Below are 144,179 nucleotides of genomic sequence, written 5' to 3'. Positions count from 1 at the left end.
ATGGCAAGCTTCAGTCCAAAGTTATCAATAGGTACATTATATTTGAATTGTCTCAATACACCAGCTAAAACAGAGATTTGCAAAATGGATGTATAAAAAAATGAACAAAACAAAGCAAAACCAACCAACAAACAAAAACAGACAAAGAAAACTCACCCAACTATAAGCTGCTTATAAGAAAATCACTTCAAATATAATAATATGAGTGGGTCGAAAATAAAAGGATGATAAAAAGCTCTGTCATGCAAACATTAATGAAAAGAAAGCAGAAGTAGCTCTATTAAAATCAGTTAGCATTGACTTCAGAGTAAAGAAAATTGCCAGGAACAGAAAAGGACATTACATAATGATCCACCAAGAAGTAGTCATAGCAACCCTGACTGTGTGCATGCCAAACAACAGAGTTGGCAAAATACGGTGATGCATCAGGGACGGACAGAATTAGGAGAGACAGACAAATCCACATCTCCCATTGGAGACCAGCACCTGTGTCCAAACAATTGATAGAACAACTAGATATTGAAAATCAGCAAGGGTAGAGAAGAACTCAACAACACCGTCAACCAACAGGATCTCATCCATAATAACAGAACACTTCACACAACAATGGGATACACACTCTTGTCAAGTGCCTGTGGCCCATTTACCAAGCTAGACCATGCCCTGAGTCAGGAAATAAACCTCAGTAAATGTAAAACAATTGAAATCATATGCAAGGTGTTCCTTAGCCACAGCGGAATTGGGCTAGAAATCAATAACACAAAGAACCAGGAATCTCCAAACACTTGGAAACTAAATGATATACTTCTAAATCATCCTTAGGTCAAATGGGAAGTCTCAAGGGAAATAAAAGAAGTACTTTGAACGGAATAAAAATACAAATACACTGAACCGAATATATTCATGGGATTTAGAGAATGATCTCTAGAGAATTAAAAAGAAAGCCAATGAACTAAGATTTATCACAGAAGCTAAGGATGAATCAGTGTCTCTCCCAGAATATCAGTTTCTTAATATTATGATGTGATTGCCCAATGTTTTACATTTTTTTTTAGTAATTAGTAATAATGATTGCCAATAAGTACTAGTTTTGTGGCGCTTTACATGTTTTATTATTGTCTACATAAAGAAGAATTAAATGGAAAGCCAACAAATATCTACTGTAGTTCAGAGAAATAATTCCATTTGCAAGTCCTTGGTAGACACTGTAGGTAAACTAACCTATTCCCTCAAATGTTCTTAACTTCCTTTCAGATTAGAAACAGCCTCCTTTTGTGAAGGGCTTTATTGTTTAGAGAAACAATAGGGATTTAATTCCACAACCCTGATTACAATAAAGACAATTTTTAAAAAATATTTGATTTATTTATTTGAGAGAGCACAAGCAGAGGGGAGAAGCAGACCCCCGCTGAGCAGGGAGCCCCATGCGGGGCTCAATCCCAGGACCCCGAGATCATGACCTGAGCTGAAGGCAGATGCTTAACTGACTGAGCCACCCAGGTGCCCCAAAAAGGACAATTTAGATTCAAACAGAAAGGAAGGCAGTTGATGTACTTTTTAAACATCTGGCAAAAAATTTTAAAACACTGAATTAACACACTGGGAGGGATTTATAGAGAATTTTTTGCATGTACTATCAGAGGGAATCATTACAAGGTTGTCTCATTTTAAACTCAAAGTTCTGGCAAACTGACATGATGGTGTGCTCTGAATAGTGACCACTGACCCACTGTTATTTATTGGTTCCCACCTCTGAAGGCCACCTTAAAACCCAGCTCGTAATTGTTATATGAGAAAAAACGAAATGTCATCTGCTCTTCCTCACAGCAAATGGATGCCATGAACTCTACTTTATACCATTGATGTAAAACATAAGGGAGATGTTATAAAATTCACTGACAGGTATAAACATACTTCAAAACACGTATAAGATCAGGGGTGCCTGGGTGGCTCAGTCGTTAAGCATCTGCCTTCAGCTCAGGTCATGATCCCTGGGTCCTGGGATGGAGACCCACATCGGGCTCCCTGCTCCATGGGAAGCCTGCTTCTCCCTCTCCCACTCCCCCTGCTTGTGTTCCCTGTCTCGCTGTGTCTCTCTCTGTCAAATAAATAAATAAAATCTTTAAAAACAAAAAACATGTATAAGATCAATCAGCACAATACACAACTTCACCAGCCAGCCATCCACAGGGATAGGACAACAGCCGAGTCCCAGTAGGGGCCATGCCCATAAAATGCCTTCCCCTAGGAGCTCTCTGCTAGGGGGCGACAACACGGCCCATCTGCAGGGCACAACCCTCCAGTGACCTCACAGAATTCAGCAGAGAAAATCGGGCAGGTGGAGAATAAATATGAGTTACAGGCCCGATCAAGTCAGAAGTCGATGCAATATTATAAAATTAGTATATCATTAATCCAAAATGAGGAAATGGGGAGAGAGAGAGAGAGAGACAGAAAGAAAGAGACAGAGAGAGGAAGATGGATTGAGAGAAAGGGAGAGCAGGAGAGAGACTTACTCAAATTGCCTTAGGCAGTTCATTTATTGGAAAGTAGTTTATTGGGAAACTGAACAATATATTAATGCCTTCAGGCAGATACTTTCCATTTGAAATATAAACTGAATCTTAGAGCTAGAGGGCCCTTGAAAATCACTTGGTTCTTTATTTTACACATGGGGGAATCACACAATTCAGCGATTTACTCAAAGTCACGGCCAGTCAGCAACAGAACTGATAATAGAAACCATTTCTACCAATTCTCAATTTATTTCTGATCAGACTGCTTATCCTTCTCCCCAAATTGCTAGAGTCAAACGGAACTCGATCTTTTTTTTTTTTTTTTTCAATTTTTATGCACAAGGCTACTATACTTCCTTGGACTGACACCCAGGGCAGTTGGGGACAAGCAGAGAGGTGGACCCTGCGGCCCACCCCCCACCCCGAGGAGGCAGGTGCAGGTCACAGACCACAGAGCCCAGCAAGGATTTGGTGCCCATTCTCAGGCCGGGGTTCTCACCCCAGCGTGGCCACTCACTGGCCCCACTGTCTTTTGTGAGCATTTAAGACTTCTCTGGGCCTGTTTCCTCAGGAGTGAACTGCTACACGAATTAACTTTACAACACACTAAAACATATCCTACACTACTAAGTGTGAACACACTTTTAGTGTGGACTGCCGTGATTCTCCCAGCACTTGCCCCTGTCAAAGCAATCTTACAGAGAGTGAGCAGAGTCACCCTCTTCCTTCACAGCCGTGTGGCTCTGGTCTCCTGTTCCTATGAGTTCTTGTGCACGACCTTCCTTGTCCTCTAAGTGCCGACAAGTAAAGTATAAATCCCTCAGCATGGCTTCGAGAACCCCCCCTCCCTGGCCCAGCCCCGCGGACACCGAAGACAAAGAGGGTGCCCTGAACACAGCACCCACCTTATCAGCTATACCTTTCTGCACATTGTTGCCCTGAGCAGATCATTCCTTCCTCTCCGTTCTCCAGCAGAAAACCTCCACTTCATTAAGCGCCCAAACACCACCTGCTCGTGAAGGCTGGCTGGACCCGCTGCAATACCAACACAGAAGCATCATGGCGACATCCCACTCAGGGACCATGTTTTGGGAACCATTTTGTAGTTAAAATGCATTCAACACAGTGATTTTTCACCATTTAAAAAATTATCCGACCATGGTTTTCAAAACAGTTTCACATTATATTGAATAAATTCTGGAGGTGGGTTAACAACCAGCCTCCAGAATAATATCATAAACTATTTTGAGGTCCTGTGATAGGAAACTCAAGATTTAACAAAATCTAAATTTAACTGAGGACATAACTTATAGAACAGTTAGTCACATTAAAAGGAAATTCATCATTTGATTCTTGCAAACAGTGATTTCCGTGAGTGCTTTTAAAAGACCATTTGATGTATGCCAAAGATTTCAGGGGCATGGCATCACATAAAGCAAGGTACAGGTTGTTGATTTAATATTTTCAAAAGAGAGTTTCAGTTCTCAGCACTGTCATGACAGAGGTAAATATCTTACAGATTACTGAATTGATATTTCAGGAAAAAATTGCATTTTCCCAAAAGTTTGGCAAAGCCTTGTTTTTTAAATAGAGGACTTGTATTTGTGTGTATGACTAGTTCAACTGATTTAAAAACATAAACCCAGTAATTCTCTTAAATATTATAGTACTATTTATATTTACTTTCAAAGAACAAAATAATTAGTGAATATATCTGGGAATAATGGAATCTATGGCTTCAGCTTTAATTGATTATAAGGAACATATAGAAATAGATTTAGATGTGATGTAGATAGATTTATCCCAATGTTTTAAGTGCACAATACCATTCTACTGAAAAAATAAAAAACTGGAGTCTAGGATATCAAATATACACTATTATTGTTCCTCAATTGGAATTTCATGGAATCAAGGCACATTATCCCCATGTCCACTGGGTGCCAATTATCAGTTAAAAAATCAACTGACTTTTGATTGTAATAATAGTAGCACACTGCATTTATTTAATGAATCGGAGTGCATATAATGTATTGGAGTGCAGCCTTCTTAAATCTTATCCAATAAAATCTTCCATATAAGAGCCGGTTGGGCCACCAGTAAAAAAGGAAAATACATCAAGACCAAGCCAATGAATAGATGGCCATACTAATAATTTGTATTGTTTGAGGGGGTCACTAGTGTTATTTTGAGGGACCAGGAGCACTGAAGCCACAAACCGTCTGGGAGCAGAACACACACCACGTGAAGGAGTGCGTGCTGGCTGAAGAATGGTGTGTCTATCGAAAACGATGGAGTCCTGAGAGTTGGCTACACCTGCAAAGCTATTGCTTTTCCTCTGGCCAAGACCATGGACTCTGATGGTCCCTGACCGCTGCAAGGCATGAACGTTGGTGCCACCTACAGGCTGGAAAGGGTGTCTGCAACTTAGGGTAATGCAAGTTTGCCGCACAAAATTGTAAGGGATGTTATTTTCTCCAACCGCAGAAACATCTGTTATTAAATAAGTTTTGCAATTCTTATTTCATACTTACTATAGTAATAGAAAACATAAAAGAAGAAAGAGATATAATGAGATTGGTTGAGATAACAGATGGAAAAAGTTATTTATCTAAAGGCAAACATCCTTATTGGTTTCAGCTCGTTATCATCAGCTAACGTTGCACGTGTTTAAGACTCAAAAAAGCATAAAATATAGATAATACTTAAGAGAGAATTAGGACATATGTGGTAGGTATACATAAAACATTTTTATAACTTTACTTGTTAATGTTTATGTCAGATTATCCTTATTTTTTCATTCTTCTCTTCCTGAAGTCATAACAAGTAAGTAAAAGTTAACAAACACATGTCCTAAGGAAAAAGTGTTTGATTACTATAAATTTTACCATCCAGAGATGACCAGTCTTATCCTTTTCATATATGTTTCTCCTTTTCTCTATGCAAATTACACACACACAAATGCATACACTGACGCCAATAATGTTTTGTAAAAGTATGACCTTATACCATTACTTATTTTCTAATGTAGTTCATCAAGAATATTCTTCCATGCAAATAAAATCTAAATATGCCACATAATTTTTAACCGCAGCATTATATTTCAACATATGGAAGCAACAATTCAACCGGTTAATTAATTGGGTGCCTCAAAAGGAGGATAATTTTGGTTTTTAACCACTGTCTTCAAGCTGTCTGCTCTCCCTTCCCTATCCCATATAGAGAAGATGCCAGAATTTTTTCAGTTAATTTTCATTTTACAATTGTCTTGTTTTCAGTTATTAAAGAATCCAATTGTCACCCAGTTCAAAATCTGCCCCTTCATCTCTGCTCCCAGATGATGTCTAAGGCGCAGTGGGAGAAGGGGAACTCGCCTTTTTAAACCCTATTTCGGTTCCTTTCCCTTTCCTAACTCTCTCTACTGCCTCTGGCCCCTCGGGATCCCAGGGCCCAGCCAGAGAGGAAGGATGAGAGCAGAGAGAACTGGCTCACCGAAAACTGGGACCACGCTCCTGCCTTGCCCTGTGGGGCCACGTGCCTGAGTGCAACCCATGGGATGCCAGTAGAGTGACGTCAGCCTCCCCCAGCCTTCCTCCTCGCTGAATGCAGATGCTCCACGGAGACGTCCAGGCCCTCAAAGACCACCTTGACTGGAATGAGTGCATTGTGTGGAGCCCCTTCCCTCAGATCTACACAAGTTTATGGTGTGTTAAGCCACTAAGATTTGGGGTCCCTATTAGAGTCAGCTTCTCCTCATTAAAGAGGGACGCAAAGTGTTAAAAGCCAAATCACGTACCTGAACTTCGAAGTATATTTTAGAAACCAAATATCGTTGGTCTTAGCTGGTGCCAGATTTTTGTTAATTTTTTTTTTTTTTTTGGTGGGAGGTTATCTTTCTTCATGTAGAGGTTTTACATTTTTCTTCCAAAACACCACAGCCCCTCCCGCCCCGCAAGCATGGGAATTTTCAAGCAAGCACCTCCTGTAGGATCTGCTTGACCCACATGTGCAGTCCTTGCCCCGCTGTCTCTGGAATGCAGGCCACCTCCAACCGATATTTTTCTGCAGCTTAATAAACACCTCACTGGGAGCAGGGTGTTTAGCCTGTGTTTTTGGTTTTCGTTGTTGGTTTTTGCTTTGTTTGCAGAAACCTTGGTGTCTGTGAAGAATTTTCTCCATCCCATCCCACTTGGCTTGGGATGGCAAGGAGAAAAATCTTCTTCTTTTTTTTTTTTTTTTTCTGTTCCCTCCATCCTAGATACTCAGGGGAAGGCAGCCTTTACTGCGGTCGCTAATGGGTGAAGACTCTTGAAAGAAAACCCGAATGCCCATTAGTCATTGTCTATCACTCTTTCCTCCTGGCTTCCATTAGAGGCAGGTGGTGATAAGACTGAGGATCCCAGGGCCAGTTTTTACATTAACACATTAGGAACTCCAGGAAAAAGACCAGTTCCCCTGTTTACTGCAAGCTAATAACATCCCATTATGTGGATATTTGGAATAATATCCATTTAAAGAAAAGATCTTTATAGCTAAATCTTTTTTCACATCCTTAGTAATTTCATCTGGGTGATTTTATGAAAGTAGAATTGCTTTTTTTCAAAAACTATAAATTATTGGATTCCTATTAGGCATATTTTCTCTCCATTAAGGTTTTCCCAACTTACCTGCCTGCCATCAGTATAAAAAGAAGCTGTTTCTGGACCCAGAACATCAATGATAGAAATCAAAATTGGAAGAAAAAGATTTTCCTTATCCGACAGGTGAAAATGCTTTGATGTTTTGTTCATTTTTTGAATTCAACTGATGAAGTTGAATAATAATCTATGCATATTGACCATTGGGTTTCTTCTTTAGTGAATTGCCTACTCATAAAAAGATATGAATTCTTGATTTTTCTCCCCAAACTACTCATCCATCTTCTCCACAACTAAATGATATCACTAAGCCATTGCCGGAGTTCAGGTTAAAACCTCATGAGTCACTCTTCATTGTTCTCTTCCTTACTCTCCACATCAAATCTTTTAGCCTCTTCTACTTATTCAATCTCCAAAATATATCTGGAAATCATCTTTCCCTAAAGCCACTTATCATCTATCTTGTAGACAGCTGCTATAGCTTTCCATCTAGTCTGTGTTTCCCAGAGACTCTCTATATAGTCATGCACTTTGAGAGTTTGGCCTGGAACAATCTCAACTTGGAGGATGGGCTGCTATTTTGCAATGCGTCCTTCCAATAGGGAACCTTACTGTATTTTTCCCCAAAAGTCACATGCCAGGTGTATTACAATCCTCCCACCCTCCCACTCGCCAAATATAACTTTCCACAGAACTGCCAGAGCAACCACTTAGAGATATAAATCTGATTAGGTTGCTATACAGCTTCTATCTCCCAGTGGTTATCCAGCATTTAGAACATTTCTATGCTTTTTTAAAAAAATTATTTTTACTTTGAAACAATTCAAACTTTACAGAAAAATTGCAAATACAGTACAAAGAACTTTCCCCCACAAACCATTTCAGACAAAGTAGTCAACATGTTGTCCATCATCCCAAATATTACAGTGTTATTTCCTACAAATGGGGCCTTCTCCTATATAATCACAACATGGCCAACAGAAGAAACAAAAATAGATGCAATCCTACAATGTCATCCTTAGACCCTGTTCAAGTTTAGCCAGTTGTTCCAATATCATTTGTGTGTGTGTGTGAGAGAGAGAGAGTTAGTCCAAACTAAGCACTTGATAAATGTCAGCTGTCATTTTTGTAAACTACTCCAAGCTACTCATCTTACAGAAGGACAAACTGAGGTCTAAAAGGGAAATGTGACTTCAACAGCATTCTTTTTTTAATTATTATTTATTATGTTATGTTAGTCACCATACACTACATCATTAGTTTTTTATGTAGTGTTCCATGATTCATTGTTTGCTTATTAAGGAGGACATCCAGAGCACTGGGTGTTATAATCAACAGCATTCTTTATAGCAAAATGATCCAGATCAAAATCAGGCTTTAAAATTAATTATGTCTCTTTCTCAATCTTCCTCAACTCTGACACTTTTGAAGATTACAAGCTAGTTATCTTCTCGAATGTCCTTTAGTTTTGGTTTATCTCATCTCTATAGGATTTGACTCAGGTAATGCATCCGTGAAGCAAAAATTGCAAACCATAGTGTGTTCTTTTCATTGCATCCTATCAAGTTTGGTCTGAATCATCTCTGTTAATGTGAACTTAAAGTTAACTTAAGGTAGCATCTGCCAGGCTTCTCTGTAAATTTATCACCTGTCTGTGGTGTCTGTATCACCAACACCATATTTGAGAGCCAAGACATTTCTGTCACCCGCTTCTCTCTCTCTCAGTTGTTGCTGTCACATTAGCTAGAAACTAGAAGTCAGCTTCGTCTTCTCTCTTTTCTTTCCTCCCACCCAATTATTAAGCAAATACAGCAAAAAGACCAACTTCACTTGGGGGGAAAGCTTTTCCACTTTTCCACATTATTAGAGACATCATCGGTAGAGAGGTGGAGGGCACTGATTGGATATAGAAGCCTGATCCTAGAGGACAGGGCTGGGCTGGGGAATCCTTAGCATGTGGATCATAGTAAAAGAAAGAGAATGAACAAAATCACTTGGAGAATATTTATGGAATAAAGGGAGTGAAGGGACAAGAACAGAATAGAAACACCAACACTGATGGGATTGTTGCAGGACGAGAAGTTCAAGTAATAAGCATGTCATTTTGAACAGTCAGTGATGTGTCTCTGTAGGATTACATTGTTTGAATCGAAGAGAAGTACTTTAATGTCACACTCTTATTATATAACTTCAGATACTATTTCAAAATCATAAGAGTATTAGCCAGAAGCATAGAGATAAAAGTTTTGTACTGAAAAGAAATAAGGATATAAAACATTGGCAGAATATTGTAGAGGAATATCTATATTGTTAAGCACATGAGCTTTGTTGTTAAGCTGGTGTGGGTCCAGCCCCAGCCGAGTAGATTTCGGCAAGATTCTCAATCTTTCTAAGCCTCATAACCCTTTAAAATGGGAAAAATAATACTTATTTCACAGGGTTGCTGTGGGTGTCAAATAGGAGAATACCTGTAACTTGGTGAACACAATTCCTGGCATATAGTAAGCACTTAATAAACTGTAGCTGTTAGAAAAAATACTTAAACAATTACACTATTTTTTATATTTAAGTAATAAGATGTATTAGACTCAATTTCAACACTCCTTAACATATACTTTAAAGATCTATAAAAGTCTCACCCCTAATACTTTAAAGAGATCAATAAAATATTTCATTGCATTATCATATATTACAATGTAGGTTTTATAATATTATAAAAATCATTTTGGTAAAATTTACATGAGGAATTCCTGCTTCCAAAAGAGGTCAGTCATATCTGCACAGTGTTGCATTATCTGATTCTATCTAACACTGGACTATAAAGTGTAGCCTTTAGGGAATAGTCATGAAATAGTAAATGGTGTTCATATTTTAAACTATTTTTGCTGTATGTCATTTCAGCATGTGTTCCTGGGATTGGAAAGATACATCCTGCATGATGGAAAGATACATCCTGCACTAATATGAACACAAAGGTGTGGATTGTTTATAGCAAGGACATTTTAAATACAAAATTATTTCCTAAAGCCATATACACCCCTCAAATATAGGCAAATCCATATCTCATGCTGAAATAGTTGGATAGTGAAGGAAAAAAAAATAACTTACCTAATCAGAGGAATATATAAAAATTTCATGATGAAATTGGAGTTTTCTTTCTTGTAAAACTTCAAAAGCATGAGAAACATTTACCTATTTTTATCTATTATCTGACTGTCTATTTTTTCTGGAAAATAAATGGAACAAAGCAAACGCACTTCTCCTTTCTGTATTCTAAACATGGTCTTGACACAGATTCTAGAATATAAAAGCTCAACCCTTCCAGAGGGATCAAGCAATAGATATTCACACCACATGGTTATATATACTCTGGAATCCAAATAGGAAACCTCCTTGGTTTTATTCCGCTTGGTGTCTCTGTGGGCTGGTGGGTGGTAATTTAGGTTAATGATTGTCAGCTGCATTCCAAGCTTTAACACTAACCACCTCTTTTCACTTGTTTTCTCTCACATTAACTATCTACAGATGATTTCATTTGCAAAAAAGGAAATATTTTAAAGTGAGTCATCCAGAACCACACTGTAGGGGGTGCTGGTGGTGGTGTGTTGTGTGAGGAGATTACCACTCCAGAAAACTCTGTTTTGAGTTGATTGTACTCATTGCCTATTGCATCACTGGTAAGCAGCAATCATATAGTAACATGCTACTAAATGGTGTGATCACCACTACTGAGGATAACGAGCTCATTGCCTGAATTGTCATTGCTTGAATAGATACTGAGAAGAAATCTAAGGCAAACAGCAATTATCAAAGTTCAGATCAGGGGCGCCTGGGTGGCTCAGTCAGTTAAGCGGTGGACTCTTGGTTTCAGCTCAGGTCATGATCTCAGGGTCCTGGGATCAGCCTCATGTTGGTCTCCCTCATGCTCAGGGGGAGTGTGCTTGTGGATTCTCTCTCTCTCCCTCTTCTTCTCCCTCTGTCCCTCCCCCTGCTCGCACTCACTTGTTCTCTCTCTCAAATAAGTAAATAAATCTTTAAAAATATTCAGATCAACTTTTGGTTTAAAATATGAGTCCGCAATCTAAAAATTAAGATTTGTTATCTTTCTCAACAGGCAATCAACCCCTCTACCATTTTACCGTGTTTCTGTGTTGTCTCATGCAGCCTATATTTACAGTCTCATTAATCTTCTAAGCCACATAATGACCACAGTGTATTATTTCTGTTTAATGGATGAAAAATCAAGGAGATGCAGAAATATAAGTGGTCACACAACAGCTAAGCGCCCGCCAGCCCATCTGATTTTCCCACTATGTAACACTTGTTTCCTCTTCAGAACCTTCTGAGATTCTGCCAATATTTTAGAAGACATTTAAAAAGACTACGTCTACACTTTGAAGTAGAAATTTAATTAATGCAACCCACATACACGGTCATTTTTAGAAATATAAAACTAGACATAAATCCATATCAATATGTATACATACATCGTTCTTTTACTTACAAAAAAGGGAAAACAATCCGTATGTCTTAATAACTGATATCAATATTTTCTTAGCAAAACAATGAAACATTTTCTTAAAAAATATGAACAAAAATATGAATAAATACATAATACTTTAAGACAGGTTTGAGGTAGAAAGTCAGGCTTTGTGTTGGTACAACAGCTTCAAAGGAAAAAATCAGACTATTGCTCATAAGATAAAAAGAGAGAATTGCTTTTAAGCTTTCAAAAAGAAGTTACATAAAAATATAAAAAACATAAAAGTGGGAATTGAGGACTGCAGAGAAGATTCAGGGGAGGTTAGGACCCTAGCCATTACATGGAAAAATTGTCAAGAAAATCTCCATTTTTGCAGGGTCCAAAAAGACAAACAAAGTTTAAAATCTCAGCTATGTGATTTTAAAAGTGTACTAGGGTTCAAAGATTGGAAACACTTCCTGTGATCCTCAAATGTTGGGTGCAGTGTTCCTTACTCACAAATGCTTTGTGTAATAGATTGTGGGTGCGCGGGGCGGAAGTGAGAGGCTGGAATTTTTTCTCCCATAGTTTCATGACAATAAGCAGACGCATGATATGCAAGCAAAAATGACTCTTAAAATACAAGACTTTTTTTTTTTTACTTAATTGGCAAAAATGTTCTAGAGAGAACTTAGACACCCTTGTGGTTTGGGATATGATAATTAGCCAAACAGGGATTTGGGTCTTTAATCTCAGTGGCCAGCTCAGAGAGATATCTGCACACACGAGGCCAGACTATGTGGGACTGTGCGTTTCTCTGCTCTGCCGCCTTCATCGTGCGGATTTTTTCCTTATAAAATCAAAATAACCACTTCACCTTCAGGCACGATGTCTACAGCCCAAGTGGAAAGAAGAGAAAGTAAAAGTTGTGGTTCCCTTGACTCCTTTTTGGCCAAAAACAATGGCATTCGCTGAAGCCACACTCAGCAAACATATTTGGTCATCACTGATGTGGCCATGCATAGCTGGACTCTTAGCTGGACTCACAGATGCTCCTAACAAAATTGAGATTCCGTCATTAAAGACAAAGGAGACACAGTGGCAGCACTTTGGAGGCTGGGGAACTCTCCAGGGTCCTGAGGATAGCATTCCTCTTCATCAAAACAATTTTTTTTTTTTTAAGATTTTATTTAGTCATTTGACAGAGAGAGACACAGTGAGAGAGGGAACACAAGCAGGGGAGTGGGAGAGAGAGAGAAGCAGGCTTCCCGCGCAGCAGGGAGCCCGATGCGGGCTCGATCCCAGGACCCTGGGATCATGACCTAAGCCAAAGGCAGACGCTTAACAACTGAGCCAACCAGGCACCCCAATTCATCAAAACAATTCTTAAAGTCTAAAGATCCAGAGAACTGAGAGTTTGTCATTCTCTCCTCAATTTTAACAACCCTCTATGTGTTCCCCCTATTCAGACCATAGAGTTAATTAATGCAAAAGATAGTTTCCTGGAATAGACTCATTAGGTAAATCCCACATGGATCTCAGGCTGCCAGTTAGGAATAAAAAGACTTAGGCTTGTGTACAGCTACTGCACTCCAAAATCTTTACAAGCCAAAGGATGTGTTTTATCTGCTGTGACAATAGCAGGACCTAAGGTTCTGTGTCAACTGGTTTGGTAATTAGTATTCCAGAGCATCTGCAGCTTACTTTTCCACTAGCCACCACCCTCCGCCCCAAGTTCTCCACCTACAGCATGTTTCAAGAAATCATTAAAGCCCACAACATTGGGGCTGCAGAGACCTGGCATTTCTTTCTTTCTTTTTTAAAGAGATAATATTTCCCCCTTTCAGATTTTGTTAGTATTGACTAAAATATGGTCTTAGGAAATGAAATCTGCTTTGCAGGTACATTAGATCTATTTGTTTCTTCCTGATGTAGTTCACGTGGTAGACTGTGTGGGGCATTCAGCAGACAGCACAGAACTGACAATTAGAAAGAATGAGGAGGTGTTCTCTAATCTGGTGAGAGACCTTCAGGAAGTAATTTGAATTTTCTGGCTTCTGATTTCTCATCTGTAAAACCAGGAGTTTGCACTAGGTGACTCCCGGATTACCTTATGCTATGTAGATAATCTGATAGAGTTGCCTTTCATTAGAAGGCAAAGAGTTGCTCCCCCTTTGCTTCCAGTTACTGTCATTCACAAAGAAGACAGAGAAGAGACTGAGATTTTGGCAAAGACTAAAACACAAAAGAAATGTAAAAAGGTTAATTTATGTCTAGAGAACACCAAGTACCACCTTGGTAGGAACTAATTAGAGCCACTCAGGCAGGCTTAGCCATTAGATCACCACAATTATTTATAAATGTATATAAATAATTAAATATCCCCAATAAGGGACAAAAAAGCATAGTATATATGAAAATGCATTATGTATAACATTTATATATACAAGATATTGGTAACAGTCCGTGTGGTCACCCTAACGAGGTGGCCCAGAGGACAGGATTCCTATATATGAAATATTTGTAATAGTAATATGTGTCACCCTGATGATCATGGTGCCAGGACCACAGCATTTTCATTGTTTTGGTGGCAGGAAAGCCGCGACGGGGTAGAAATGAAAACGATAATAAAGGATCAATAGGAGGGCACTATGCTTAGTAATGTAAATTAATTAAAAGTGATCCCTGCCCTTTTTACTCATGCTAAAGAAAGAAGTAAGCTTTATATCTATTACAGTTTCATTTGTTCCATAAATAAGTCACCAAAAAATAAAATAAATGCTGTTAATAAATTAAGGAGTTGGGGGTGCCTGGGTGGCTCAGTCAGTTAGGCGTTCTCTTGATTTCACTCAGGTTATGATCTCAGGGTTGTGAGATCGAGCCAGGACCTTGAACTTCACACTCAGTGGGGAGTCTGCTTGTCCCTTTCTCTCAGCTCCTCTCCCCGCTTGTGCTCTCTCTCTCTCTCTCTCAAATAAAGAAATAAAATCTTAAAAAAATAATTTAAGGAGTTGAAGAAAATAGAAGTTAATAAGGAAATAGGACTTCAGTATGCTAATTCTTATATTGAGGTTTTAGTATTTTGTCCCCTCTTGTCCCCTGAAATCTGCATTCTTTAAAACCACATATTTTCACTATCCCCCCCAAGACCCTAATCATCTTTATATAATGAATACTATAATTAGTATGATGAATATTGGCCAACAGTTTAGTTATTTAAGGAAGTATTTTTAATTTAAATTCACTCCGCTATTTCTCTGGAAAGATACTGCTTTAATCCTCAGGCTCCAAAAGAGATTAAAAACCTCGTAGCATCCACCTAATTCTTGGGAAACTTTTATGACAGAAAAACAAATAGATCCAACCACTCCCTCTCACGTGGTAATGTAGTTCAGACAGGTTCATTGATAAAAAGTGTCTACTCATACATAATGCAAGATAATTATTCACAAACAGAGAGCAATTTTGGAAGAGACATGCAAGAAATCATGACTAGAATGCTTAATAAAATTTTGACTTAAGACTGGGGTAGAAGAAATTTGCTAATAAACTCTACGAACATTTATTAGACATAATCTGCATCAGACATTTTGCTGGATTCTATTGATAAACTATAAACAAGACCATCCCTCATCTCAAATATTCAAATACAATGGAGAAAAATAACCAATAAAACCTGTCATTGCAATGACATGCTTGATATATGAATTCAAGTTTCTGAGAGCAGAATATAGCAGTGGCCAACACAGACTGATAAAGTCAGACATATCCTGGAATGCAAGAAAGACAGTGAACCTACTAAGGTATTGCCAAAGGTCAATCTGGAAGAAGAAGGCGGTAAGATGATCCTAAAGACCCCAGGTTAAAACAAAGTTATTGTAATGAACTGGGTCTCTGAAATGCCAACTTGGCACCAAAGAAATATTTAGGTCAGAATGTTCAAAAAGAAGGTAAATTAATCTAGGATGTCCACTTAGAAAATGCATGTGTCTGAATGTCAGTAATGAAAATTAATGGGAAATGATATATGTGGTGACTGAGGAAGGAAGGGCTGGAGAACCTTCAAAGATACTTAGAGTCAAGAGGGATTCTTTTTGTTGAAATTTGATCAACTGTAGTCTGAACTGATTGAACCAAAAGAAACATTCAAAAACCTTTGAAGTTTACAGGACAAAAGATGGGGGCTGAGGGTAGCATTAATGGCATATGGTTGCTTTGAAGATGGATCCAGAAAACTCTACCCAGCAAGGGACAGAAATTTAGGTAATTTCCATATTCAGAGGCCAAGAGCATCACTGAGATTCAGCTGGTTCAAACTAATTAAACTCAGGCTTTCCCAGGGTGGTTTTTCTTGCATCAACCTTCCAAGAATATGGTCTCATTCTCCCTACCGTGTTTTGCATTGGCTTGTGTGAATACTTGATGACTTTCTTCTCTGCTAATGATCATAAGCTTCTCAAAGTCAGAGAACCACTCTCTTTTTGTGCATCACTGTCTCTTCAGATCTGGCATGGCTCTCAGCAAAGTCTGAGTTGCAAGAGTGAGTGGTGAGTGAATATATTAATTTACAAGAAGGTAATCTGAGCAAGGCCGTCACGTTGAAAAGTGCACAACCTGGCCTCTACTTACTGTCTGGTCTCACCTCCCAGGCAGAGTTTCTGGAACAGACTTCCCCCTTTACAACCCCTGGCAGCCCTCCTCCTCCTTGGAAGGGCTTTGGCAAGCCTCTTCACCTGGAAAACTCCTTGTATTTTCCTTTGACTCCCAGCTTTGTTGCCAGGCAAACTGCATTTGAATCTGGCTGCTGCCAAAAAGTTTGTCATTGCGAGGTCGCAGGAAGGCAATGTATTAAAAATAAATAAATAAATAAAAAGACCAATTTCAGGTTATGTAGGAGCATATCTTTTTAATTTTCTTAGGGAACTACTGCTTTCACAATACTCAATTTATACTATATTATATAAATACTGATATTTATATTTCTATGTAGTTTGAATCTACGGTACTGTAATTATCTATTTACTTGTCTTCCTCATGAGAACATGAATGATCATATCTACATTTCTAGGTCTCAGGAGAAGTGTCTAGTACAGAGCCTGTAAATACATAAATGTCAATTTAATGTATGAGGGCATGACTGAAAGATTAAGTGGTCAAAGAAATATTTTCTGAAATACAAAAATTAGACAGTTTTACATGAACACAATTGAATCATTTTATTGCTAAACTTTGTTATATATGTATGAAATATACATGTATGAAATGTACATATATACACATACATATGTATACATATACATATATACATGTACATTATAACACTTTATATATTTGCCATAAATATGTTTGTTGTTGTTGCTGGTCAAAAGTCAAACTAACAAACACTCTTGATTTTTACCAAGAGACTGATAAGCAGTATAGGAAATTGTCATGAAGGTAGGCAAAATCCATATGTACAACATTTTCCTTTTGTTAATTAAAGTTTTGTATTTTGATTTAAGTTAAGATTCATTTCAGAAGCAATCTGTCAGATTATTCAAGTTGGAAGACAGTACAAACAGTCACTTTATTCTGAGATGCTTTAAAAGAATGTGGGCGGGAGAGAAGAGAGATTCTTCTTCAAGAACAAAATTGAAAAGTTGAGTTTCCTGTTGCCAGGAACTATATTCTTACATAAGTTTCTCAATGTCTTTGTTATGAAGAAAGATAGAGGGAAAGGTGGAAGGGATGACAGTGACCTAGCAGATCTCTAAAGTTAAAAAGGAAAAACAAAACCACTCCTTTATTTATACCAAATCCTGTAGGTTGGGAGAATATATTGCCTGAGGGTAGCTATAGAAGCCAGCTGAACCCCAAGCCCTAGAGGTGGAGAACAAATCCCCAGCTTTCAGTATCAAAGTCAGTTGATGATAAGTAGCTTAGGTGTGTTCTTGTTAAAAATGCCAAGAGAAGGTAGATTTCAGGAAGCCAACAGGTAGTGGGCAAAGCAGTGAAGCTAAGTGTTTATCCCAGCATGAAGATGTTTCAGACAAAGGAGAAGAGGTGGGGAGGTGCTGCCTAAGTCTGGAGCTGTCCTAGGAATTTTTTTACATGTTCTTATATAATTTGCATGAAAACTTTAGAAGGTAGATATTTTAGTTCAATTTTTTACATACCCTGACACTAAGATGCCGAGAGGGCAGGTAACTACAGATATGTTCATTGTAAAGCTCGAATTCAGTGTGTTTGATGCCAAAGTACTTTCTAATTTCTATGATTTTAATTAAACATTTTGAATAACAAACGCTGGTCCTTGAAAGTCATACTTAAAATGGAGGTTATTTTCTGAAACATACTTACTTTACAGGAGAAATTTTACAGAGAGATGAGATGGATTGCATTACTGTCTCCAATGACTTGCTCCCTTTTCTTTGTAATACATTTTATATTCTTCCCCACCGATTCCAGGTCTGGTCATGTCACAGGTTTGGCCAGTGGAATGTAGCAAACGTGTCATAAGCCAAGACCAAGCAGAAACTGCAGAAATATCACTTGAATGTCTTCCAACTCTCTTGTTTTTTCTACCCAATGAGAATCACATGTCCTCAATAAAAGCTTCTCCTCTAGGCCAGCTTCTGGAATGAGAAACATGGGGAGCAGAGCTGGAGGAGCCAACCCACTGCCTCTGACATGTAAGGAGAATGAGAAATAAATGTTTGTTTGCATGAGCCATTGAGTTCATGGGTCATATCTTAGTGCTGCCAAGATGACTATTATAGAAGAAAAATGCCCTGGTGCTGGAAGCTAAAAGACCCCTTGAAATGAAGAAGAAAGAAAAAAAGAGAGAGCGAGAGGGAGGGAGGGAAGGAGGGAGAAAGAAAGAGGAAGAGGGAGGAAGGAAGGAAGGAAGGAAGGAAGGAAGGAAGGAAGGAAGGAAGGAAGGAAGGAAGGAAGGAAAACAAATTATTATTTAAAAAATATTTTATCTAAGTCATTTATATATTCATTCACCAAATGTACATTGATAGCCTGCTATGTACCTGGAGCTATATTGAATACTGTATCTGGAGAGGTAATTGAAACAAACAACACATAACTCCTGCTCCCCATGGTGTTTTCCATCTAGAGGGATGATTGTTTCCTATATATAACTGTTGGCCCACTGGAGTAATGTTCATCTCAGTGGGGAGGTGGGTTGAGAAACACAAGTGAGCACCACCCAATAGGGATATAGGAGTGCAGGTACTGAGAATTGACTGCAGACTAGTGACAGATGGTGTTTCAGCCAAAACAAAGGTCAAACAACAAGGGAAAGTGGTTATTGTAGAAGCTTTAAATCCAGTAACCAAGACAGGAGTCGCGCAAGAACACAAGAACGACTTTTTTTTTTTTTTTTCTGAGACAACTCTTTTATTCTTTAAGTTTATACATTAAAACCTTGCATGATGTTGTTGAACGTATGTGAAGGCAAACACCGCCAGGTAAGTCTCGTCTTGGACATTTGTGCAACTCATTGCCATTCATGATGTTTGCAAGAGTTTTCACATTTCAAGTGAGAAAGGCAGAAACCAGATACCTTTGTTGTCACTGTAAGCAACATTCTGAATTGGGAATCGGCTCCAGATACATTCTGTGTAACACTGTGGGAAAGGTTCACTACACATTTACCATATCATAGACCTAGTTCTTCTTCATGCCATTTTGGACATATTATACTCAGTAAATCATATTTTGAATTCAAAAATGAGTATTCACTTGCATCTAACAAAATGTTGTCTATAATCTGTTTTAGCCAGAGATTGGCAGCATGGTATATAACTGTTTGGATCAGATTATTAAGAGTGAAATAATATATTTGTGTGTACAATGTTTTTAATAGTCATTCTATTCAATATTAAATTTGCAGCAGTATTATGGATAAAGATTCTTTTATCTCTCAGAGACATAGACAGAATAAGTAACATCTGTAATAGAGAGAAAGCTGTTAATCTTTATTTAGTGGGTATTGATAGATGGGGCTGAATCTCATAACGAACATTTAATAGCAGGTTTCATTTTCAAAGGGTGTCCTCTGCATTAATCTTTATGACAGCATCAGTGACAGTACCATCATTTTGTTCTAGGTTTGTATACCCTGCACCCAAGAAGCTGCTTTTCCCCCACCATATATAGTTTAATATGCTGCCCCTTGGCATGTAGTAAGACCTTATATTTATGATCTATGGTTTAAAAATCTGGGCTTTTAAAACCTACGCTTACCTGAACATGTTATTTTCATATGCTTGTGCTACATTACCTATCACAAAAAATATATGTAATTTCTTATAAACTCAATGGGCTCAAACTTTGTATAGACTCAACAAATGGTAACCATTTTGATAATAAAAAGTGAAGTACATTTTCTAGAGTACAGACTTTTAAAAATATTGTCAGGGCGCCTGGGTGGTTCAGGCGTTAAGCGTCTGCCTTCAGCTCAGGTCATGGTCCCAGGGTCCTGGGATCGAGCCCCGCATCGGGCTCCCTGCTCAGCGGGAAGCCTGCTTCTCCCTCTCCCACTCCCCCCACTTGTGTTCCCTCTCTCACTGTCTCTCTCTCTGTCAAATAAATAAAAAAAAATTAAAAAAATATTGTCAATATATATACCAATATCATTATCAACACATTAAATCCTTAGTCTCATTTCTAGATATTGAGAATACTGTTCCTATTTTTGCTTGTACAATGTCAAAATCCTTTTGCCTGTGTGTGTGTGATCCCCTTCACATCAAAGCCAACACATGTCATTCCTGTTCTCCTAATGGCACTATTTGACCGGTAAAAGCAATTAGGGTAAACATTCACCTTATCATTTCCACAGGCTTATTTGCCCATGGTAATTATTTCTCTTGATGCCTTCTATCATTCCCTACCCCCCCACAGTCAAGTGGGGAGAATTAAGTGAACTTATTGCAATATACAGAATTTTAAAAATTTCAAGTGTGTTCCACCCAATGGCCAAGAATCACTGCACATTTGCTGGCAATAATACGATTTGGATTAGGCCACAGGACAAATCTTCCGCCTGTATTGGTCTGGGTTCAGTCAGGAAAATATAATTTCTATAACATTATAAGAATGAGGAATTTAGTAAGGGAGTTGGGGATCCCACAGATGTGAGAGATGGCTAGTAAAAGTCTGGAAGGGCAGCCAATGAAGGATTGGAGAAGCCGTCCCTGAGGACTGAGGACTGAAGCTCAGGGTTTGGAAAGAAACCAGAGCTCATGGAGATTGTCGGAGCCTCCACATCTGGACACCATGATGGAGAACTGGGAGGTCATAGATGTGGTCAAGAAGCTGATGCATCTGCCCACTGTGACCTCCCAAGAATGACTTCCACTCCATCTTCCCTTCCAAATCCTTTGTGAATTCCTCTCATTGACAAACTCCAAATCAGAGCCAGAGAGGGAAGGGATACTTTCAGACCTAGTTTGCAGTCCTAGCAGAGAGTGTTGGTGGTGCTTCATTAAAAACAGACAATCCAACATAATTCCTATAAAGCGAAACCAAATAAATAACTACCGATGTAGGGAAAAATGGTTTTTGTAGAGATGAGAATGCATACATATTATTGTTTTGTTTGTTTGTTTTGCTTTGCTTTGCTTTTACCTTCCAAATGGTTCTAAATTTTTTCTTTGGCACTGGTCATTGAAAATCACTGAGCATCAATCCCCTCAGAAAGCACGGGGCTACTTATACCCCCCGTAATGTGGTTCCCAGGGTTGAATTGGAAAATGTATATCAGATTAGCACATCCCTGGGGCTCAGTATATGAAGTCAGCACTTTGGTAGCAAATGAATGTGTCAGTAGGAAGCCTAGATGAGAGTGTGGGAGTCCCTCCGTTTATTTGCTCTGTGAACCAGATAAATTGGTTGACTTCTTTTAAGAAACAGTTTACTTACCTGTAAAATGAAGAACGTAATAATATCTTCCTTCAGAATGACAGGATACAATTAAACAAAACAATGTGTGTCCAAGAATCTTCTTTACAGTTAACCTTATCTTACTCGTAGCAACTTGTCATGTTCATGATGAATACTTACTCTAAGACATGAGAAAACTAAGGGTCTATTGTTGGAAACCAGACTCTCCTAACAAATGTGTGTGTTGCTTGCCTTTTCTGTGACTGAGCTCCAGCTTCTGCCGTGTTCTAACCTGCCCAGGACCATCAGGTAAAGTGAGAGTGCTCCATGGAAAGCAACCGCATCGAGTCCGGTTCTAAAAGGGTTTTGCTGTGATTGCATTGCTGTTTTTTAATAAGCACAATTTCCAAAATGTTTTCTTGGATAGTCCTTAGATATATCCTCTCAGAACTTGACAAGAAGATTGAGCTGTCTATTTACAAAGTATTGCACCAAAAGTGTAATGGTATCTGAAAAAAATACAAGCATATCAATTCAATTATACTTGGTAGACCTTGAGGATATCAATCTCTAATCTTTTCTTCCCAAGTCCATCTTGAATAGTTGGAAGATTCCCTTGATTTAATAATAATAATAATAATAATAATAATAATAATAATAATAATAGAAAAAATGAAATGGAATACTCAAAATAATCCACAGCTGTTTCAAGGCTTCCTGTGCCCTGTATACCTTCTTTTTTTTTAAATCTTGCTTCTTATATATTTTTCTGCTCTTCACATTTCTTTATGTCCTATACTTCCTTCACAAACTCACTCAAATTAGAATCATGATTTTGTATGGATAATTTCTCTCATGTAAATCACTTTAATATACACCTCTCCACTTGTCCATATTGATTGTTTCAGTGTATTAGCATTCAATTTGCCCTATGATGATTCTTTTATTATGGAAAAGTTTTTCATTCAATCAAAAAGTATTTATTGGGCATCCAGGATATTCCAGGAAGGTGCTATTCTGGGAATACAAAAATGAAAAGGATTTCTACTTTCCTCAAAAAGCTAGTACTAGTAGGAAAGAAAGATATAAAAATAAACAAGTTACTTTTTTAAATAATGAAATTCGTTCAGTGAACTCCTACTTCCAGAGGACAGAATGTAACCGTACAGTATTTATCTTCCCCCTCTACCAAGCCATGGAATAATGAATGACATATGAAAAGAACATTACTTTGAAAGCAATACTACAACCAGGTAATAATTCCAGTTTCAGGAATTTTAGAAAGTACAAATGAAGAGTAGGATTTGTCAGTGATGAGCACTCGTGCAAGATTCCACTGGTGGAAGAGATGGGAGGCCATTATTCTCCAAAGGCACACACAGTCAGATGCATGTATGATAAGCACATATGTGCAGGAGTGTTCTGTAGAACTACCCTCCCCACTCAACTTCCGTAGACTCAAATAGTTTTGTGGCATTTTCAGAGAATCTTGAGAACTGCAGAATCTTTGGGCTTCATCAGGCTAAGAGTTTTAGTGCAGCTTCTCTGACTTTTGCTCCTCAGGTTTTCCAAAGGTTATTATTTAAGCCCTTAATTCCTCTACATGTTTTAATGCCTTGAATATGTACGGTGGCTTTGGTTTTCCTGACTGCGCCCTGACAGATATGTCACACTTGCTTCATCTCTCAGCGGCACCATGGGACTTCTCCTGTTCTCACTGACTTCCCCCTTACTCCTTTACAGACTCTGCTCAACACAGCACATAGAGCGGAGCAGGAGAAGCAGAGACAGATCCTGCTGGCACTCTGACAAAACCCTCCAGGGGTTTCCCATTTCAGTCCCAATCTGTATTTGCAAACGTTGCTTGATTACCCCTACCTGCTCTCAATCCTGGCCACTCCCCTTTATCGCTTCCTATTGCCTCTCTCCTGCTCTGTCCCCACCAGTGTCTTCTCAAGCACACCCAGCACACTCCTTCTGCCAGAAAATCTCTTCCCTCAGATACTGACAAGTCTCACCACTTCACTCCATTAAGATTGTGGTCAAACATCACATTTGCAGAGATGCTGCCCATGCCGTTTCCACATGAAATGCCAATTCTGTACCTAAACACTCTCATCTCCTAATAGCCTTATTTATTTATTTATTTATTTATTTATTTATTTATTTATTTATTTATTTATTGTCAAGGCATATTCACAACATGCCATATGATATTTATTGTTATTGCTTTCCTTTGTTCTTTAGTTTATGTTTCCTTCACCTAGTTTATGTGACACAGAAGTGGATCTTTTTGTCTGTTTTGTTACTAAAACATCTCCATGCACCTAGTATGGATGCAATAAATATTTACTGAATGAGTTGCTGGTGCTTGTGGTGTGTTTGTTGAATGAATTAACAGGGCTGGTGATTACCACCAACACAAGCCGAAGGAGCATACAGCTACAGCACTGAACTTCTTGGAATTCCAAAAGCGTTTATACGAAATTCCTTGAGAAAGCAAAAAAGTCAGACTTTCAGATCAGACTTACAAGAATCACATATCTCACACAGAATCAGAATTTACCAATAATTCAAAGACTACAGGTAATTATGAGTTAAATGTGATGCGTGTGGAAGCACAGTTGTACAAACTGAACTCACTAGGTCCTTTATTAGCATAGTAGGAGAACCCCAACACACTTCACGTACGGGAACTCTCTAAGTGATGCATGTAGGGCATCGCTCACACAAACCTATTTTAGTTATGAAACATTGTCATTTATTCCTGAGATAGTCCCATGCTGACTCTAACAGTTTTAGCAGGTCTTGTAACATACATAAATCCATAAAATCTAAATTCATTTACCATCAGCAACCTAGACAGACCAGGTACATCGTGCTAAAATTGTATTGTAAAGATTCTCCATTATTCTTCTCCAGTATCCCCATGGAAATTCCTAAAGCATGCTTTCAAGGAGAATTGACTGTTATTTCTATCCTCTGATCCTTGTCCCTCCTGTCTCAGTACTCACTAGGTTAGAAAGAGTGGATTTAAATCAGTGACTAATATTTTCCTTCCCATTCATTAAAATTAATAAGTGGGGAATCAATGAGGAGCAATTTGATTCACGGTTAAGCATCTGCTTTTGGCTCAGGTCATGATCTCAGGATCCTGGGACTGAGCCCCTCATTGGGCTCCTTGCTCATTGCAGAGCCTGCTTCTCCCTCTCCCTCTACTCCTTCCTGCTTGTACGCGTGCTTTCACTCTCTCTCAAATAAATAAATAAAATCTTTAAAAAAATTTTAAAAAAAGGACTATAGATTCCGTATCCTGACTTCCTAAGTTTAAATCCAGGCCTTACAATGTACTAGTTACATGATCTTGAGAATGATATTTTTCTCTGGACCTCTTTCTTTCTCATCTGTAAAATAAAACTAATAATAACGACCTCATAAAGTTGTTGTGAAGATTAAATGTGTAAATACCTGTAAAATACTTAGAACAGTGTCTCACGCAAACTGAACACTCAGCAAAGGTTACTTATTCTTTTTTTTATAAAGATTTTATTTATTTATTTGACAGAGAGAGAGAGAGAGCACAAGTAGGCAGAGAAGCAGCAGAGGGAGAGGGAGAAGCAGACTCTCCACTGAGCAGGGAGCCCGTCGCGGGGCTCGATCCCAGGACTCGCAGATCATGACCTGAGCCGAAGGCAGACGCTTAACCAGCGGAGCCACCCAGGCGCCCCAAAGGCTACTTATTCTTAACCCTTCCATGCAGAGCTACTGTTTGGCTGGTTATCTCTCTGTAGAGATAGAGCCTGTTCTCTCTGTGCCTTCAGAAATGGCTACATTTGCTAGATTTACTAGGAAAACAGGGATAGATACATGTGAGTGTTCTGGGAAAAGTCTAAATTTAAGTAGTGTTAGGAATATTTCTTGTATGGAATGAGTTTATCATAACAAGCTATGGTTTCATCTGATTAAGCCAGAAAAATGGATCTTTTCCCCTGTATAATCGTAGACTGCAGAGAATCACAATTTAAATAGAACACAGACTGAGTCGAAATTACTCCATTCACCTATCAGCCACATTTCAATGTCTTCCTGTTCCCTTGAGATAAAAGTCTGATGGTGGTTGACTTAGAGAGATTAAAATTCTTACCACCAGGTGATTAGATTCGAAGTCGTTCCCTGTGAAAAATTGAAGTTATAAAATTTTAACTTGCCAAGCTCTGTGGCTGATTAGTTCAAATTTAAGTTATTAGCCCCTAGGAAATGCTCTGAAACTTCTAATAGACCAGAGCAGGGTCTCTAGGCTCTCCTGAAGGCCTCAGTAGACCAAAACTGTCCAACCATTTTGACAAAAACTTTATTCCTGAAGAATAATGTAAAATTTAAAGATCCACAAAAATTGATTATGGTGAACATAAATGAATTAAGAAGTTGCCTAGAGCTGGCTAGGTCAGGAATATAAATTAGAAAGAGGATTCATGATGATTTTAATTTCAATGTCATATCACTACAAATGATATCTCTCCCCCCTCCCTTATAAGTCCCAACAAGAATTGAGAAATGCCCACCCCATGAAAGGGAACACCTGTTCATTGTCAACATATGCATTATAGCCACATACATTTTAATAGTTCATGTTATAGAACTAATATTTCAGAAATAATTTAGCCAGTATATGAAATTTAACTAGGCAACATTTCATAAGGTAAGCAAAAGAATCTCAGGGAAGAATTTTAAAATGCTCTTAGCAAGGATAAGAATGCCAGTTAAAATCCGTCGGAATCCTCCAGCCGGTAAAACAGAAAACATACCAGATACATCGAGAGGGAGTGTGATAAAGGGAATCTGTTGCATAGGTTGGAAGGCCAGGAAAACAAAGAAGGAATAAGGAGGTAACGCAAGGATCATAAGCTATGTGAAGGCTGACAACCCTCAGACTCAGGAAACAATGGGAACAAACTGAGGTTTTCATAATCCAGAATCTAGAAGGTGTCCTGTAGAGGCAGGGCTCAGCGGTCTGAGGAGGACACCTCGGCTGCTGCAGATACCTTTGAGGGATGCTAGGAGGCATGGTCTCCAAGTGCCAAAAAACGCTGAGGCTGCTGTTGAATCCAAGCGAGGATGCTTGGATGTTGCTGACAGGGACAGGAAGCAAACAGCAAGAAATTCTCTGAGGTCCTCTGCTGACTCCATCTTCCTCTACTGCCCTATTAGGAGATCTGAGCAGGGACCAGCTGGCAAAGGAAATGACCAGCGTGCTGAGTCCCAGGCCTGGTCATTCAGAGCCATCAATTTGAAGGTGAGATAGTTTATCTCACCAACAGGCACAGTCCTTAAATAAATGATACTTATTTACAAAAGATGAAAGGAGAAGCATCTGGTCAGATACCTACCTGTTTTATAAGTCTCAACGTAAATGGGAGAAAATCTTGGCTATAAGGAAGGGAGTAGAGAGTCTTTTCTCCCAACTGCATTAACACTTTATGAGATACTTTATTATCAATTAATGATGCAATCATTTTTAACACATAAAGACTGTCCTTTCAGAAAGTTGGGCGAATATATTATAGGAAAGTGTGTTCATAGGATACATCTTAAAAATGATGATCCACTTGGAAAAGCTGCATTTTAAAGAGTGATATTTTAAAAAAGACACTTCCATTCCTGAAGTTAGCATATGTGAGAAGTTAAAACTCACGAACGACCCATGGTTGCTAAGTATACTGAATTGGTGCTTATGTATCAATTGATACGTAAGTATTGATACTTCAAGCAATTCTATTTAAATGTTATTCTAGGTTTCTGGGCTTCAAAACCTACCTTTTTGGTTTGCTTGTTTGTTTGTATCCTGTGTGTGCTTGTTTGGAAACCACAATGTGCTGATTAATTATTTTTTTGAAAAAGCTAGTATGCCTGTCACACTTGTTATACGATGGTACTTCTTCAGGCTTACTTTAGAATCCGGCTTAGTTCTTTAACTTCTAGAAGGAAGAGCTAAATAAATATAGGCCAGGTGTCAAGTCAGGACAGTGCTTCTGTGACAAATAAAGAAATTTAGTTACATCTTAAATGTAATTTTTCTACTCATTGGCTCATTTAATAGACCCACATTGACTGTGCACTAGGAACGGAGGGTTCAAACAGCTTTTTTTAAGAGCACATAAGTAGTATGAAGTGAACCTAAAGTCTGAATTTGAATTTTTCCTGTTCAAAAAGGATGCATTATTTTTAGTGCATTATACCACATTTTATATCATAATTGTGGCCTGGAGACTGCAATTTTCTATATAACTGTCTATATGCTTGCTTATCCACTATTTATATCATGCAAATTTATATCGAACAATTGTCTGGGACTGAAAACAGGATTTTATTTCAAGTGTTGATATTTCTGTGTATATTTGATGACTAGGGCTTTTGGGGTCACTTCGGAGCTCCAGAGTTCAATAAAATAACGCAAGAATGTAAGCATCAGAGAAAACGTCATTCCAGTGAATAACCATCAGTGGGTTCTGGAAGTCAGTCGTTTCACCGTGAAGACAAGAAGGCTGGAAATCATTCTTCATGGCTGCTCGTTATAGATGATGTATTTGTTCCATGTCGATAATAAATGAAGTTTACACATGACTTAGGAAACACTCATATTTAAAATGTATTATAGGTGGGCACCTGGGTGGCTCAGTTGGTTAAGCGACTGCCTTCGGCTCAGGTCATGATCCTGGAGTCCCGGGATCGAGTCCCGCATCAGGCTCCTTGCTCGGCAGGGAGTCTGCTTCTCCCTCTGACCCTCCTCCCTCTCATGCTCTCTGTCTCTCATTCCCTCTCTCTCAAATAAATAAATAAATAAATAAATCTTTAAAAAAATAAAATAAAATAAAATGTATTATAGGGTATAAAAATATCCTCCAATGCATTGTCATTTGACCTTTAAATGCTACAGGGTGGAGAGAAGTTGCTATAATATATATTTTTACAGATGAAGAAACACAAAACTAAGGGGTTACTATGAATACGAGCTAATGCTATGTTGACTATTAGAGAGCCATAAGCACATGGATGAAGACTGCTGACTGATTTGGGCATTAATCAGATTAGGTTGGTGCCAGATTTATCACTCCCTATCATGCAATCTTAGAAAAGTTAATAGAAAACTCTCCTCAATTTCCTCATATGTACAACAGAATAACAACAACCATAACAATGAGTATCATTATTATTAGTGTTAGGACAGCTAAGATGACCAATAGAACACTTGATTGTAAAACACTCTGAATGGTGTTTGGGACATAGGACTCAATGGGTTGGTTAGCTAGCCAATCATAATCTTGAGTGTTAAAAAAATATGGCAGAAAATAAATAGAAAAGCAAAACAGATATTTCTGGATATCTAACCACCAGTTATTCTTTTTTAGTGTTTTGTTTTTGTATTGTTTTAATTTCCTTTACTTATTCCAGTCTCATTCAATTGAGCAAACATACTGCTGTCAGAGGATTTGACTTAAAGTATAATTCATAAACCATATCATGCTAAGAAACATTAAATTATTCTCCTTATAATAAAATATGAACTCCTTTAGATGAAACTACATGTGCTCAGAAATCATGATGTAAATGCCAACCTACTCTTTCAACTATATTTACTATTTCTCCTTTTGTCTACTCCTACGCACCAGCTAACTCAAATAAATATGTGGTTTCCCAACTACTCCCTGCTCCAATTTCTCTAGGTAAAAATCTCTCCTTGCCCCACTATTTGATGGTCTCCAACTTTCAAGATCTGCTTAAAAGGATGACTATTCATTAAGCCCTTCTTGATCCCCTTGAGAAGATATTTGTATCCCATTTTTATGATACCAACTTCTTTATTATAAAACATCATCTGGTAGGTAACTGGGTGGCTCAATCAGTTAAGTGGCTGACTCTTGGTTTTGGCTCAGATCGTGATCTCAGGGTCCTGAGATCCAGCCCCACGTTGGGCTCCATGCTCAGCCCAGAGTCTGCTTGGGATTCTCTCTTTCCCCTTCTTACTGCCCCTCCCCCTGCTCGCACATGCTTGTGCTCTCTCTTTCTCTCTCTCTCAAGTAAATAAATAAAATCTTTAAAAAATCATCTGCATTGTATTCTCTTGACAATTGAATATATTTTATCTTCCATACAAGATCATGAAGGAGATAACTAGTTAGCATTTTAAGGTGAAAAACTTGGCAAATAATTTTGGGCTTCATATTTCTGATCTAGCTTCTTTAAACACCCTTCCTTCTATGAAGCTCCATAATCATGTTCCCCAATAGATTGCTGCCTTTTTTTTTTTTTCATCCCCAAAGCATTTAGGCAGAATCCCAGTATATAGATTGTACAGGATCAAAAAAGACTGGCTATGTTGATATTAAATTTAACTCATGAGAAAGTGACAAAAGAGTACAAATATTATAATATGACATAATATAAATGTTTTCTTTTAAATAATTTATAATTCTGCTTTCTGCTCACTGTTACATTTTGTGTCTACATCTGTGACTATAAAGAGAGCAAAAAAATAACTTTTCAAAGAATTGACCAATGTAAAATGGCATGCTTCAGACCTTGGAGAGGTGGTAGAAGTTGGGGACAAACCAGAATATATTGAACTGCACAATTACTAGGAATATAAAGCAGTGGTTTAACTACATAATCGTATTGGTGCAGAAATAAACAATTTTCTGGAGACCAACCCTAGACCCTCGTAAATGACGTTAAGTCTGAAGCAGGTAGAGCTTATTATTCCTACCTCTGAGGAAAGCATATTAAGAGGGCATTTACTTCTTTATAATGCACAAGGAAGTACAGAACCAGAGGCCACAATAAAAAAATGTGAGGTATTAAGAGTGTCTGATATTGGTCACCCATGTCTGGTATTTCTATGACACTGTTGGATTTATCCAGGTGATATTAGTCAAAGAAATTTGTAGTACAATTTAGACAACTCATTAATAAAATGAATCAGGATAATCTATGTTAACAAAGGACCTCAGATTTATGAAACAAGATTATTTATAAAAACACATCTCTGGCTATTTTTACAATATATTTTACTTTGCTACTTTTTTCAACTTTTAAGAGAGGAATGGGAAATATTAATTAAATGGATAAGAGATTTATAATAAATTCCAGTCCTGATTCTTCTATTCTTCATCTATTTAACAATTTGCTGGCTGAGCCCTCTGTGCCATAGTGTGACAGATAGAAACAAGCAAAGGGAAGAAAGAATCATAAATAGACATGATATCAAAACTAACACTTCAGTGAAGTTGGAAAAACCTAAAACTCACTTTTCAAATCATATACATTTAGGATTCAGAGAATTTTACAGATTTTATTTATTTAATCTCCCTCCAGAGCTGGAATCTGACAGGACTCATTTTCATCACTGAAATATACAAACTTTATAATAAGATAAAATGCTATTTATTTTACCCCCGAAACATCAATAAATTATTTGCCATTACTTTAATTAAGGTAACAGGAACCAGTATCATATTTTGTCATTTATTATAATATTTCGAGGTCCAGGAAAATCCATTCATGGGATTTTTTTTAAAAGCTATCAAATTTGAGGGAAACCCAAATTCCTAAGGGAAAAAACAAAGAAGTTGATGCAACAGCTTACGTGAATATTCATTCAGTTTTTGTCAAAGACCTAACTTTATTAAACACCAGGAATAACAGTTTATGGAGGCAGACCCATTGAAGTATTTTTCGTGGGAAAAAAAATGGTGCAAAACAGAAAAGCCAACATTTCCACAATGTGGATTGTTCTCCTTTAAAAGTCCATTTATCTCCAGTTACGTTTATAGCCACATTTTAATTATCGGACCAAATGAAAATGAATTATGGAAAATCAGCATCACATATCTCTACTTTGCAATATGATGCATAGGAAGTGCATGTATATAAAATCAGGTACAAAAAAAATCGCATTTCCAAATCAGCACACCAATCTTGAATTAGGCAACTGAAATGCACTTGGACAAAAGTAAAAGGCTGAAAGCAGGGCTTCACACGTGTTGCATAGACTCATGATATGTCTCCCAGTTTTTGAAAGTGAATTCAAAAATAAAGAAATAAAAGGAAAACAGCTATTTTCAAATTAACTAACATAGTGTGTAATTATGTTCTTGGAGAACATCTTGTGGAATTAATAAAGCACTTGTGTAAGTCATATTTGAATTCACTTTATCAAAAAATATGATTATTTATTAAAATACCTTGATTTGAAACATCCTGAAACATCTTGTACATCTTGAAACATCTCATTCCTTAACTACAATGTGTCTCCCCATTTGAATGTAAACCAAAGGTTGATATTCAGATGATAGGATCTGACGTGCCAGTAAATAGGAGTTTTTAATATACGGATAAACATCAGTCCTGGCTTTTAAAGAGCCTCCTCCAGGGGCCTCCCAGGTATCGTGGAGTCCTATACTTTCAAGATCCAGCATCTAGAGTTATCTTGAGGGCCAACAGGAAGCCCCAGGTCCTGCCTGCACATCATCACTACCTTCTCTTACGATTCGTCAATGGCCATTGTTAAATATTGTTAGTATGACCACTGAGGAGACCCAGTCTTCATTTGAAATATTTTTGTTTTTCCCATGGAGTTGTTGTGTATTAAATATATGTAAGAAATTCATCTCTATCATTTTACTTAGTGTGGTTGGACTTTTTGTGTTGTTTCATTAGCGGATTTCTTAAAATATCTTTTAAGCATTGAACCAGCAGATCAGAAGAATTCTGCATATTTAGGGAGAACTGCCTGTGGACAGCTACAGGGCAAGTGAATGGCAAAGTGGTTCACTTAATTTATTTTCCTTTTTTTTTTTTTTGCTGTTATAAATAAGTCTTGATATGAATATCACTTTTTTTTGATATTATTCATTCAAATTGTAAAGGGTCCTATGAAGATTTCTAAATAGGGAAAGTAAAATATGACTAATCACTTCAAAAATAATCTGTGGATGCATTAAATTTGAATTAAAGGACATAAGAGTTGGCATGCAATTAAATAAATCGGTAAAGCCAAATACTAAAGACTAAATTATGACATAAGCAGTGTATATAAAATCTGTAGCAAAACAACAGAAATAATCTTTCTTTATCAGGTTCAATATGTATTTTTTCTATTCATCAGTTTATCACATTCATGGAAGTGATTATTTATGCATGTTGACATTTTTTCGATATAGGTTATTCAGAATTGCTATGATAATTCTTTAATGTTTCTATCATAAAATTTTATTTTCTTTCCCATTTATTTGTTTTTGTAGCATATATGAAATTGAATTCCTAACAGAGATATATGCAAGTAATTCATCTATGGGTTTGTAAAGCCTGCTTGAGTCACAAAGTTTTTAACTGTGATAGACCAGACTACTTTATTATTTGAAGGACAGTGCTCGCTTCGGCAGCACATATACTAAAATATATTATTTGAAGGACAGACTTCTGTAGAATTCAGCAGTTCTGGAGATGGTGGTAAGTGGATTTATAGTAATTCTGATTTTTAAAATTTATTTTCTAAGAATACACATTGAATATTTAAAAAGTACCCATTTATTAAATCAAACCTTAGAGAGTGTGTGTATGATTCAACTGCAATTAAATATATTATAGGATTTCACTTTATTTGTATTAAACACATCATGATTAGCAAGCTTTCAGGTATTATATGTGTGTCTGAGTATGAGAACAACTCAGAATGGCATAATTTGGGTCATAAAAGGGCCTGTGATTTTAAAGCATTTAAAAAGATTTTCCTATTCTAAAATGAGAACATATTCCATAAAATTTGAGAGATCAAATTTAGAGAAGTAAGCCTCAATACTAAAAGACATCCTAGAGCCTAACAGGTAGAAAGAGTTGATATAAAGTGTGCAGTTATGTAAGTCAGGTTTTTTTTTTTTTATCACTCTAATAGAAGAAAACATTTTTCTTAACTCAAGTTAGGAAATTATTATACATTTTTATATATCTTTATATAAAAAGTTACAAGTAGCAAGCATATGACACAACGAAATGGAAGCGTAACAGCAGTATTTGAGAATGCATGCTTTTTACAATGTGTCTAATAAAAAGGATATTTTTCCAATTCAAATATCCAGTACTGACATGCAGGGTATTTTCTCAAACTGTCAATTCAGTCATATTGCTAAGTGCTTAATCAAAAAACATTTCTATTGATGGGTATGAATGGTAAAATACCTGATTTCAAAAACTCTTTCTGAAACTTAGTATCTTCCTTTGATATAAAACAAAAAGGAAATTGGGGATATTTGGGAAAGACAAAAAAAATGAGATGGTTCTTATTGCAATCTAGTTATTTTTACTCATGACTCTTGGCTGCATTTAATCATAATACAACAATAGGTGTTTATAGTCCATAAAACCTCTAGCTGGTGCTTCCATGGTCCATATTTTCACTTCTTAACTGTAGCATGTTCAAAATCCCTCAGGAACGCACTATTCTCAAGCAGTCTATCTAATGAAAACAATGTACATGTAACACAAAGTTCATCCAAAATCGTGTTGTTCACATATCACACAACGTACAATTATACAACAAGGACATAAAACAACATAGAAACAAAGTGAAACTAACAGTAAAAAGAAAAAGTGGGATAGTCTTAATCAGGAACTAATTTCTTCTTCAAGTTTCCAGTAAATCTCAAAATGTATTTAAAAACTAAGGAGCACTTGGTGGCCAGCAACCAAATTACGAAATGAACATATCATTGTGCAGCGGGGATGTCTTGCCGAAGGGATAACAAATGTCTGTAATTCTTAAGTTTGGATAAAGGCAGTGGAATGAATTTAGAAATATGTCCACTTTTCACAATTCACTATAGAATTTTCGTTTCACAGTCCCCATGTTTGTATAAATAGTTCTTCTCTGAAAATAAAACACAGTTAAAACATTTTCTCCCAATGAAAAACACATACAAATACACCAATTTATCAAGGTAATATAGAGCATGGAAATGCATTCACCTAATTCAAGAATAGTTGATAAGCTTGAAGTGTTTTGAAGAGTTTAGCTGTCAAGCAAATTTAATTGGAGACAAATTAGTCTAATATAGATATAGATTATCAAGTCCTAAAAGTAAAGCTCTCATGGTATTTGACTGCAAAATAGATGTACACATAGACAACTAGTATTTATGGAACATTTGACATTGTTAAGCATTCAAATTTGATATCATAGAATTTGGCATAACATGCTGCATTTAATTTTCATGAAATAAGTGACATATTCATGCAAAAATAAAGAGTGCACAGATTGTATAAGTACCACCAAATAGTGTGAGTCTGAGTAGAATATTGCCAAATTAAATAAGAAAATTACCAGCTTTATATGTTGACTTCAGTTATATTGAGACAATATTCAATTGTTTTTGTTATGAAAAACTTGCATCTCTTCTGATATTTTTGAAAAGAGTTTACTAGTTTTTCGTATTTTAACCTTAAAACATGTAAAATTTAACTTGCTAATTTAACATTCTTTTTTTAAATAACATTCTAGTACAATGCCTGATGGTAAGAATATGAACATTTATTTTAAAGATATGTATGCTAAAAATCATCACTCCATCAGCATTGAATCCAGTATATTTCTGATTATGAAATATTATGAAACACTTATCTCAAGAGATAATAAATAGCACATTCCCTAAAAAAATCTACAAGACAATTGCAACAAAACAAAACAAAACAGAGTACAACAAGGTGGGAGAAGGAACCAAGGGCGTTTGCTTACCTTGAATTTTCTTTTTAGACCCTAGTTGTGTTGTGTTCAGATTCAGGTTTGCTTAGAGACCCAATGAGGCGGAACCTGGAATGTTAGGGCTATTTCATTCAACAAAGTAATATTTGCACAAAAAGTAAATATGCATACAAATATTTACATAAGAGCATTCCTAAAAATTCGTCGAACTGTGGAAATAGATTTTTTCCATCAGCATGCAAAAATATTAAATCAACTGAAAATATTTTAGGTTTTGAGGATGCATAATGAATTGAGAAAGTATGTGCATTTATAAAACAAACTAAATGCTAGTAAACATGCAAAACAAAACATACGTATTTTGGATTTGGGGGTTTAAAATAGGTTTTTTTTCTAAATTAAATTTTCTTTCCCTAAAATTTTTACCAATTTTAGGGCTAATAATACGATACAGGTAATATTATCTTTATGTTAAAAGGAAAATGAATCAAATGTTTCTACTATTTTTTCTACATTTAAATATAAATGTTTAGTATTTTAGCATACCATACCATTATATGCAATTTGTAATGTAAGTATCATGTGATATGTGGAAAAAAGGATTTCAGTATTTTCATTTTCATACAAAAATATAATACATTATATTGCAAAATATGTTATTTTTACATTAAAATTATTCAATGAGATGGGTTAACCATCTTGGTAAGGCAGTTATTTCCAAATATCATTTCATATCTGAAAATATGTTGAGTATTGATGAGAGCAAAATTCATGACTACGTGGAAGCAAATTAGCAATACAAATTTATAATATAAATTAAAACCATAATTTTTGTAGAAATAAATACTATATATGTATAGAAATAAATGAAATCTCTTTGGTCTGTGTGTGCTCACACACAAACACCCATGTATATAAACAGGATTTAAGAAGGGTATGGATAGCACCAAAAAAGAAAAGGGAGAGGAAAAACTTGAGACACTATGGTTTAAATCATTAATAAAAAGAGAAACTGAAATATGAAGATCAACTAGAACACAATATTCTGGAGGCATTACAGTCCTCAGGTCATAGTTGTCATCAAAAAATCTATTGATACTGACCGCTGGATGGCTTTGTCATGTCGGGACAGCCTGTGACTCGTTGTCGGCACCTCCTCGATCTCGTCGATGTCACAGACATCTGCGGCATCTTGCGAGTAGTTGTGTTTCATGACAAGGATATTTCTTCTGTTCATGGGCGGGATAAGGGGTTTGACGGGCTGCGGAGGCATCTCTGTCAAGACAGAAGCATCTCTTGTGCTGAGGTTACTGCGGCTGCCTTTCGTACTGGACACTTGTGACCCACAGTGATGGTCGTGAACGCATTTGGAAGAGGATCTCCGCAGTTTATGGTAGTTTTCAAAGTCATCTGCCACATCTGCAAAGTCAGCTGTGGCTCCCGTCCCTCTTAGAGTACACAACTCATAATGAGGAGGTTCAAACACCTCCTGGAAAACTGTCTGGTCAAAGTCCGATTTCCTTTGGACATATTTTTTACGAGGCTGTTTGATCTGCACAATGACAGAGATGATAATAAGGATGATCACAATGCAGGAAGTCACACCAATGACGGTCCCACTGGTGTTGGTGAGCTGGTCCAGCAGGCTGGCTTTCCTCTTCTCTACAGTTTCGGAGAGTGAAAACAACAAACAAAACAAGGAACAATCCACCACGCATTAATATGGTAGTCAAAGCTCATAAAAAAGAGTACACTGAGCAGAGAATTGGTACAGGCTTAAAGTAACATGAACAAATCTCTAAAAATAAACAAGAAGTGTCCCTTTTCACAAGGGCCCTATCTTCTACCCTTTGAGACAGACCTCCCATTGCCCAGCATCCCTACTTTCAACAGACGTTTGAAAAAGTTCTTACAAGACCTTTAGCATGACATTTGGAAATAAATTAGTAATGTTAAAAACAGTAAATTATTTTTCTCCTCATAAGTATAAGAAAACATCCAAAACTCGATGAGTGGGAACACGACCTTACCTATATTGTTTTGAATTTATTCCTGACTTAAATAACTGAACTCACAGTAATACCAATATTCTGATACCAAAAGGTAATTAAATTTCATGACAGACACTTCTGGAATGGTGTATGCGTCCATCTGTGGGCCCTTTCCCCAATGAAAAAACCACAACTGGTAAAAATTATTAAAAATTGATTGATAGATAGATAGATAGATAGATAGATAGAGATATAGTTTCTGGAAATTGTCCTAATGGAAAGAGCAAATGGAAGTACATTTATTCAAGAAAATTTACTAAATTTCTTTAAGAACAGTGAGAGTCTGTCCTTTAAACCCGTTCCCCGACCCCCACCCCAATTCATCATGATGGAAGCTTACTTAGGGAGGTTTCAGACAATGGCATAGGGCTTCTTCTCCCTAACACTCCCCACCTAGAGCTACAGAACCTCCCCAAGTGGAGCAAACCACAAGCATTTCTCCCCACCCCCTGAATCCATAGTGCAGGTAGGTACTCTATTCTAGGCAGGAGATGATGAGTTACCAAGGGCTCCATTCCTCCTCCCAGCCCCCATTGGTAGGATGGAAACTCTACACCAGGTGCAGCAGGCTGAGAATGCGTGTCTCTGATCACCCTTGCCCAAGCTCACTCATAGAGTTGATCTGCCCGAAGAGGCAAGCTGAGAAGACCAGAAGTTACCACCCTCATCCAGTACCCTATTCATAAAGTAGGGGTGTTACTCCAAGAAAAGTCAGTCATTATCCCTGCCTCCTTTCAGCACCTAGAGCAGTAATGCAGATGTTTTGCCCATGAAGGGAGGCAGGCCACAAGAACAGAAAGCACTGTAGCTTTCCCCAAAGAAAGTTACATTTTTTGGAACAGTGTGGAGAAGTTCAAGCCTTAGGAAATCTCAAAACAACAGACATTTTCTGGTAAGCAATTAAGAAGAGACTGTCAAGCTCCTCAGTACCAACAAGCCAGACCTTAGAATAGGTAGAAGTTTAACATAAAATACAGGAAAATAACAGGTAAAGAAAGCCCTCCTAGTTTAGAACAAATCACAAAAGCTAGACTCAAAGACTAACTCCTAACGGAATTGAATTTAATTGGATCAGACCTTGGAAAAATTTATACTCCTGGGAACTGTCCAAAATAACAGAACAATTATTCAGCAATTAGTAGAGACTAATAGGTGAGTGTGATACCAACAAAGACGGACAGATAAACAGGACAGGAGAAGGATGGTCAGAGAGCGCTTTACTAAACCATGACCATCTGAAGTTATGGTATGCTTGCCCACAGCATGGTCTCCATGCAGCAACATCAGGGACAGACATCACTGAAACAGGCCAGTCAAGTCTACGCTTACAAACACAAAAACAAACAAACAAACAAACAAAAAATAATAGCAGCAACAAGCCCCGGGGAGGGAGGAACTAGTATCCAGAATTGCTACAATACATTATCTAACATGAAGTTTCCAACAAAATATCCCAAGGCATGTAAACAAACAGGAGAATGCAATTCATACACTAGGGGGAAAAAGCCTTGGAGAGGGCCAGACATCAAACTTAGCAGACAATGATTTCAAAGCAGCTGTTATAAACATGTTCAAGGAACTAAAGGAAACAATGGTTAAAGAAGTAAAGAAAAATAGAAGGATAAGGCCTCATCACATGCAGAATAGCAGCGAAGAAACAAAAATTACAAAAAAGGAAAAAGTGAAAAATCTATGAATGGCACAGTCACTGATATAAAAACTTCATTTGAGTGACTCAGTAGTACATTTCAGCTGGAAGAGGAAAGTAACAGCAAACTTGCAGAGAAATGAAGGAAAATTATGCAATCTGAAGAAGACTGAGATAAAAAGATGCAGAAAAATGAACAGAGCCTCAGAAAAATGAGGCAAACCATCAGTGGCACCAACATAATGGATGAGCATGTAAGGAGAGTAAGTAACAGAAAAATATTCAAATAAATAAATAAATAAAAGGTGAAAACTTCCTAAATTTGATGAACAAATTTCACATCTAAGAATGTCAACAAATTCCAAATAAGACAAATGAAATGATACCCACACTCTGACATAAAAGATTAAAAATGTTGCAAAAGAAAATCTTGAAAGCAGCAAGGGAAAAATAACTCCTCACATAGAAAGGAACCCCAATCAGATTAACAGCTGATTTATCATCAGAAATTTTGGAGGCCAGAAGACAGAGGCATGACATATTCAAAATGCTGCAGGCAAAAAAAAACAGAACAAAAACCATTGATCGAAAACCTAATATCCAGCATGACTAACTTTCAAAAATGGGGACAGGGCGCCTGGGTGGCTCAGTTGGTTAAGCGACTGCGTTTGGCTCAGGTCATGATCCTGGAGTCCCTGGATCGAGTCCCGCATCGGGCTCCTTGCTCGGCAGGGAGTCTGCTTCTCCCTCTGACCCTCCCCCCTCTCATGTGCTCTCTCTCATTCTCTCTCCTTCAAATAAATAAATAAAATCTTAAAAAAAAATGGGGACAAAATAGACATTTCCAGATAAACAAAAATAAAGATAATTTAATGCTGAAAGAAATGCCTTAAAAGAAATATTAAAAGAAATTCTTGGGATTGAAAGTAAGTGACTTTAGACAGTAATTCAAACCTAAATGAAAAAATTAAAAAGACAGTAAATTAAAGAGGCAAATAAATATTGTCAATAAAGGCAATTATACACATAATTACAAAGGACTGTTTAGTTGCATATATCTTCAGCATTCTTCCCTTAACTTTTTAAAAGAGTAATGTCATATGTATAAAATTGTATTGTTGGGCCTATAACTTAAAGAAATATTATATATTTGGTATTAACAATACAAGTGAGGTAGGTAGGAGCAAAACTGTCCTGGAATAAGGAAGTGACATCAGATGGGACTGTGAATCCACAAAACAGAGGAAGAGAATCAGAAATGGTAAAGAAGAAGGGTTATATAATAGACTACATGAATATACACTTGTTCTAAAATTATATAAAGTAATAATTACAGCAATGTATTCTTTGATTTGTAACATATATAAAAATAATATGGAAAAAAGTAATAGGTAAAAAGAAAGAGAGAACAGAGCTATATTGAAATAACGTCACTAGGATTAAATTAGTATAAATCTGAAATACGTTTTGAGAAGTTAGGCTGTATATTGTAAGCCCTAAAATAACCATTAAGAAAATAACTCAAAATATACATTAAAAATCACTAAAGGAATTAAAATGTTACAGTAGAATGTATTCACTCCTTGCAAAAGAGGCCAATAAAGGAAGAAAAGAGGAACAAAAATACATGGGGGGGCGCCTGGGTGGCTCAGTTGGTTAAGCGACTGCCTTCGGCTCAGGTCATGATCCTGGAGTCCCGGGATCAAGTCCCACATCGGGCTCCCTGCTCTGCAGGGGGTCTGCTTCTCCCTCTGCCCTCTTCCTCTCGTGCTCTCTGTCTCTCATTCTCTCCCTCTCAAATAAATAAATAAAAATAAAAAAAATCTTTAAAAAAAAATAAGAAAAATACATGGGACATAGAGGGGAAAAGAAGTAAAGTGGCACATGTAAATCCAACTATACATCAATATCAGCATCAAATATGAGTGGATTAAACAATCCGATGAAAAGGCAAATATTTTCAGACTGGATCAAAAAATAAGATCCAACTATATACTGTCTACAGAAGACATACTCTATATTCAAAGATATAGATGGACCGAAAGCAAATGGATAGAAAAAGACTGAACAAACTGTATTTAGAAGAAAGCCGGAGTGGATGTACTAAAATTAGACAAAATAAAGCAAAAAGTTATTAAAAATAAGAAGATAGCTTTATAATGATCAAAAAGAGGGCCAAGCCATCAGAAAAATACAATCTTAAACATATATGGACCTAACAACTAAGCTCAAAAATACATAAAATGAAAATTTACAGAAGTGAAGAAAGAGGCAGAAAATTCAACCATAACAGTTGGAGAATTCAAGAGGTACTTTCAAAAAATAGATAAAACACGGTAGAAAATGAGAACAGAAACAGAAGACTTGAACAATGCTGTAAAACCTACATCTCTAGAACAATCCACCTAACAATGGCAACAAGCATTCTTTTCAAGGGCACATAGGGCATTTTTTAGGATACACCATATGTTAGTCCATAGAACTAACTCCAATAAACTGCAGGCAGAACTTGTTACATTGCACTTCACCTTGTTGCACTTCACAGATACTGTGTTTTTTAACAATTGAAGGTTTGTGGCAACCCTGCATGGAGCAAGTCTATCAGCACCCTTTTTCCAACAGCATTTGCTCACTTTGTGTCTCTGTGTCACATTTTGATAATTCTTGCAATATTCCAAATTCTTTCATTATTAATATATTTGTTATGGTGATCTGTGACCAGAGATTTTGACTTGATGAAAGGGTTCGTGGTGGTTAGCACTTTTAGCAATATTTTTTAAGTAAGCTATATGGTACATTGCTTCTAAGGACATACTGTATCACACCCTTAACAGATGCCAGTATAGTGTAAAAAACTTTTAGATCTGCTAGGAAACCAAAAAATTCATTTGACTCACTTTATTGTGATATTAGCTTTATTTTGGTGGTCTGGAATTAAACCCACAGTGAAATGAGCCTGTCACAACGATTGAAATGGTAAAGGTGTGTTCCCCTCTCAAAAGAGAATGAATTTGAATCAAAACAGTGGTCTTGCCATCTGGAGAAGATAAACATGGAAGCTCATAAAGCATATCCATTCACATTCTCTTCACTCCTCTCTTATGCCAAATGGTCCTTATATGTGGGAACAAATCCCATTGGGCAAATAAAGCTTATGACTACCAATCATTAACAGTGCCGATTTAAGATTCTACTACACAAATTACTTAATCTCCAATCCATTCAGAAGTGGTTCCTTGAATAATCACCTACTCCCACCAACAAACTAATCAAGGCTGCATATGCCTTTCTCCTTGACCATGAACCATGGCTACTGGGTCAATGCCTCTTGGCTTCTAGCCACAGAAGACATTTTAATAGACAATACTGGACTTCAAGCATGAAAGAGTTAATTGCCTGTTCCTTTCCCTTTGCGAATCAGTTAATATTGAATCTGAATAAAAGAATATGCTTGGCATTTTTCAACTTAACTAAAATATGCAACATTCATAACCAAGCCACGGATTGCTATCTACATAAACAAACCTTTGTGTCCAGGCTAGAGAAGGGAGCTGGGGCATTGGAAGCTATTTTCATTGGAAATGAAGAAAAGCATTTTGGTAGCAAAACTGAAGTCAAGTTAAGTGGCTGGAAGTGGCTGGAAGTACCTGAAAACACAAATGTTCCTTCAATGCACTTTCCCTCTAGAGTATGTGCATACAGTCCAATGAAGACAGACTGGAATAAATGAGCGGTGCAGGCATCAGGTCTGATAGGAAAAACACTGCACTAAAAGCTTCATTTCCTCTCCATGGCTCTGCAGGCTCTAATAAGATGTCTTTAATGAGCATTCAAGTGTTAAAGATTCTCTACTATACATTAATGAGTAAGGAAACTTCTGGCAAAAGCAAAGAAAGACATTTACACATGGATTACAAAATATACAAGAGGTTCTACAAAGCCCATATACATGTCAATTCTTCAGTCTGTCTGACACATCTCCACATTATAATAAACCTCTTCCCACTCTACAAGCAGAGGACTTTTACAAATTTTTGATCATTACCTTTACAATGATTCTCGTCCCAAGGATACACACAGTTCTGGAGTCCATTGCAGACTAGTGTATTGTTAATACACATGTTACTATGGCAGAAGAATGTATTGCCTTCACAGGGAGCTAAAAATAAGAAGAAAAGGAAAACGAAGAAAAAAGTTAGACCTGATATTCAGTAGTAAATCACTCATATTACAAATCTAAAAACAAAAAGATTAGTTTTCCATCAAATTGAGATAAATGACCCAACATTCCGTTCTCAGAAGTGTTGCCATTGTGGTAATTATTTCTTGTGTTCCTAACAGAGCTGGCACTTCTCTAGACGTGCTCAGTTTATAAAACTGGCACAGGAGGATTTCCATCATAAAAATGAAGTACATTATCTATATGGGTTCTTTTTTTTTTTTTTTTTTTTTGACTTCGTGCATTCATTTAACAAAAACTAAGTGCCTACCACATGCACAACATTATGCTTTACACTGAAATTCTGTCTGTACAAATATAGTTGTACTGTGCAAAAAGTCTTAAGTAAATTAACATTAAAATAATTTTATAAAGCATGGGCTTACAAAATACTAATGAAGAAAGTATATATTAAACAAATCCCTATAGTATTATTTAAGCATATGAACAAAACAAAGAATGTCATGGAAATTCAGAACAAGGGAAAATTAATCCTGAACAACATAAGAAAAATATATATTATTCTCATCAACATTTAACATATACATGGTGATGAAATTAGCCCACTTTTCATGTGTTTCACATGTCCTAGTAACTTTAGGTATGGTGGTCCATGATCTCCAGATTAGGATGTACATTCAGGGCACTGGGAGGAAAAGTAAGAACCCACGGAGGTATCCAATACATAGATATGAGAAATAGTGAAGAGTTTAGTATAGCAAAATGTAACGTTAGATATGACTTCAATATTAGGAAAATACATTTCTTTCATTATCAGAGTAATAGGATGTTTAGAATAATCACTCTAGAGTAATACTGCATTACTCATGATCGTTTATAGATCACGCTTTAAAGCTAACTTTTGTTTTTACCTTCATAATGATCTCACCTATCTTAGAAAATATGATTTTAGTGTTTCATTTATTTTTCTCAACAATAGTTCTAAAACCCTTTTAAGGATAGCATTCTAGAAAAACATATTCAATACAAAACACATCACTTACAGTGGTGAGTTAATCGATCAGTAAAGAATTATTAATGATCAGTACTATCTAAATGCCAGTCATGTTGTAATGACTTTTTCACCTTCACAACTATATATCATGGGTATTTTAAAAAGTTACCTTCTTTAAATGTATTTGCTATATTAACCAAAATTTCAGGCAGATAATTTGCATAAGGCAACTTAGTATATTTTAACACGCCTAGAGAAATCCTAACAACAGTAACAACAACAAAACAAAACAAAAACACTCAAGTCTTGAAAATAAAAAATTTTAAAAAAATTAAAAAAAAGATACAGCTAACTCAAGCAAAGTGATTCCTGCTGGCTCTCCACAGCCCTCCCTCCACCCTCCCCACCTCTCCCCACCCCCCTACCCCCCCCGCCCCCCCATCCCCCACTTCCCAGAAGAACAGTTCCTTCTTCCCTTGGCTTGGTTTGCCTTTAGGTCCCTGGCTAAAGATTTAAAAATATGCGGTGGTCATTTTGGAAAAAAAAACACATATTGTAGATTAGAAAATATGCAGTAGTCATTTTGAAAAGAAAGTATCATGCTTAACATGGGCTAGTGACTTGTTAAGCATCATATAAGCCTTTTAAAATGTAAAATTTAATGATCTGCTATATGATTGCAAAATTCTGCTCTTTAGTAAGGAAAGAACTTTAAATTTCTGTAGTCAACCATAATGGCTTTTGCAGAACCGATATGGTCTGTTAAGCAGATAATGAATGTTGTCAAAATGTGTACACAGAACAAGAAGGAGTTTTCTGCACATGGAATAGCTGCAAAATGCCTTAGTAAAAAAACATAAAAAATATGTTTGCCCTAATAGATTGTGGTGGTTCTGAAAACACAGTTATTCATCAAGTCAAAAATACCTTTACGAGAGCATAAATATTTATTGCCCTTCCAGAATGAGTTGGAAAAATTGCTATAATTACTATTAAATAGGATGGGTTAGTTTTGAAATTTTAAGTATATAAATAAAAATGATATCACATTCTGTAATTGAGTGAAATGCAAGAGAATATTGGTAAGAGCACTGAAACTTGAATTCTGAATTCTCCAAATGGGATTTTGTTTCTAGTTCTACTGCTTAGTAGTTGTGAATGGGTCTTATAAACTACAAATCAGTGTGCCGGTATCAGCTATGGTTAAATATTGGTGGTCTGACTGGTATCGTAACAGGTAATCAGGACTGTCAAGAAATCACATTCCTGACACACTTCTTTACATCAACTGATCAGGCAAATGTGCCAGTTAATCAGCTCACTTTTAAAAATTATTATTATTCCAGGTATTATTCCATCTTTTTCTTCTTACTTTTGCCAGAATTTACAGAATTGCTATGCAAATGATAAAAATAAATAAGCAAATCTTGCAATGGCTAAGAAAAAAATGTATAACAACTTATATTGGGTTCTGAATGTTCTTGCTCTTGTATGTCTGAATATTTCTCTCATGTAAATGCAGATAGGCAATGGTTCATTAAAGATTCTTATTTCTATCTCCTGCTGAAAAGATAAAATGGCACCTTCCTGCCTCCCAAAGCAAGCTACATTATTAGCATGTTTCAAGGATGTCTGGACACATTCTACAGACCGACATTATTTCCCGTGACCCTCAGCACATTCCAGATATCTGTGGCTCAGAGGCCAAATATGTTCCTCCCCTCTCTCTGTCTTGCAATATCCATTCTCCACTCTGCTACCCAAATCGTATCAGCACTGTACTATCTGTGCAGTTTTGAAATATTATTCCAAGCTACCAAGAAATTTATCTTTTTCTTAAATCCTATTATACTTATAATTTTAAGAAGAGCTTAGCACTTAGCATATGCTTATCATCTTTCCCCACATGTTCTTTGAGTCTAAGGGCATGCCTCCGAAAAATGTCCATTTTTAATCTCTTATATGGTTTAACATTTCTAGGCTTATAGTAAATATTCAACAGATACTTTTAATTGATTACTGTCCCTGAGCAAAAGGTTAACTCTGGGGGTGCCTGGGTGGTTCAGTTGATTAAGTCTGACTCTTGATTTGGGCTCAGGTCATGATCTTGGGGTCATGGGATTGAGCCCCGTGTCAGCCTCCATGCTCAGCATGGAGTCTGCTTGTCCCTCTCCCTCTGCTCCTCCCCCTGCTCTCTCTCTCTCTCTCTCAAATACATAAATAAAATCTTAAAAAAAATAAAACAGGTTAACTCTGGCCAGGGTGCATACCTGAGTATCCCAGAAAGCAGAAAACTAACAAGTATGTTTATTAGTGGAGAGCTAACCTTTAGTGCCATGGTCTTCAGGTACAATCCAATTTGTGATATTCTCAGAAACTACACCTCAGCACCATTTCCTTGGCTCTCTTACTATGGCAGAGAAAGACCCATTCCACCAGTTTGTGGAGGACTTGTTCTACTTAGAAATTCAATGTGCATTGTCAAAAGCTCTTGCCTCTTAAAAACCAGCCTCCTTATTTCCTAAAACTAGCTGGAAGAAACTCAAGTTAAGGGTAAGATTTACTCACAGTAACATGGCGGTCAAAGATGCAATACTCACAGTTCAGAGTATCTCACACGCAAAATTCCCAACATCAAGAGTCTACTTATTTCTGGAAGAAGGTTTTCTGTTGCTATCAGAAGAGCAAATATAGCTTCATATTGACTTTTTAAAAACTAACTATATAGAAGAAACTATTTCCATGGCTTTTTTGTCTCTGAACTGTTTTTTGTTTTTTGGTTTTTTTGAGAGAGAGGGAGAGAAAGAGAGACAGGGAGAGAATTGAGACAATCTTAAGCAGACTCCCCACTGAGCGCTGAGCCTGATGCGGGACTCGACCTCACAACCCTGAGATCATGAGCTGAGCCAAAATCAAGAGTCAGATACTTAACTGGCTGAGCCACCCAGGCACCCCATCTCTGAACTATTTGCAAGTGTATTGAATTATCATGAGTGCGGCTATTGCAACCTCGCTTCGGTGGAAGGGCTTACTGAACATCACCATTTTATTATTTAGACACAATGATAAGTATTTCTGTTTAAGAAAAACACAGTAACTGAATGTAGTGAAATATTCTAGTCAGTCAAAAGAATGTCATGTGCGCAAACACAGCATTGCTCTTGATTTAAATCATTCAGGTAACAGAAAATGGATATTCTAACACCTCAAAATGGGTTTCACCTCACTGTTCCCTCCTCCTCCTGCACCAAAACATACCCTTTTGGGCAAAGCATTATTTTTTTTTTTTGGCTATGTAAGAGACTGCACGTTAGAATGAAGCTCAGTGTGTGTTTCTCCAGACACTTCATCCTGGGATGGCAGAGTCCTGACGACCCTGCTGTGGGCAGAGCTGGGTCTCAGCTGCGAGGAGTGGTAATCCCTAAGGATAGATGGCTCCTTCCATGAACACCTACTCAGTTATCACATCTCTAAAATGGGAATAAGGATCATACTTACCTAAGTGACTTCATAATGCCGAGAACTGAGGAGAGTGCCAGCCTGGGGATGCAAGCATTATAGCTGAATCGTAAGCTGTTCCAGAAGGCGGGCATTGCATGGGGGCCGTGGATCCAAAATGCTTGAGACTGAAACCCGGATCCATCCCTTCCAGGCTGTGCAAACTTGAGCCAATGTTCCTTAAAATCTCCCAGTTTCAGTTACATATATTTAAGGGGGGCTAATCTTGACTACCACATACGGATGTGGCAAGTAAAGGTGATCAATCTTTAAAAACTGTAACCGATATTGTCCGACGGTATAGGATAGACACATGTTAGCTGGTTTTGAATTATGATAATTACCCAAAACTAAATAAATAAATACAACTTATAATATTAAGGAGATAGAGAATATGAAAGTTAAGCGACATAATATTAAATTTCCTGATCGGTGAAGTGAGGACGGTCATTCACAGATCTCTCGTCAACACAAGATGAGCATGCAGACCTAAACGAATGATTCCATACATAATAGCATGCGATAAACGGTGTCTAAAAAGACAAGTTAGACACAGAAGTATTTACTCTTTTGTGTAACGAATAGCACAGCTGTTCTGCAGCTAGTACAGCTTTGTAAGAGAAATTATTAAATGGGTTTCAGCACATAGATGTATAGCTTATACATCTATCATATCTTGGGGTAATATTTAAAATATCTAACAATCAGCTCATGGGAACCGACCCGGGGGAGCGGATGGATGCTGACCACCCTGCCTCACCGGGCACTCTGCCACAGCGGTGAGCACCAACTCTGTGACACCCCGGTTTACAGCCACTTGTGAGACGTTGGAAAATAAAGGAACGTATCATGAGACACCTTTTTCTCAAAAATGTCTGAGGAATATTTATCTGGGGAATAGAATATGTAGTGTCCCTCGCATATTTTTCTCCAAGCTGTTATTTCCTACAACACCCATCATTCATTTCACAGAAATCCAATCCCAAGTGTTAAGCAGACAACCCCCTTCTAGGAGTCACAAAGAGATTTCAAGTTATTTCGAATATTACCTGAGGGAGCATCATGCCAGGTAATACCAGTAATTAACCTCGCAAGACTTGCAGAAATTAAGGTGTTTATCCCTTTTCTCTCTTGAAAGTAATTATATGAATTTAGTGGTATATTTAAATATGAAAACAAAGTCACCCATACACCAGAGGCTTGAAGCTCCAAGCTCTTTAATTCTATGTTGTTGTAGTATTTACGTATAAAAAGGAAAAAAAAAAAGTAAGTCTGTAACCGGTCTCCATTTTTATAGCCAACTACACACCGTTCTAAGTTATGTTCAGGACTTCCCTGAAACTGAGACTTCCTAAGTTATTTTAATATCTTGGGGAGTAATTTCTTTGCTCTACCCATGCCTAGTGTAAAATACTACTGAAGTTCAATTCTGAAAAAGAAACAGAAATTAGATTTTATGCATGTTAAAGATAATGGCAAGTACAGATCTTAACAAGTGCTTGAACTACTTTACAGAAGGAAGGTTTAGATGTATAAGATAGTTATGATATTCCTTGATTCATAGGATAACAAGACCATCAAGATAATGTGCATTTTCTAACACCAAATTGGAAAGAGAGATTCAGGTCCCATCCTGGAAAGCCAAGACAAGCAAGTATAGAGAATAGATCTTGGTGTTTCGGCTCCAGTATGAAATCCAGGAGTTTTTTTCCTAAAGTTTTTAGTGATCCCATAAATTGAGTCTTGGACAAAAGTGGCAACATTGTCCTACAACTGTAGTAACAACGTTTTTGGAACAGAGAAACACGACACACAGATGCAGATTTTGAGAGTATTGACGAGTACTTTAAGTCCAGCTTTAAAATTTCCACTTAAGGGGCGCCTGGGTGGCTCAGTTGGTTAAGCGACTGCCTTCAGCTCAGGTCATGATCCTGGAGTCCCGGGATCGAGTCCCATATCGGGCTCCTTGCTCAGCAGGGGGTCTGCTTCTCCCTCTGACCCTCCCCCCTCTCATGTGCTTTCTCTTTCTCATTCTCTCTCTCTCAAATAAATAAATAAAAAATAAAATTAAAAAAAAATTCCACTTAAAATATCTTAGGTGAACATTTATCCAAATATTTCATGATAAATTCTTTGGAAACATGAAGTTTAATGTAACATTTTGCTCTAGCAAGGAAGAAATGTATTGTGGATTAGTAAGACATTAGCTTTTGGTAAACCCTTTCTTATTCACAGAAATCAGGGACCGCGAAGCCTGTTTAACTTTGTTTAATCCAGATGCTCCGATTTTATTAGTTTACCACTTGATAGACAAACAAAAACAAAAGCAAAAGCAAAATCTTGAGAAGTCTTGCCCCAGTGTTCAAATATTATAGTGACAGAATTCTTATTTCTAAATTATAGTGACGGAATAGAGAACAGCATGGGAAATTACTAAAGTATAAAGATGGATGAGACATGAGGATACAGATTATTTTAAATTATAAAGCCTCACACATAAATATACATATGGAAGATTTTACTGGAAATACTACACCAAAATGTGGGCAATGACTATTTCTAGGATATTCACAAGTTATATTTAGCTTTTATTGAGAAATGTTCCATATGAACATATACACATAAGAATATGTATACATACACTTGTGTATATATACATACACACAGTTATTTATTTATTTTTTTTGTAATTGGGAAGCATCTTTTAATTTTTCATGAAAAAAAATACCAAATAGTATTTTTAAAAATCTATTTTCTCTTTCATATTTTAACCAGTAAAATAATAGTCTTCACATAACATTTATACCTTACTATATTTGAAGTTACATAATTAGTGAATTTAGTATTTCACTGAATTCCTTGCTTTCTCTGGGGTTGTTTTGAAATCCTCTTGTTCCCACTCTTACCACTAGGTGGCAAGCATGCACCATATTTCCTGAAATGGCATTTACTCTATCGCGATGTTTAAATCCTACATGTATCTGTGACAAACAACACTGATTTTTAAGAAATAAAAATTTCAGTAGAAAGACAACCAAAATAATTTTGGGCATATTTGAATTAGGTAAGGGAGGACATGAGAAAGAAGGGCAGTCACTGGAACTAACACTCAACATAATTCTAACACTCAACATAGAGTTTTATTTAAAATTTTAAGAAAGAATCATAATATGTATACACTCTAAAATTAAAGGTCTAATCATGAATGTTTCATCAATTTTCAGTATTGTGCCACATGTTCATAAATATTGTTCCGCTTCTGTAATTAAATTTCTTAATTTATAATAACTTTGTTTAATGCTAAAGTTACTAATGCTCCTTCTCACTATTGGGGTCATTTCTTCTCAATGGCTTTCTTTTTATTTTTATTATTTTTTCTCTTTTTCAGTTGTTTTTAAATTCCAGTATAGTTAACATACAGTATCATATTAGTTTCTTTTGTACAATATAGTGATTCGACGATTCTATACAGGACTCCATGCTCATGATGATAAGTGTTGTCTTCATCCCCTTCACCTATTTCACCCATCCCCCACCCGCCTCCCCTCCCATTTGTTCTCTGTAGTTAAGAGTCTGTTTTTTGGTCTGTCTCTTTTTTCTTTATTCTTTTGTTTCTTAAATTCCACAGATGAATGAAATCATATGGTATTTGTCTTTCTCTGACTGACTTACGCCCCTTAGCATAATACTCTCTAGATCCATCCATGTGGTTGCCAACGGCAAGATTTCATTCTTTTAATGGCTGAGTAATATTCCATTGTATACACACCACATCTTCTTTATCCATTCATCTATTGAGGGACACTTGGGCTGATTCCATAATTTGGCTATTGTAAATAATGCTGCAGTAAACATAAGGGCGCACATCTTTTCAAATTAGTGTTTTCATTTGACTGCATTCTTTTTAAATTCAGAAATTCACTGAATGCTACCCTCAGGAAATATTAAAACAGAAATTAAAACTGGCAGATTTCTCTCTGAAACATTGATATTTCAAATACTCGTGCTTTATGGTTAATAAAACTATCATTAGTAGGTTAGTTCCAAGCCAAAGAACATGATGCTTCACCAGAAACAGAAGTGATGCTTGATGCTATTTTCCTTTTAATAACTCTACCATCTAAGTAACAGCTCAGATGCTCCTATACACCTCTCGACCCAAATCTCATCCTCTCCACGCACATTCTCCTGCTTCTTGCCTGCCTCAGATTCCTCAAAGCTCTTTGATGTGAAGTGTGTCAAAAGCCCACCTCCTCTGTGCTGGCACACACGCGTGCACACGCGCGCACACGCACACACGCACACGCACGCACACACCCACATCACTGGGTCTTCTGCTTCTGCTAATCCTTATTCCTCATGAGTTCTCCAGTCTGAAGTTGGAGTGCAAATGGTCACAGAAATGCGTGGAGCCGCAGAGGATGAGGGCGTAGCTTGGAGTACACTCACATGTCCTTGCTTCCATTTTTGAATTCAGCTTTTATCAGCCTTGAAGACACTGATTTATTAAAACTTTCTGACACTCAAGATGCTCTAGAGCCTATCGCTTTCTTTGCCTGGGAGATGGAAATAAAGCTTAAATTTATCATAAATATGTAAATGTGATACATATCCACATTATATATTTAAAGTAATGAATTCATACTAAAGAGCAAGATCTAGCATACTTGGAAACTCAATTACTTTTATTTAATAATAATTTTAATCAATTTAGATGACAGAGAAGATTTTCCCTCTGCCTCTCAGAACCCTATAGTCAAGTCTCCAGGGCCATCACCAGAGGTCCCTTCTCTTCTCTATCCACAGCCTTCCCCTAGGGGATCCCAGCAGACTCAAAGCCTCTGACACTCTTATTTTCTCCTGGGCTCACCCTTCTAGCTCTGACTCCCATCTGAGGTCCAGCTTTATACCATACTATTAAATTCCTACATAACATCTCCACTTGGGATTCTAAGTACCATCTCAAAAGGAACATGGCTGGATAGGCTTACGGAAGAATGAAGGGGGGGAAATTGGAGGGGGAGACGAACCATGAGAGACTATGGACTCTGAGGAACAACCTGAGGGTTCTAGAGGGGAAGGGGGTGGGGGGATGGGTTAGCCTGGTGATGGGTATTAAAGAGGGCACGTATTGAATGGAGCACTGGGTGTTAGACGCAAACAATGAATCATGGAACACTACGTCAAAAACTAATGATGTAATTAATGTATGGTGATCAACATAACATAATAATAAAAAAAATAATTAAAAAAAGAAAGAAACATCTGTCACCTTAATCCTCTTTAACTGCCCCTCCCCCACCCCATTCTTCCCCTCACACCTTCTTGACATTAATAAGGGACAGGACTATCCCCATCCCCTTGGCTGTTAACATTGAAGGGTTGGGGTCATTCTTGAGTCCTTTCTCCTTCAAAACCCACATCCCAAAGGCCTTTAGCTGTGTCAGGCCTATCTATCATCTATCTATCATCTATCTATCATCTATCTATCTATCTATCTACCATCAATCTACCTACCAAGTTCTTGTTGTGATCTCAGTTGGTACAAGGGGCTCACTACCATCTGTCACCAACTGCTCTTCTATAAGCAGATCTGCGAACACAGCAGCCTGAGGAAACTTGGTCATTTAAAACTATAAATCAGACCATGGTTCACCCATTTCAAACACTCCAAAACCTTACTTAAAAAGTTAGATTAAATCCCAAAGTCCTTAGTACCCCTTCTGCTCCTCCAAAATCTCGACCCAGCTGCCTCTTGGACTCCAGCGTCACCCACCATGATCACGGGGCACCCAGATTCACACCCTTCTCCACCATGTTACCCAATATTGTTGTTTTTCCACAATACTTATGAGGACTTGAGCTTATCTTCTTTAATTAACTTATCTGTACATCTTTTTCCTCCTCTTATAAAAATGTAAAGCAAGGCAGTTGCCTTGTTCACTGCTTTATCACTTGGGCTTTGAATAACACATGTCATTTTGGAGATGCTTAATAACTGTTGATGGACAGATATCAGAACAAAAATTTTTCAACAGTAAGATGGATATGGAGTGCCAACTTCCCATTAAATTCTGACAATTATTTTAATTTCTAAGAAAGAGCTAAACTTTTCTTAATGAACTAAAGGGAAGAAAATATCTAAAACATCAGAGATATCAATTATGAGTAAGCATCTGAGTAAGAATTCAAAAACTGGATTCAGAAGTGTATAGCTTGCTGCTAAATACCATTTTTAATCATGATATTCTAATTACAGAAAAATAAAATGTAAAAAAAAATTAAATATATTTGGTCATCAGAATTATCCCCAAAACAAATGTTCTGTTTTTCCCTAAAATAAATGGAAAAATTTCCCCTGCTACCATACTTTAAACTTAAAAGGGCCCTCAGGCTATGCAGTTAAGGAAAATGACATTTTATTTGAAACATGCTGACCAGATTTCAGGCCAGAAATAGATTTGTCCTTCTTCTCTTCATCTCCTTTATCATCTTCATATATTTTTTTGAGAGATCAATATCTGCCTCCAAGACTCCATGTTCCAATGTGACTTAGTTATCTGTCAAAATATCCAGTATTATTAAGATACAGTTTAATCTCTCTTTTTTAAATACAAGAAAATCTCTTCACAGATTTCAGTTTAATCCCACTCCCATTTATTAGATTCCCCCAATCTTTCTGCCAGAATCACGTATTGCCATGACTCCAAAAAGACATTATATTAGAAAAGAAAAGCATCTTCATGAGAAAATTATATTCCCTAGAGGCCATTTCTTTCCTCACATAGGACAGGAGCCACCTCATGATCTTATCCATTTTGTTTGATTCTAAGAATGAGCATACATTTTTATACTACAATTACATCCGCCTTGGGTCAGCTCCATGATGATTTATTCATCATCTGTAATTAGACAGGACTGCAATGACCGTAAGGAGGATATTATAGTTCTTTGGGGTCTGTACTCTGATTATTATTAGTATTTGGACATGTGTCTCAGGCTTTATTTTCATGACTGATGTACCCATGTCTGCAACAGTTGGTTGGACACACTGTTCTGTTAAAGTTACTCTACTTGGTTTCATTGTCGAATATGCCAAGTCCCAAAAGTGGGAACGGAAGTAAAGAAAGATTAGAGTGGAGAAAACAGGGACCACCATAACCTCGAGTTTGTGATTCTCCTAGTTCAAAGTCTAACAATTTAGAATAATAGTTTTCTGTCTGCATACAACAACTATATACAGTCTATTTTCAGTGGTAGACATAAACTACCGTAGCTGTAAAGCCAAAATCAAAGAAATCAATATATGTTATCCCCAAGGATCCTACCAAAAATTACAAGGAATTTACTGCCTTTGTTCTTGTCCACAGGCTCCCTGGCAGACTGACAACTTAACAAAAGACAACGTTGATCTAAAAAGTTCAATGAAAATTCTGCAAAATTTTCTAAGTAGCTCAACAAATACACATAGAAACTAACATTATTTAAATATTTTAGTCTTTAAAAAATCACTCAAGGAAATTGCTTTTAAATTTTAATTATTCCACTGACCTGTATATCTATGTGCATACTTTTTAAAAACATAATTTGAGTTAAATGACCAAGTCAATAATAAATGTCCATCAATAATTAACTTCAAATATTGAAATATTTCTGATAGTTGTTTTCTTTATGCTCCAGTTGGACTCAACCACATGCTTAAAAAGAAGGAGGGGTTCCTGGCAGACTATACAATTTTATATTATAATCCCTTGCTCAAAGTCCTCATTACATTTGCAAGTAAGAAACTACTGACTATGAAAATTTCAGTATGTTATTATTCCATTAATCGACAGGATAGTCGTCACCATTTGCTCTGTTCTGAACACATATTTAAAACTCACAGCTGCTCTATAATGCCTCCTTCATTTTCTGGAAAAGAAATTGAGGCTTAAAGTCAAGGTGTTACAGGTAAGAAAGGAGCAGAATTAATTGACTGCCACCAAATGGGTATCCTGTTTCGATTTTTTTCACAACAAAAAACTGTTTTTTCAGATGATTTGTAATTTTGTTTTGCAAAATGTTTAACATTAATTTTACAGTTCTAAACACATATATACTTGCCAAAATTACATATTTATGATACATTCCCTTTTTGTATTTTTTCTATAGTAATAAAAATATTTAATTTTTAAATAATTTCATTATATAGAAGAATATTTACTCAGTAGTAGGACATAAAAGGGACACATGTTTAGATACACCATTACCACTTGGCATCGTGTACCTTTGGTCTTCAAGTCGAATAAATTATTTTTTTCATAATTTCAGATGAAGAGCACATCAGTTTACTAAAAACAAATCAAATAAAAACAAAATAGGAACATCAAGTCTACTGTGGTAAGATGAATAATGGATCCCAAAAATGCCCACATCCTAAACCCCAGAACTTGTGAGTGTTGCTTTATATGCAAAAGAGATTTTGCAGATGTGATTAAGGACTTCAAAATGTGGAGATTATTCTGGATTATCCAGACAGGGCCGATGAAATCACAGGTGTCTTTACAGAGGGAGGGAGGAGCTCCAAGGGACAGAGCATGCTATAACAAGGAAGCAAAGAGAGATGAGAGGTTACCTTGCTGGCCTTGAAGGAGAAGGAGCCAAAACCCACACAATGGGAGGGACACAGCTCTAGAAGCTGGGACAGGTGAGGGAATGCTCTCTTCACTATGGCCTCCCAAGAGCGCGGCCTTGTTGACACCATGGTTTCAGCCCAGATAAATCTATTTTGAATAATAGATTTGTATTGTTTTAAGCACTAAATTTGTGGTAATCTGTTACAGGAGCAATAGAAATGAAGTTAATACACCCATTTACACCTAGTAGCTCACTTCTTAGGGTAATCAGAACACGATCCACCAGCCCCTGTAGATGTACGTATGGCCACACAACATTGCAACAGGGTCAGGGAAGTTCAGAAATGGGAAAAGCGAAGAATGAGATCTCTGACGTGGAAGGGCAATGGTTTTCAACCAGGACACGCTGCAACTCCTGAATCCTGATTTGTGAAATGGATCAAAAGCAACATTTTCTAACTACTTACAAACATTTCAAACATTAGCACAAACTCAAAGATTTACTCACGTCACCCAGCAGAGGAAGGACTACATGACCTCTAGTGCTCTAAAGATATTACAAAAATGTAGGCTTACCCATCAGCATCTGTTATGCCATATACAAGCCATCAGGTGAGAGGGACTTGGAGGTTAAAAAGTAGAGAAATTCTAGTGTAGATCATGGTAATTATCTAATCTAAAAGAACAGGTCATTAGATAGTGATCTGTCCTCACCTGTTGGTATAATTACTACCCCCCAAAAAAACTCTTGTCAGTTATCACTTCCTGACATTGTAGATGTGTCTTGATTTTCTCCATACAGAAAATAATGTAAATATGGGGCACCTGGGTGACTCAGTTGGTTAAGTGTCCAACTCTTGATCTCAGCTCAGGTCTTGATCTTGGGGTTGTGAGTTCAAACCCCACATTGGGCTCCACGTTGGGTGTGGAGCCTACTTAAAATTTATATATAACATATATACTCTTGTTTTCTTGGATTTAATAAATCCCTTCAGAAAGTCATACCAAAGTCACATCAAAGTTATATTTATTGCTTTAAAAAATGTTTACCAAAAAAAACTGTTCATTGTAGAAAAATCATAAAACATTAACAATCAAAAAACCTCATCACCTAAATATGATCACTATTACTATCTTAATTGCATTGTGTTCTACACACATGCATTGTATATATAATAGATACTCTAAACATTTATCACACATGTTGACAAATGTATGCTTGTACTGTGTTTTGTTTGCTACTTGCTTTTAAAATTTTGTTTTTTCACATAGCTCAATGTTAGTATCAGTCTAACACAAATCATCTTAAGAGTGAAAAGAATATATGTATGTTCCAAGAACCATTTAATCATTAACTTAAGCAAGTTTCATTTTTTTAAAAGACTCTAAACATACCTGCCAGTAATATATATATTCTTAGGTTAATTTTTTAGATCAACAGGAGAGACCTTATTTTTTAAAGTTTTTATTTTTTTATTATTTTTTAAAGATTTTACTTATTTATTTGAGATCTCTCAAATTAATCAAATAATCTCAAGCAAGAGAGAGAGAGAGAGAGAGCATGCAAGTGGAGAGAGGAGTGGAGGGGGAGGGAGAGGAAGGAGAGGAAAGAATATCAAGCTGACTCTGCACTGAGCATGGAGCCTGTCATGGGGCTCAATCCCAGGACCCTGAGATCATGACCTGAGCCAAAATGAAGAGTCAGATGCTTAGCCAACTGAGCCACCCAGGTTCACCTTTTTTTAAATTTTGTAAACCTACTTGAGAATTTTGGTAGATACTGCTAAATTGCCCTTCAGAAAACATCCTCTTTTTTACCAGCATACATATATTCTCATTTTACTACACCACCTCCCAAACTGGGTATTTTATTATTGCTATTTTTTTAAGCAATTTGATAGATGAAAATTAGGTCTTTTTCTTATCGAAATTTACATCTTTGTTCACTAATACAGATAGGTGCGTGTTTCCTGTACCAACAGTCCATTTATCCTCCTCTGGGAATTAATTTTCACCTTATTTGCCCCATTTTCTTATGGTATGCTTACATAACTTTCTCTAAATCATCTTACACAATCTTTATTCCTTATCAGTTAAGAATATTTACCCACTGCCTGTTGTCTCTGTGGCCAATTGCTCAACTCAGCTTTTCCTTTTTTAATTTTAATTATGTTTTTTTAATAATACGTACCTTAAATTTTGTATATTTATATATACGATATGTTCCCTTATCTGTAAATGTGTTATGTCTGCTTTAGGAAGACATGCCAAAGTAGGACACATATACAGCAATTTTCCCAGCCTATTTCGTGTATTATTGATCTTTCAATCTATGCCATCTGGTATTGATTCAGCTGTAGGACAGATATAACTAAATATTTCCTATATTAATAAAGTAGTCTTAAACTTTTAAAAACACACTAAGTCATAAGAGTGAGGCATGGAGATCTCTACCAGGAAACACATCACTTTACATTTTAGTCTGTGTCATAATTGGTAACACTGCTTCCTGTAACAAATACCACTTTTTCTCCTTGCATGAAAAACACGTAAATACAATGCCTTTCAATCTTACCATTTACCCCAAACTTGTAAATGTGTTTGGCCTTGCTTTTCCTAGAGAGGAAATTAAATATTACTGTTGTGAGTTTGATCATCATCAATATTTTCTGGTGTATAATCTCAGAGTGCTACTGAACTTGGTGCATTTTACATTCATAATTAAATATCTATATACTTTTCCCCCCTTAGGGTCCACCAAATTTAGTTTATGGAGGTCCTATGACAAGCGTACTTGTATATTGCAAAACTGGGAATGTGCACTATCGAGGACAGAATGTAAATTGTGTATGCAAGAGGCAGACGGCACACCAAAGTAGGCTCCAGACAAGAAAGGATAATAAAACTGAACTGTGAAATCTGATCGCTGTGGCAGAGGAGTAAAGATCCTACTAATCTAAACATGCTGGAGAGAGAGCAAAAATCCCCTATGAGAAACGAACCAGGTGTTTTAGAATACAGTGTCTCAGTGGATAATTTACTAAAGAAACTGAGGACGTACATGGTGAGAGTGTGGCGCAGAGGACCAGATATAAATGCACATTTTCTGAAGTGAGTAACACGCTGGAGTTTAGTTTGAGTGAGTGTGGTGGCCCTGGACCCTTCATCTTTGTGCCTCGGTGCTCACGTGCTTGTGGAAGGAATAAAAGTACAAAGGAAAGAATACAAGTAAGTATCAAAATGAAAACTCTGATGACTAGGTTAATAACATAGTAGTGGTGACTCAACTTTTAGGGTCAAGCTGATGTTGGAGTGATTATTTTTTATATGTTTCCTACCATTCTACTTTGCCACAGCACAACTACCAAATCTAGCAACAGAGATGAACAGTTAATAAACACTAATGTATTAGTTAATATATGCAAGTAACATGTAGATGGACATCTGGACTATGTATTGCACTCAGAAGTGCACATCATTACAACAGGAAGGTGTTTTGGTTTTCTATTGATGAGTAACAAATTACTACAAACTTACTGGCTTCAAACAACACCCACTTGTATCTCAGTTATGTGAGTCAGAAGTTCGGGTTGAACGGGTTCTCTCCTCAGGGTCTCACAAGGCCAACATCAAGGAGGCAGGTGGACTGGGGCTCATCTGGAGCATGCGGGTCCCTTTCGAGCACATTCAGGTTGTTGGTAGAACTCAGTCTCTGGGATTGTAGGACTGAGGCTCCTCCTTTCTTCCTGGTTCTCAACCGGGCAACATTCTCAGCTCCCAAAGCCCACCCACCATGCTCAGCCACCTGGTCTTCTCTACAACAGGTCAGCATGCTTCTTTAAGGCTGTAGGAGTATTTGTTACAGCTTAGAATGCCTCTAACTTCTTCCATCCCTGACCTTCCACCTTCTTTTAAAAGGGCTTAAAGACTATTACCAATATTCTTTTATGTATAGTCAAACCCACTAGGATAGTCTCCCTTTTGATTAATTCAGAACCAACTGATTAGGGACTGTAACTACTTATGCAAAATACTTGTTGCCACAAAATATATAGAGAGAGATAACATGACATCACAAAATATAACATGACATCCCATGATACAGATCCTGCACACAAGGGGAGGCGTATTTACAAGGCCTGTACAGCAGGAGGTGGAAATATTGGAGTCATCACAAAATTCTGCCCATCACAGCCCACCCACTGACCCCCAGTGCTCCACTTTCTTCATGGATGCAAAATAGATTCTCCCTTTCTGATACTCCCAGGAGTATCATTGCAATGCAGCACCAAAGTCCCAAAACCTCACATCCAAACCATCTAAATGTGGTGCAGAAGAGGCTCCTGGGGGCTGTCCTTGAACTGCAGCCCCAGCGTCCGTTTCCCCTCCACCCATGGACCCAGGGATCCAAAGAGACAAGCCACCTACCCCAGCACTCCAGCACACAGTGGTGGGAGAGGCAGAGCATAATGGACATAGAGATTCTGGTTGGAAAAAGGGAGAATGGAGAGTAAATAGTAATAGTTTTAAAGTTCAACAGGATAAATGCTGGATTTCTCTGGACTATGTCTGCAGTTCTAGGAAAAGCCCTCTGCTGGTGTGAGCTTCAACTTCCAGGCTCTTGGTGCTGCTCTTGGAGTGATTCTTCCTTTCTTCGAAAGGTGACACACGTTTGCAGTTGAATAATTTTATCCGATGGCTTCCTGCCACAAGAATTTTGGGGTTCTGATGGTATCTTCCCATTGGTACTCCACCCCTTTCAGTCCAAACTGGAAGTGTTTCTGCTAAAATGATTTCCTCAAGAACCCTGTGGCCCTTGCTTGAAATTCACTGGGTTTTACCCTCGGACAAATGCTTACCCAAACTGTCTCAGAGACAATCCTGTGTCTCTCCTTGTCTCCTGCTGAGGTGGCTGAGGGTCATGGCCCTTGTCCTCCTGGATGCCGTTTTGTTTGACCGGAAGATCCATGAGGCACACCTTTCACCTCTGGAAGTTGTTGGTAGCAGAAATAACTTCCTTGTAGTCGTATGACTGAGGTTCCCATTTTCTTGCGAGTTGTTGGCCAGGGATGCACTGAGCTCCCTGAGTCTGCCCCTCTAACAGGCAGGCAGTTCACAACATACCCGTCTGCATTCTTCCTGCAGGTCAGCAGTTCATGCTTCACCTTATTTCAGAGAGCTCACCTGATTACTCAGGTCTGCCCAAGATAATCTCCCTTTTGGTGAACTCTAAGTCAATTGATTAAGAGCCTTATTTCCATCTGCAAAATAACTTTTGCCACAGAATACAACTGAATCACTGAATGATATCCCAAGGTATTCACGGGTTCTGCCTACCTCAAAGGGAAAGGGATGTGAGCAGCTTCTACACCAAGAGGTGGGACTCTTTTGGTTCATCTCAAAATTCTGCCTTCCACAGAATGCTTCAACTCAATTTTCCTTCTAATTTAGATGCTATTGTATGTATGTATTCATTGTAAATAAATCTATAGTTTATAACTGATATAGTCTTTGCCACAAATTAATACAAAATTAAATTTCTCATTTTAGCAAATTATTGTAAACAACATGCTACAACCTTAAAATGGATGGTTTGTTTTTCACCCCTTTTTACGTGTCTGGTTTTTTTTTCAAAGATTTTTTTTTTTTTTTTATTTGTCAGAGAGAGAGAGAGAGCCCAAGCAGGGGGAGCTGCAGGCAGAGGGAGAAGCAGGCTCCCCGCTGAGCAAGGAGCCCGATGCGGGACTTGATCCCAGGACCCCAGGATCATGACCTGAGCCAAAGGCAGCCATTTAACCAAACTGAGCCGCCCAGGCATCCCTTTATGTGTCTGTTTTTAACATAAATATGCTATTCGTTAAATAAGTATTAAGTGATTAAGATTTTATTGTGCAAAACCTCTAAATGAAAGAAGAGCAGCTAAAGACAGAATTTCAGAAGTCAAAACTAGATATTACTTATTTATTCATCCATTCTAGTTTTTGCAAATGTATGTCACACAGAAAAAGCTCAAAAAGTTTGGCAGGCAGCTCAATTTGAACACATTTCACTAATATTTCCATTATGTATATTATACAGTTCCATCATAATTGGTTACGAATTTTCATATATTAAGTATGTTTAATATTGAAATTATACTAACTATAATCAAATTTCTAAAAAATTGAGTGATTCTTTAGAGCAAAATCAATGACTTATAAAAAGTGATTCAGGGGCTCCTGGTGGCACAGTCAGTTAAGCAACCGACTCTTGATTTCAGCTCAGGTCATGATCTCATAGTCGTGGAATCGAGCCCCACATCAGGCTCCATGTTCAGCAGGGAGTCTGCTTGAGATTCTCTCTCTCCTCTCCCTCTACATATTCTTTCCCTTTTCTGTAATTTATTCAGATACATATGCAAAAATATGATGATTTGAAAATATATTTCTATTTGCTTCCATTGGTCTCCAGATGAGTTTCATGTACTGTATGATCATAGCATGTTCATGTACTGTGTGATCATAGCATGTTCGTATAACATGTAGACATAAGGTGCAACAGATAGGACAGAAGGATCAAATTTCAGTTTGTAAAGCATATAAACCCGTGCTGACATATCTGAGCTATATGAGTGATGTATAAGTGCTACCTATTGTTATCACCATCTTTATCATCATCGCCTTTAGAAAATGGGAACTCTGTCCATTCCTTACAAGTGACAAAGTTATCCACAAGAGAACTTAGGAGCTTAGAAGTCTGGTCTTTAATCCTTGCCACAGTAGTGTTCAATCACTAAGCATGGAGTTGAGGGTGTGCAGGGAAATTCAGTTAACTTCCTGGATCTTTTCTTATTCTGTTTCAATTCTCAAAATGTTTGGGACTGAAATAGATGGTCCCTAAGCTGTCCTTTAACACCTAAAAATATGACAAACATAAAGCAGAATCAGACCTATAAATACAAAGAATAAATGGATAGGGAGGGGGTGGGGGCTGGGCAAAATGGGCGAAGAGGGTGGGAGATACAGGTTTCCAGTTATGGAATGAATACATCACGGAATAAGGGGCACAGCATAAGGAATATAGTCAGTGATACTATAACAGGGATGTAATGGGACAGATGGCAGCTGCACTTGTGAACAAAGCATCATGGGTAAGCTTATCAAATCACTAAGTTGTACACCTGAAACTAATGTAACATTGGGTGTCAATTTTACTCAAAAATTACATCATATGGTCCCAATACAAGACCTTTTGATAGCTGTTAGAATATTATTGAATATGCTATAAGCACTTCTCAACACTGGGCTGGGGATATTACCTAATAAATGTTGAGAACCAAGAAAAATATCAAGGAACCAAAAAAAACAGCAAGGTGGTTCCTTCTTACTTGAGTAAGACAAAGCTGGTCATTGATTTTACACTTCTAATCTTTACTCCATATGTGTGTGGGTGTGTATTGAGTAAGATTAGAGAAATATACATTAAATATGAATATTATATACGTATTATATAATTATATTATACATAAACTACATATACATATATTATATATATATATATGTATTTTAAAGATTTTATTTATTTATTTGACAGAGAGAGACAAAGCGAGAGAAGAAACACAAGGCGGGGGAGTGGGAGAGGGAGAAGCAGACTTCTCGCTGAGCAGGGAGCCCGATGTGGGGCTCAATCCCAGGACCCTGGGATCACGACCCGAGCCGAAGGCAGATGCTTAACAACGAAGCCACCCAGGTGCCCCAGTATATAATATATATTATATAAACTTTATAGCTATCATCATCAAGAAAAACAAAAATGTAATGAAAAATACTCTCTTAGCCACCAGTATCGAATAAAACAATACCATTTGGGGAACTTGAAACTCCCTAAATAGAATTCCTTTATTTCTTCATTAAGAGCCCTTAAAATGACATAACCACTCATTTCTGAGTAGTAGCACTGATTGAAGTTCAGTTCTTGTTGTTTTGGAATTATCATCTCATATCTGGGATACTTTGATTTCAATACAGAAAGACTTAGTCCATCCCCACATACTTCATCACACAATGACTTTGATTTTATGCATAGATAATGGTAGATTCCACCCAGTTTTAGCTCCCCCCAAAAGCAAGAAAAAGCAGAATGTCAAAAAGCTACATAGGCAACATGACATAGCAGATAAATTTGTTCTAATTGAAGCTTATTGTAAAATTTATGAGATAATCACAGAGAACGTTATAGTAATACTTATCATTGAAATGAGAGTGATAATCCATCTCATTCCGCAGGAACATAAAGGATGGGGGTGATTTCCTCCTACGGAGGAAGAATGCCATGTTTTTTTCTGAATTCAACATTGAAAAGTCCACCCACTTGAAGGACTTCTAGAGATCCTTTATGTATATGCATGAAAACTCTATCTTTTAGCTCAGATAGAAATATTTCTAATGGCATTTGCACAGTATGATATAATTCACCATTTCTTGCATAAGCAGAATTTTAAAAAGACTCATAGAGCACTGGGTATTATACGCAAACAATGAATCATGGAATACTACCTCAATAACTAATGATATAATGTATGGTGATTAACATAATAAAATAAAATTTAAAAATAAACAAACAAACAAACAAATAAATAAATAAATAAAAAGACTCCTAGAACTCAATCACTGTTAGAGTTGAATGGGACCTTCAAAGTTTACCAGTCCTTTCTGTATAAAACACAGACATTGCCTCCACCATCCACGCCACTTGATGATCCATTTTCAGACTGACCACTCTCCATCCAGAGCCTATATCCTCTATGGGGCATCCATTCATTTTTGGAAAATCACAGTTCCTATGAGCTGGACATGTTTTTTCCTAAATTTCACTCAGATATTTCCCTATAATTTAACAAACAAATCTCAGCTTTCAGACATTAATCCATATCACCAACTAAGTCTAAGGTAGTTATCACATTTTGAACAACAACAACAAAATCCCTAAGATAAACACTTCTCCTTTGGCCTGGTCTCATGTCTTTAGTTGCTTCTGCATCCTGCTCAGCCTTTTCCAGTTGATTTCTCTCCTTCTCATTCATAAAACCCAGGAAAGAACAGATTATGTAATCTGCAGTTTGACCAGTGTAGCTTCCCACGACACTATCTCCTTTGAGTTGTTTATTTCACTTTCCTTAATATCATTTAATACTGCTAAGATATTTTTTGTCAATTATTTAAAAAAAAGTACTGGTGCATACTGAGTTTGAATGAAATGAAACTTCAGGAAGTCCTAGGAGTCAGGGTTCTTCTATACTACTGTTGTTTTAGTTGATATTTGAAACCTAAGGATATATAATTTCATTTTCTCCCTATTACCTTTTACGGTACAGTTTTGATAAAAATTGAAGACTTTTGTGATATTTTTAAAAACCTGATAATATTCTCTAACATATAAGCTAGCCCTTCTATATGTGTAGCATTTAAATTAGACAGGAGTTCTCAACATATTATCACCCAAGACTGATAAGAATATGGAATAAGCACCTTTAACCTCCCACCAAAGTCAAGAGCTATCATCCACTGTGGAGCAATCAGCAGTGAGGACATGAAATGTGCTATCTCGTAGCCTGGATTTCTTCCTACTCTAAGTCAAGAAAACGACAAGAGTTTTTTTTTGTGTTTTTTTTTTTGGCCCAATACCTTGCTGAAATAAAGATGCACTACCTCTATCATTTTGATCAACTACCGAAATGAGGACAGGATGGCGACATGCTGCTTAAATCTGCAATAACACTGGGCGCGATAATGCGCTCCTTGATGGTATCAAGATTTAGAAAGGCTGAGTGACGTTTGGTACTTCTGGTGTCCTAGAACTCTCCAACTGGGTAATTAGAGAGGAATTTCAAGCCAAAACTCTTCACTATATAAAAGAATTGTTCAGTATATTTAATAGTTATGAACTGAAAAAAATACTGCATGCTGTGCCTATCACTGAGACATCCTGGAGGTTTCGAACGCATTTTTTTTTCTAATTAATAAATATATAGTTTCAAAATACAAGGTGCTGATTTCTTAAAACTGAATTTTTCAGGATTTTTTTTTCATTTGTATAAAATTATTAAACATGAGCTATTCAGGGTTTCTAAAGAACATTCCAAATATATCTATTAATATGACTCATTATTTGTTAGAACATAATTTTCTAAAATTGCTGTGCTTTGCACATAACTCTGGATATCACCCATTGTACCATTTTAAATATTTTCTGAAACTTTTTCTATTTACTCTCTTCCCAAGCAATTCTTTCTCTTTGCCTACTTTAATTGGAACTCTATTGTCTCAGACCTATTTGCAATAAATGGGACTGCAAGAGAAGCTTACTAAAGAGAACCTAAAAATATTTTTATGCAGGTTTTTAAGATTTAAACTCAAACTTCATCAGAAGCTGCTCAAGTTCCATATGCTTCGTAAGAGCTAAACCAAAGACAAAATCATCATTTCACGGTTGAACGGTGAGCTGTCTTAAACAAGGCTATGATGTCTGTGCCGAAACAGGTCATCAAAATGGGATATGTAACTCTCTCCTGTCACTGGGCCAAAATGAAGGAAAGGGAATCTCAGTGACCTTAAGAGCTAGTTAGACACGCCCTAGTATGCTCACACTGCATGGAGAAACACCACTAGCAGCTGATGGGACCTGCAGCCTAGGACCTACGTGAAGGACAGTCAAGTGCAGAGAATCTTACGTTCTTGAAAGGACGTGAAGAGCATCTGAAATCGGCTGTTCCGACTGCCCTCGTCGGCCCACATGCGGATGACGCCAAGACCTGTGCGGAGCATGACGTCATTGGCCACGGTGCTGCAGAACTTTGCCTTCAGGTCCCCCACCGAGCCGCTGCCATCATACACAGCCACAAAGTTCCTTTTGCATTCGTTTGAATTCTGCATCTCATAGTCCAAGAAGCGTAAGTAGATCTGTAACATAACAACAAAGATAGTGTAATCTCCTCAAATCAAAACATGAGAGTAGTTCAGCAGATACCAGGCATTCTCTTTAGTTTCACAAGACAGTCTTGATCGCAGGCAAACTTAGGATGTTTCCCCCGTGGGGAGCAGGAGGGTAAGATGTACAACTAAGATCAAACCGTGTCTGGTATTTTTTTTTTCAAATGTTATTTTCCTTTCTTTAGGTACATAAAGGTATGTTAATAAATAATCTGTATTACTACTAAAGGAAAACAGAAATGGTATCAAAAGATAGTCTCTGGGGGCGCCTGGGTGGCTCAGTTGGTTAAGCGACTGCCTTTGGCTCGGGTCATGATCCTGGAGTCCCAGGGTCGAGTCCCGCATCGGGCTCCCTGCTCGGCAGGGAGTCTGCTTCTCCCTCTGACCTTCCTCCCTCTCATGCTCTCTGTCTCTCATTCTCTCTGTCTCAAATAAATAAATAAAATCTTAAAAAAAAAAAAAAAAGATAGTCTCTGATTTCACTTTGTTTAAATCATTTCACAGAACCACACTGTTTCATTTTTGAAGTAGAGCACATTAAAAATAATAAAATAAAAAAGAGAGCTAATCTTTGATTATTCTTGCCACAACACAGAGTCAAGCCATTTAGTGAAGTCCACATAAATAAAAATTAAATTAACATTTAATGAGTAGAAATGCCCTGTGCAACCTACTCTATAGATTATTTTTAAATACTCCTGACTACTCTATAAAGTTCTATTGTCCTATTCAGATGATGAAACAGAGACTCGGGTGGTATAAACCGGAGATCAGACAGGGTCTCTCTAACTCCCTAGGCTATGACCCTTCCACAATATAACACTGCCATAGACATGCTGTTTTATGATCAACAGATTTTATTTGACTCTGTTCCAATGTACATTATAAAATCACAAGCAATTAATTCAGCCAAAGATAGTTTTGAAAAGAAGTCATCTGTCCATTCAACCATTGGTTCAACATTACTACATCTTGGCCTCTGACTTTGTCCCAGACACTATTGAAGGCACAGGGAAACACCAGTGCACAAAAGAATGAGGCTCGGTGTTGACAATATGTGTCCATTAAACCACGACACATGGACACAATGTCATACCGACAAAAGTGATATAAAGAAAAAAAAAATCTGTGCACTATGAGAGGGATATCTGGTATGGCTCTGAAATAAAGAAGGCATCCTTCACAAATATCTACTAAGTGTTTTATGTTTTCTAACATGAAAGGCTATGGGCTATTTCCTCTCATACACCCTTCTATTATTAATGTAACATGGGCATAAACTGAAGACATGTGTTCACCTAAAAATCCATCTCTTTCAACTCGACATTCATTTTTGCTTATTTATTCATAAACTATGAATCCCATAAAACAAAAATTTCTCGGGTTCAGTTTGTCTGCCTTAAATTTAGAAGTTTCATTCTTTGAAAATAAAAGAAATTTCTCTTTTGCCCTCAATGTTCTTACTGAATGGGGCAGTGATCCTTGTTCATTTGACCTTCAAAATAGTTGTTTCCATCTCTGCTGACAGGTTTGTGATATTTCAACAGTCTCCTACCCGGCCTGGATCTGTCCAAGGTTCTAATTTTCCAGTCCACTCCCAAAGCCCAGCTACATCAAAGTTTTATTTCTAAAAAACAAATTTAATAATCATACTACAATCTTTTAACTGGTTCCACTGTAACCATTCCAAATGGTTACAATAAAAAAAGTTTATAAACAATGAACTGGCAAATTTTTCTTCTTATGGCTGAACATTTCATACTTATTTTACAAAATGCCATCCTTTATGCACAGGACATTAGTTATACGTGAGTAACCATTCCTTCTTCTCTGCCTACTAAGCTCTTCCTGTTTTTTCAAGGTTCAGTTCAATTGTTACACACCCAGTGCAGAATATTCACTACCCCCACTCCCCAACCTTGGCAGAATTATTCTCTGCATCCTCTATGCTAAAATATTATTTTGAACATATTTTAAGCTTTAGTTGTGGGTTCCACAAAATTTTTACTACACCGTGTGTTCCTAAAAAGCTAGGGCAGTGGCATACACTTTTGTATTTGAGGCATTAAACCGTGTGTTGTATATACTAGGCATTCCATCAGGGTTTGTCAGGGGTTGTACCTGTGAATGACTGACTGACTGGAGAATTCTATTTTGTTATTGATTTCATTTGTTTACTACCAATCGACTATTGATTGGGCCCCTATATGCCAGACTGTTTTAAGTGCTATAAATAATAATTATGTAGAATAATTGGCATTTTATTATTTGCAGTAGGAAATCAAATACAAAAATTTCCCAAACAAGGTATTTCTACTCTAACTCTGAACTGTCAGAGAACCACAAGACATTCTGCTGCAGACTTTGTAAGAAAGAACAGGCTAAAAATAAAGTATTGAGTCCAAAGTCAGGAAATGCTCATATAACCTTGAGGAAGAACAACAGAGAAATAGGGAGAAATGGGCAAAAACTGAGAAACAGTGGAAAGCACTTGAGTTTTATGATGCTTTGCTTGGTGAGGTTTTCATACAATGGCAATCTGTAACATTGCAGTCGGAGCTATTCTAAAATTTCCCAACACTTTGATGCTAACTTTAACTGCATTACTACAGACATAAAACATATGCCCTAAGACTAAGAAAGTCTGCATGCTCCTCACTCCCAGGTTATGTTCTACTTTATTTTATCAGAAGTTCAACTATCACTCACGTTATTCATCTGGGATTCACTCTTCTCAACCAAATATTACGTTCCTGAAAACTATCCAGGAAATCCCAAAATGTCCCCTTTAAGAAGGCATATCTGAAAATGTTAAACCTTCCAAGTTTGCACTAACTAGTTTGTTTTTCAAATTTTCACACGGATTTGTAAAAAGAGATCGGGGCCTTTCAGATGACCTTTACCAGGAAGCTGGAGCAAAAGAAACAAAACAGCTTGCTCAAGGGATGGAAGCAATCAACGTGGGAGCCTTAAATAGGATTAAAATACCTAACTTTTGTTTTAAAGCTCTTTTCACTACACTGCATCACCCAATCCTGACTACAAGTAAACAGATTGAAAGCACTATAAAAATACAAATACTTACAAAATCTGGGTATTCTTATTAGGTAATCTAAATTTGTTAAATGCAACAAAAATCAAGTATATATTTATATTCTCAAATACCATACAATCAACCCAACAAAGTTATTAGCCCTCAAAAGAATATGCAATTACAGTTGTAAATATACATAGTTACCAGCAGGAGAAAACCTTGAGTAGGGTACATAAAAAGTCCTTTGGAGTCAAATCTAAAGTAACCCCTCCCTCCAGTGTCCTTCCAAAGCTACAAAAACCAAATACTCTGCCCACACAGAGAAACAAGTAATCATTTGACTAATTGAAGAAAGAAAGATATTTGAGAGCCTGATGTTTCCAGGTTGAGTGAGTCAGTGGCCTAATGTGCCTGCCCACTTAGAAAGCCAGCTTAAAATGCTAATTTATTATCTGCATCCCATACTGGCAATAACTTAAGACATTGTGCTAACACATGATTTCACTCCAATCTCTCAACAACAATAGACACTTGTGATAACCATTTTAAAATGAAAAAGGCTGAGATTGGGAAAAACTAAGTAACTTTTTCAAGATGACCCAGGCCCTTAGGTGACAGATCAGTATTGAACTCAGATCCACCAGCCGGTTTGCTCCCTCGTACAGCACTGTGCAGACTCCTATAATTTTTTTTTTTTTTAATTCTGACAGACTTATATTCCAGAAAGAAAGTTATAATCTTAAGAAAAACAAACTGCAACAAAATAAATGAATAAGCCAGCAAAAAGTCAAACTGTTTTGATTTTCCTAGAGGGGCGAGGAAACATGTTGACAATCCAGATAAAAATGAGATTCGTGGAAAATCAATGTGTCCCTCTGAAATAAACCGGTGTCTTAAATTTTCTTAGAAAGAAGTTTGTTTTATGGAAGAGCACTGCTATAGTTAGAAAGGCAATTTGCATATTCAGCCCATGGTTTCTCATTTGACAGCTCCAGAGAGTGTCCACATTTTCCATACGGGGTGACTGATTGGTATTCTCACATGAAGTTCAATGACAGCAGTCTAAGCACCTTCTATATTTAAAGGCCATTCTTAGTAGACAGGACACTATTTATAGAGGAAGTGAACAATTAGTCACTAGATTTTATATATTCCACTTCTGAGGCATTCTATTATTTTTTTAACTTCATTTTTAAAAAATCATTTAAGTAAAGAAATAAAATATGCCAGTGGATATTAGGTTTACTGGGTGCAGAGCTGTTGGTGCAAAAACCAACTGTTATTGGCCGGAAAAGGGATCAAGCTTCCCCACACTGTCTCTAGGATACATCATATAAAAGCCTTCCTTATATTAGGATTTAAATGATATCTGGCACAGCTTAAATCTTGTGCCATAAGATCACCAAGGGGGAAACACCACATGACATGGGTTTTATTTAAGGTGGAAAACTGCAGAAAGCTCTTTAGTCTCTCTGCTGAGAAAAAGGGAAAATGATAAACAGAATCATATATAACTCCAGTAAAATAGTCAGATTACAATCTCCTCTCAGTGAATCATTTTGATGCATTCTTCTTTCTAATCAATCACAGAGTTTGAGCTGACAAAATGATTTATTGAATAGGCCCAGAGATGCTTCAGAACACATAAGCAATTTCTAGTAATATCTGTCTTCCAAATCACACTCATATGGAGAGCAGAATCCCTTTTGAGTACTTAAAGTAAGTAAATCTTGTTAACAATTTACTAAGCAATATATTTACAAACAAACATTTAATACCAACCTTTCAGCCTGGTCCCTCCCCTCGTGTCACAATGAGATGCAGAAAACAGACATTGTTTGGAGCAATTATTTAAGACTTGCCAGAACAGTTTTCTCCATGAAAGTACAAATTAAATACATACCACCGCTTTAGATACGCTGTCCGTGGTTTCAGTACTTTCTACTTTGATAAATAAGGCCACATTCTAAAAAGCATGTAGCCCAGAACTTCATGCTTGCTGTTTGATTTGTGACTGGACCTGCCAGGCCTTATAATTTTAGGTATGATATCCCATGAACCTGGAGGCTAGTAGCAGCATCCCCTTTATTCAGAGGAGAAAACCACAACATCATACTCTTTTCTAAAATGTTGAAATGACACCCTATAACAAATCCTGATGGGAATATTAAAATGATTTTCTGGCATGCATAAGCAAGTATCAAAACACTCCATCTCCAAAATCTGATCATACAAAACTGAGATTTCAGTTAAAAACAAAGTTGGATCATGAGATGTTTATTGGTGGTTATCTAGCCAGTTAAAATTTCCATTTTGTTTACCCAATTTTTATTTTCATTTTTGGAGATAATAAAGGCAGACTCAGTCTTTAGAACCCTAAAACTTATCATTGTAATGGAATACAGTTACTATCCTTCATCTGCTGTGTTAGTTTTCTCCTTGCTCCATAACAAGTTCCCAGAAATAGAGCAGCTTTAAACAAGACCCATTCAGTATCTCCGAGTTCTGTAGGGTAGAAGTAACTGTGGGCTGGATTATATTCTCTGGCAATTCTATTGAATGGCAATTCTAGGATCAAGGTCCCTGTTTTCTTGATGCCCATTTACCAGGGATCACTTTTGGCTCCTAGAAAACGTTCTTAGTTCCTCTGACTTCCCCTTTTGCCTACAGCCAGAGAAAATCCAGCTTTTAAGGGGCTCATGTGATGAGAATAGACTCACCTGGATAAATTCTCTTTTAATTAACCCAGAGCCAACTGATTGGTAACCTTAACTGCATCAGCAAAATCCCCTTTGCCAGGTAATTTAACATAACCAGGTATGTGATATTTTATATTCACAGTCTCACTGATTGGGCTGGAAATCTTGGGTGTCATCTTTAAGATTCTGCCTATAATTAAGTTCATCATACAATTTACTTTAAAACAACTTCATGAGGGGCGCCTGGGTGGCTCAGTCGTTAAGCGTCTGCCTTTTACTCAGGTCATGATCCCAGGATCCTGGGATCGAGCCCCACGTTGGGCTCCCTGCTCGGCGGGAAGCCTGCTTCTCCCTCTCCCCCTCCCCCTGCTTGTGTTCCTCTCGCTGTGTCTCTCTGTCAAATAAATAAAATCTTTAAAAAATACAAAATAAAAAAAATAAAACAACTTCACGATAAAATATTGACTTACTATATTTGTCAAGTTTTCCCTGTTTATTTAATACTAATATTATTCAAAACATTTTTGAATCAAGTAACAGCACATTAAAAATTAATGTGAAGTTTTAAATGATGGGTAATTACTAAAAGCTAGAGTTTTATTGTCCCAACACCTTAATCATTAAGTTAATCATCTTCATGTGTGTACTTTTATAAGTCTTTGACTTATCTCTTTTCCTATCTCAACAAATTTGACAATTTCCTCAAATAGTGTGGTTTTGTGACATCACACTGGACTGGGAGTCAGGAGATGGAAATCTGGCCTTAGCTCTGTACCAACAGACCAAATACTTGGGCAGTCACTTATCATAGACTCATCAAGTTTTGGTCTTGAGGGGAGTTTCATCTTACCTATGCCGAAGAATTACTGACTTAAATTATTGTACCAAATCTCTGCCAAACTTTATTTGGATTCCTCCTATGGAATCTTATTTGATTTTTGGGCAGCTCCATTATTAAAACAAAAGCCAAACCTTCTTTATATCGAATCAAAAGCTATGTTTTTTCTAGTTTCAAGCATTTGAATAAATTCTAGTACTTGAAACCATGCAGATTAAGCCTTATCATTCTTTCCTGTCATATGACAGTCCTTCCAATGTCTGAGGATTGCCACCATGTCCATTTTTCTAGATATACATAAGTTTGTTTTTTACTCCATGAGTTTTAACTGAATGGCAGACATTTTGCTTGGTGCTGAGTACCTAGAGATACATAAGCCCCAGCTTTCACAGAATTAACATTCAAATAGTTACCATGATTTGATCACCCAACATTCTTTTCTGTTGGTTCTCTTCTGTACCAGATCCAGGACAAGACACCATAACACCCTTCCACCATCCTCGCTCTAGAGTCTATACAAAGGGATCTCTATAGTCCATTGCTAGCCCGTATAAGACTTCATTATCATGTCTCAGCTTATTCATCTGTTAAATGAGCTAATCAGGGACAGATTTCCAATGTTCTCTCTGGCTCTGGTATGCCAAAGCCTATGAAATCTGGACTAATCACATTCTAATTAAAGGTGATCATCTGTATGGCTGTTTTCTATTTGTCAAAAAGCCTGAGAAGCAATATATACTTGACATAAATTTTAATAGAACTCCAGGAAACTTTTTATTACCTGCACTGTGCAACGTTTCAATTCCCAGTTATCATTCAAATATTCACCACGAGCCCCTTCGAGTTTAACTTGGGCTTTGATAGTCTATTCTCATAAGCTGCTAGGAACTCCACAAAAATAGAAAGCTCACATAGGCAGTCGTATCCAGTTCTTGCTTTTCTCCACAGTTATTCAAAGCCACTTCCTATCCTCTAACCTTTAATTTAACAGAGAAAGCTTGTCACAATAGAGTCATCTTTGTCCAGCTCTGCAGGCGGCTTCCCCTTTGGGTCACAGAATGCCAAATTCTGTAACAGACAGGTACACTGGATATTGTTGCTCTGGAATTGTACAAAAGACAGCCTATTTACCAGCTGGGGAAAAAAAAAAACGACGTGTGTTTACGCTCCCATAAAAACCTTCTCTTTATCACTGCTGTGAAAGATGCTGCTTACAGCAATGAGGTGGGGCTCAAATGTTTCCAGCTGGAGAATTTTTTTCTAATCTTTCATTCATAGAGTTTAAGAAAAATGAATAGCACTTGCCTGTGAACCCACAGATTACGTAAGAGAGAATAATAAACTGCAATCTAGCTTCTTTATAATCCAAGGAGTGCGTAGGCTTTTATGTCACGAACAGGCTTTGATTTTTTTTTTTAAAGGAGGAATCACTTGGTCTCTCTTGATAATACAATAAAAGTTTTCAAAGATTTGCACAGATGCAAAGATGCCCGCCAGGGGCAAAGCTGGAAGACAGAGCATGGCTCTGAATGCCTGTGACTGCAAGTCTGGGCAAAGCGTGCCGCACTTCCAAATTGTATGCAGACCCAGAGACAGATTCCTGGGAAAATCAAGTGAGGAAAGCTAACACACTTCCTGAAATACGAGCCTCCTCAAAGATGACTCTATTTCCCGCCCCCCCCCCCCCCCCCCCCCGTCCTGAATATCCAGCCACCAAAATCTCCTCTATCGATCTTGAATCTTTCTTTGGTCTGTCTACCATCATAAGCTAGCCTCAACCATGGGGCTCATTGCCACATCTTCCTCCCGAGTCTTCTGCTCGTGGTGTTCATGCCTCTGTCCCTACATCCCAGGGAAAAACTTTTTTTCCAGAATGCAAAGCTGATCACATTTTCCTGCTGCACACTCTTCCATGTATCACTGCTACCAGAATGAATCCAGGTTCTTTAGGTCCCTTTGGCTCAAAGACTCATCATCCACCTCCATACTTTTATTTGCCTCCATGCTTTTATTTGGTCACATTCAATTACATATTTCCTAAAAAAGCTCACTGTTTTCTGATTCTATGACCCTGATGCTATTCCCTCTACCTGGAGAGCCCTTCCCTGGTCTACCTGACACAATGCTGTTTCTCATTAAGATTCAGTGGACACCCTGGCTGAATTTGATTCCACATTTGACTTACCTTCGCAGGTGTATGCGACTTCTCCCTCTCTCTACTACACCTTAGGAATACCTCAGTGATCATGGCTCATTCCTTGGATTATTTGGTTACAAATTTGTCTAAGAATTAAACAGGAAGCGTGAGGACAGGGGCTGGCATGCTTTCTTCATCTCTCCAACATGATGCTTGAGACTTTACAGAGCCACTAAATCTATTGATTAAATAACAAACTGTTTCAACCTCAATAAAGTCAATGACAAACCTAATAAATCAATAAGGCTTGGTTGAAACTATATAACTGAGGAGTGACAATAAAGGAAGGGGGATTAGCAAATAACACTCCCCACCTATGATAGTCACTGACACAAATATCCCCAGTATTTCTTAAAATTTCAATAAGAGGATAAATATGGTTGTTCTAAGGAAGTATTTCCAAAATAGTGGTCTGACTCTGAATCTGACCCATAATATATTTAGTTTAATAGCATGTAAATATACAACCTAAAAAATGTATTGCCAGTATTTATTTAAAAGCCAAGGTGATCAACATAAAATCCTGACTTCTTCCATGTTATGAGAAAATTGGAGGACTTGGTAATGTTAGACCAATACTTTTTCATAACGACAATAAAAAGGAGCTTAAGAGGCAGTGGACACCTGGCTGACTTCTTTGCATGGGCCAGGCTCTCCCGGGTCCTGTTTGCCACTGTCCCCGAGCCTTATCATAAGATATTTTATATGCCAGAGATATGTGCTTTTGCAAGGCCTGGACAATTTCTTCCAAAGATACAACATTAGGTTGAAAAGTGAGCCAACTACAGATACTGACAGGAAGGGCATAAGTGTGATTATACTTAGACCCATAGCTTAGATATAGCATTTCAGTCCATTTTCCTGAGGGTTCGGGGGTGGGGGGAGAGTCACATTAGGGTCTCTTGTCCAGATGATCAAATGATCTCTTCAAACACCCTGTCTATATTATTTACAACATCAAAAGTTTCCTTGGTTGGGGCAAGACAAGTTGCATTTCAAACCAAAATAAAATGATAGCTTGTGATTGCAATCTGAAACCCACTTAGCATGTCCAGTTGGTTCAAAGCAGTGCATGCTCCAGACACTTCCCGAGCTGACTGTTTGCAAATCTGTTTTCACCTTAAGACTGACCTTGGATCGTGGAGGTGCCCGGATGTACCACTTGCAATCCACAGCCTCGCTAGCAGAAGCTTTGCCTTCTTTCATAATTTGTATAGATTCCACAATTCCTTCAGGACCGCCCATCTCAAACTCACATGCTAAATAACAAAATGCCAAACAAACATACAAAAATGGAGCTTGAGTAATAAACCAAAAGTGTATTTCAGAGCAGAAAACAAAGACCTCTGAACATTACTGAGTATCTATTTTACCAACCTGGTAACGGTTTCAAAACTCCAAGGTCCTTAAAGTCGGGATCTTAAAAATCGAGAAAAAGATAATTAGTCTTATTCTGCATTTATTCCTTAAAATGATGGTGAGTAATATGCCATTAAATTGTTCAGGATTCTGCCAAAAAATATATTAAGGGAAATTAAGTGGTTAAATAAAAAACTGTATGATAATGTTACGACGGAAATGTTAATTTATAAAACAGAATTATTACCACAGCGTTTTTATCACTACAAAAGAAGCCATTTTTAAAAACCTTCCAATGCCATTCTTCATCTGGGCATCAAATAAAAATATTACTCATCCCTAAATCCATAATCGGACACTAGATGGTTTTGTAAAATGTATCCATAGGTAAGTCAAGTTTTGAGTATATTTCCATCTATGACATGTATAATCATTTTGTCTGATTTAACAGATTCTGTGAATTGTTGAAACATCATTTTCTTTGCCACTGAAAAACTGAAAGTACAAATTTCAGCTGTGAAACCGAGGGCCTCTTTCCCCCAGCAGAATGCACTACCCTATTTCCAGCAGACCTTTTTCCTTAACTTTTTATTCCATGCTAGCTTCCAAAGTATTCCTCAGTATTGGCGGTGTCCTCTCAACGCCAGCTCCCTCCCTGGCTTTCCCCTCACCCCACCCCAGGTCCAGGTATGTGTCCTTCTCTGCTCACGTACTTGGGGGAAGCTTGATTTATCATGAGCCTCGGAAGTGTCCTGAGTGTTAGAAGCCAAAATGCTGGGCTTGCTTCCACTTCCTGAAACTGACTTTGAGATAGGTATGCAGCCAGTGAAATGTAATGGTTAGCCGGTTGGAAGACTTCTGAGAAAGTTTTCTTCAAAAACAAAAAGAAACAAGACATATATAGTGTTCTGGCTCACACTGTGATCTGATTTGTATGGGGTCCCTTTGGGATTGTGTGCAGTGGTCAGCTTATGATGCTGACAGGTGCTAATGTGAGGAGATGCTAACTCTCAAGGGTGAGCAGAATAGAAACCTGTAGAATGCGAATCCTTACGAACATCACTGGGACACTATATTCAACTACCCTGTAGTCACACTTCCTTCCCCTTTTGCTTTTTGAAACAATGTACGTCCTTATAATTTCAGTTACTTTGAATTGGATTTTCTTTTACTTATGGATAAAGGCATTAATGGTTATGATTTTTCTTGGAGACACCTGGCATCCAATTTAAAAGGTAAATGTGCAACAATTTCTTTTTACTACTAAGGTATTGGCTATAAATTAAAAACCTTATAAAGTTAGAAATATATTGAGAGACACTGCTCAACAAGAGTCTAGGGCTGAAATATGAAAGGTTAGCACTCTCAGGAGGCAATTATTAATGGATATCAAGACTGTGTGTGCGTAGATGTTGGTGTGTATCCAAGTATGCTCCTTTATATGTCTGTGTGCCTGGAGACGCTAAGCCTGTGCCTTCAGGCTGACTGTATCACTGTACTTATTTTCATTACAGTTTTTTTTCCCCTAATTTTCTTAAACAGTAATGCGTACTGATACATTGAAATTGAAAGGCCTGGATCAGCCAGGCTACAATTTAGTTAGGTCAACTATTTAGACTCACTTTATTATAGAACACAATTATAATGTGGTAATATATTGAATCAAGATACAAATCCTTTGTATAATTATTTTTTAAGATTTTATTTATTTATTTGACAAAGAGACACAGGGAGAGAGGGAACACAAGCAGGGGGGAGTGGGAGAGGGAGAAGCAGGCCTCCTGCGGAGCAAGGAGCCCGATGTGGGGCTCGATCCCAGGACCCTGAGATCATGACCAGAGCCGAAGGCAGACGCTTAACGACTGAGCCACCCAGGCACCCCCAAATTCCTTTGTGTAATTATTTTGAAAACAGTTCTTTTACCTTTCAGAAGGAAGGAAGGAAGGGAGAGAGGGGAGGAGAGAGGGAGGGAGGGAGGAAGGGGGGAAGGAAGAAAGGAAGGAATGAAGAAAGGAAGGAAGGAAAGAATGGAGGAAGGAAAGAAAGGATAAAGAGTGAGGGAAAGAAGGAGGAGGAAATACCTGGTGCAATTTCCATGAAAGATGCAGAAATGAGAACAACATAGTTAATTTAGATCAGGATACCCCAAGTAGATGTTTTTGCCTTCATCTAAATTAATGGATATTTGGTTATTCTTTCAAAAAAATGTGTGATATTTGTGTATATATATATATATATATATATATATATATATATATAAATTATTTATTTGAGAGAGAGAGAGAGAATCTCAAGCAGACTCCCTGCTGAGCATGGAGCCCAACATGGGGCTTCATATCACGACCCCTGAAGAGAAATCAAGAGTCAGACGCTTAACCGACTGAGCTACCCAGGGGCCCCTCAAAAAATGTGTATTTAATACCTACTGTGCGCAATAAGAGAACTATGTTTTGTACAGAATTACACAGATTGGTTGTCACCACTAAGTAGTTTTATTGGTATTGAAGAGACCCAATATTTTCCCTTACTTTTACATCAAGCTTGCCCACCTCAGTTACCCAGATTCTTTATTATTCATTATGTTCCTATCACTATTTTGCATAACGTTTAATAATCGTCATTATAGATTTGAGTGTTTCAGCCTGGCATGGCTGTTCCTATGATTCTTGCAGACGTAGTTGGTATTTCATTTTCTGGTTTCAAGGCTAACATTTGTCCTTTTTATAACTCATGCTACACAATGTTGAGAGAAATGCCAGTTCTGGGAGTTGAAAACTTATTTTTGTCTTTGTATTAATGGTGAGAGCACTGATGGTTAGGAAAAGGAGGGGAGGCAGGGAGAAAAAAACTTGAGGAAAAATTGTTTCTGCACTCCCATTTGAATAAGCCACCAGTAATATCATGGTCGCAATGACCCGCAAAATAGAAAATAAACAACACAATAATTTTTTTTAAGGCAGCTTACACTGGATTTAAGAATGCTGAAATTGTTTTTTTTTTTGCCCCAGGTTGTTCGGGGGCAATGACAGAAGTGATTATGCAGCCGCAGAGTGAGGATGGAGTAGATGGAATAGTAGCCACCTTCTACTTTAGATCTCCCCAAAGCTGCTCTCCACTAAGCAACCCTAAAAAACTCTTAAAAATATAAATCAAATCGTATTACTCACCTGGCTTTCATTGCTGGTTGAATAAAACCACAGCTCTTTTTAAAGACTGTAATTCTCGGGGCGCCTGGGTGGCTCAGTCGGTTAATCGACTGCCTTCGGCTCAGGTCATGATCCTGGAGTCCCGGGATCGAGTCCCACATCGGGCTGCCTGCTCGGCGGGGAGCCTGCTTCTGCCTCTGACCCTCCCCCCTCTCGTGCTCTCTGTCTCTCATTCTCTCTGTCTCAAATAAAATAAATAAAATCTTAAAAAAAAAAAAAAGAGACTGTAATTCTCTGTGTGTTCTTGCCCCTGACCCCCTGGCCCAACATACCACAGGCTCCCGACTTTTCTGTCTCCTCTCAAAACAAGCAGAGCCTTCCTGGTCCTCCCGCATGTGAGGCTGCCCCCTCAGCGCTCAGAACTTGTCACTCCATCTGCGCTGCCCTCCCCACAGGTCTTTGCATGGCTGGATCTTACTCCTTCTTCAGCTCATGCCTGGAGTACGGTCTTCTCAAAAAGACCTTCCTGCATGAGCCTCTATAAAGTAACACTACCTCTCACTTTCTTTTCTTCCTTCATGGTTTCTTTTATCAAAATCCACTCTTGTTTTCCTATTGGTTTACTTTCCTATTGGCCATCGACTCCCACCACACTATAAGGAAGCACATTCTGTAAGGGACTTTTGCCTACTGCTCCCCTCTCCCCAAAACCTAGAATACCACTTGCACATAGTGGGAGCACCATAAATATTATTTAATTTAACATATTTCTCCGTGTATATAAAAAATACAGTTACTTTATACCAGGTTGATTTTCTTATACTGTTGACGTATTTGCAACACATACAACTATACCTTTCCAATTCAGAGGCTCCCACGGTAAATTATCAAATTAGATGATATATTAGGGACTAATGTCTAATAAATCAAACCCGAGTCTCTTTCTTTCTGGGCACCAGCTGAACACGTCCCCCACCCTCCCTGACGGGTGTGGGTCACTGTGTGGCCAAGTTCTGCCCAGTGAAATGCGGACAAAATGGCTGAACTTCACTTGAAGGCTGAGCTCATAAAAACTACTTGAAACAATTCTCCACTCCCTCTTCCTCTCTTCCATGGTCCACCACAGAAGATCCCATTAGCTTCAGCTCCTAAATGAAAATGTATGACAGTGTTTCCAGATCCTACATGCTATTTGATGACATCATCACTATTATGGTTACTAAAATATTTGCTTGTGTTTCCAATAATATTCTAAGGTAGTGGATTTAGGGTATAAATGATATACATTTTCAGAGATTAATCCAGTTTATTTTTATTTATTTATTTATTTATTTATTTTTAAAGATTTTATTTATTTATTTGACAGAGAGAGACACAGCGAGAGCGGGAACACAAGCAGGGGGAGTGGGAGAGGGAGAAGCAGGCCTCCCACTGAGCAGGGAGCCCGATGCGGGGCTCGATCCCAGGACCCTGGCATCATGACCTGAGCTGAACGCAGATGCTTAACAAGTGGGCCACCCAGGCGCCCCTGGGTCTTTACTCTTTTTTTTTTTTTTTTAAAGATTTTATTTATTTATTTGACAGAGAGAGAGACAGCGAGAGAGGGAACACAAGCAGGGGGCGTGGGAGAGGGAGAAGCAGGCTTCCCGCCGAGCAGGGAGCCCGATGCGGGGCTCGATCCCAGGACCCTGAGATCATGACCTGAGCCGAAGGCAGAAGCTTAACGATTGAGCCACCCAGGCGCCCCAATCCAGTTTATTCTCAATAATTTTACTGGACATTTACTGGCTTGCTTCAATTTTCCCTGCTCTAATCTCTGTAACCTCATTTTTGTCCAAGACATTGTTATTATGAAATCTAGAATTATGTCTCAGCCATACATAAAAGCACAAATAGAATTTAGGACATATTTCTGTCTTATTTTATGACTATATGTATATGTAAAAGCATTTTAAATTTTTTTCTAATTTTAAAAATTTTATCTAAATATGAATATTATGAAATTCAGTAATATTTTCCCTGAAATAAAAGAAATATATCTGTAATATATTCTTCTTCCTGTGCAGGGGAGACATTTGTCGGAGATGGAGGAGATTGACAGCCTCGCTTTCTCCACCATCCTTACACGGTCTGTTTCTAAAGCTGGAGAAAAGGATGACACTAATATTCCAAAGAGGTCTCTTACTCATGAAAATGAGAAATCTACTCCCAATAAGAAGGGAAAGCTGTCCATAAGAAATGAAAATATGACAAGAGCTATCATTCCTTCAGTTTTATAGATGTCAATAATTTGTTTTATTGCAATTTAGGCAGAAAAATATTTTCTAGTAATTTTATAGTGACAGTTTGATTGCAACATTAATTTGAGTAAATAATTGTTTAAAAAAGTATTAGATATTTTAAATGTAGACATAATCAGCTCTTCAAAAGCTAAAAACCTTTTATTACGCTTTTGAAACTGAAATTGATAAAGTCACTGACGCATCTTACAAAGTAAGTTACCGTCCTGCATTGGCTGGAGAAGCACACACAAGAGATGACAGACTAACAGCGTGCAGCTGCCATTGCTTGATGTCTACTGGATGGATAGTCAGGGAAAAAAAAACAAAAACAGGACTCTCCTGCTTTCCAGCCTTACAGCAACTTGTTGATTTAAAGTTTTAGCTTTAAACAAGAAGAAAAACTTAATATTTGTCTACAGCATTTTACTTTTGTGTAAGAAATAGATGTACAGACATGGTTGAGCTTGCTTCTTTCGCTTGAGTTCATCCAGTGTCAGCATGAGCCAATCACCAACGACCTTCTTCTATGTGAATGCTTGGCAACAAATGCGAGTTGTGTTGAAATGTTCAAATTATTGGAAAACTTCTGAATGTTATGAGTTATGCTGGAACATCTGTGTTGACATTTGCATTGACGGTGCAAAAGCCACAGTAAATAAACTGCTGATGCTTTAGCAGGATTCAAGACCATGGCACCAAACCACAGCCATTGGTATTTATTGTATAATTCATGCCCATGCATTCGTGGGGGTAGAGAACTATTTTACTTAAAAACCTCCTTGATGAAAAAGTGCTATTTTTTTTAAATCTAAAATTTTGAGTTCATGTCTTTTCTGCAGAATGAACATAGTGAATCTGTTGACTTTAAAGAAAACAACTGACAATATTTGCTGCCAATGATCAAATTCAAGCTTCAAGCAAAGAAAATCATATCCATCACTGTGTATCTGACAACTTTGCAATACTTAAAGCATTTTTAAATGTGACTATTGATTAAATGGACAACTGTGATTTTTGATGTTCAATAATGAAATGGGTCAGCATTTGGAAGATCTGTGTTACTGTGATCCAATAGCTGTCAAAGAGTAATGCATGACCTTAAGGAATCATACGTGGGTGAAAGAGCCATAGACAGATGTTAATGAACAGAATACAAAAACTTCATTGATATAGTTTCACCATTCCTCATTGCAAAATACCTTTAAGAAACTATCACTTTTTGAGATTTGAAGTAGTATATCCATCTGAAAAGGCTATGAAAATATTCTTCCCTTTTTCAACTACATCTCTGTGAAGTTGAATTTTCTTCATTTACTTCAACCATAAGAAAACATTGTAATGCATTTAATGAAGTAGATGTGAGAATCTAGTTGTCTTCTAATAAGCCAGACACTGAATAGATTTCCAGAAATTAAAACAATGTAATTCTTCTAATTATTTTAATATTTATTAATATTTTAGTATCAATAAATGCCTTTTAACATATGTTTTTATGTTAACACAGTACACTTTTTCTATGAATTAACAAATAGCTATTTAAAATGTTATCAGCTTGGGGCACCTGGGTGGCTCAGTCGTTAAGCGTCTGCTTTTCACTCAGGTCACGATCCCAGGGTCCTGGGATCGAGCCCCGCATCGGGCTCCCTGCTCGGCAGGAAGCCTGCTTCTCCATCTCCCACTCCCCCTGCTGTGTTCTTGTTCTCACTGTGTCTCTCTCTGTCAAATAAATAAATAAAATCTTTTTAAAAAATTAAAAAAATAAAATGTTATCAGCTTGAATGTCTAATATAATAAGGATTGACTGAATATGGCCATATAAGCCAAAGCACTTTGAGGTCTTCAAGAGAGGGTAAGACTAAAATATTGCAGAGGTTCTGCCCTAGCCAACCCCACCTTTGTATCATGGGTAAAGGTCTTCCAACAAAAGTCAAAGCTGAAATTTATTAAATCAGGACTCTGTGATACATTTATTTCATATTCAAAAGAAATTTCCACAATGCTAGCCATATTGTAGATGAACTTTCAGTAAGTTAATGTTTATCTGATTAGACTATCACTAAACCAAATCAGAGGTATCTTCATTTTAGAAATGAACAAAATGGAGGTTCAGTTACTTTAGGGAAATGCAACTTGTTTTGACCTAAAACCTAAACAGCTTTATGGCTAACTTATAACTTTGAACCAAACATTAAATATCCCTGGAACTTACTTTTCCTGAGCTGAAAATGTTGCTGATCTAGGCTTGTATAGCTCACATATGCTATTATATCAGAAAACACAGTGCTATTCCTCGAACAGCAGTTTATGGGAAAATGGAATTGCCTGACCTGGCCATGTAACCATAACTACAAAACCCTCTGATTGTAAAACTTAACTCAGTACTTGGATATAGTTGCAAGGCACAGTTCAACCACCCAACCGGATAGTCTTAGAGAATGTGACTCAGTATTTCCCTCAAACTTCCACAATCTCACACATTCTGAATTATGTCATAAGCTACATATGTCTCCACTTCTCCTGTCTATTTACTTTGGAAAGTCCTGAAATATCTCTGGATGTATCTTTATTCAGTCAGCTCTTACGTGGAAGCTAACTGCCCTTTCGGTGGACACTTCAGTATCTCTACCCTTCTCTACCCATCTAGAACCCATCTCAGCCTTGGCTCCCAGCCATGAAAATATCAATAATATTTTAAAGGACTTGCAAATTTCCTTCTTGAAATTCCTTAAGGTTTGATTTCTAAAATCCGTATATGAGTAAATTTATGTTAAGCCAGAAGTCATGATATATAAACTCGGTGCCAACATTAAAACCCTTAGGAAGAGAAACTCTCTGTGAAGGTGTAATTGCCAGCCTTATGCAGATGTTTTGTTTCCTTGTTTTATTTCTTTAGCTATAATATAGAAAGTTTTCTCATGATGCTCGTATTCACATTTTTAAATATATTGAGAAAACATAACTCTTTTTTATTAAATGTATGCAAAGAATCTAGATTTTGCTTGTGCTCACACTAAACAGGCTTTTACAATGTTTGTTTTTGACAGTCACCAGACAATAGTATTGTTCTATGCGGAAAATGTGCATTTACTAAAAACTTGTGAGAAGAAAGGAAGAAGAAATCATCAGAAGACCAAAAGAGTAATAAAGACAAATGAAAAAACCTAGATAGTCCAAAACTGGCATTTGGTGTTTGAATACTGAATGCAAAGGAAGCCAGGGAAGTTCTTGATTGATTATTAGCAACTCCCCACCCCTGCCCACTTCTGTCAGAAGCCCCTATTCACTCATCCAGTTATTACATCCTAAATGACATGAAACCTCAGATGAACAAGTCCATCTTTTGAACCATCTTTTTCATAGAACTGGTCTAATAAGACATTTCTTGCTGGCATAACTGTGGTGCCAGCCCTGTCAGTGAATGAACACTTCTTTAAAAAAAAAAAAGATTTATTTATTTATTTTTGAGAGAGACAGAGAACGCACGCTAGAGCAGGGGAAGGGGCAGAGGGAGAGAGAATATCCAAGCGGACCCCTGCTGAGCGCAGAGCGCGACGACATGGGGCTTAATCTCATGAACCTTGAGATCATGACCTGAGCCGAAACGAAGAGTCACATGCTCAACCGACTGAGACACCCAGGCGCCCCTGAATGAACACTTCCAATGTCCTCTTCTTCCACTCAACAACTTCACACTTAATGCTTTCCCAACATTCAGCAATGTTTATCTATATACACAAGAAAGATGCAGGCTTCCAGTTATGGAAAGAATAAGTCACAAGCATAAAAGGCACAGCATAGGGACTATAGTGAATGATATGGTAATAACATTGTATGGGGACAGATGGGAGCTACACTGAAGGTGAGCGTAGGGTGGTCTACACAGAAATTGAGTCACTATGTTGTACACACGAAACTAATGTATTTAGTTGACACAATGTGTCAACTATACTCAAGAGAACTATTTTGTTTAAAAAGTGTTATTTTAGGGGCACCTGGGTGGCTCAGCCAGTTAAGCATTTGCCTTCGGCTCAGGTCATGATCCCGGAGTCCTGGGATCGAGCCCCGCGTAGGGCTCCCTGCTCAGCGGGGAGCCTGCATCTCCCTCTGCCTCTGCCCCTCCCTTCTGCTCGTGCTCTCTCCCTCGTTCACTCTCACTCTCAAATAAATAAATAAAAATCTTTAAAGAAAATTTAAAAAAGTGTTATTTCATAGGAATCAGGGAGAAGTGGAATTCTTGACCATAGAAGAGTTTAGAGCAAATATCATGGCAGGTAGTGTGGGACTTGCATCTGAGGTTTCATACCTAGAAGAGAGAGAGCAGGAAATGACGTCATGAGGGCGAAGGGAGAGTCTGGGCCTCTGGCTAGCAGGGGTGGCACTCAGCTACAGAGGAGTAAGGTACTCCTGGCTCTGACATGCCAAGAACTGAAGGTGGGGGTGGCACCACAAGTTATGTGTGTGTGAGTGTGAGCGTGAGCATGCTAGGGGATGGCACAATCCTCACATCAACCTCTTTTATCCCACTGTGTCACTGTATGCTTAACAAATTGTCACTGAATTTGAAAAATATATATATGAAGAAGTTATGTTTTCCCAATCTTATTTAAAAATATAAATGCTGGGTGCCTGGGTGGCTCAGTTGGCTAAGCGACTGCCTTCGGCTCAGGTCATGGTCCTGGAGTCCTGGGATCGGGTCCCGCATCGGGCTCCCTGCTCGGCAGGGGGTCTGCTTCTCCCTCTGACCCTCTCCCCTCTCATGCTGTTTCTCTCTCGCTCGCTCTCTAATAAACAAATAAACAAAATCTTTAAAAAAATAAAATATAAATATAAATGCAAGTGCCATGAGGAAGCCTTGAAAGTTACAGCTAATTAAATATAAAGCTGCACAAGCCATGCACATGTAGCTTCAAGACGAGATCTTTCATGCTTCCAGTGGATCTGATGCGCCTTAGCTGGCTCTACATAGAGCTGGAATGGCCTCTAATTGGAGACTGTGGGAGTGTCCTCTGCTGGTGCCCTTGGCAAGGACACTAGAGTTTTTATGCCAGGTGCTAGCAGTGCACACGGGCAAGTGGAGCCATCGTGGGATTGGAAAAAATGAGCAAATGCAGAATGCCAAGTTCTGTCCCTGCCAGTAGATTGTCGTGAGCACATGCATGATGCATCTCTTGATAAATCCTGGAGATACCCATGGAATGATCTAAACAGATGCATTTCTGCCCATCTGGATGAGGAGCTGAAGTTACCATATTCTGTCTTTAAAAGGAAGCGTGTCCTTACTTTACCCCACAACTCTCATCTTCTTGGACCAAGGTCAGAATCATCGAACTTTGGCCATCCTTCAGATCCACAAAATCCAGCCACACACTTTTTATAAAAGCCATGTATGTGCAATGCATATTGATGTGGAATGACTGAGATTAAAAGGGCACAAATGATATTCCAGTCAATAAAAAACTGAAAAAAAAAAACCTTGAAACAATATTATGTTAAACCAAATGGCCCTAAAAGCAAATCCAAAATATACAATCAAAAAGGAGGTCAAATATTAATTTCATAAAGAAGAATTCACCAGAAAGATTTAATGACACTAACCTGTGTTATGTAACAATAATTATTGAAATGGTCATGCATTACTCTTTGACAGCTATTGGATCACAGTAACACAGATCTTCCAAATGCTGACCCATTTCACTTCAATTATTGACAGAATTCTACCTTCTAAGGTATCAATTGCCTCCTTTCTAAAAAAATTGGTACCAAGCAGAGAATTTATGAAAATCAGCTAGATAATGGATAGGATATAGATTTCCTAAAGTATAAATTGCTATCTAAGTTATCCCATCCAGGTACACCAGAATTTTAGCTCCTGCATGGTAAATGGATACCTAAAATATTGTTTATAAAATATACCTAAAATATTACCGTTGCTCTAAAACCCTGATTTACAAGTCAACTTCCCCTGTTGTAACCTCACTGTCTATTTTGCGTATGGCACTTATTTCTACTGGAAAGCATCTAATTTGGGGGTTAATGAGGATTTCATCTCACTTCCTCAAATGCCTGGAATCAGCTGGAGAATCCCTGCAGAAAACTCATAAGTTTCTACTGCATATTTACAAATATCCAAATAAGGATAGATACATGGTAAATGCCCAGACATCCACTTTTCCTTTAACATATGACAACATATACAAGGCATTAAAAAGCCCTTTTATGTCAACTTAGCTAAAAATTTATACCTTAATTTTAGATTATGGTAAAATTGAGCTTCTCTGAATATGTATGAAGCCATTGAAGAAAACATTGTGCCTCATGTCACAGCTGGTGATTCCAGAGGACTTCTAGATGCACACACCTGTCTGAGAACTGGAAATCTCACCACGTACTTGCCTTCTTCACTAGCAGTTAACTTTGGTCCACTTAAGTATAGGGATATTAAACGATTACAAAAATAAAAATCCGGAATCATTTCATTTGCATTTCTCACGTTTCTTGTCATCCCCGTGGAACTAATTTCTCCAATACCACAGTGATGCTGAAGGCTGGAATGGGTGTCTGAAACCAGTGCTTTTTAATGAGTATTTCATTTGAGAATACAAGTGATCAGTCAGGCACCTAGTTTTGAACCACATGCTAAGAAAAGTAGACTATAGCTCCTTAAATTCCTCCTCCTCAGAGAAAGAATTATTTCTGGAAAGTTTAGCCTCCATCTTAGGAACTGGGGAGAATTATAGATGCTGGAGCTCCAGACAGAGCTGGGCTGTCTTCAGGGTCCACTTGGCCCCAAATCGTTCATCTAAAGATTGCAAGAATCAAACACTTTTCTAGCCTAGATCAAATACAACTCAGTATGCCCATTGAAGTGTAAGTCTTAGAATGCTTAATAGTGCTGTACTGACATTTGTTTTCATTGGCATTTTAAAAATATTTGTGTAAATGTAAAGCTGGTGCTACATTATCAAAACTTGAAATGCTTCATCTGCCCAGAGACTGTAGTTTGAGACCCAGCTGTTTATTGAGACACTTGCTAAATCTGCACTCCATCTGCCCATTTTTCTGTCATTCAAATATAAGAGGATCTAAAGTTATTTCATAAGAGGTGTGAAAATAATGCAAGATTTCCCCAAAGTAATGGGTCTAACGCAATATAAATCAATATCATAATTTTTAAACTGAAAGGAGGAAATTAGGTCTCTCTTATTTTAAGTCAGAGACTATGATTGATGGGATCCCATCAATTTTATTTCCCTAGACTTTTCATTTTTATTAATTACTAGCCTTCTCCTAATTACCTGAGCTGAGAATTTCTAAAACAAAATTAACTTGAATCCTTCACACCTTTGCTTTCATCAAAAATACCACCAAGAGCTTTCAATTATTCTTTGTAAAATCCCTTACTACTAACCTCCCTTTCCAGTCTACCTTAGTCTTCTTATTCCTGGCCTTTATCACCTTAGGGTATCAGAATCCTAGCCAGTCTCTTTGCCTTAGTCCCTCCCCCTCCAGTGCTTTGTCAATATTTGAGCTAAATTGACATAAAAGGCAGAAATACATCCTCTCATATAAGGTCAAATGATTTTTGACAAGGATGCCAAGACATTCAATGTTGGAAGGGCAGTCTTTTCAGCAAATGGTGCTGGGAAAGCTGGATATCCATGTGCAAAGTAATGAATTCAGACCTTTGCCTAACATGTACAAAAATTTACTTGAAATATATCAAAGACCTAAATGTAAGACCTAAAACTATAAAACTCATAGAAGGAAACATTGGTTAAACTCTTTATGACATTGACTTTGGCAATGATTTATTGAATATGATACCAAAGGCCCAGGCAACAAAAGAAAAAATAAACAAATGGACTTCACGAAACTTGAAAAAATTTATGCATCAAAAGAACATCAACAGAATAAAAAGTCAACTCACTGAACAGGAAAAAATATTTGCAATGCAGGTATCTCATAAGATACTTGTCTAGCATGTATAGAGAACTCCTAAAACGCAACAAGACCACCAATAAAAACCTAACAGCTCACTATTCAAAAATGGACAAATGACTTGAACAGATCTTTCTCTAAAGAAGATATATAAATAGCCAATTAAGCACATGAAAGGATGCTCAATATCACACACTCATCATTGGGGAAAAGCAAACAAAACTACAATGAGATACCACTTCATGCCCATTAGGATGGCTACTCTCAATAACAGAGAAAATGACAAGTGCTGCTGAGGATGTGAAGAAGCTGGATCTCTCATGCACTGTTGGTGGGAATGTCAAATGGTACAGCTCCTGTGGGCAACAGTATGGCAGTTCCTCAAAAAATTAAAAACAGAATCACCACATGACCCCAAAATTCCTCCTCTGGGTGGGAATAAAAGACAGGACAGAGCCAAAGATGCTGATCATATCAGATTTCTAGAAAGAAAGAAGAAAATGGAGAGCATACAATATTTAAAGAAATAATTATGCAGAGTTTTAAAAGCTGTTGAGAAAGAGAAAGTATTTAAAACAGCCAGAGAAAAAGAAAAGCCATTTCTTCAAAGGAGCAAATACTTGTGTTTAACAGAATCCAGAAGACACTGGAATGACACATGCAGCATGCTGGAAGAAGGTGGGTGCCAACCCAAGTCGCACCTCCAAGAAGGTATTATCAACACATATAACCTTCAAATCATGATATCCAGAATATCTATAGACTGACAGTATGCAAGAGACAACACAATATAAAATGGGTAAAAGTTCTAAATAGGTATTTCACACAAGAAGAAATCCAGGTGTCCAGGAAACAGAATACAAGCTACTTAATCTTATTAATAATCAAGAATTGAACACTAATTGGGGCGCCTGGGTGGCTCAGTTGGTTAAGCGACTGCCTTCGGCTCAGGTCATGATCCTGGAGTCCTGGGATCGAGTCCCGCATCGGGCTCCCTGCTCAGCGGGGGGTCTGCTTCTCCCTCTGACCCTCTTCCCTCTTGTGCTCTGTCTCTCATTCTCTCTCTCTCAAATAAATAAATAAAATCTTAAAAAAAAAAAAAGAATTGAACACTAATTAAAACTATGTCATCCCATTACACAGCTAACTAACCAGAAAAATAGACTAAGATTGACAACATCAAGCTTTGTGAGGGTGTGGGACAATGAGAACTTTCATCCACTGCTGCCCATCCATTGTGGACATTGTTACTGCTCCATCTAAAAAGAATTCCATTTTCTGCTTTGGAACTGGATAGTGGTTGGAGGTCAGAAAGCCCTTGAGAAAACTATCAATGATAGCTGGAAGAACAGTTAGAAAAATCTTACTAGACTTTTACAGACAGCTGTGTCATTTCATGGTGGAAAGTGGCGTGGGTAACACTGTTGCCTAGGTAACATGGAATTTACGAAGTACACTCCGTGAACTTGAGAGGTTAAACTAAGGAGATTTCCAGAATGAATGTTGAAAGTGCCAAATGCTTTCTCGTAAGCGCGTAAGATACAGATCGACCTGTGAAGAAACTTTTCATCAGAAGCAAGGGGAAGGACTTTGCCAACTCAGGACTCCATTATTGTCTATTTCTTACTTCTCCAACCTGAAAATTATTCTAAAAGTAGAATACAATCTGGGGGCAAAGATCAATCCAGAGTGCCTGCAATGGACCCTCACCTTAAAGGGAGAGCAGAAGAGCTATGTGGCTATTGGTTCACTGCTGAGAGATGTGAATGACCACCTCAGCTGACACCTCAGCTTGGCAACTGGCTCATCTTCCCAAAGCATGCTGGAGTGGGTCGCGCTGTGTTACACAGTAAACCTCAAAGTTCTGGTGACTCTCAGAGCGGCTTTGATTCAAAGCAACAGAGAAACTTCAAAATGAAAAGAGGCCTCTAGGGTGCTAACCCCTATAGTCAGGAAGAACGCTGAGAAACCTACTCTCTGCGAACATGGGCCACTTTGAACGGGGAAGGAAGGAAGACTCCAAAATCAGAGCTGAGTCCAGAGGCCAGAGCCACGCCAGGCACCCAAAGGGAAAGGGACCCAAATAAAAAAAGTCCCTGCTGCCAATCAGAGGAAATGGTAACTTAGGTCAGGCTGGATTTTAGAATTACCATGGATGACACTACTGTGAGCCTCCCAATTTCTCTCTTATAATGGGAGTGAGCATTATGGTTTTCCATCCCGGTCTTACCGTTGCACATTGGGTGGGAGGGTGGGGCAGAGGGGGGTGCAGATAACGTGACCTTTTAGCTCACAGGTCTTGGCATCAAGGGAACTGCACCTGAACATCTGTGCCATTGGGATGCTGCCATGCAGTGCCATCCACACTTGGACCCAATACAGATGATGGGATACTAGATTTCAAGTTGTGTCATAAAGGGTGACAATTGGAGGGTCCTGGAAAGAGGTGAGTACCTGTAGCTTGTGGGAGTTATATGGCTAGTTACATCCAGGGGGCATACTGAGGTAGCCAGTCTTCAAAGATGCTCTCCAGAATTCTTCTCCCTTATGGGGACGACTGTTCCCCTTCAAGAGGTGGACATTATGTACCCTCCCTTGAACGTGAGCTGACCCCAGAACTGCTTTGACCAACAGAATGGAGTATCATCCTGGACTTCTGAAGCTAGACGTCAAGGGACTGGCAGTGCCTGCTTCCTTCCTTTGGAACACTCACTCTTGGGATGCTCCCTCTTATAAAGCCCAGAAAATATACTGTGAGGAAAGTCAACAGACCACACGGAGAAGCCATGCAAAAGGGAACCAAGTCTCCCCAGTCAACAGCCCCAGCTGAATTCCCAGCTTACGGCCAACACCAACCAGTTGGCATGGGAGTGAGGACACTGGGCCAACTCAGTGCTCAGGCCATCATCACATGAAGCGAAGCCAACCAGGAACGGAAGAAATACACATTGTTATTGTTTTAATGCACTAAATTTCAGAGCTTTTTGTTTGTTTTTGTTCTTGTTGTTTTTACTCAAAAAGGTTCATACAAATACCAAAAGATCGTTGATCTATAAAATCTACATACAGAGACTGAAACACCATGCAGCAAGTAGCCTCTAAGAAAGCCCTGAATGTTCCCCACTCCTTAGTGTTCATGTCCTTGGTGTGACTGCTTCTCCTGCAGTGTGAGCTACACCCGTAACTCACTTCTAACGGACAGTGACTCACTTCCAGTAACAGTGATGGGCTGTTACTTCCAAAATTTGTTAGAGACACAGTGACTTCCATCTTGTTCTCTCTGTCTCTCTCTTGTTCTTGGTCTGTCTCTCATTTGCTCCAAGGGAAGTCAGTTCTCATATTGTGTGAACTATAGAGAAACCCCACAGCAAAGAAATACTGTCTTGGACCAATGGCCGGTGAGGACTGAGCCATGTGAAGAGCCATGAGTGGAGTGAGCCATGTAACGCACCCTCCCTGAGAACAGCGAACGGCAGTCTGAGCTGATAGACAGGTTGTGTGTGTCTTAAATAACATTAGCCTGTGGCTGGCACGCAGTAAGAAAATCCAATCTCTGTACTTCCTGATTTTTAGGAGTTATTATTAATCAAAAATATCACACAATGATCAAAAACAAAACTAAAAGGATACGGAAATATTTAGCAATGATTGTTTGGAAATTAGCAGGAAAACCACATAAAATGGATTTGATAACACTACCTCCTCATTTTTAGAAGACTTCTGAAGTCAATACAATTTTCAAGCAGAAATAAAAATTCTCTCATGCACCTGTCTCTTGCAACCTGAGGATATTCAGGAAAATATTAACAATAGCATATATGCCAGATTCAGCCTCCAGCAATATGCTCTCCATATTTAAGAAACAGTATTAAAGCACAGGGAGCAGTTTAGGGCCTTCTGCTATGGAGAATTCAACTCTTTGTGTTGCAAAAGCATGCTGGGAAAAATGTGGAAGCTTCTCGTGTACTTCTTCCTCAAAATAAAAATAGATTGTTTGACCTGCAGAACAAAGTATTCCTTTTACCATTTTAAGCCTATTCTTTAGAAATCAAGACCTTATTCAGCTAGGATTTTCAGATTTTAAAATTAAGCCCGAGGCATTTTTTTTATCATGGAAGATCCTTTGCTAATTGAGATGTTATGACTGACTTGATAAAAATATTTATATTACAATTTGGGGAAAAAACTCATACCATAGAATATTATGCTTGCTACAACTTCATAAAAAACACTTTATTGTTTATCTATCAGTCAAACAAAGCAAATAAACAATACATTCTTTCAAAACCCCCATGATAGTTATTGCAATTATATTACATGTATCATTTCCAATATTAATAGCACAGAAAATTAAAAATTAGCTATAAATATTAAAATGGAAGTGTAGTTATATCTATGTATATGTATATAAATGTATATATGTGTGCGTATGTGTGTGTGTGTGTATATATATATTCTATTCCTAAAACATGCACACATGCTTCTATAATGAATTCCATTTTTCCACTGTTTTAAATGAAAATGTTTTTGCATAAACTCCACTGAGTTGTCCTTTCTTCCATTTATTTTCCATCTGCCATTGGCTTACAAAGCCACAGTGACTCTAAATCACTGCTCCTTTTTTTCCCTGCCCCTTCTCATTCTCCTTTCTTACTTTCTCCCTCTTTCTTTGTCTCTCAATATTCATCCCTACTTGTGTCAAGAACTACTCTGGAGAACATGAATGTAAGGCCACAGCAATCATGTGGCCATCATATCCAGCCCAGCAAGGATAAGAGAGGTCTGCCACATAAAACTGCCACAGGGAGACTGTGACATATTCCAATCCAATGACATACATACACTTATAACAAACCCTAGTTTATTTATATATTGGATATTACTTCTTTACAGAAAATGACAAGATTCCGAGGAGTTATATATTTGCTGAAATTCTGAGACTGATTAACAATTTACAATTAAGTGATGTTATGATTTCAAAAACATTTGGCATCAATACTGGATTTATTTCAAAATGAGGTATCTTCATAACATTCCTAAGTTCTGTCCTGGTAATAAAGCATTTAAATTAACACTAAAATATATAAAGAAATCTGGATTTAAAGAGACTCACTTAAAATATTTGAAAACACTAAAACTCTTAGTATACTTGTAATATCATTCCTTAATTTGCATGTCAAAATTCCTTTTCTTAAACATTGAAATTTCTATCATGAAAATTTTCATACAGAGAGACATACAGCAAAAATAAAATAATATTAGTCCAAAGTAACAATGTTAAGTATAAAGATATTTCTAAATAAAATATGCTGAAAGTTAAAAAAAAAAAGTATACTTTTTTCTTTAAATACATAAAATTCTTTTTGAATGATATTTGATGTGACAAAGACTGCATTTCAGGATATTAGATTTAAGTATTTTATCAGGACCTAATTTCTCTTAGGTCATTCTCTTTAAATCATTCCCAGTCTCTGTTTCAACATTTATTTTGCTGATGAGCGACGAATGCAACAAAAACTCAAACATGTAGAAGGCACTATGCTAGCACCAGAAAGATTAAAAGGTTTCTATTATTGCTTTTGTACCAGAAGGAAAGAATACATTTTACCTTAAAGCCACATAAAGTGGGAAAACCTCAAATTTATAAGCTACTCTAAAAAACTTCTGAAGAGGCTTTCTGATGTATAGATAGCCAATTAGTGTTCATTTAATTTGTATACAGACAATGAGAGGAGAAATGATTTTTTATGTTTCAGAAAAGAATAACAATCAATATGTGAAGATTAAATTTTATAAGCTCCTGCTTCTAAAGTTTCATCGTTAGAATTGCAACGTGCCTCAATGCAGAGCAATTCAACAAGGGGCTTAACATGCGGCAAACCACCAGGCAGTCTGGAAAGCAAAATCAGTTGCAGAATATATGGGACTGCTTTCTGCTTTGCCACCTTTACCTCACTAGGCAATAGAACTTGGTGCCCGTCTCCAGCCCAGCCCATTCACTCTCCTCCTGGTAGTGCCATTTGTTCACCAGACATCTGATCTCCTTGCCACAGCTTTGAAAGCATAGGATGGTGTCAACTTGAATGGGCCACGGGATGCCCAGACTTGGCCACACATTATTCTGAGTGCCTTTGGAGGTTGATTCTGGATGAAATTAATCTCTGAATCTGTAAACGCAGTCAAAAGATTGTTCTCCCTGACGTGGGTGGGCCTCATTAACTGATAAACTGAATTGCAGAATAGAACAAAAAGGGAGACGGGCAGAGAGAACTCCTGCCAGACTGCTGGGCTGAGACATCAGTCCTCTCCTGCCTTTGGACTCAAACTGAAAAACTGGCTCTTCCTGAATCACGAGGCTGCCTGCTCTGGACTGTATGCCAGTGGATACAGACTGGAATTAAACCAACAGCTCTTAGGTCTCCGGCTTGTGGGATGCACATCTTTGGACTTCTCAAACTCCATAATCATGTGAGCCAAATCCTTAAAATAAATCCATACACATATAAGTATATCATACATATATTATATATATACACACAGAGACACATATATATTATTGATTCTGTTTCAGTCAAAAAGCCTGATTAATACAGGTGGCACAGAGCCCTTCATGATCTGCCCTGCATCCCTCTCTTGCCCACCTCCTGCCTAGGATACAGCCCTAGATCCCCTTTTGCTTCTTGATCCTAAAACAGCTTCCCCTGGCTGACACACTATATCTTGTCATCTCCTTAGCTCTTTACTTGTCTCCAGGAGATGAGCTTTGTTTGCCCTTTATGTCCTCCTTTTATATAAATCAATAAATGTAGGGGAAGATCTCAGAAGAATCATGCAATATTTAGCAAGGTCTTACTATATGCCAGGCCCTGTGTAGGAACTTTGACGATCTCATTAATCCTCAGAGTGATACCTATCCTGGAGGGTGGTCATCATCCTAATTTTCAAAGTTGAAAAAAAGTGAGACTTCAGGTGACTGAGAGGGTTGGTGAAGGTCACACTGCAAACAGGTGGCAAAGTCAGAATCTGAAGGTAGGCAGAGCCCACGGTTTTAACTGCCCCACAGTTAAAGTGTCCTTCTAAGATTTAGTTTAATGGAATTGTAATGGGAAAGGTGTGAGATAGTCATGGGACATGTCACCCACTGCTCACCTAGGTTACATGCTGGATCTTTCCTTACCGGGTCCTGAGTCTTCTAAATTGTCCCCATGGAGGTAGGGTAGGGGAAGTAAGGAGAAAAGGAACTGATACTCTCCTGCTGGGATCTGATCAGGGAGGGAGGAGCCTGTGAGGAGAGAGGAGCAAGGGTCTTGTCCCAGATCCTGGCTTCTCACAGCTGCTGGGGAATTTGTATGTGACTCATAGACACAGAGAGGATGGCAGGAGTTCTCTGGGAGCTTGGCTGGGACTCCAGTCTCAGAGGCTGGGGGGCAGGGAAGGGTGGGCACCAGAGGGACCACGGTGCGTGAGCAAGTCAGTGGACTGGGAGAGGGAGCCTGACTCTCGTGGGCTCAGGATATCAGGAAGCTGCCAGCTGTACAGTGTGGCATGTGGGCAAGCCAGCACAGGGGACAACTCATACCACCCATCAGTTTGCAACTGTGGTAGCTGCATGCCACAGCACAGAAAACAAAGAAAACGAGGTCAGGACCACTGCCACCCTCATGTCCCCTTGCAGGACTTGGGGAAGTGGAGCAGGGAGCAGAGTCATCTGCAGACGGTACATCAAAAACAACTGAGTTGAACTTTGAATATGACTTAAAAAAAAGAAAATTCACTGGTTAGATTGACTATTGCCAAGCACAACTGTGAGCTCAGAGTCAAGAACACAATTTTGGTTATGAAATAGAGTGACCTTCTTCTGCCCCTGAGTTTTGTGGATCTTGTAACTGTAAAATAGAGAATAATTGTGCTACTCTTATCAAAACAACATGGTTTGTCATAGGAATAAAAGTTGAAGACTTAACTTGTGGCAGACACTGTTCTGTTAGCTGTTATAAATTATTAAATTTGCTTATACAATCAGATTTCTGGAAATGAAATCAGCAGTAGCAACAGATTTCCCAACCTCCGCCCTTCCCTCTCTCCCTCAAAAAAAAAAAAAAAAAAAAAAAAAGATATTCAAAAGAGCTTCTTGTCCATCAATAAGTTTTACTGGAACACTCTATGCCCACTCATTTATGCACTGTCTGGGGCTGCTTACCCAGCACAAGAGCAGAGCTGAGTAAATGTCACGGAAATGGTGTGACCCCAAAATACTTACTATCTTGCCCTTCACCAAAGAGGAGCTTAGTAATGGAAGAACTCTTACCGAAAAGAAGGACCAGTGGATGGTTATATGGAGGAGTGACTTTGTCTGACTGTATTTTTAGAAGATCACTCTGGCTGCTATGTGGAAAAAACTCTGTTGGGAACAAGGGCTTGACTTTATTATACAATTTTATGTCTGTATTATAGCATTTTGTTCTACAGTAATAATGTTTACTCATCCTGAACTCCTAATGGATTAGATATGAACTTTGAAAGTGGGTAGAGTTCTCCAGGTTGTTTTAATCTCAGTAAATATAGCTCAGAATTCCTAACATTTAGCAGGTACTCATGTAATAATTGTTAAAGAACTAAGGGACTCAAATCATGGGCTGGGGCTTAGCTGGAAGTAACTTTATTTCTAAATATATTTCCACGCCTTCTATTATTAATATGTTTCTATTCTCATAACATTTTTGTGAGCCTCAATCTTAAAATTATGATCTCAAATTGAATTTATAATTATCTGGCTCTGTATACTTGGTACAGATGAATTAGGTATCCCTTTTGAACAACAGAAAATGTTCTGAGAAATGCTCATTAACTACTGAGGACATCATAATATGAAAATAGTTCCCAAGTATTTATTTCATTTCTTGAGGCTAGAAAGTAACTTAACTTACCATAAAAGAGATTGGGGGTTAAATATAAAATTATGTCTTCATTTTAGAATAATAGAACACGAAAAGTTGTCAGATGTTCTTGTGGAAGTTCTAAAAAGAAAGAAATCTCCAGCCATGGACTCATAAGCCAACCGTAATATCCACAGAATGAGATCAGAAGCATATGGTTTTCTTTTACTTAATGCCTATCTTTTTGTATTCCTTAATTTCCAGCCCTCCTGCAGGTAGGTGGGTATATTTTAAGTTTAGGTGGTTTTTTTAAGTATTATGTTCCTAACATTTTTCCTTAGTGGAATCCACTTCTCACCATTTTTTTTAAATTGGTGAATTTACTCTATTTATATTTATATTGATTAGTAAAACATCAGGTTTATTTTTACAGTCATAATATGTGTTTTTTAAACTCTCCTTTTTCTTCTCATTTCCTTTTTCCTATTCTCCTGCTTTCTTTTTGATTTATAAGATTTCTGTTTCCCTTCTATTCTTTGATGGCTTAGAAACTATAGACTGTATTTCTATATCTTTAGTGGTTACCATTCTATTCTCAAGTTTGTAAGTTACCTATTTCATAGTAATTTTCCAACATTTGTGAAGGCTCAGTAGTAGGTTTGTAGAATTTTATATTTAGGCCCTCTATATTTTCTTGATCTTTGATATATTCATAATAAAGTAATTTTGGAAAATAACTCTGAGGACTTCTGTTTGTTGTAAAATCAGTGATTAGGAGTTCCGAGAAGAACCATACACATACGTATGTAAACACGCACACATGAACACATCCACACACATGTGCATGGACACACTTCCCCAACAGAATTCCTGATGGTCACACTCACGGAGGCCTCACTGGTCTCATTAACCACAGGATGCCTCTCAGGCCCAAACCCTTGTTGTGCTTGGGTGCTGGGCTGCACTAGTCTTTAGTAGCTGGAGAAAAACACCTGGAATCCAGAACAGGTAGACAGACCCAGAGGAGGAGGGAAATTGGGGAGCAGGAATACAGGAAAGTGGTCTGAATGTCAGGGCACCCAGAAACAGATGATCTCTGATGTATGATTCCTTCAGCAACACTTCTGGGGGGATTTTGAACTGGAAGAGAACACAAGGAAACTGGGCCTAAGAATCTTTTCTGTATCAACACTTTTGGGGGACACTGAAATGGTACTGGTCAGATGTTTTCTTTTGTTATAGGGAGAAACAAGAAGTATAACAAGCTATCCTTAGAGGAAAGTTTTCCCCAAAATTAGTACACATTAATGGGAATAGATTAAAAAAGGATATAAAGAGCTCACACACACACAAAAATGGAAATCACTCTGCGTGACAGCCAATAGAAACAACACACAATGATAGATTCTAGAGTTTGGAATCATCAAATATAGAATATACTTTTTTCCAAAAGTGGCATTTTCAAAACTAAATAGACAATCAGAAATTACAAAGAAACAAAGAGATTGAACATGGAATTTCCACATACAAATTTGTTAAAGAATAGAATTGAAATCTGGCAATATTTAAAGAAATATTAGCTACAAATTCTTCAGGGCTGGTGAAAATATGTAGCCACTGATCTATAAGGTATAATATCTTCCATGAAAAAATAAATAAAAGGAAACCCATGCCTAGAGACATGGCAATAGAATCACAAAGCAGAAGATGAAGATAAAAACTTGAGGCAGAAAGAAAGGCCATGTCAATTAAAACAAGTGACAGAAAGATTGCAGACATTTCAATGGCAAAAACACAAGTCAACAGACAGTCAAATAATATCTACTAAGAGCTGGGAAAAAATACCTGTCAGCCTAGAATTGTCAGTGAGCAAAAGGATCTTTCAAGGATGAAGGGGAAATGAAGACATTTAGAGAGTAAGTAAACATTGAGGGATTTTATCTCTAAGAGGCTTGTCTTAAAGGAAATTTTGATGTAGTTCCAAAAGAAAAAATGATCCAAGAACAGTCTCAAATGCAGGAAAGATCAGCAAACAAATAAAATGGTAACAAGGAACACTCCACATTTTCTGATCACAATACAATTTAAAAGTTAATAACAAAAAATAAATTCATTTTACTTAGAAGTTGAATACTGTCATTATTGCAAAAAAGAAAGGGGAGGCTCAAGAAATTTTAAAAGACTTACTGAACAGTAGTGAAAAGCAGATAAGATCTGAATGAGAGGAGAGGCGCAACATACGCCATGTTCTTTAAACACAGTGCTCAACATATTAAAAACGCTAGCTCTCCTCAAGTTGATCTAAAGACCAACCAAAGCCCCAAAAGCGATTTTCTTTAAATGGATATGACAAGCACTCTCCTCTCTCTCTCTCTCCCTCTGGGAGAATACAGGGTCAAAAATAACCAAGACACTTCAACAGGTTATGAAGTCTGATTATTATGTCATTCACGATGACCATTGCTGTATTTTCCGTTCTAGCACATTCCCAACACAATGCCATATTCAAACCCGTGAATTGAGATGTATACTTTAACATCCAGCTTCTACTGTAGCTGTTAAAGTGGATCTATGTTTGTTTTACTCTAGCATATATTTACTTTTTGAAATACAAGCAAATTATTTGCTCCTTTGCTGAAAAGTTCACGGAGAAACAAATGGAATGATAAGAACAGAACAGGAGCCCTAGGGAACAAAACAATTTGGGCCAGTTTCCCTCAAACCCAGGTGGTGGCCACACCAGTGCTCTTCGGTTGGGTGCAAGAGAATGGGGCTCTTGCGGTACTGTTCTGTCACATCCTGGCAGCTGTAAAGGCGACAGGCACATATGTAGGGACCAACATTGCCTTACTCCAGCTTGAGGCTAAAAGGCATTCCCCTAGGTTTGTCCCAGGCAGGCGAAGACACTTCTGAATATACTGGAGTGTGTCCACGGGCGAAGTAAAGAAGCCTCACTGCCAGAAAAGAGAGACTTCTGGCTGTATGTATGAAGATGGGCTATTTGGAAGATCAGAGTGCATGTCTCTGAGACTGCCTCATCCTGTCCCCAGATCTACACATATGGCTGAAAACGAAGGAAGTACTAAAAAATCTACTGTGTCATCATGGCATCGTATGGGGAATATAAGGCGTCTGTGGATTTGGGGAAGTGGCGGCATGGGTGAGGAAGCCGCTATGCTGAGGTAGGAACAGCAGCGTTGTATTGGCGGAGGCGAGAGAGGGTGGAGGTGGTGCTGCTGGGAACTAGCAAAAACGAGGTGTCTGCATCCACACGCTGAGCATCCTGAACAGTCTCCAAACACCAGAAGTGGGGGGTGGCAGCTAGGCGTGAACTTCAGCAACAACAGTAGCACCACATGCATCTTCAGAAAACTCCTGTCCTATCACTTCTATTGGGCACTAGAAGGGACTGGGGCATCTAAATGAGGATCCCAAGCAAGAAGTAGAAAAAGTGACAAAAGTAGCAAAGGTCATAGGGCTGAAGGTTGGCTTGCGACTCTGCAGTGAATAGGTGCAATAAGGAAGACCGAGACAATTTTTCAGGAGCGCACTTTGTTTTGGGGGTAGGATGAGCAGGGGGGAGGTGGGTTTCATCAGGTGGAAGCAAAGCATAAGCAACCTATCTTGAGGCTAATTCCTAGTGGAAGAAAGACTTCAATAAAGAAGTGACAAAAGGTCAACCTTGAAAGTGTCCCCTTGACTGTGCACCACTCCTCAAATTCAACCACCTACTCTCTCTTCTTCTTCCTATCACATTATTGCTCTCACAGACAAGGATCCAGAAGGATGAGGTTCCAGCACTTGCAGGCTCCAGTCGTCAGCTTTATCCACTACTTAGTTCCCTGCAGTCTGAATTCTACCCTAACCACTGCAAAGAAACTGTATTTGGCAGGAGTATCAGCAACTTCTTCTAATCTGAAAATCTGACTGATGATTGTATTCACTAATGTGACTTGACTGGTCCCTTTCGCCTGGTTTCCAGGACCTCTAATCCTCCACTTGAAGGTCACTTTCCCCTGAAACTCGCTAGCCACCCTGTTGACTATTGATTTTTGGCTCCTCCAATAGCAGCCTGTCTATTCTCTTGCTAGTATATCTATTCAAATATTCTATCTTTATCTTTCTTGCTATTTCTCTGATAAGCAATGCCATCCATCCACACCCATGATTTCTACTACCACCTCCATGCAGAGGTCTGACACATGATTCCACTGACCGGACCCTCTTTTTAATTCAAAACTCTGTTCAACAAGTGGAGCTATAATAATGAATTAAAAATGATCTATTTCCTCAGAGAATTGCAGTCTGGTGTGTCAGATAACAAAAGGCATGGGGTTACTTCACTTGCATATTTCAAAGGCACCTCAAACCAAAGATGTACCAATGTAATTCACTGTCATTTCTCCTTACATATATTCAGAAACCATATGCTATGCATTTTAATATCTCCCTAACAATTGAAGCTACATCTTTCTATTCATCTCCAGTGCTACCCCCGGAACTCATATTAATTCACCTGGACATCTTTCACAGCTTCCCGGTTCATAAGCAGTTGCAGCCTCTTCTACTGTACTCTCTTGTGATCTGGTGGTGTTTGTATGTTTCAATTACGTTCATATCCATATATAGAATCTTCTGGTGGTTTCCACTGTGTCATGGCTAAATTCAAACATGTTAGCTTAGCAAATGCTGACTTTCATCTTGGATAACTTTTCCAAACACATCACTCATTTTGTTTTTGTGCATAGTCTTTATGTCAACCAAGCCAAATCATCTGCAATTTCTTTGGTAGAAAAGCAATACTAATATTTGTCTTTGGGCATCGCAGTCCTAGAGCCCAGAAGGCCCGGTCATACCTTCCTCCTAGCTCATTCTTCCAAGTGCTTTGAGATCAGATTTGGTTTTCCCTCTTGACTGTTTCTCTATCGCCTAACTTCATCAGAGTTCAGGGTCTCTTACTTCCTAAAAGCCATACGTTACCTTTATTATGACATATATCACATTGTGCACCACCCCCTGTGTCCCCAGTTAGAATATGAGCAGGTTCTGAGTTTTATTTGTTACCTCCAGTGCCAAGCGCATGAAAAAATAAATAACTGATAGATGAACCAAGTGATATCTTTAAAATTCCTGCTATCTCTACAATGTGCTTATTCTTAAGTTTTGATGTAATGTAGAATGTTTTGATTCTTAGAAAATAAAATAAAAACGTAGTTCCCAAAACTTGATAAAAAAAAATATTTCACAACATCACAGAAATTCCAGTAAGACTCAAAGTATTTTTAGGAGAAACATTATTGTTTGCAATAGTTATTAAGTCTGAGGTCGAAATCAGAGGGATTTGCATCACCCTCGTAAAGATCAAATTTCTTTCAGGGCAATATAAACACTTCAGATTTTATTTACTCATATTTATTCTTCAGGAACAGCCACTTCTCAATCATACTGCAAAAGAATAAAAAGAGTCAAGTAGTCTTCCTTGGGCTTTCATTAACCCATGCAGTGCAACAAGCCGATCTTAGGATTCTGTCTCTGGAGCTCCTAGGTACCACTTGGCAGTTAATGTTTTTAAGTCCTGTTACACAGCATCTTCTGGCATCCTAGTGTTGTCCAAGGGACTGATGTGCGACTAGACTAACTTGATACATTCTGTTTGCAGGCTGTTAGCAATGGATAGGCTGAAGTATGGTTTACTATAACCCAGGGTTCCATCTGAAACTTTATAGTTTGGGTGTTTATATGCACAGTGTAATAAAAGCTGTTCTTAATATTGCTATGGTTTTACTAGCAAGTGATACTATTCTGTTCTGTTTTCTAATGTAGGATTTATAATGCCTGTAATTTGAAACAAATAAAATGAGCAAAAAAAAAAAAAGTCAGAAATACTCTTGGAGAGTTTGAACATTGTCCATTGTAAATAATTATTATTAATTTAAAAAAAATTAAGTATTTATTCCACTTTAGTTTCTCTGGTCATAAAACTATAATCACTATGTATACATTGATTCCAAAAGACCCATGGTAGGCACTGAATAAGATACAGCCTCAGACCAAAGGATGTTAAACCTGCCTAGGAATATTTAACACAACAATATAGAACTCTACAGAATAACATACAATAAATAATACCTCGAAATCAAGGGAGTATAGTCTATAAGGGGAATGTTACAGGAATTTAAAGCCAAGAAAGGTCACCAAGGTAGGAAGATTCGAGAAGAAATACTTTATGAGAGAAGTAGAACATTTTCTCTCAACAGGGTAAAATGCAGGGAGAGCTGCCCTTTGGATGATTAATGGTGAGGAATCTGAGAAAAATACAGCAAAGGGTGGTACAGGGCTTCTCAGGGAAAACAACAAGTTACTGTATTATCACACTTCCCTTCCTTCAGTCCTGTCTCTTTGTGACCATGACAACAGCTAAGGTAATTTTGATAGAATACATAATCAAAAAAGGGAAAAATAAGACAAAGTAATCATTGACTGAATAAACAATCAGTTGCAGGCTGCACTTATCTTATGACTAAAAGTGCTCACTAGAAATATTTCTTCCTGCCCTGGCAACAGATCTAATCATGCTTCTTGCCCAAATGTTCATTGAAGTTTCAGGGATTGACCTTGAACCTACAGAAGAATAGTGATCTTAATATATGCTTACTAAACAACATATGTCATACACTGTCCTGAAAAGTTTGCATGCCCTTATACATTCAATTGTCACCCTAACGAGCTTTATGCTGTTGTTCCTACTTTTCAGGTGAAAGATATGAAGGTCGCCAAAGGCCACCTGACTACCAACTGTTGGAGCAGGATTTTAATCAGACTCTCTGTGCTGAGATACTTCCTTCTGAACCACAGCTTCTCTTTTGTTGTAGCACAATCTTTGGAACACCGGTTAAAAGGATCTCAATATGTGTGACTTTATGCCAGATCTTTAGTATTTAATACTAACAATTTTCATATAGACACAGTCTATGCTAGACAATAAAACACAGACAAAATATTTGGGTCCAAGCTCCAATTTCATCTTTAAGTTGTATGATTTTTTAAGTTCATCAGCTATTGTGAACATTGATTTCTTTACGAGTGATACAGAAGTAATGAAAAACCCTTAGGTGTCAATTTTTTATGTTGTTCAGATCATAACGAAGTTGAAGATAGAGAAAAATCCATGTTTTGCAACTCATTAATTTATTTACGTGTTTATTTTTGGTCCTGAAATCATCTCCAACTTTCTCATTGACTAGAGAAGTAAAATATTATCTTGAGTCTTTACTGGCACATTTGTTTGAGTAAAACTATGGTACATATACGGTAATTCTCGGGCACTGCTGGTAAATAAAAAAAAAAAAAAAAAGAAGGTATAGTTTCAAAGCTGAAGAACTCACAATATGCCGGGCAGGCAGTGTGGGGAGGTCACAACTAACATTATAATAGAAAGATCATGAATGCCAGAGTAGGGATAAACATAAAAAGTACCTCACAGAGGAGAGTGATCTTTGTGTGGGCTGCAGTTCAGGAGTTGGAATTTGCTAAATGGAAGAAACTTCCGAGATGGAGTGAGTGCTCTCAGTGGCAAAAGTGGTAATGCATTGGGTGTTCTGTGTGTGGTTCAAGATGTTCAAAGTTCCAGCCTCCAGAGATGAGGCTAGAGAGGGAGATCATGAAACACTCTATATGTTCTGCTCAAGAGTTTAGATGATATTCTGCAGGCAATGAGCTGCCAATAAAAGAGTTTCACGACCTCCACGGACAGCTTCACGATCAGGTGTGAATTTTAGGAAACCCATTCTAGTAGATGTTTGAGTAGGGTGGGATAGGCGATTCTGAAGTAGAAACACAGGCTAAAAATGTGTTCTAATAACTCAGGTAAAAAATTAGGAGCAACTGCGATTAGTGCTGAGGTAGAACAATAAGGCGGAGATTCAGTAAATCATCAGAAAGCATTTCTGCAGCATGTGGGGGTAAAGGAAAGAACGGTGGATAATCGCAGATCACCGTGTGGCAGACAAGAGTTGGTAGCGTCATTACCCCAAATGTGAAATACGGAAGGAAACCGTAGTTTTCTGAGAAGGGAATATTGATATTCTTGGGTTTGAAGAGGAAATGGGACCTGTACGCGAAAGGAGCAGTGTGTTGGGAAATAAACGGGTGAGAAGTACATTCTAGCCATGTTGACACTATGGCTAATGTTTGGAACACAAATGTGACTCACTCACTTCCTTATGAATCTCACAGTGTAGTGGAAGAAAAAATATGTAAATAGATAATTGCAATGTGAAAGAGCAAGAGAAAGATATAAGTACACACACGCATACATACTGGAGTGGAATGGAATGATTCTTCTCTGCCTTGAGACAGGAAGAGGGATGGTGTAAAGAGAAAGAAGTGACCAAGGGTGCAGTATTTAGAAATGATCCATCAGTGTTCTCACCACAGAGAGGAAATGATATTGGTGTGAGGTGGTGGAGGCGTCAGCTCACACGATGGTGGGAATCTCTGCTCGATGTATACATGTATCAAGCAATGTTGTACACCTTCAACTTATACAACATTGTATGTCAATTCAAACAAACAAATGTTTTATCAAGTGGACCCGAGAGCCAGAATAATCTTTGTAAATTATAAATAAATCTATGGCACTCCCATATTCCTAAACTTTCAACACTCACTCATTCTCTTAAGTTTTTTTTTAAAGATTTTATTTAATTATGTGACAGAGAGAGACACAGCGAGAGAGGGAACACAAGCAGGGGGAGTGGGAGAGGGAGAAGCAGGCTTCCTGCGGAGCAGGGAGCCCGATGAGGGCTCGATCCCAGGACCCTGAGATCATGACCTGAGCCGAAGGCAGACGCTTAACAACTGAGCCACCCAGGAGCCCCTCATTCTCTTAAGATTTAAATTAAAATTGTTATTAGGTCTTTCAAAGTGATGCACAGATTGGTTCTGACTCCCTCATCTTCCACTACTTCATTTGAGTGAGATAAGAACTTAGAGTAAGAAAGAGAAAATCAAGTATGTTTCATATGATGTGGACTTGGGTTTCTGGGTGAGCCATTGTGCTGTTGAGCAATCACAAATGGAACTTAGAAGACCTAAGCTTGGGGAATGTTCAGTATGTGGTTTTCATCTGGGGTGTGGAATTAATGAGCTCAAGTGTGGTCATCATAAGTTCAACGTCTGGGGTGCATTTAGGGGATGCCTAGTAAGTAGCTCTGAATGCAGAATTGGATCTCCAGAGAAGGTGTGGTAACACAAATGAAAGAATACTGAGTAGCCTGGGTTTAAGAATAAACAATCATTGCATTTCTCACTAAAGTAAAAATTGAGTCAAAGTATTGTTCCTCCTTACCGTGAAGATATCTGTAAGTGCAATTTGTCATTTTAGTTTACAGAGGCAGTACTGCATAAGAGTTAAGACAGGTGTTAGGGTCAGACTGCATGGGACTTTAATTTTTCTGCTGGAATTTGCAAACTGAGTGACACTGGGTAAGTTTTTCACCTTTTTTTTTTTTTTTAGCTTCTATTTTCTTCTTTCTAATGTAGGAAAATAATTATATACTTAACTGATTTGGTAGGCATATCTCAATGGGGTTCAAAGAGGAATAATCTTACTTTATTTTATTTCCAACTCTAGCTTTTGACTGATGTAGAATTTCCTTTCCCTGTTAGTAAATGAGAGCTTGGGAGGCTCCTACAGCTTTTTAATGTCTAAGAAATTTCCTGTTACTATCACTAAGACTCCCATTCTGATATTTCAGCTATTTAGAATCCAATAGTCTCCCATCATCACACGTTCTTCCTCCCCCCATCTCCATCCCTAACAAATGTACCAAGAGCCCTGCAGAGGGAGAGGGGAGACATGTCTTTCTTTCTTCTTCCTAGCTTCCTCTCCCTTCTCATCTTCTCCAACTATTTGGCTGAGGCACAGGCTAAAGGAAAAGGAGCAGAAGTTCATATGTTTAGCTATGGAAATTCAGAGTCATCTCTTGACTATCGATGAATTGCTGTGGCATTTAAATAATGGTTCTCACACAGAGGTCACAGTTATGTGATCAGTTTGGACTCTTCTCCAATCTGTCCTCTTTGACTCGTGCAATGAGACAATTCTTGCGACTCCGCTAGATTTTACCTTCCTGATGGTCCACCTGGCTGGGAAGTGACCACCCAGCCCATGGGAAACATACATTCTTGCTACGCCAAGATGTGAGAGAGCAGGCGTGATCCTCTTCCCTATATTTCTGCTTCCGTCACAAGCTGCTCCAGCCAGACCCTAGCCTATGAAGTTCTTCAAGTAGGGAGCAGGCAGCATTCTTTCTGCTGACATATGTTTCCAAACCCCAGGGCATAGGTGTCCCAGACCCCCCTGGTCACATCATTCCAGTTCATCTCTTGTGACAAGTTCCTAGCTCCACTTCTTGTGGGAACCCGCAATTTTTAAGACTGGTTTTCTTAGAGAATCCCCAACCAGGATAAAAATTCCCCTATTCTAAGACTTTGTAAATGTTCAGGTTTTTTCTTAATGAAAGGCTGTTGGGCATTTGTGGGTGAAATCTGAGGCACAATCTTGGTCACTTAAATTCCACATGGATGTACCTAACAGTTGTCTGTAGAATTTAAAAATTTTTATTTACCTATTTTTCTCAACTGTAAGGTTTTGACTAAAATCTGCAAGCAACAGGAAAAATTACATCCTGTTATATCTGTACTAATGCTTAAGTTTTTACGGCTGTCCTGGAGGTTAAAGGCAGTAACGCATGAAGGACCTAAGCAGACTTCACCTCTTGTTATTATTTTTTTCTACTGGTTCACAAAGCACTGATAATCACATGGCCTTTAAGAAATGTATACTTCTGTTCCTATAATGTGGAGAGAAAGTAAGTAAAATAATAACTGTCTTATTGCAGAGTTATTATTAAGAGCTGAGTATCAAGAAGTTCTGAATATATGAAGTGAAGAATTTGAATCTGTTGTCTCCCTATTTGAATAAAAAGAAACAATATAGAATTGAGAGTTGGAAAGAGTGGCCGCAATTGTTAGCTCCTCCTAACTCAGTTATTCATTACATCAGCGGGTACAAGGCACTTAACTGCTCTGTTATAGACTGAAAGTTTGTGCCCCCCCAAATTCATTTACTGAAAACCTAACCCCCAAGATGGTGGTATTAAGTGGCGGGTCCTTCAGAAGGTGGTTAAGTCATGAGGACAGAGCCCTCAAGAGTGAGATTAGTTCCATTATAAAAGGGACCCTTTTCCCTTTCTCCATGTGAGGACACAGTGAGGTGTTGTCTATGAACCAGAAGTTGGCTCTCACCAGATACTCAATGTTAGTGACTTGATCTTGGCCTTCCTGCCTCTAGAACTGTGAGAAATAATTTTTTGTTGTTTATAAGCTACCCAGCCTATGATATTTTGTTATAGAAGCCCAAACGGACTAAGACATGTTCCAAAGTTCAGATTACTCATCTATAAAACAGAGGAACAGGGGAAACAATATAAATTTGTTTTGAAAAATTAAGTGATCAGGCGCCTGGGTGGCTCAGTCGTTAAGTGTCTGCCTTCGGCTCAGGTCATGGTCCCAGGGTCCTGGGATCGAGCCCGGCATCGGGCTCCCTGCTCGGCGGGAAGCCTGCTTCTCCCTCTCCCACTCCCTCTGCTTGTATTCCCTCTCTTGCTGTGTCTCTCTCTGTCAAATAAATAAAAATAAAATCTTAAAAAAAAAAAAAGAAAAATCAAGTGACCAATGTTTCTAAAAACATTTTTAATGGAATTTGAATGATTCTACAATTTTAGGATGTTAGAGCTCCAACAGCCTTGGGTGACATCAAGTTCTATGCACTCCTTTAATAAATGAGCAAATTGGAGTCTTAAATGGGTGAAGGACATGCTCAAGGTCATATGACTTGCTCTTAATCCAGGGCCCATCAGACATTGGGGTTATGTAAGTGCCTTGAAGGGGAGATAACCTTCTCTCATTTTAGTAGAACACCTCAAATGCCTTTAAAATGCCTACTTCTTTAATTTCTTTCCACAAAAAAAAGTACACACTCTCCCTAAGGTATACAGAGAGTGTAAATAGAGAGATATTATCCACATTAAAGGAATAGAGAAGGGGGAAAGGTTAATTTTTTCTGAAGCTCCAACATCCAAGCGTATTTAACAAAGGTTATTATTAAGTTATTTTTGTTTTTAATTCAGCCATAGCCTTTTGTATTTGCCATGATTGTATTTGTCTGTTTATCTCCTACTCCTGGAGGATGGTGACAGTTTCTATCTATTATTTCCAGCATCTAACACAAAGCAGGTGCTAAATGACCACTGGTTAGTAAATGCAGTCTACAAGTAAAGGATTTCCAATGCTCTCAGAGTCAGTCGTTTGTCCCACTGCCTAGAAGTATAACCCCCGTGTTTCATGCCCCTGGGACCAACAGTTTTTCAGCTTGTAAGTCACCATTTGAAAGGCAGGTTGCCCTGGCTGGGTGAGTACAATTCCTCATCAGTAGAGACTGATAGGGCCATTCTCCAGTCAGGACAGGAGCTCAGAATAAATACCTGCATGAAAGAGACACCAGATGGGATTCCAAGGTGAGTTCTGAACATGGACAAGGGAGAGAAGCATGGCAGGTGGAAACGGGAAAGTGCAAAATGGAAAGCTACTCATGGACGCACCACAATTCTCCTTCTTTACCCTCCGTTTGCCTTTAATTCTCATGGGAAGCCAGAATAGCCCCAAAGTAGGCATCCTCGGTCTAGTAACACTCAATTTCTATGTGCACAGTTATTACCTTAGATCTGGAAGCCACCGTAGACATTATCAGAGTGCCAACTAAAGGCAAACAACCCAACAAATAAATCTCGGGCTGCCAGTCAAGCCTTTCTTAGTTCAAGGGTCACTCTTCCAATGATACAAGCAAGAGGGGAATAATTATTGAGGGTGATTTATAAAGATCTCAGAAAGTCTGCTAGTGGCCTAAAGAAATTTTCCACAAACATGCGTTATATAACCTAAGAAGGAATTTGAGTTTGCTCCAACAGCAAATTCAGAGGTAAAGGAAAAAAAGAAAAAAGAGCCTCTTGGAAATTGCACTCTGGGATTTAACCAATAATATAGATATAAGATTGTGGCTAATGTAAGTTTAAAGGAAGGTGAATTTCCTGGTGAGATCAGTGATTGTTTTAGGGGTTCAAGGTAGAATGACTGACACTAGATATGATCACAGTAGGATAGTAATGAAAAGCTAGATAGAGCAGATGAGTGGTGACTACCAACATAGTTAATATGAGCTTATTAGCTACTTTTTGTAGTGTGCCTGCTAATTCATATCATCCCAGGCAACGTACCATTTTCCAAAGAAGGGAGCCCCTTCCTCACCCTTACCAGCAGCATAAATTTGTGGAACAACAATTGCTGGTTATTTAACTGTTGGCACCCTTCTGTTTTGATGACAGTCCTTCTAGCTGTTGTTTGATCATCAAAGGCATGGAGGAGAGGCATTTGGGAGGGAGACGCTGGGTCAGACTCCCAGAAAGACAGAAGAATTTGAGGTAAGGGAGAGGGAAAGAATATTTGGAGGGGAGGTAAATATTTAAATAAAATATTTAGGAAATTTGCTTTTTGATCATTTGAAATAGTTACCTAACCCAGTTTCTCGAGAAACCTTTAGCAAAATTTGCACCGTGGATGAGAAACTTGGCTATGTTATTTGTGGCTTTGGTAGGGAGGGATGAAATGGTTTCCCACAGTCTACAAACAGGTTCAAGGTGGAGAAGAAAGTTCAAAGTGTCCTATCAAACGGATAACACATATATTATCTTATTTAGTCCTTGCAAAATTGAATTAAACAGTCATTATAAACAAGCACTTGGCAGACAAGAAATCTCAAGCTCAGAAGGGCTAATTGTTTGGTTTTAATTAATAGATGGACAGCACCCTAACTGCAGCTAAAACACAGGCTCACCTTACTTCCCAAACCAGTTGCCAGATTTCCCAGATGTAAAGTCTTAGCTTCCGCCTGGCTGGCACAATGCTATGCTCTTCTTACAGTGTCCCACGGAACACCCACCTGTCACCGCTCACTAACAGCGGGGGCTGCACCACTTTGACATTCATGGTCAAGAAAGTGCAAAAAGGGGGAAAGATAATGAGCTCTTTCTGAAATTTAATAAAAAGGTAAAGCTGATTGATGCTATTTTTCCATTTAGGAAAACACAATATATACAGAAAAGGTTTGGAGGGGGGCAGGGAAGAGAGTCTCACTGCACTTGCAACTTCTCTCTAAGTTTTAAATTGCTTCACAAGTTTCTTTAAAAGTACAAAGAAATATAAAATAGTGCCTTAGGGGGGAAATATTCAAAATGAAGAGGACTGAGGCCTGTTATTATTTCAGTGTTTGAAATTGTCATTTATTATTTTGTTACTAGCTGACAACATAGAGATCGAGTGAATTAGTCTTTTACTGACAAATACGCATTACAGTGTACTTGAAAAATATGAATATTATTTTTATGGGATAAATTGGACTCATAACATAAATTATAAGCAGTAATATTATTATTATTGATTACTAATATTGATGACTAATATGATGATGATGAGCCCAATGATGAAAACAAAATATTATAATTAAGATTTTAAAACTCCAGGGCAAATGTTTTGTTTAATTATGATACAGGGGAAAATGTTGCTACTATATGAAAGCTGTTAGACTATAGTGAAAAGAGAAACTCTAGGATCACTGAAAACATCTCAAAACTCCACGATAAAATCACACAGGGTAAAAAAAATCGATGTTTTTGAGAAGTTAAGCCCTGAAACAAATAGATAATTTGTTGACAGTGGGGACTAATACCTAAATATACACATTTCTTCTGTGCACGTCTCAGCTTTGTTAGGGGGATGACCTTGAACATAGTATTTAAACATTTTTAATCTTTTTTTTTTCAAAAATCCAAAAGAAGAATGGCAATGATATAATACCTCTAAAAATCAAATGGGATAATGCACGCAAAGTGGCTTAGAACAATGCCTGCATATAATAAGAACTCAATAATTCATTATTTTATTAAGATGAATATCTTATACTAAGATTGTAGAAAGCAGGAATCATTGCCTAATTATACCATTATTTCATTTGAATTAATTTTGAATGACTACATTTATCATATATTGTTATTCTGGATAATTTCATAGAGAAATTTGGGAGAAAAGTGTTTTATCTAATAAATAAATCCAGATGCTTTTGATGAGAAAGAAGCTATTTTTTTCTGTAAATATGTAGGATATATGTATAAGAGTATTTTGCAAAATAGTATCTCCTTTCTTAGTCCAACCAATTAAATTGTAGCCAATAGTGAGTATCGTTGCTATTTACATTGTTATAGCTTGCAATTGCAATTAGTGTAAATCCCAACAGAGAAGATCAAGCAACAGATAAAGTAGTAAATATTGTCTGAATAAGAAGGAAATAACTCAATGAATAGAGAAAAGCGGCTCTTTTCTTTTCCCTTCTCCCCTCCCCACCCCATTCTGTTAAGTTGGATCAAATGTACTTCTTCAAATCTTGCACAACACCTGCAATCATCCTGATAGTAGAGATTATATTTTCAAAAGTAAGTGTAAACAAATGAGGTCACTCCTAAAAGGAAGCATGGCAAAGTCATACCGGAAGAAATACCGAATGTTATTACATTTGCTGGTTTAATACACACTCTGGCTTGTGTCTACCCTTGCACCTTTCAGAAATATCCCAGGTAAGTCCATTTTCTTGAACCAGTCTCATGTAAGTAGTTCTCTCCATAATTCAGGAGAAAGTCCATACCCTTGGGAAAGTTCCAGGCATGGGACCAAAGAAGTACTCTTCTCTTACCTCCCAAAATGAAAAGCATTCCTCAAGTCCACCTATACCCAAAGAAAAACTGATGTCAATTGATAACCTACTAAAATTGCCCATAAGAAAGAGACCAAGACTGAATAAAATGTAAAATTCCCAACTACACAATTTTGTGTTCTAATTTACCTAGAGAAGAGCATTGGCCCAAACTCCTCTAATGTTCTACTTTAATATGTGGATGTTATAATTAGTTGGAGTTTTGTGCTTCGTTCTCTAATTAGCTCTCTTCCCCTTCCATGGCTGTTCTTCCGTGCTCCAGCTCTAAATCGCTAATAGACTGTAGAACATGTCAACAACAATACCACACTGGTCCCTCTCTTCCAATATCTTTAAAAGCAAACTGTACCATTTTCTATTATTTTATTCTCCAACATAAGTGATGACACAACCAATCACCAAATCATGGGGGACAGCAACCTCAGACATCTCCACTTCTCTTTCTCAACATGCACACCTGATGTGTCATTCAATCTTCAAATTTGTCCTTTCACTACAGGGCCACACATGACTTGAATCTTGGTTCTCACAATTTCTTCCCTGCAGTGCTTGAATTGTTTCATCTTCATTCTCTGGGCTTCTATTCTGTCTCTTCTCAATGCATCCATTGCAATTCAATTTAAAATATTAGTACATTTCTCACTTTTCCTGAAGTTGTGTTTGGATCATTTACAGAACGATTCAGCATCTGAATTAGATTACTCTTCTGGTTTTATCTCAACTCCTCTCCTTTCAAAGTCACATATCTACTTTCTAAATGGTCTTGACTACCTGGCTATACATTTTACCAACTTTTTCATATCTGGTATCTTACTCCTACCTTTGATTATTCAATCCACTCATTCATTCATTTATTCATTTATTAACTCATCCAGGTATTTATTCAAAAAAATTTCAATAAATGTCAAGGAATGCTGGGCACTGTTAAGGCACTGGAAATTTAAAGGTGTAAACTTATCCACTTATCCATGGCACTCCTCATACTGGGAATAAATATTATTTCCTCAAATACTCTGTAATCTCCTCAAGAGCAAAGTCTGTATCTCAATCTCACATCTCAGCATTTAGAGTCTGGACCAATTATGGGTCAATAATGTTTTACTGTTGTTGAAAGAATCTGTGAAATAATGAATCAGAGGGTTAGATGTGATCTCGGAGAAAATCAAGCCACATGAGAAGTAATGTCAGTATACTGACTGTATCATTAGATAGAAAAATCTATAATGATAATTTATCAAGTATTGGTCTCATGAGGAAACTAAAACTAAGAGATTAAGTAAATTGCTGTTGCCAAAAGTCACAAAAGAAAGTTTCCAAGCTACAATTTGAATTTAGACAACAAGCTAACACTAGAGCCTATGTTTGACCCGGTTTTATAAAATTATTATATATGTACGTATGTTTATATGTGTGTGTGTGTGCGCGCACAAGTTTATATGCTGTATGAAACTATGAAAAAACTATGAATATGAGAAAAATAGATTTATGAAGAAATGGAGAACTAAAGACATATACAAATACACTACAGCAATCATTTGGCACATTGTTAATATTTTCTAAAAGGAAATGAGTATCTTCTAATATATTTGAAAATAAACACCTAAAATGATTCTTTTTAGTTGAATATGTATTAAGATTACAGCTTCAAATTATTAGTAAATTAAAATTACCAATTATTTTTCCCTGATGAGGAAATGTAAGTTACATTGGAAATAGCTTGAAACCAGTTAGGAACTTCTCTAGAACATGGGTACCTTATAGGCATAAAGGAATATTTCATCCAAAGATAATGAGAAAAACATTCCAAATCCCATTTTAGAGTGACTTTACCTCAACAAAATGTTGGGCTTTATTGTGGATTACTTTATGTTCTAGAATAGAACATGTAAGTTGTTGTTAAAAGGAAAACTATATCCAATTCAAGCTAGGCAGTGAAAAGTTCAGCACAGTGAACATAAATGCCAACCCTGACATTTCGAACGGAAAACTAACTATCATATTTATTTATAGAATTGCTACATTTCTCCTATGTTAAAGGTTCGTAAATAGTTCAGATGGAAATAGTATGTGGATCTTTTTTTCTAGAAAATGTGGAAGCAGACCAAAAGAAAAACAAAAATAAAAGCAAACGGGGCTGGCAGAGTCAAGAAGTGCGATGGAAAACCCTGGAGATCCGGCAGCCAGGAGGAGCAGTAAGGAGAAGGGCGTGGGAGACACACCACCAGGGAGTCCTCAAGGAAAGAGGGATGCAGCCACTGCCGGTAAATGAAAAATACTGAGAAGAAATGGGTGGCAGGCAGAAGCAGAGCAAGAATCCAAGAAAATAACAAAGGGAACGGACTAAGTGTAAAGGAGATAAAAGGTAAAACAGCTGTCAATCAAAAATAAGCATGGTTGTATCACTGTTTATTTACATGCTCGCTGTCCTTTAATTTAAAATTGAGATGTAAATACAATTTGAAAATTATTATTAAAAGAAAGTAATAAACACATGCAACAAAAACCAGGAATAACTTTCTCACCAGTTAACCACTTATCTATGGCAGAAGGTCATAGTAAGGTTCATGAAAGCCCCCGACTGCAGGCTTTACCTGCCATCGTCATGACATCTGTTTTCTTTCCCAGTTCCATCGCACAGCTACTGACCAGTCTACAAATTCTACTTTGTTTGCCCCCCAAATCTGCAATACTTTCCTTTCAGACTGCATCAGCAACCATGATAGAGTCTAGGACTGTTTTAAGGTAGTACTGATTTCCTGTATCACAATTCTCCCTGAATCACTTAGAGAACGTCCTTGGGGCTTTGAAGAGCAAGTTTCAGAAGAAAAGTTCCCAGGGAATAAAACAGTCTTCTGATTTGGGCTCTGATCAATAGAGAACAGAACAGAAGTGACATATTTATGACTAAGATGTCCTCCTGCTTAAAAAAGTCAAGTTTAGTTCTTTTGTGGGTACATGCCTCGCTGATTGCCAAGAGTCCTACTATATCATAATCACTCTGTAATTCTTGTGGTAGTCTAGTTGAAGTGAGGTGTCTGAAAGTAGTTGGAAAGGGAAAATGCCATAAGGATGTACTGAGGCAGAATTTCAAGCAAGTCAGCATAGCTGTGAAAATGGTGGGAAGCTAGCCAAGTGAGCAAGCAAGAACGGACTGCAGAACTGTTTGAGGCAGAGGCATCGGGCAGATACACTGTGAAGAGGCAGAGGCTTCAGGAGTGCCAGGTTCTACAAATAGCTATTATTACCACAAACAAAAATACCACCATCCCAATGCACATCTTGGGGAAGGATTGCAAGTCATTATTTTGTTGCGGTTTCAGCCATATTTACGCATAATGATGACATTCACATAAAATCAAATGATATATATAGACATGTGCATCCATCCACATAGAAAGAGAGTATCAACTTATATGTAGGAAAGTCAAGCTGAAATGAATTGGGTATTCTGCATTTTGAATGCAAGTATTTTAAAAATTTGAGCTAATGGACTCAAAGGATTACGTTCTTCATCCCCACAATGAACTCTTACATCACTTGTTTACTTTCTATGTTGCTCCCCAAATTACAAAACATTTTTAAGTTAGTTACATGCTATTCTAGTTTACTTTTGCTCCTGTAACAAATTATCGCAAATTTAATGTCTTAAAACAATGCAAATTTATTACCTTACAGTTCTGGACGTCAAGTCTGAAATGGGTCTTACTGAGTTCTGGAGGCTCTAGGAAACAATCCATTCCTCGCCTTTTTCAGCTTCTAGAGGCTGCCCACATCCCATGGGCACCTTCCATCTTCAAAGCCAATAATGGCCACTTGAGTCTTCCTCACATCATATCATTCTGACACTGATTCTTCTGCATTGAAGGATCCTTATGACTACACTGGGCCTATCCAGATCATCTGGGATAATTTCCTTATCTTTGGATCAGCTGATGAGCAACTTTAATTCTGTCCACAACCTTAATTTCCCTTTGCCATGTAAAATAACGTATACCCAGTTTCCAGATTTCTGAGGGTAGAAAAATGGCCCATCTTTGTAGGCCATTATTCTTCCTACCATGGTCTAACCTGTGGCCCACCAAGATTCAAGTCCATCCCACATGCAACATACACTCATCACATCCCAAGGCACCCAAAAGTCTCAACCCATTACAGCATCAACTCGAAGTCCAGATCCCATCCACTCAACATCTGTTTCTCTTTTAAGTCAGGTGTGGATGAGGCACTCGGAATAATCCAGTGGCATAACTTGTCTCTATCTGTGAACCTTTAACCCAGGAAACATCTTACCTGCTCCAAAAACAAAATGGTGAGGCAGGCATAGGGTAGCATTCATAGAGATCTCTCCTTAAAAGGGGAGAAAGTGGAAAGAAAAAGAATTCCGACAGTCCCAACCAACTATGGAATCCATCTGGAAAATTCCACATGGTTTCAAAGCCTGGAAAGTATCCTCTGTGATTCTTAGTTATACCTCTGGCCTCAAAGCCCCATCCTCTGGGCTTGGGGTTGTGCCCTCTGAATCAGCCTTCCTTTCTCACGAAAGGTAGAACATATCTGCAGCTGAGGAGTTTTATCAGCAGGTTTCTTGCCTGTAGATATTTGGTGATCTCAACCATTTTCTTTCATTTCATCCTGTCTCCTTCAGTTCAGGATGGCAATGTTTCTGCTGATATAACAACATTCCCAGCAACCTCATGAGTTTCCTGTGTATGTCATGAGACTCACGCTGTTAGCCAAGAGTCTCCTCCACAGGTCTTTTCTAGATAATCCCATCTCTATTTTGGTCTTCTGCTGAGATGACTGAAGAGATTTATGAGTCACACACTTAATCATTTGAAAGAGTCTTTTGTGAGACTGAATATTTTGATGCTTTTATCTTTCCATAGGATTAGCAAAAAGTTGTCCAGCTCTAGCTTCATTTTTCTCTCTAGAGCATGTTTTTCCAACCCCATCCCAAGATCCCCTAAATTTAAATAGGCAGTGAATCTCTTAATTTTAGGATCGTTTGTAATCTAACAAGTCATTAAGCCTCAATTACTTTTGGTTTAGAAGTTATTTCTTCAATCTGTCTCTTCCCTCTTGTGTCTTCCTAAAGCATTAAGGAGGAACCAGGTGGAACCTTCAACACTTTGCGTGGAAATCTCCTCAGTGAAATACCCAAGTTCATGGCCTAAAAGTTCTGCTTTCCATATAATTCCAGGACACAATTCTGCTAAATTTTCTGACTCAAGAGAACAAGGATTCCTTTTCCTCCTGTTTCCAAATACATGTCCCTCATTTCCTTCTGAGTCCTCAAAATTGGCACCTTCCATGTTCACATTTCTACTGGCAGTTTGTTTATGATGACATACATATTCTTTAAGACAGCTATGTGTCCAGCAATGCTCTTCACTTCCATGTGAGTCCTCATTGGCAAAGTTGCTAATATCCATATATCTATTAAAGAGTCTGTTTAAAGCAACACAGGCTTTTTCTATCATGCTTCTCTTCGAAATCCTTCCAGCTTTTGCCCACTGCCCAATTGCAAAAACCATATCCACATTTTTTAGATGAGTTTCTACTTTCAGGTAGGAAAATCTGTATCTGTTTCTATCACTGATATAACAAATTACTATAAACTTAGACAATTTAAACAACACAGATGTATTATGTTACAGTTCCTAATGTCAGAAACCTAAAATGGGTCTCACTGGGTTAAAATCAAGGTTATGGGGGGTGCCTGGGTGGCTCAGTTGGTTGGGCGACTGCCTTCGGCTCGGGTCGTGATCCTGGAGTCCCGGGATCGAGTCCCGCATCAGGCTCCCTGCTCAGCGGGGAGTCTGCTTCTCCCTCTGACCCTCCCCCCTCTTATGTGCTCTTTCTCTCTCATTCTCTCTGTCTCAAATAAATAAATAAAATCTTAAAAAAAATAAATAAATAAAATAAAATCAAGGTGATGGCAAGGCTTTTTTTTTTTTTCTCCCCTTTCTGCAGGCTCTAGGGAAAAAATCCATTCCCTGCCTTTTCCAGTTTCCAGGGACTCCCCACACTCCTTGGCTCATGGTCCTTTCCTCAAAGTTTAAGGCCAGAAATGGCATTGGATTCTTGCTTACATCACATCACACTGACACTGACTTCTCAGCCTCCCTCTTCCACACTGAAGAACTTATGTGATTACAGTGGGCCCTCCCAGATTATCCAAATGAAGGTCCCTGCATTAAAGTATCTGATTAGCATCCTTGATCCAATCTATTATCTTAATTCCCACTGCCATGTAACCAAATATATTCACAGATTCCGGGGATTAGGTCATAAATATGTTTTTTGGGCGGTGGGGTAGGGGCATTACTCTGTCTACTACAGTCTATCTGATTTTTTGTTATCTTATAAACTATAAACTCATTGTATGGAGGACAGAATCTTGTGTATATGTATTTCTACAGTGTTTATATACAGTACATATATCTTGTGCACAGTGCATCTCTACAGTACATTTGTTTAATAAATGTAGTGGCCCAAATACAGCCTAGTGGAAATTGCTGTTCTCTGCATTCACTTTAAGAATAGTTGTATGAGCTATACTTAAGTAGCTACAATGGCTTACAAATTCTAAAATAGGGAAAAACGTTTGGTCAAGAAAATAACCCTGTGGATTGCTTTCCTGACAATTCCTTGATTTTATGCATATAAATAAAATAACGGTAAGTCTCAAACTATATGCAAATTGTTATGAAAGAAAATGTTTTTAAAAATTACAGTTAGGTAATATTATCTGAAGCAAAATACATTAGATGTTTATAATTTGAAACACATACTTCTTGAATATGCAATGATAAGTTAAATGGTAGAGTTTTCTAGTTTATTTTACCGAGAAGCTTAGTGACTCCAGACACCAGAAAAAACATGACAATGCAAAAGGAAGACAGAACCTATGCACTATTTCTTTCTTTTGTTTTGTTTTTTAAATGTTCCTCTTGCTTAGATGATATAATTTCTCTTTAGGGCTATCTAAGTGAAGGGTGGACGCTGGTCCTTTGATGCTGGGACTACTGTGTGATTGGGGAAAGAGGTGATGTTATTATGACTGACTGAAGCGTGGCCTCAGCTAGTCCTTAAAACATCTTTGTGCAAATTAGTAAGTGGTATTGACTGCAGGGTACAGCTCTGCCCCAGGGCATCTGAATGTAAATAGGACGGCCCTTCCTTCTCCATCAGCTGATTGTCCTTAGGGTACACAACCCTGGAGTAAAGGACATCACAAGAAAAAGTCAAAGAGACATGTGTTAAGAAGGAGGAATAATTGTGGGAGACCTAAGACAGAAACTGTAGATCTCCCTTGAGTATTTAGCATGTAAGCCTCAGGTTTCAAGTCATGAGAAGATTATACACACAACTGACCATGTCCATCATGGCAGATATTTGAGAACAGGGAATGAATCACACACTTCAGACTCAGATGAGTTGAAAGGGCAGAGTTTTATAACATAGGTAGAGGGAGAGGAGACAAATCATTACCTCTTTGGTCATTTTGAATTGAAAGACATTTCAAACAACATGAAAAAGATGAGTTTTTAAATTCGTACGCCAGTTAATTAAGCTTCTTAATATAACTGTACTAAAAGTGCTTGCAATATGTGATGTAATTAAAGTCATAATCTCTACCCTTTGAAGAAGGTGTATCAGCACAATGGTTATATAACAGATAAACAAGCAGTTACTTAACTTCTACACAGAGTCATAAACCTGGGCAGCACATTTTATCTAGACCTTAGGTATCTTCATCTTTAAAATGAAAGGCTAAATGAGGGTAACTCCAAGCTCTCTTTCAGATCTAAAGAAAATACACATCTACAACAGAAATATGCCTGAGTCTCCATGTGGTTGAGTCCCAGATGTACCATAATCAATTTTGTGTGCCAGCAATTAACCACTAAGTAAATATAAACAACTTAAAACACTTTTCTCTGCCTCTCCAGGAAACAACAAGTTGAAGAAGCCATTCTTTCTGTACAGGAAAATTAAAAATCTTCCTTCTCCTTTGTTACTGTCTTCAGTATTCTCTGCACAGATGGCAGCTAATCCTGGAAATCCTCTCTCCCACTCTCAACTTCTCTCCTGAACACCCACCAAGACCAAATAGCATTTTGTCTCTCTCTTTATTCCTCATCCCTCCCCCTAAGCCTTGTATTGTATAGATCAGATGAACCAAGTCATGGGCTGGATGGATGAGAGTAAGGGACAGATAAAACTGCCCTCACATGAACACGTTGGTGTCCACTACACACTCAATTTTGTCCCTGCTGTGACTCTCAAGTTTTAAATTTTATTTCTTAAAAAATAAGTCCCCAAAAGAAATAAGAGAGGTGGCTCAAGATGGTGGCATACAAAGACCCTGAACTCCCCTCTCCCATGGAAACGTCAAATCTACAGTTACATACAGAACAATTTTCTCTGAAAAAGACCTGAAAACTACCTGAACAGCTCCTCTACAACAAAGATATTAAGAAGTTTGAAGAAGCAGAGATACGATGTCACCAAGCAGGTGAAGAGGGAGGAATCTCAGAGATACAGAATGTATCAGTGAGGAATGAGAATCCTGGGCCCTACATTAGGCATCCCAACTCTTGGGACCTACACTGGAGAGATGAGCCTCCAAAACATCTGGCTTTAAAAATCAATGGGGCTCACATCCAGGAGAGTCAAAAGGTTGTAACAAACAGACATCCAGGTCCAGGAATCCCAGAGAATTCCAAATAAGATAATCCCAAAGAGATCCACACCATGATACATTATAGTTAAAAGTCAAAAGTTAAAGATAAGAGAGAATTTTAAAAGCAGCAGAGAAAAACAACTTGTTACATACAAGGGAATGTCCAGGAAACTATCAGCAGATTTTTCAGCAGAAACTTGTAGGCCAGAAGAGAATGCCATGATGTATTCAAAGTATTGAAAGCAAAAAAAAAACAAAACAAAAACTTCTAACAATGAATACTCCATCCAGCAAGGTTATCATTTAGAATTGATGGAGAGATAAGTTTTCCTTAAAAACAAAAAGAGTTCACCACCACTAAACCGGCTTTAAAAGAAATGTTAAAGGGACTTCTTTAAGCTGAAAAGAAATAGCATTAATTAGTAGCAAGAAAACATATGAAAATAAAAATCTCTCTGGTAAAAGTAAATACATAGTAAAGGTAGTGAACTAACTACTTTTAAAGCTAGCATGAAGGTTAAAAGACAAATGTAGTAAAAATAACCATAACTAAAACAACTAGTTAAGGGATACACAAAGTAAAAAGGTGTAAAAGGTGATATCAAAAACATAAAGCATAGAGGAGTTTTAGCATGTATTCAAACTTAACTTGTAGGGCATCTAGGTGGCTTAGTCAGTTAAGTGGCTAATTCTTGATTTTGGCTCAGGTCATGATCTCAAGGTGATGGGATCAAGCCCAGGGTAGAGCTCTGTGCTCAGCACAGAGTCTGCTGGAGTCTCCTCCACCTCTCCTTCTACTCCTCCCTCCCCCCACCCCCGCTCATACTCTCTCTCTCTCTCAAATAAATAAATAAAATCTTAAAAAAAACCAACTTACCTTGCTATCAACTTAAAATAGGCTGGTATATTTGAACTGATTTATAAGCTTCATGGTAATTACAAAGCAAAAACCTATAGATACACAAAGGTACTAAGAATGGAATCTAAACATAACACCAAAGAAAGACAATAAACCACAACAGAAGAGAGCAAGAGAAGAAGAAAGGAATAGAGAGGATCTACAAAACAAGTCTCAATAAATTTAAGAAGATTAAAAACATGTCAAGCATCTTTCTGACCAAAAATGTATGACGCAAAAAGAAACCTAGAAAAAATCACAAATATGTGGTGATTAAACAACATGCTGCCGAACAACCAATGGGTCAATGAGTAAATCAAAAAGAAATAAAAGAATACCTTGAGACAAATGAAAGTGAAAATACAGCATACCAAAATCAATGGGATGCAGCAAAAGCAGTTCTAAGAGTACAGGCTTATCTCAAGAAAGAAGAAAAAAACCTCAAATAAACAACCTACCTTTACACTGAAGCAACTAGAAAAAGAGGAACAAATGAAGCCCAAAGTTAGTAGAAGAAAGGAAACAATAATATCAGAGTGAAACAAATGAAATAAAGACTAAAAAGACAAGAGGAAAGATAAGTGGTTCCACAGAGCTGGTTTTTTGAAAAGATAAACGAAATTGATAAACCTTTAGCTATCTTCACAAAGAAGAAAAGGGTGAGGGCTCATATAAATAAAATTTGAAATGTTAGAGGAGAAGTTACAAGTGACCAAAGGAATACAAAAGATCATAAGAGACTACCATGAACAATCATACACTAACAAATTGGACAACTTAGAAAAAATGGATAAATTCCTAGAAACATACAGTCTTCCAAGATTGAATCATGAAGTAGAAAATCTGTATAGACCAATTGCTAGCAGGGAGATGGAATCAGTCATCAAGAACCTCTCAACGAAGAAAAATACAAGACCAGATGGCTTCACTGGTGAATTCTACAAAACATTCAAAGAAGATTTTAATAACTATCATTCTAAAGCTCTTCCAAAAAATTGAAGAGGAGGAAATGCTTCCAAACTCATTTTATGGGACCAACATGACCCTGAAATCAAAACCAGACAAGGACACCACAAAAGGAAAGAAAGAAAGAAGAGAGAGAGAGAGAGAAAGGAAGGAAGGAAGGAAGGAAGGAGGGAGGGAGGGAGGGAGGGAGGGAGGGAAGGAAGGAGGGAGGGAGGGAGGGAGGGAGGGAAGGAAGGAAGGAAGGAAGGAAGGAAGGAAGGGAGGAAGGAAGGAAGGAAAAATGGAAAAGTAAAGGCCATTATCCCTGGTGAACACAGATGCAAAAATCCTCAACAAAATATTAGCAAATTGAATTCAATAAAAATGATCAATATACACCAGGATCAACTGGGATTATTCCAGGGATGTAAGGATGGTTCAGTGTCCACAAATCAATCAACATAATATACCACATTAACAAAATGAAGGATAAAAATTATATGATCATCTCGAATAGATGCAGAAAAAGCACTTGACAAAATTCACCACCCACTTATGATACCCAACAAAGTAGGTATGGAGGGAATGTACATCAACATAATAAAGGCCATCTGTAACAAATCCACAGCTAACATCATACTTAATGGTAAAAAGCCAAAAGCTTTTCCTCTAAGATTAGGAACAAGACAAGAATGCCCACTCTTGCCATTTTTATTCCACATAGTGTTGGAAGTCTTAGCCGGAGCAAGAAAAAGCAATAAAAGGCTTCCAAATTAGAAAGGAAGAAGTGAAACTGTCACTACTGGAGGACAACATAATTCTATACACAGAAAATGCTAAAGACTCCACCAAAAAACTGTTAAGTGAACGCAAATCAATAACAAAAATCTGTTGTCTTTTTATACACTAACAACAAACTATCAGATTAAGAATCAAGAAAATTCTTAAATTAAGAAAACAACCCCATTTACAATTGCTTAAAAAAAAAAAAAAGCCTAGGAATATAAATTGGTGCAGCCACCGTGGAAAACAGTACGGAGGTTCCTTAAAAAATTAAAAATAGAGCTATCATATGATCTAGTAATTCCACCTCTGGGTATTTATTCAAAAAAACCAAAACCACTAATTTGAAAACATATGCCCCTCTATGTTCATTGCAACCTTGTTTACAATAGCCAAGATAGGGAAACAAGCTAAGTGTCCATCAATGAATAAATGGATAAAGAAGATAATATATATATGTGTACATGTGTGTGTGTGCATATATATATTATATATAATACAGAAGATGAATTCACTGATACACACACACACACACACAATCGAATACTACTCAGCCATAAAAAGAATGAAATCTTACCATTTGTGACAACTAAGGGCACTATGCTATGTGAAGTAAACCAGCCTTAGAAAGACAAACAGTGTAGGATTTCACTTACGTGTGGAATCCAAAAAACAAAACAAATGAACAAACAAAACAAAACCCAACTCACAGATGCAAAGAACAGTTTAGTAGTTGCCAGAGGGGAGGGAATTTAGGCGGGGGGGGGGGGTGAAATTGGAGAAGGGGGTCAAGAGGTACAAACTTCCAGTCATAAACAAATGAGTCATGAGGATGTAATGTACAGCATGGTGACTCTAGTTAATAATAATGTACTGCATATTATATAACTTTATATGGTGATGGGGAAACTAGACTTATTGTAATCATTTCCCAGTGTATACAAATATCAAGTCATTATGTTATACATCTGAAACTAATACAATGTTACATGTCAATAGTATCTCAATAAAAAAAAAAAGAAGAGGAAATGTGATTTTGTTTCATACACTTTCTATTTGACAGCATTTGCTGGGCTGAAGTTAAACCATTTGGGGTCTACGGTGTAAAGATAATAGACAACACAATGCTATCTGATCTAAAGTTATTCAGTCTTTTATTTCTATGTGATAAATGAAGTAATCAAATAAAGTCCTTCTTTCAACTTCAGCCTTTAAAACCTTTTATTCTTTCATCTTTTAGGGCCAAGTTCAAATTAAAATTTAGCTATTGAAAAAATGATATGGATAGATAGATGTATGCATTTTCTTTTCTTTCATACCAGAGCACGTATCACAACTCTGATTATGTAGAGAAGAAAATGTAGGAACTTTCAATAGGGTTAATATTCGCACATACATTCACATTTCAAATTCAAAGAAGAAAACACTGTGCTGGGAAATTAAAATAGCATCGAGTCCATGACAGTATTTTACCTAAATAATATATTTCATTTAATATGCATAGAAATCTTTTTAGAACACTCAATTTAAATTGCTGCAATGTATCACTTCTGCTGCCTTTGATGTCAATCAGCTTGGAGTCTAAGAGGACGCTAGGAATTGGGCAGAAGGTTCCTAAAGCACTTTGAGCTCTCATATGAAAGGTGCTGTTTAAGTACAAAATATGATAATAATCTTAATATATTTAACAACTTCACTCACTTGCATAGAAATACCTGACTCTACCTCACCTGTTTGGTGCTTTGAGGCACAATCCTTAAGTAAAATTTCTCGAATAGGTTATATATAACATTGTTTCATAGAACTCATTCAGAAAAAAAACATCAGAAGAGGAAGGTTTCATAAACATTATATGTCGGTGATTACAGAAAATGTCTCCACTAGGAAGAAAACTACAAGGCTAACAAAAGATACTTGTTCCTAAGGAGACTGAAAGGATTACTTTCCCCAAGAGTAGAGCATCCTAGATGTTTCTCTTCCTTAATATTGAATAAAGCCGCTCGTAATGCTACTGGACTGGGGGTACAGTGTATGTTATGTGCTTTCTCCTTCATTTATATTTTCCAGTGGTAAAGAAAACTGAAGTATATAGGCAGCTGGCTGTAGGGGAGAATTATTTTCTACTTGAAAAACATTCTCAGTTTGAATAAAAAAGAAAATGTGGATTATAGATAAATGGTATTCCTCTGCTCCAAAAATTCATTTAAAGATTACCGACTATAGTATTTCTCTTTTTTGATTTTTTATCTTAAATACTTTTATTTACATAAGTTGTTATCAAAAATATAGCATCATTTTCAAAAATGAAAGCATTACTAATAATGCTAATACCTTTTCACCGTATCTCCATCTGAGCCCCTTCAATTCCTCCTCATTCTCCTCCACCCCCTACCTAGCTAAGGCAATTGTTACTCATTTTTCTGCAATGCATTTGATTTAAATCTTTCTTTAAGATAAAAAAAAAAAAATTGTCCTATGAAGATGAGAAAACAATATCATTTTATTATAATAAGCACTTTTATACGTTTTCTCATTAAATTATCTGGGGGCTACCAAATTGTCCATCATGTAATTTTTAACATTTTTGGTGATTTCTGAACTCATCCGACTCTTCTCAGAAGCGGGAGCGTATTGGTGAGGAGACCTCACAACACAACTCTGTTTACACAGGAAGAAGAGAGGTTCCCTTACAGACATCACCCTAGGGCCTCCCATCAGGGGTCTGGGTCCCTTGATCCCTCTTCAGGCCCCACCCTTGTCTTTCGTTTCTGCAGATCCCAGGGTTAGACCCAGCTGACTGCTCTCTGACCGCTGCTCAATATCACAATCCTTATGCACGCTCGACTATAACCCTAGGTGATTCATCAGCACACTGTGGGCCTGGGTACTGACACAGTATCCAAAGATAACCAGAATCCATGAAGTAAAAAGTGAGGACTAGTCCAGGGTGTCAGGAGATAAAGGAACTACCCCTTTAAGAGTGCTTCTAAGGCATCTTTTCTGGCTCTGCCCTCCTACCCTGCATGTCCACACATGACCTCCAGTTAGCTAGCTCCCATCCACCACCAGTCCAGAAGCATCGCTACTAGGAACACAGGAGCCCAAAATGAAAAGGCTGTTTTTTCAAGTTGTGTAGGAAGAAAAGTCAAGGAGAGGCAGGTATTAAGAAATAGAAGCAAATTTTGAGAGAAGAGTTGACACAAATTAGTGTCCCGGTCAGGCAGAATGAAAGCAGAAAGTGGACAGGGGAATTGGCAGTCTGAGATGTACAGGACCCTTGAAAAAAGGATCCAGTGCCACGGAGATGGATCATCACGTACCTTAGCAGGGTGCTAGTCAACAGGCATTCATGTAATTAAGCTTTAATATTTGGATCGCACATTCACTATACAATCTTCTCATTATAAACTGGATACCCATGTATGTATGTTTGCTTACAAGAAAAACTGAGCTGTGTGACTCAAAGAATTCTTATTGAAAATGCATGTAGGTTTATGTGTGTGTGTATGTGGATATGTGTGTATCAGTGCATGCATGTCTTATGTGCATATTCAGACGTTTTGGTTGATGTGATTCGTTCCTAAAAGTGGGTACATTCTCAGTATGCTGACTTCAAGTTTCCGAGACTATCAGTGAAGATCCAGATTTCAGATTGGAGTGAGCTCACGAACATAATAAAGACCACCTGGCCTTCCTTTTGCTGTCTCTGCTTTGACATATTTTATGGCTTCCAGCGCAAATAACTACAACCCCCACACGGAGGCCGAGACCCATTTAAACAAACTAACAGGGAAAAGTGACATCTTACAGGTATTTGTTTTGCACATCCGCCCCCAAAACAGAGTGAGAGCACTTGTAATTTAAAATCTCTGGGACACTTGTTCTCTCAATAAACTATAACAAGGCCCCTTTGTTCTTAAAGAACACATCATCAAATTAATAAAAAATAGTAACAACCAAGAGTTGAGATCTCATATGAAGCGAAAAATCCATAGATAGGCATTGGTTGGCAAGCAAGCAATCTTCAAACACCCCAATGTGGTGGTCAATATCATCCCTATTTTATAAATTAAAATACTGAGGCACAGAACATTAAGGATCGTGTCCACGGTTTACAGCAAGCAAGAAATAAGAAAGCCAGCACTGAGGACAGATCAGTTCCAAAACCAGTGTTCCTCACAGCCACTGTGGGGTCCAGCTCGGGATGTGTCCTGGTGGGCAGGGCACTGCCCTCCAATGTGGGGTCCACTTGGATGCCCTGGTGATTGCAGCAGTGCTTTATAATTTCAATCATGAAGTTGACTTGAGGAACTCTACCTTTTCAATTTCCCCCAATCACCACTTCAAGCACACTACCAAACCAAAATTAAGCCCAAATTAAACTGAAGCCTGCCTGACTCCCTATTCCCTAAATGCTGTCTAAATTATTACTAATCCCTGCCCCCTTCCTCTTTCATTAACTAATTGGCTTCCTCAATACTGCCTCTTTATGAAATGAGTTGTAGATGATTGGGACACTCAGCAATGGCCTCGGGCTACGAAACGTCAATGTCTGCAGTCAGGGAAGTGTTACAAGTCTCCCTTTTATGGTCCTCCTGTTCCTTCACATGCCAAGCCTATGCCTCCCTGTGCACTTACTTTACCCTAGTTTATCTAAGTGGAAACAGAAGCCTTGCTCCATCCATAACTCATCCTCAATTTCATGGAATCATCTCGTCACGTTTCCTTCTGATTTAGTAGTTCCTGGCAGTAAAATCTCCTTTTATATACAGATAAAGTAAAGAGGCTCTAAAGAAACAAGGAACAGGGAACAGAGCGGCTTTTTAAAACCCTGCGAGAGCACGCTGAGCTCCAACATTTATGTTCTCTCCGGTAGAGCTAGAAACGTGGACAGCATTGCTTATGTTGATAAAGTTGACTTCACAACTTTATACAACCTCAATTTTAAATCCTAGGCATTATCCCATGATCTCCAATCTTAGGATGAAGATATAACTTATAAAAGCCTAGAACTATCTTTAGGTCCTGGTTATACTCGAAATTATCAGTCAAGGGAAAAAAAAAATTTCCATGTATAACTCTAGCACTAATAAAGTAGTCTCAATGTTTGCAAGTTTTCAGAACACATCAAGTTAGTTTGATCGCCAATATGAGATACCCAGGTTTTCTGTGAACAATCCAATATTAACTAAGCCTAATTAAAACCACAATATCTCTTAGTGATACACTACAAAAAGATCCCTAATGTTTAAGGTTAATACCTATGATATCGCTAATATGCAACTTATTTAACATAAACCATGATATCATAATGAAAGTCCTCATTGATCCCATCTTAATTATTTTTAAAATTTTAGTGTTTGAAAACTGAGCAGCTGAGCCCTGCTCTTATGTTACCTCTGTAACACAGAATAGAAACGTCAACAAATTTTACATATATTGCAATTTCATTATTGCCTGTTATATACCTTAGTAAAGCAATATATACAAACTGGAAAAATATGTAATTACATATAAATAACGTGCTTTAGGTAAGTTGAGTCATCTTTCCATTAAAAAAATGACTTCACTTCATAAAATCTCAAATCGCTTCAGCCTGATGTTGCAATTTAAAAATGTGATAACCAATTTTTATTGTAACAAATGACAACTCATCATCAAGTGAGCCAGTCAACATCATAGACCCTTTTTTAATATTAGCAGGTTAAAAGGAAACTTGACATAGAATGCATAATTGTATAATGACAAATAATGTCTGCAGACCTTGCAAATGAATATTGGGCTGCTTTGGGTCTCAGTTTTGCTTTCATCAGAACTCTTAGGAATTTGCATTTCTAAAAAGGGATTACACTGCTTTACACTAAGATCCATTTGCTTAAAAATTATAATTTTCAGAACAAAAGAATTTTTTATTCAGGTTCTCCAAAGATCCCTTTGACGGATACATTTTACAGTACTACCATTGCCTTTTCAAGTTTATAGGGATTCAATGTATACTGTAATTAGTTTCTTTATTACAGGCCGCCTCTCGAATTACACATTTCAGCATAATGGAAGTCCATTTAATTAACTGTGTTCCTGATGATCATGCAGACCCCTGAGTCACTACACTTCACCTCTAGTGGAGGCTAAATTTTAAGGAAAATTTATTTGCCTTCAGAATTTATGAAATGAAAAGAGAAAGCACTGTAGGTGTGATTTTAAATAGAGCTAGAAAATTCTCCAAAAAAATATGAAGTTGTCCTACAAAAGTTCTTGTACTACGAAAACAGACAACTGAGGAAGAAAAAAACAGGAAAAAACCAAACCCTCACTTACCAGGCGTGAAATTGTATCGAGCTGAAAATCCCATAGATTCCAGCTCTCCATCAGCAAAAAATTTAATCCATAGAAATCTTCCACTGGATTTTATTACAGGTGGATTTTGTTGTCCACAAAAACGTCCAATTATTGGAGAAAATCCAAAAGGTCCATCTCGAACTTCAATATGATCAAATTTGCACTCCCAAGACGGTTCAATAGAGTACTTTTCATCAAAGTAAAGTTCAATGCACTGTCTTGGGGCAGCTGAAAAAAAGGAAAGATTATGTCTAGAAGGCCATTTTTAAATCTTTAGGTAGATTTTTGTAATTCTACTTCAGATTTTATCTGTATACCTTCTATCAAACTTTGAACATGACGTGTGGAAAAGCAAAGCAAGTCCATAAGCATTCTAAGGGATAACATTTCCATAAGAATGTCTCAGGGATGCTCCTTAAAACTGGTGATGTTGCACAAAGGATTATTCGGATATAAAATGACCATTTCGATGTCTAACACAGACCTAATAAATCACAGTATTTTTGTGAAAGACCACTAACATTAGGTTTAGAAAGTAGAAAGACATCTTTCTGTCACTTTTCCCGTATCTTCTTAAGTATCCAGTTTTAAGGTCAAAAGCCGCTTAAGAGTTGCTCAGCATAGAGTTATCCAAACATTCAAACAGTCCCAGTCAGATGTCTTGATTAGACCCAAGTGCATATACAAGGGCATTAAGAAGAATTTTTCTAGTACACAAACCTCACCACGTCACCCTCAGGTTTAAACTTAGCAACTCTCTATCAGCTATAGAAAAATGATCAATGCACTTGACATTGCAGGACCCTTAAGGGTATCCTACAACTCACACTTCCAGGGGCTTCCCAGTCCACACACAGCCTAAGCCCAGGCCACTGTAGACACACTGTGTTTTCTAAGGCAGCATGCTCTTTCGGGCTTTCATGTATTTTAGCACTTTCTGGAGTATCTACCTCCAATTTGCTAACTCTTGTTTATGCAGGAAAACCTTGCTTACAAGAACCACCCCTCTAAATCTACTCACTTTATGCAGGAAAACCTTGCTTACAAGAACCACCCCTCTAAATCTACTCACTAAGGACCAAATCTATTCACCTTCTTTCGGCACTTGGCAAGCACAGTCCTTGTCATTGAGGATTTCTCAAAAAAAAAAAAAAAAAATCTCTGTTGGGTGAATAGTAAATGAGCTTGCCTTCATAAATGTTTTTTACAGCTCTCTAAAACATCAGGAAGAGCCTCAGAGGGCTAGCAGCTCTATAGACGTCCACAGGGATGCATTTGCTAGCCCCCTGCCATTTTTCCCTTGTCATGTCCAAAACAGCTCAAAATCCTGGCACTCCAGACTGGTATTCAGCCAGGATACCCCAGAATAGCCATAACAGTTGATGAAATAGCCATACACATTTATTCTAGTTAGTAAACGGCTGTTGCCTTGAGTCCTTTGAGTGCCTCCCTGCCATGTGGCCCTCTTCAGGGACCAGCACCCTCCAGAAACTTGTAAGGTAAGACCTGGCACAGCGCGGCCTGCTCCCCATGTGATCAGTATTCATTCTGAATGACTGTTGTCCACACCACCCTAGTTCTTAAATATGTATTGAATATCACCCTTGATGGCTTTAAAATGAAAGCTTTGCTTGTGTGGATGTCAAAAATTTATAAAGAATTGAAATACATGATGACTTGGAAATTCGAGACCTACAGAATAATCGAAGCTCATTTGGTTAAAGGTCAATGCATGTGACAAGACTATTTTAGGGATTATTTTTAATCTACAAAAATATTTATGACTCTTTGGACATTGAAAAGAGACATTTATTACTCTTCCAAGAAAAACCAGGGATGGTTTTACCTACCACTACTGTATATTCTGAAAGGTCAACAATTGTAGTATTACCATATTGATAGATTTGATGAAGTTTCAATGATTTTCTTAAAAATCTGCAAATTGGAAAGTATCCTAAGAAATTACTTGGAAAACCTTTTCCCCTTGAGATTATTAGTCCAATAGCAAAAAGGGACCTATTTATGTAGTAGCATTAAGTATATCATTTGTATGTATTAGTATCTTATAGACTGCGCCTGCTTGTTTATCTGCTCATTGGCAAGCCAGTATGATAAGTTTTAGAAGGAAATAAACTATTTGAGAATGTAGGATATTTCTTTTAGATGTAAATAATGTATGGCTAGGGAACAGTAAAGCAATGAGAACAACCTTGTGCTAATTTATTTAAAACTCTATGGAGCAACATATATCCATCTACTTTCCCTATTAGGAAATGCAGGGCCATCGAACACGAATTCATTTATGCATACCTTCATTTTCACTGTTGCTTAAGTTCTGTTCAACATGGATGAACAAACCTCTCAATGTTCCTTCATGACACATACTATCACCATGGTCTTGGGTAGGCCACACTTACGTGGACAGCTCATCTTCCTTTGGTCCAGCATGTTGAAGTTAACTACACACACTCATACACGAAATTCCACTAACTGAATTTTCGAAGGCGGTAAAATAAGGTTTTAAAAATAAGCATGTCGTATAGTTGTTGTAATTAAAAACAAGTGATTATAGTGCATGGGAGCCATTGGAAGCTCTCTAAGTTCAGCCTCTTACACTTAGGTTTTCCTCCCCTTCAAATCTCTCAATTCACAGCTGCTTTTTACTTCCATGTTTTCTCTAAGTCATCTGGTATCTAAATTTGAGGTTCCTTTTTGAGAGGTCTTAACCCCTCCTAACATATCTTTGGACACACTGAAAACTCCGAGCACTTTCACCTGAATAGTGCACATAGTTACAGAACATTGCTCCCTCTTTGAGAGAGTTTTAGGACAACCTGAAACCCACGAAGGGATCTTCCTTTCCATGACTGGGACTCCACTTCTATTCATAAGAACCTATCTTACCTCAAGAAACTTGACCAATGATTTAGACCTTTCTTGTATTTTACATTTACCTTTTTCTACAGAACAGGCTACTCTTTTCAGAATCAAACATGACAATTTGCCCCCCTGAAAGCAGAAAAGACAAAAAGAAAAAGAAAGTAACTGCCTTCCTACCTTGGGTCCATCAACATCTCCCCTCCCCCAATGCCTCCATCAGCTGGGAGCCAGCTCCCACCCCCACTAGAGCAATGAATGCATATGTCCTAAAGTTACTATCAGCTTCTCAATGGCCTCATGCGATAGATGCGTTTCCTTTTACTTCACTTTTCTTTGCTGTAATAGTTGGCATTTTCGCTACTCCCTTCCTGCTGAAATGTAACCTGCATTACATGCTGGGGCATCTTTTACCTGATCTCCAGTCCATCTCGCTGGCTTATCCTTCACAGTCCCTGTTACCCTTCTCCTTACTCTCCCATCCTTTACCTGTTGTTTTTCAGAAACCCATTCTATGTCTTCTTCCCGCTCTTTCTAGACCTGTGTCCTCGGTGCCACTGGCATCCTAAAGGAGAGCTGTTACAATATAATGATGCCTGCAGCTGCATCAAAGACCGATTATTCATACCAGGAGCCTCAACAACAATCCATATTTATGACCTATAAATATCTATTTTCAGCCCAGAGCTCTCCAGTGAGCTAAAGACTCATGTATCCAATTTCTTTTTTTTTTTTTTTTTAAGATTTTATTTATTTATTTGACAGAGAGAGACACAGCGAGAGAGGGAACACAAGCAGGGGGAGTGGGAGAGGGAGAAGCAGGCTTCCCGCGGAGCAGGGAGCCCGATGTGGGGCTCGATCCCAGGACCCCGGGATCATGACCTGAGCCGAAGGCAGATGCTTAACGACTGAGCCACCCAGGTGCCCCCTCATGTATCCAATTTCTGTATGCAACATCTCCATAAACACCAAAATGGAATTCATTATTTTTCCTTCAAACCCTCTTTCTCCACCCATATTCTTTACCTGGAATGGCAGTTCCATCTATACGTCACTAAGCCAAAAACTTTGGAATCGTCTTGGGATTTCCTATCTCTCCTGCCTACATCCAGGCACTCATGACTCAGTTTCCTAAAGACCTCTCATCTCTTCCTTTGACGCCTCAGCCAATGTCACTTGCGTAGTTCAGGCTTTTACTTTGGCTTACATGGTCCTTCACAATCATTCCTGCTTACTTCTTTTCCTTCCGTCACTTCACCAAAATATCAGCTTATTATTTCTCCACTTAAATTATTTCAGTGGCACCCTGTTGTCTATCCCATAAAGTTCAAACTTTCACGGCTGGAGTAGACGGAATACCAAGTTCTCCTTTGTCTGAGACTGCTGACCTCTTGAGCCTCCTTACTTCTTCCTCTCCTCACACTATGCAGAAGCTACACATGGGTCCCAACCACACCATATCTCACACTTCTGCACAGGCCATTCTGAATAGAGAATTACCTCCCTGAAGTTCTTCAAAACTGAGCGAAAGCATCTCCTCCTCCTGACAGGCTCCTCTCCTTCTCTCTGCTCCAAACACTGCTGATTTGGGGGTCCCTTTAGATTGTTTGCTGAACAGGGCATGGTCCCCAGACCACATTATAAATTCCACAGGCAAGTACCATGGTTGTTTTTTAAAGACTCTCTAAGCGGTACCTAGAAGAGAGGCTGTTTCTTAGTAGTTGTTCGATAAATATTGGTTAAATAAATGTATGGATGAAAACAATGGCTGGTATGAAGTATTTCAAGAAGAGTGTAGAAGTATGATTAATAGTAACAGGAGGTTCTATTGATTTCTCAACTAAGTTTTGTCCTTGACATAACTAGGAATGAATGTAAATATATGCATGATATTAAAATAAAATGCTAGCAATGTTTTTGAATTCTAAATAACAATAAACACAAAAGTGCAATTAATATGCAAAGATCTGCTTCTGAAATAATCCTTTAAATGAGAGAACTAATTGATTTCACTCTTTTTAATAATTCAAAGTTTTAAAATACAGTTGCTTCAAAACACAAATTACGTGAGTTTAAGCAAGACATTTAAACTCCCTGCGTCTGTTTCCTTGTCTATAAAATAAGGACAACAAAAAACATCTACTTCCTATGATTAAATGTTTTAATGTATGTTAAGTTTTTGAACATTTTATGTATATATACACACACACACACATACATATAATAGATAGGTAATATTAACTTGGTGAAGAGAACAACAAAGTTTAACCCAGAATTTCCATATTTCAATTTCCTTTTCTATCAATCACATGAGGAATAAGACTGCAGATCTCAGATTTCTAGTTTTATCCTTTTATTATCAGAGCTTCTTCTTTTTTCCTCCTTCTTGTAGTGCAGTGTATCTTTGCTAAAAGTTCACCCTCAGGCACAAAAAGGAAAGAGGTAATATCCTTAGCTTAAAAGTTACAAAAATAAAAAAAGAATCATTTCTAAATAGGAATTCTTGAAAGTAGTTAAACAGAAAGCCTTTTTCTTTCAAAGATCTACCAAATGAACATGCCCCTCATTTAGATATAAATACTGAGCATACACTGTCTTTTTCATTAAGATGGCTCAATCCCTCTGTATCTGTGTGGGTGGGGGGATGGAGAAGGGTTGCAGATTTGGGGCTTTTAGGTATTAACATCTATAATATTAAAATCTTCATCACTAGATGAAATGATCATTCAGTTTAGAAAGCTGTACTTAATCGAGTACTGTCTACAAGGGTAATGGAAATTGGAAATGTTCAAAGGGAAATGAATCTCTTTTTCAGCACTATTTTTTCTTTTGAGTTAGGAAAGAAAATGATGAAAAGAAGCATCATAATTTGGAATCCTGACTTTGGCATTAAAGTATGATAATGTTACTTGTTAGTGCAAATTAAGGCAACTATCATTCAGATTGTTTGGAAACATGATTATAGATTTATTTTTAACATTAATATGCATTTTGTACTTTATATTATTAATGAAAAATAACAAATGTATAGGTTTTTCTACTAACTGTTAACCAATAAAATACTAGGTTTCTAAAATTGTTATACATTAGGTAATATTATGCCAACTCCGCATCCATTCCATTAATTAAGAATTCTAAATCAATGAAGTCAACTGTAAAATAAACTGTTACTAATTTGCTTTTATTTGCCTGAATTTACTTACTCATAACCCATTGCTAATAATTGCAATAATTAGCTTGATTCCAAATTTTAGTCATTTGATTCATTAAGAGATATTTCTGTGTATGGTCTCCAAAACCAATTTTTGTAATGTCCATATGCATACTGTCCATCCAAAGCACAGCGATGGCCAGGTTTGGCTTGGAGCTTTCTCCAGCCAGGGCTCTCTCCCCCTTACCTTCTATGATGTAGATGCACTCTCGGTCAGGAGGGTACTTGCTGGGGTAGTTGGGAGAGGTAAAGATACCTCCCTCTGCATGTTTTGTCCAAGTTCCACACTGCACTGACTTCTGAGTTTCCGAGGTGGTTTGCTTTTCTGTAAAAAATAAAAACAAGAGCCATCATCCGATTTTCTAAAAGACTAAAAATAGAGAGGACATTCTTATAATATCCATTAGTAAATTAATTTTGAAATGTTGTGTTAGTCAAAATCAATCAATTATACACACTATAAAATTTTCAGATATTCTGGAATATTAAGAATATGGGGAAAATAGGAAAATGTAAATAATTAGAGGTCTTCCACTGCATTTTCCCAAAGAAACACACCTGTTCCTTTCTTGGTTGCCCCAGACAAATGGAAGATGATTAAACTTGCTACAACTGAAACAGAAAAGAAAAATTAGAAAGAGATCATATTAATATACACTGAAATGATCACATTCTATAACGACATAAAGATAATATCAAAGCAGATTAATTGTATTATTGTTAACCGTTCCAAGTTAACTCAGAACGTGCCAAAACTCGTTAAAAATGTACAAATCAGGAAAATTTAGGAACCCCTTCAGGAAGTAATGCAAGTTAAGGATAGATGACACCCCAGAACTGCAAATGCGTACCTCAAAACTTCAGAGGCAATACTGTAATCTACTCCTGTCACATTACAGTAGGATTTCAGGACCTGTATTGTTTCTAATCGCCCTTAGGGAAAGGCTTTGCTAGCATCTCTGAGGGAAGCGTGAGCCAGGCGAAAGGCTGCAAAGGCAAACAATGAGGAAGGACTCCTGTGACGGACCCTAAGGCACTGCCAGTGTAGTTGTAGTTGAGAAAACAAATACTTAGGCAAATCTTATGGCAGTTGGGGGAAGGGAACAGGAGAAAAACAGATAAATGCAGATTGGAGGCATTAAGCAGCAGTACGAAAACGTTTCTTATAAAAAGGTACCATAATACCAAGTAACCCCTGTCCTCAGCACTTCCTAAGCTTGCAATTAATTTCTTCTAACCTTAACTTTGACTTAATATTTAGTGTTATCCAGAAATAGATTCTTGAGAAAGGCGATTTCTGTGAGCATTTCAATGAGCCAATTTTTCAGTATCAAAAAAAGACCCTGATCTCTAACAAGAGTAAATCTGCAAAGACCGTTGCAACCGGAACTTCTGCTTTACTTTCGTATCTTGATTTTTTATATATATAAAACCTGAAACTAGAAGAGTCATAAAACAATGTAGTCTTCATAAGTACTGGTTTTTCTTCTTCTAATTTATCTTTGTTATTTATTTTGTTGCCCAATTCCCTAAAATCTCTAACTTCCATTAGATGTATAATTCTATTTCCCCTTACAATTAACTTGGGAAAGGGAAGGTATAATTCACAATGATTTCCTAAACTGAAGCTCACGGCAGGAGTTCATAAATTTATGTTTTCAGATTATTCCAAGAAAAGAATGTGGGCCTTAAATTAACATTTGAGAAAGTATATCGGTTATATTCCTTTGTACTCCTGCCTGATCATCTGCTTTTAGATGAAAACATTAGCTGTTGTCGTCTGTGTTTAAACAGAAAAAAAAAAAAATCTTATTTTAACTTGCCAGGATTCTAGACACACACAGACACACAGGTACACGCCATCAATACCAGGACGTCCGCGTGGTGTTGTCTTTACTCTGCTTTTCCTGTGTTGATGGAATCACACGATGGAACAAGTACTACGACCAACACATCCACAAAGCCGGTCTTTCAACTGCGTGGCACAGGATTGGAATCCTAGCTTTTTAATGTGAAATTCCCCACACCTTTTCTCACACTGCCTTTGACTTGGCGACTCCCGAAGCCACCTTCCTGTCAACCGCACGCGCTACCGCTCACCTATGTAACGCCGCACTCAGGAGTTGAGCTTGGCACTCGCCCCCCCCGCAAGCGTGGCGTTCAGGTGCGCCCCACACTCCCTCCCTCCTGGAGTGAAAATACGCGCCGGCGGAGCTCCGAAAGCCCCCGAGAGAGGACCATTCCCTGCATCCCGCAAACTGTCAGCCCCGCGCTCTGCCCCTTCCCACCTGCGCCCGCACCCGAGCCCGCTCCCCGCGGCTCCCGCACGTGCTCGCCTCCGCCCCCAGGACTGTCCCCCGCGGATTCTGAGACCCGGCGAGCACTGACCCGGCGCCGCCCCCACGCCTCGATCGATATGCTGCAACCCAGAAAGTTTACAGGCGCCCGGACTCGCGGGGGCTGCGGGGTCCGGCCGGAGCGCGGCGGCGAGGCTTTTCCGCGCGCGTTCGGCCACGAGGGAGGAGGGAAGGAGGGAAGGAGGGAGGAGGGACGGCGAGTGGACCCGCGCGGCGGGAAGGGTACTCACTGTGAAACAAACTGCGTCCATAGATCATGTCTGTTCGTTGCACCAGAGGCTCCGATCTCCACTAATTCCATTTAGAGGCGGGGAGACTTCAGCGGCGCGGGAGGACGGAGTCGGGGGCTTTAAATGTGCAAACCGAGAACCAAATGAAGGGGGGGCAGGGAGCGGAGAAAGCGAGATGCGAGCGCACACGGCAGCGAGGTCCGAATCCTGCGTCCTCCGCCCCTGGCTCGCTCACCGCCGCGAAGCCAGCATCCGCACCAGGACGCTCGCATCACAGCCGGCCGCCGATCGCCACCGCCAGCACCGCGGGCTGCAGCAGCCTCCTCCTTCGCATCACCGCCGCCGCCGCGGCTGTCAGGAGGACGCGCGGGCAGCAGGCGCGCGGGCGGCGGCGGCGCGGGGCGAGCCCCGGGGCGCCCGGGCCCGGGCCGGGGCCGGAGAGGGCGCGGCGAGGCGGGGGCCAGTCCCGACCGACGGCCGCGACGGGGCGGGCGCGCGGCGGCGGCGGGGGCTCGCTCAGTCCCCAGCCTCGTACACCACGAGCAGCAGGTCGGAGCAACCTCTCCGGGAGGATGTCCAGCAGCAGCCCTCCTCGCTCCAGCCCTTGGGGATCTTCCGCTGAGGCATTGAAGACAGGAGGAAGGGGTCCGTCATCAGCTCGCCGGGCTCCGCGCCACCTCTGCGATCTCGCGGAAAGAGGAGCGGTGGGTGGGCGTCTGGGAGGAGGGCGTGAGGGTGCGGAGGGGAGCGGGGGTGGCCAAGGGGGCGGGGAAGGGAGGGAGGGGGAAGGAGCGGGAAGATGGCAGAGTTACCAAGGGCGCGCCTGAGTCATAGCCGTGGGCTGCGCGACCCTCCGGGAAGCCCGGAGCCCGGGCGAAATTGGGCGGCGCGGCGCGGCCGGCACCCCCGGGGCTGCTGGGCGGCGGACTGGGGCGGCGGCGGCGGCTGCAAGGACATCACACCCGCTCGGATCCGGGGGGGGGGGGGAGGGGGAGGGAGGGAGGACCAGGCTGGGATCCGTCACTCGGCCAGCCCGGGCTGAGCGGGCCCGAAGGGAGCAGGCAAATCCGGAGCCGGATCCCGATGCCCGATAGAAGGCGAGCACGGGGGAGGGGCCATCGCGTGAAATTTCCCTTTGGGGTTCAGTTTTCACTTTTTACGGGTTAGAGATCGCGGTCGATCTGTCTCCCACCCCTTATATCGCATCTGTCTAGAGGAAGCGTGTTCTCTCTCCCATCGGGGCTTGGGGGGCGGGGGGAGGGGGAGGCTTTGCCATTTACTGCGCTCTCGGGCTGGGAGACCAGGCAGGGGCGCGCGGGAGGCAGAGGCAGCCGTAAAAGTTTCGCAGTCAGTCGCCTGGCCTGATGCTTAGGTCGCCCCCACCAAACTGCTTCTGCGAAGACTCCTTCATCCTCCCCAAGATATTTAAAACCCCCAAGGCAAACAGAGAACACCTCCTACCCCACCTCTGCACGCACAGACACGCGCGGGCGCGCGCGTTCAACTCAGGAGCGGAGGGGGGAAAAAAAAGAGTTGCTGGGGAAACAGCCCGGAAAAGCCCAGCTTGTAAGATGCGAATGGACGAATAGGAAGGAACAATAAAGAGCGGGCGGCCCCGCGGAGGCCCGGAGCGCGCGGGAGGGGGGCGAGTCCCTCCCCGGCCCTGCAGCAGCCTCCCCTCCCCTCCGGCCCCCGCCGCCCTCCCCGGCCGCTGCGGACCGCCCGCGCCACCGCCGCCGCCGGCCGGACCTCGCGGCTACCCCGAGGCCCGCGACCCCCGGCCACCGCCTCAGTGATCCTGCACCCCGGGCCCGCCCCCGCTCCCGAGCGCGGCCTGGGGCTCGGGCTGGGCACGATGGCGGTGATTATTCGGGGGTAGGGCGGACTCAGGAGGCAGACAGCGCGGAGGGGAGGGTCGCGAAGCCTGGGGTCACCTCCCAAGGCCGAGGAGGGAGGAGAGGGCCGCGAGAGGGGAGAGAGAGGGTTCGCGCGGGGCCGCGGCCGCAGCCGGGCCCCCGGCCTGGCCTCCACCGCGCGGCACCTGCTGCTGCGGCGCGGGGCCGCCCACGTGGGGTCGCGCGTGCGGGTGGCGGTGCCCGCGCGCTGCCCGCCCTCCCCTGGCGCCCGGCCGCGAAGGGTGGAGGGCTCCTGGCCGTCCTGTGACAAGAGGGACACTGACGCGACCCCCAAGGCGGGGTGGGGGGCCCCCGAGTCCAGACACAACCTCCAAGACTCCTTCCCCTGAGCTTCGGTTCCTGGATTCCAGGTAGCTGCAAGTCCTCGACGTGGGTAAAAGTGACCAGGTAGAAGGGAGAGAGAGAGAGAGAGAGAGAGAGATAGAGAGTGTGTGTCTTTCCATCCATTTAATGAACGGCGGGTAGATGGGGCAGGACGGAAGGAAGAG

The 144,179-nt window shown here is 38.4% G+C and overlaps 1 protein-coding gene across 1 annotated transcript; it reads right to left on the bottom strand.

Moving 5' to 3' along the window:
• Positions 1 to 35,269: 35,269 nt before the first annotated feature.
• NETO1 (neuropilin and tolloid like 1) lies at positions 35,270 to 142,056 on the bottom strand. The gene is made up of 10 exons (XM_045886305.3): positions 141,776 to 142,056; positions 139,747 to 139,800; positions 139,376 to 139,513; positions 133,080 to 133,328; positions 77,340 to 77,381; positions 77,094 to 77,221; positions 66,936 to 67,164; positions 42,986 to 43,099; positions 36,345 to 36,903; positions 35,270 to 35,349 (listed from the first exon to the last, which is right to left on the bottom strand). Exons 1-10 carry the CDS (start codon positions 141,801 to 141,803, stop codon positions 35,289 to 35,291), a joined length of 1,602 nt encoding a protein of 533 aa, XP_045742261.2. The 5' UTR covers positions 141,804 to 142,056; the 3' UTR covers positions 35,270 to 35,288.
• Positions 142,057 to 144,179: the final 2,123 nt, after the last annotated feature.

This window comes from Mirounga angustirostris, unplaced genomic scaffold (assembly GCF_029215605.1).
Source record: "Mirounga angustirostris isolate CCGP_5_RB_7025 unplaced genomic scaffold, mMirAng1.0.hap1 SCAF_14, whole genome shotgun sequence".
NCBI lineage: Eukaryota > Metazoa > Chordata > Mammalia > Carnivora > Phocidae > Mirounga > Mirounga angustirostris.
The sequence above is the reverse complement of the archived record's forward strand: the minus strand, read 5'-3'. Positions and strand labels throughout refer to the sequence as shown.

Excerpts from the sequence above, each read along its gene's own strand:
- NETO1 (XM_045886305.3), bottom strand. The coding sequence starts at position 141,803 with ATGATCTATGGACGCAGTTTGTTTCACA. Across the intron at positions 133,329-139,375 it reads GTGCATCTACATCATAGAAG|CTGCCCCAAGACAGTGCATT; the intron begins GTAAGGGGGAGA and ends CCTTTTTTTCAG. Across the intron at positions 43,100-66,935 it reads CTTCACGTCCTTTCAAGAAC|CTCCCTGTGAAGGCAATACA; the intron begins GTAAGATTCTCT and ends TCTTATTTTTAG.